Here is a 140360-nt window from a genome sequence, read left to right as displayed (position 1 = left end):
CCAAGTTGGAGCATGCCAGAACACACCAAAGAAGCGCTTGAATGTTGTCCCCCTTTAGCCACCTCCTTTGGAGGGCAGCAAGAGCATCCGTCCAATTAAGTCAAGTTAGAGACACCTAGGTCACATGCAAACTCTGTTTTCAACATTCTACCTATGGGTGAAAAGATAATTTAAAAAGCTAATCAATGGCACTTGTTCTACATCAAGATTTCTTTGGAATCAACGGAAATCATCAAAAGAAATCAGCATTGTCGAGGGTATCGGTAAGGGGTACCCTCAGCGATGCGCATTATGAGATTGCCCATACGAAGGTTGGGACCCCCAATTCGACGCCTTAATCTTACTTACGCGCCGCCAACGACGGTCGCAGCCTCGAATACGGAAATAGCGTCGAGCGAATCGGTCAGGGCTCGAGCAACGACTACCGTCGAAGACGGAAGCGGGCTCGAGCGAACCGAGAGACGTCGAGCATTAGGACACTGTCCGCCGCCTGACGCGCGCACGCGGGCGGGAGCATTAAATGCATCTGACGTTTCCCACCTAACACCCGGGTCACGGAAGGCGTGATAGGGAACAAGCTTCTGTCCTATCGTTCTTTTTGCAGCCTTCCCACCGAACGACCCAGGGAGTGTCAGGACGCAGGAAACGAGGATGGAACGTCTAATCGGGACCCCCTCGAGACACCCAAGGTCAGCGCTCCGGATGTCAGCCTATTACGCGGCGCCCGACCCTCGACCGAACGAGGTCCCTTCCCGGGGACAAGTCGGGCATCGACTGACAACACCACAGCTGCTCCGCCGGATCCGCCACCATACCATACGAGCATGCGATCTCAGAACCAGCACAAGGCGGCTGGCAGGGCAGCACGCAGGAGCACGCGTAATCATCACCAAGCTATCAAGATGGGACGGCTCGAGGCCATGACGTACGGAAGCCTCGAGTAGGTCAGCGCTCCATGCGGCTATCGATCCCTACTCTAATATCTATGCATGTACCCTTTGTCTCTCCTTGGAGCTATAAAAGGAGGGACTCAGGAATAGAAGAGGGACACATCACAACGCAAGAACACACACACACACGTAGTAGAGCGACACATTTCATTCCACGCTTGTATTCGCCCCTGTACAAGCACTTAGGTGCAAGATAATACAAACTCTCTCCCCCCGCTGGACGTAGGGCCTACTCTTGCCCGAACCAGGATAAATCTCTGTGTCTTCTTGCATCACCATCCGGAAAGGGGAGCACGCATACAAATTTACTCGTTGGTGTGACCCCCCCGGGGAAAAAACACCAACAGTTGGCGCGCCAGGTAGGGGTCCTGCGTGTATTTCACCGATTTCCCACCACTTTCCGGATGGCTACTCCTGCCTCGCCGCTTCCGCACTCCACGGTGATTTGGTTTGGGAGTCTCGAGTTCATGTCTACGGGCTTCGGCTACGACATGATCTTGCTCTCGGTCAAAGGACCAGGAGGAGTCCGCGTTACGCCAGCACGGTTGAAGGCCCCGAGACGCCCTCACCACCACGCCTCCCCGCCTAAGAAGAGGCGCGGGCAGCACTACCGCGGCCCCCTTGCTTCGGCACGACCAACAACTCGTGCAAGGCAGGATGCGGGCCACGGGTCGGCAACACCGTCTGACCGAGCAACAAGCGCGACGACTCAGCACCACGCGACGACGGGGGGAGACGCGTCTCGCGCACCCTCCCCCACCGCAGCTAGGCTACCTCCACGCGGGTTGTTCTCTCCAAGGACGGCACTGCCGTTCGGATTGGACAACGCCGCGGCATCGCTCGCCAGGACGATATGCCCAAACGCTCAGACATACGTGGAAAGACCAATGGTCATCCCACGTAGTTCCGAAGAGCGGCGGCCGACGTCCGAACTGTCGGACCTTTCCCAAGTACGGGGCCTCCGCCGTCTAGGCCCCGGACGATACTCGATCACCTCCCTCAGGCAACGATGGCTGGAGGAAGGACGTGAATGTCTCCACGCTGCAGAGCCGGACTCCGACTCCGAGACAGACAGTTATGACCCTACGAGGGAATGCTATCACCTCGACGGAGCGGCAGAAACCACCGACGAGACACGGGATGCTGTTGCGGGTGGACGAGCCCCCGCGGCACAAGAAGACCCCAGGACGCCTGGGAACGACGGACGGTTCGACCCTCTTCCTCAGGAAGATAGAACTGCGCAGCTCGCGCAGCTGCGGGAGCTCAAGATGAAGCTCGACGAAGATCGCGAGCGCCTCGTCCTGCTCGAGCAAACCCTCGAACAAGACCTGCCTTACCCGCCAGGCGGAAGTGTCCGCAGACGCGCTCGAGAGGTACATCGACAGATCGTCGGTGACACGGAGGCGGAGCAACCTGTCGGCCGTTTCCCTCGAGCAGGCCAGAATGTAGTGGCAGCGACGATGCTGCTGCGTAACATGCCAGAACCATCGAATTCCCAGGCCCGACGAATTCGAGATGAAGTTCAGACGTTGCTCCAGGTGGCAGCAGTTCAACAAGCCGAAAGTTCGGCATCTCGACGACGAGGAGCTGCCACAGAGAAGCGCGACGAACAGCCTCTAATCGAAGAGGAGGTGTCTGTCCAGCAACAACCTCCCCCTCGAGGCAGAAAGACCGCTCTCATCCTCCCTGCCGACAATCAACGTCGACACGACGCGCGACACGACGTCAAAGAAAATAGACGCCGACGGCACGGAGACGCGGAAGAACGTGGTTATAGCGCGCATCGCGGTGGGAGGTACGACAGCGACGAGGACCGGGTGGCCCCCGAGCCACCAGGCCCGCGGGTGTTCAGCAGAGCAATTCGCAGCACACCCCTGCCTAGTCCATTCCGACCCCCAACCAGCATCGCGAAGTACAATGGAGAAACCAAGCCAGAGCTATGGCTGGCCGATTTCAGGCTGGCTTGTCAGCTAGGCGGCGCTCGGGGGGATGATCGAGCCATCATCAGACAACTACCCCTTTTCCTCTCCGACACCGCCCGTCGATGGCTCGAGGAACTCCCAGCCAATCAGATTCACAACTGGGTTGACCTGGTCAGAGTCTTCGAGGGTAACTTCAAAGGAACCTATATACGGCCAGGGAACTCGTGGGACCTCAGCAAATGCAAGCAGAAGACAGGAGAGACTCTTCGGGAGTACGCTCGACGCTTCTCGAAGCAACGCACTGAGTTGCCACACATCCCCGACCACGACGTCATCTTGGCGTTTGTCTCGGGCACCACCAGTCGAGACTTGGTGCGGGAATTAGGCCGCAATCGACCTCAGACCGTCGACGAGCTGATGGACGTAGTAGCTAACTACGCGGCAGGGGAGGAGGCAGTCGGCGCTTTCTTCAGCTCAGAAGGAAGAAAAGGCAAGCAGCCCGTCGATGAAGAAGGGACTTCCAGTCGAGGCCTCAAGAAAAATAAAAAGAAGCAGAAAGTACGGCAGTTCCACCAGGGAGATTCGGGTGATGACCTCGTCGCCACGATGGATCGAAAGAAGCCGCGAGGCCCTCCGGAGGGAGGCATCTTCGACAAGATGTTGGAGGAGCCGTGCCCTTACCATAAGGGAGGCGCTAACCACAAACTCAAGGATTGTCGCATGCTGAGAAAGCATTTCGACGTTCAGGGGCTCAAAAAAGATGCGCGTGATGACTCCAAGAAGAAGGCTGGCGGCAAGGAGGACAACAAAGATGACGACGGCTTCCCCGCCGTCCACGACTGCTACATGATTTATGGCGGGCCTTCGACTCAGTTGACCACGAGGCAACGCAAGAGGGAGCGTCGCGAAGTCTTTGCAGCAAGGATGGCGGTGCCCCAGTATCTTAGCTGGTCAAGCACTCCCATCACCTTCGACCGAGAAGATCACCCCGACAAGGTGGTCGCCCCAGGCGTCTACCCGCTCGTCGTCGACCCCATCATCGTCAACACCCGACTCTCGAAAGTGCTGATGGACGGCGGCAGCAGCCTCAACATCATCTACCTCGAGACCCTCGATCTCCTCGGCATCGATAGAGAACGCCTCCAGCCAAGCGCCGGCGGCTTCCATGGCGTCGTACCAGGGAAAAAAGCACTGCCAGTAGGTCGAATCGACCTACCGGTCTGCTTCAGAACGGCGGCCAACTTCAGGAAGGAGACCCTCACCTTTGAGGTGGTTGGGTTCCGAGGCACGTACCACGCCATCATCGGACGCCCGGGCTACGCGAAGTTCATGGCTATACCCAACTACACATACTTGAAGCTGAAGATGCCTGGTCCCAAAGGCGTCATCACCATCAGTTCTTCCTTCGAGCACGCGTACGAGTGCGACGTCGAGTGCGTCGAGTACGGGGAGGCGGTCGAGAGCTCCACCGAGCTCGTTGCGAAGCTCGAAGCCATGGCCGCCGAGGCTCCAGAACCTAAACGTCATGCGGGCAGCTTCGAGGCGGTGGAAGGTACTAAGAAGATCCCGCTCGACCCCAACAACTCCGACGGCAAGGTGCTGACAATCAGCACCGACCTCGACCCCAAATAGGAAGCCGTGCTCGTCGACTTTCTCCGTGCGAATGCTGATATGTTTGCATGGGGTCCCTCGGATATGCCGGGCATACCGAGGGAAGTCGCCGAGCACTCCTTGGAGATTCGAGCCGGTTCCAAGCCAGTGAAGCAGCGGTTGCGCCGATTCGACGAGGAAAAGCGCAAGATCATTGGCGAGGAAGTCCAAAAGCTTTTGACGGCCGGATTCATCAAGGAGGTTCATCATCCTGACTGGTTAGCGAACCCTGTATTAGTTAAGAAAAAGAATGGGAAAATGAGGATGTGTGTTGATTATACTAGTTTGAATAAAGCATGTCCAAAAGTTCCCTTTCCATTGCCACGCATTGATCAGATTGTCGATTCTACCGCGGGATGTGAAACCCTTTCTTTCCTTGATGCATATTCTGGTTATCACCAAATAAAAATGAAAGAGTCCGACCAGCTCGCGACCTCTTTCATCACGCCTTTCGGGATGTATTGCTACGTGACCATGCCATTTGGGCTTCGAAACGCGGGAGCCACGTATCAACGTTGCATGCTCCACGTATTTGGCGAACATATAGGTTCAACGGTCGAGGCCTACGTCGACGACATTGTCGTCAAGTCAAAGCAACGAGGAGACCTGATCCAGGACCTCGAGGTTGCTTTCAGCTGCTTACGCACCAGCCGGATCAAGCTTAATCCCGAGAAGTGCGTTTTTGGCGTGCCTCGAGGCATGCTCTTAGGATACATTGTTTCACAGCGCGGTATCGAGGCCAACCCCGAGAAAGTCTCGGCCATCACGAAAATGGGGCCAATCCGAGACATCAAGGGTGTCCAGAGAGTCACGGGGTGCCTGGCGGCTCTGAGCCGTTTCATCTCGAGACTAGGTGAAAAGGCATTACCATTATATCGACTCCTGAAGAAGGTCGAGCGTTTTTCTTGGACCCCCGAGGCCGAGGAAGCACTTGAAAAGCTGAAAAAGACGCTGACTTCGGCACCAGTCCTGGTTCCACCTCAACCTGCGGAGCCGCTGCTCCTCTACGTCGCGTCGACGACCCAGGTCGTCAGCGCGGCGGTGGTGGTCGAAAGACAAGAAGAGGGCCACGCGCTGCCAGTCCAAAGGCCGGTCTATTTCGTCAGCGAGGTGCTTTCGGAGACCAAGGCGCGTTACCCCCAAATCCAGAAGCTGATCTACGCCGTAATCCTTGCCCGCCGTAAATTACAGCATTATTTCCTTGGTCATCCTATCACGGTGGTCTCTTCTTTCCCTTTGGGCGAAATAATCCAGAGCAAGGAGGCCATGGGAAGGATAGCGAAGTGGTCGGTCGAGCTCATGAGCGAGACTCTCACTTATGCGCCCCGAAAGGCCATCAAATCGCAAGCCTTGGTAGACTTCGTCGCAGAATGGACGGACTCCCAGCTTCCCCCGACTCAGGGCCAGGCGGAGCTGTGGACAATGTATTTCGACGGGTCACTCATGAAAACTGGGGCCGGGGCCGGCCTACTGTTCATCTCACCCTTGGGCGTCCACATGAGGTACATAATCAGGATTCATTTCGCCGCATCTAACAATGTCGCAGAATATGAGGCCCTCGTCAACGGTCTCAAGATCGCTATTGAGTTAGGAGTCCGACGCCTCGACGTCCGAGGCGACTCCCAACTCGTCATCGACCAGGTAATGAAAGCCTCGAGTTGCCATGACCCAAAAATGGAAGCATACTGCAAGGAGGTGCGTCGACTCGAAGACAAATTCCACGGCCTCGAGCTCGTCCATGTCGCTCGACGCTACAACGAGGCAGCCGACGAACTCGCCAAGATTGCATCTACCAGAGGCACAGTGCCGCCTGATGTATTCTCAAAGGATCTACACGAGCCATCCGTCGACTTAGGCACGGGGGCTGGCGCCGATACCACCATCGCCCAACCAACCAATGCCGTCGATGCGCTCTTGATGGAGGAAGAGGTGATGGAAATAGAACGACGACCGGGTCGACCATTCGATTGGCGCACACCGTTCCTCGACTGCCTTATCCGCGGTGAGTTGCCAGAAGACAGGACAGAAGCTCGCCGTATCGCTCGACGGGCCAAATCATATGTGATCTATGGTGAAGACAACGAGCTATATCGACGGAGCCCGACGGGAATCTTACAGCGTTGCATCACCATAGAGGAAGGCTGAAAACTCCTCGACGACCTGCACTCGGGGGCTTGTGGCCACCACGCCGCCCCACGGACCCTTGTAGGAAACGCTTTTCGGCAAGGCTTTTACTGGCCAACAGCCGTGGCGGATGCCGTCGAGCTCGTACGCTCGTGTCACGGGTGCCAATTCTACGCCAAACAGACGCACCTGCCCGCCCATGCTCTTCAGATGATCCCCATCACCTGGCCGTTTGCGGTGTGGGGGCTCGACTTAGTAGGACCTCTACAAAAGGCGAAAGGAGGGTATACACATTTGCTGGTGGCTATTGACAAGTTCTCTAAGTGGATCGAGGCTCGACCCATCACTAACATCCGCTCCGAGCAGGCCGTCCTCTTCTTCTCCGACATCATCCATCGATTTGGGGTCCCCAATGTCATCATCACCGACAACGGCACCCAGTTTACTGGCAGAAAGTTCTTGGATTTCTGTGATCAGCATCACATCCGTGTGAATTGGTCCGCAGTAGCCCACCCTCGAACTAACGGCCAGGTCGAGCGTGCCAACTGCATGATTTTACAAGGACTCAAGCCAAGGATCTACAATCGATTGAAGAAATTCGGCAAGAGATGGGTCGAGGAGCTTTCCTCGGTCCTATGGAGCCTAAGGACAACGCCGAGCAGAGCCACCAAATACACCCCGTTCTTTATGGTCTACGGCTCTGAGGCTATCCTCCCCACAGACCTCGAGTATGGGTCACCTCGACTCAAGGCTTACAATGAGCAATCGAATAAAGAAGCTCAAGAAAACGCGGTCGACCAACTCGAGGAAGCTCGAGACATGGCCCTCCTTAACTCTGCTAGATATCAGCAGAGACTCCGACGCTACCCCGACAAGCACGTGCGCAAGAGGGACCTCAACGTAGGCGACCTTGTCCTACGACGCCGGCAAAGCAACCAAGGACGCCACAAGCTAACCCCACCTTGGGAAGGCCCGTATGTGGTGGCCGAGGTCCTTAAGCCAGGAACGTACAAATTGGCGGACGAAAAGGGGGCAGTCTTCACCAACGCATGGAACATCGAACAGCTACGTCGATTCTACCCCTAGAAGTCCTAGATTTACGATCCTACTTTTTGTACGAAGACTTTGTAAATGAACGCATGAATAAATAAAGTCTTTCCCTCGAGCAGTTTCTTTCTGTACCAAAAATAGTTACGAATTATAGTCTCGACGTTAAAAGGGGATGCCGACCATGACCCATCATAGTCCGCACCCCCTCGGGGGCTACCAGAGGGACGACCCCTCCCCAAGCGTCGAAAAAGCCAAAAAGTTTCTCTATTTCCTACTTAGTAAACCTTGAACGATCGAGTAGTCGAGGCGCCTCGAGCCCCTCGAGGACCGAAGGATAGCGAGCCTGAGAACACCTACGCCCACGGGCTATGGAAACTCTACTCACTCCCTCACCCTCGAGGCGATCGAGGCTGTGTTTTACGAAAATTCGAACAAGGAACACATGTGTAGGCACAAAGGAAATAAAAGAACCTCGAGTGGAAAGACAAACAAACATTTAACAACCACAAAAATACTGTATCGCTCAGAAACAGGATTAACTAAGTTTTATACAAGGGGCTCCAGGCACCCCGAGCAGGCTCGCAGGCCTCAGTCCATGGTACGATCCTCGCCACCCTCACCTCCGCCCGAGCCAGTCTCAGGAGGAAGCACCTCAGGTTCAAATAGCTTGGCCAGCCTCTCTCCAGGGGCCTCCGCGTCATCGATCAAAGTGTGAAGCCTTTCTTCGTTCTCCGCGTCGGTCTTAGAGATGTCGGTGACGAAGCCGTGGGATACTACCTCCATGTCGTAGGAGAAGCCCGAGCAGACAACCGCCATCGCCCGCTTCACCCCGATGTGGAGGGCATCCCGCACCCGATCTCGCAGCGTCGCACCTAAGTAGCACAGCTGATCGACCAGTGCGTCACCTCGAGAGTCCTCCCTCGACTCATCCATAGGCTCGACCTCCCAAGAGGTCGAGAGATCGCTTATCGCCGTCCGCACCCGACGGTTCAAAGCAACCTCAGCCTCGAGTTGAGCCTTGGCGTTGCGAGCCTCGGCTTGGGCGGCCAGGAGTTCGTCCTTGTGCCCTACAAATACCAATACAAAGGAGCTTTAGAAAAAACTCAAGCACACCTCGAAAAGGAAATTCGACAAAGGGAACATACCTTTGATGCTCTCCTCTAGAGCCGTGTTCTCGCCAACCAATCTGGTATTGGCACGCTCGATCTCTCTGTTGGAGCGCGTCAGCTCAGTATTGGCAACGCGGAGATCTTCGATCACCCTGCCAGCCTGAGCGACGGCTCCACTCTTCTCTAGCAGTTCTCCCTTCAGACCCTCGACGTCGTCAGAGAGACTGCAGGATCGAGCTCGCTCCATCTCGAGGTCTTCGAGGGCTTTCTTTTTTGCGTCCTCGGCGGCACCCCTGGCGACCTCACTGTCCACGAACGCCACCTTCATCTTCTAGAAGGTATCGCGGAGGGAGTCCAGGTCGGTCTGGAGAAGGCCCTTCTCCTTATCCAGGTCCGCAATGATGCCCTTGTGGGACAGGACCTCCTCCCGGGCTCTGGACGCGGCCTCCTCGACCGTAAGAGCCCGCTCCCGTAGCCGCACCGCCTCCTCCTCCGCCTTCTTCGAGACCTCTCGGGCCTCGGCCAAAGCAGCCTCCCTCACCTTCTTCTCCTCCTCGAGTGCTATAAGATCTTTATAAGCTTTAAGCAGCTTTTCCTGTGACTCGAGGAGTTGATCCTTGAGGAGGGGAAGCTGCTCCCATCCGCCCCTCGTGGCATGTATGAAGCTAGATTTGATGCGAGAGGTCTCTTTCATATCCTGCGAATCAGGGGTCAGGGGGATTAGAACACAGAAACCCAAAAGCACCACCAAGATTGGAGCTCGAGAAACACTTACAAAATAAGCTGGCCCAAGCCCGTTGTTGATGACGTCCGATAGGAGCCCCACCACGTGTTTCATCCAAAGGCGGAGCTCCTCGACGTGCTCCCACTTCTCGACCTCCTTCTTGTCGTCAAGGAAGATATTGGGCTCGGACGGGTCGCTGGAAGCTCGGATACGAATCCGATCGGGACACCAGTTCTCCATCTCCCGATCGGCCCGCACCTTGACGCCGCGGAGAAAGTTCTCGACGGTCTCGAGGGAACCCCCGTGGCGCAAGAACAGGTCGGCGAGGCAAGGGAACCTCCCGTCGTCATCCACCGTCTTCCATGTACCGTCCTTACTCCCAGACGACCCGATCTCGTCCTCCTCAGAGGGGAAGCGGTCCTCCCACGCTCGACGCTCCCGGAGGAACCCTGGGGCGATCCCGTCCATGCCGTAGAGTGTCCTCCTGATCTCGGACTCGGGGTCGGTGGGGGTGCGCATCATGCAGGCGAGCGCCACCACTCCGTCCGCTCGCCCTGACTCTGCCCGGATCGCGGCAGGCGCCCCCGGGAGAAGCCACGCTGGAGTGGGAGGCCCGTACACCGGCAAATCTCCCTCTTGATCGCCGGGCTCTTGCGACGCCCGCGGCGCCGGTCCGGCCAAAATTTGAGGCGGGGGCTCGAGTGGCTCGTTCTCTTGGCCCCCCAGCTGCTGTTGCCGCCCCAACTGCTGCTGCTGCTCGTCATGCTGATGCTGCAGTTGTTCCTCCGGCTGGGGTTGCTGCTGCTGCTGCTCCAGTGACGGCTGCGCCGCCTCGCGCTCCCGCGCCTCCTCCTCCTCCATCTTCCTTTGCGTCTCGAGGGCTCGAAGGCCTGCGGGCCAGGGAGTCCGTCCTGCGACGTTGGGAGTCGACGCCTCTTCCTCCATGGGTCGAACGCCCCCAGACGCTTCGTTACCATCAGACGTATCGCTGATGGTGATGGGCTCCCCCTCGACCCCCAATCGAGGGGGCTCGGGGGCTCCCTCTGACGCTCGTGTCTGGGGGGTCGCATCAGGAGTTGGTGGCGGCGGAGTAGGCGCGGGACGAGGCGAAGCCATCTCGACGCCGGCTGAAGGTTGGGTGCTTGACGGGCCTGCAAAACAAAGGGTAAGGGTCAGACGTTATGATAACCGACATAATAATATCGCGACACCCAGGAATTAACTACAAACCTGGTTCCGCGGAGGCGGCACCCGTCCTGAGCCTCTTGGCCATCGATGGTTGGGCCTGCTCGAGGGTCCGTTTCAGCCTGAGAGAAAGTCAGCATGTGAGGAAAGGCGAGAGAATGAGGGGACAAAGACCGCAATAACAAAAGGGCTTACCCCACGGGCAGAACGGCTCGCCTTCCGCCACCCCGACCAGCGGGCCTCGAGCCACCCCGCGTCGGGGCGCTAGGCCCCTCGAGGGCAGAAATTAGCCTAGGTACGTCGGATCCCGCTTGGCGGGCGCCGGGACTCGCGCTCCTACGACCGGCGTCTCCTTTCTCAGAGGCCGCAGCGCGACCGCGGGTCAGCGGCCCCGACGCCTGGGACCTAGCCGGACCGCTCTCCTTGGGCGCCAGGGGAGGGCGCGGCGCGTCCTGGCCCGCCTTGAGCGCGGAAGGAGCGTCGGGCCGGGGACGACGAGACCCGCTCGGACCCTCCTCCGGCGCCTCCGTCCGGGGGGCGTCGACGTCATCTCGAGGCGGGCCCTCGAGGATCCGATCGAGACGCGACGCCATCCCCTCGGAGTCGTCGCTACTCTCGTCGTCATCATCGTCGTCGTTGGGGGATTCTTCCTCAGGCTCCCCCCTCTGCCTGGATTTGGCTCGACGCACCTCTAATGCTTGGCGGTCGAGATTCTTCTTCTTCTCCCCCTTTTTTGCGGAGTCCTTGACAGACTTCAACTTCTCGGCGGATTGGCGCCGTTTGTCGCGATCGACCTCGTCCTCCTTTACTGGAGGCCTCGAGGACCGGACATCAATCCGACCCTGCCAAAACTAAGGTAGACTTAGAAAAAAAAAAGAGAGGGGAGAGGGGAAACCTAGAATCGAGGATGCGCGCAAGAAGAAAGCGTACCAGATCGATCGAGCCTGCGTCGGGTCGCATGGGGAAGCCGTTGACGTGCTCCGGCTTAAAATCACCGGCAATTGCGGCCCTGACTCGGGCCGCGACTTCATCGTCCGTCGGAGGCTCGCTGGACATCAGACATGCCTAGAGGTCCCGAGACGAGACGCCAGGGCCCATCTCGTCCATCCTCAGCGGTCGTGACATCAGAGGGAGAACTCTCCGATGATGGACGGCCGAGAGGACGAGGGCGGCGGTCAAACCTTCCTGGCGAAGCTTCTTCAGGGCGTCGAGGAGAGGGTCGAGCCGAGGCTGATGAGCTTGGACGACGCCGTATGTCCAGTCCGCTGGGCGCTCCAAGATCAGACGGCCCGAGTAGGGAGGTAGGAGGTTGTCGTCGTTCCGCAGGTAGAACCATTGAGAGTCCCAACCGGCATGGTTGGTCGACAACCCTACCGGGATGTACTCCCGCGGCCGGTCCGTCTTCCCCGTCTTCTGCACCAGATTGAGGCAACCCGCTCGCACGGGTTTCCTCACGCCCGTGGTTCCGGTGGAGGCGTGAAACAGCTCGCCCCTGTAGAGGTGGAGCCACAGCTCCCAGTGCGGCATCATCCCTAGGAAGCCCTCACACACGGCGGCGAAGACCGCCGCCACGGTGATGGCGTTCGGGGAGAAGTGCTGCAGCTCCACCCCATAATGGAAGCAGAGGGCCCGCATGAAGCGGCTTGGAGGCGCGCCCAGACCGTGGCGGTGGAACTTGGCGAACGACACCACGTAGCCCTCGGGTGGCTGAGGCGCCCTGTGGCTCGCTGGCGGCGCGATCCACTCTGGCGACGACAGCGAGGTGCGGCGGCGCAGCAGTCCCTCCCTCTCGAGCTCTAACAGCCGGCGCTCCGTCATCGACGACGGGCGCCAGTCATCGGCGGCGACGAGTCTTACAGGCATCTCGGCTGACGGGGCGGTGGGTTCGCTACGGCTCGAGGGGGCGTGTGCGCGTGAGATGACGAGAAAGCAAAGGCAACAGAGGAACGAGGGCGAGAAGGCGGAAGGGAGAGGAACGGCGGTGACGCGACGACATATTTATAGGCAGCTGTCCGCCAACGGACATATCCGAGAAGTAAGGTAACTCCCCCCATAAATGCGCCGCCTGACAGCTCTCTCTCTCTCTCTCCTCACAGGCCGGACTCTCCGAATTCCTCGCCGATACGTTATCGTAGCGTCATCCGCCTAAAAAGATGCGCCCAACGGGCAGAAAGGCGAACCGCCACGAGCATTTCCTTCCCACGTAAGCCAAGGGACATAACCGCAAAAGTCTCGGGAGGTCGATGGCTGGCCCGCTGAAAGGGTTCGACAGCCGATCTCGAGCGCCAGAGTCAGGGATCCCCAGCGAGCGGTCGAAGATCGAGGCCCGCCTCGAGGACTCGCTGGTGATGTTTAAGGTAGGGTCGAGACAGTCGAGAGGAATCCCCCCGAAGGGAGGCATCGAGCCGCTGGACTCTATCGAATGAGACCAATATCCCCGACCACGTCGACCCTGCTTTATGAGGACGCCTCCGGGCTACAGCTGACCCCCCTCGAAAGGGGCACAGGTTCTCACTTGGACTACCCGCTAGGAACTCAATTTGGGATGAAAGACGCTCGCTCTATCGAGAGTACGTCGAAACCCACGGGCAAAAACGAGCCAGTCAGAATCTTCCACCACTGGTGTCGAAAGCGTTTCTGCGAATTAGACAACATAACCCTCGAAGGAGTCAAAAACTCCTCCGAGGTCTCGGGGGCTACCCCGCGGGGTCGCTCGCGCGCCCCCACGAAAATTCGACCGTAAATCAAAACCTCCATTCGAGGGTATCGGTAAGGGGTACCCTCAGCGATGCGCATTATGAGATTGCCCATACGAAGGTTGGGACCCCCAATTCGACGCCTTAATCTTACTTACGCGCCGCCAACGACGGTCGCAGCCTCGAATACGGAAATAGCGTCGAGCGAATCGGTCAGGGCTCGAGCAACGACTACCGTCGAAGACGGAAGCGGGCTCGAGCGAACCGAGAGACGTCGAGCATTAGGACACTGTCCGCCGCCTGACGCGCGCACGCGGGCGGGAGCATTAAATGCATCTGACGTTTCCCACCTAACACCCGGGTCACGGAAGGCGTGATAGGGAACAAGCTTCTGTCCTATCGTTCTTTTTGCAGCCTTCCCACCGAACGACCCAGGGAGTGTCAGGACGCAGGAAACGAGGATGGAACGTCTAATCGGGACCCCCTCGAGACACCCAAGGTCAGCGCTCCGGATGTCAGCCTATTACGCGGCGCCCGACCCTCGACCGAACGAGGTCCCTTCCCGGGGACAAGTCGGGCATCGACTGACAACACCACAGTTGCTCCGCCGGATCCGCCACCATACCATACGAGCATGCGATCTCAGAACCAGCACAAGGCGGCTGGCAGGGCAGCACGCAGGAGCACGCGTAATCATCACCAAGCTATCAAGATGGGACGGCTCGAGGCCATGACGTACGGAAGCCTCGAGTAGGTCAGCGCTCCATGCGGCTATCGATCCCTACTCTAATATCTATGCATGTACCCTTTGTCTCTCCTTGGAGCTATAAAAGGAGGGACTCAGGAATAGAAGAGGGACACATCACAACGCAAGAACACACACACACACGTAGTAGAGCGACACATTTCATTCCACGCTTGTATTCGCCCCTGTACAAGCACTTAGGTGCAAGATAATACAAACTCTCTCCCCCCGCTGGACGTAGGGCCTACTCTTGCCCGAACCAGGATAAATCTCTGTGTCTTCTTGCATCACCATCCGGAAAGGGGAGCACGCATACAAATTTACTCGTTGGTGTGACCCCCCCCCCCCCGGGGAAAAAACACCAACAAGCATCCAAATTTTGTCATGGTGTTGCGTTACCGCCTTTTGGCCCTTGGGCCATATAATGTTTAGGGGCACAAATAAGGGTTCTTGGCCATCCCTTAGAGTGTATAATTAGTAGACACCACCCACATTAAGGTTTAGGTTTTACTTAGATTAATATGTTATCAAACAGTTAATTTTGTCATTTGTCAATTTGCAAGTGCTTAATCATACATCCGCAATTGCCACTTTACTTGAGTTGCATTTTATCTTGTCATTGCTTGTGTTCTTCAATTCGTAGTAGGGATTAGTCTTCTCCACGAATTCAATCGGTTAATAACCAGAGGTAGTGGGTACATAACTGGGATGGATTGCTGACCAAGCTTACTAGCTAGTTTCTCTCTCCCTCAGGCTCCTGGCCACTCGAGTCAGGAGAACCCTCCTGCATGTAACTAGGCCCCCACGACTATATAAGGGGAGTCAAGCCTTCTTCCTAGACAACCTATTTCTCCTACCTTGTCCCTTTTACCAGCAGAACCCTAGCTTGCATACCCCCTATTGTAAGCCGATTGGAGCACTTGAACTTGAGGAACACATACTTACTGTATATGGCATTAGATGTAAGGCTTCATCCCAAATCAGTATCATTCCTTTTGTCTCTGGTGCTAGCCATCAATTCCCTTGAGCAATGCAACACTAAATTTACTCGTTAGTTCTCAAAACACCAACATGGAAGATCTAGTGGTAACTGGGGCTCCTGGTGATACCGTCAGGTTCGCATCTTACCTTAGTTCGAGTGCTTTCGTCTACCATATTTTTGTTTTCTTGTCCTAGAATCTTTCTGGCATAGCCTTTGTATAATTTAGTTTCAGAATCCATTGTATAAGTTTGTGTCCTAGATCAAGATCCTGTTAGTTTAGATCATGTTTGAGACCAGTTTCTGTGATCTCTCCATTGTTTTCCATCAACGCTTGCCACTGACATAAAAAATCCACATCTCGTATGTAACACCCTAAAATTTGCTCATTTTAAAAATATGTGAAAATGATTTATTTATGAATTTTTGTGCTCATGAGAATATAGGAAGCATAATATTTTTCATTAAAATAAAATTTATCATAAGATTAGTAATATGGTTGTGCATTCATGCTGGAGAATTTATTTTATTGTGCTGAGTGATTTGATTAAAGCTCAAAAATATTTCAAAAGAGATTTTAAAATGGTTTGGAAAATGACTTTGGAATAAAGGAAAGGAAATTAGAAAGTATACAAAAAAAGAGAAAAAAAAACCTCTCCCTCTCTCTGTTTTGGCCTGAAGGCCTGGCTCCTTCTTTTTTTTCCCTGCGCAGCCCAGCGCCCCACACCTCCCTATGCCCAGCAATCCGGCCCAGCAGGCCAGCCCAGAGCGCGCCCACTTCTCCCCTTCCCCTCCCTTTGACCGACCTTTGGACCCCACCTCCTCTCTCGCCAACACGCGGGACCCGCCGAGCAGGGACTCTCCTTTCTCCTTCCTTGCGCCGGGGATGGGCAGGACTCCACCCGGGGGGAAAAACCGACCCCGTCTTCCCCGCGATTTCTTACCAAATTGGTTAGCCAGCACCCTATATAGATTCATGACCTCGCTCGCGCCCCCTCTTTGCTTAGACGCACGCCTAGAGAACCCTAGCCCTTGCCATCGCCGATTTCCGGATCTCGGCGGACCCAGGATCAACCCGCCGCGCTGAACTTCTTTCTTCATCGCGTTTGTGCTCGGGTGGGTGGTTGCCGAGGTTTGCTAAGTCTTTGCGAAGCCGGCAAGACACTCCGTTTGCCCTCTCTCACGTTCTAGGCCACGCTAACCGATGCCGAACTTGCGCAGGAAGCTACCGTCCTCCATCCGCGTGGTTCGCCCGACCCCGAGCTCTCTCTGCCGCAAGAAAACCCCTGGGTGAGTTCCCCTAGCTCTCCTCTTGCTCCCTATGCAATTAGTTCTTCAAAACGTGCCCTAAATCGCCGTATCGATGAACTTCGGCGAGAAGGTGTTGGTTCCGGCCATGGCGCCGCCGTGGGGCTTCTATAGCTGGCCGGCGTTCTCTTGACCCTCCATCCCAGATCCAATGGCCAGTTTTAGCTGATACCCTTTTGGCTTACAATCTTGCTAAAGAGCCCCTACATATTCTGGTATTCGAACCCGCGATCCATGGCATAAAGATAAAAAGACGCTTTGCTGTTTCAAAAGCGTATTCTGCGTTGGCTAAAATGAAAACACAATTTTCTTATATTTATAAAATTGCCACTGAGATTCTTTTGGCCATAAAATGCTTATTTTAATTCCGTTTTTGTCCATTCAAATTGCGTTGAATTCATATTAATGAGCTCTACATGTTACTAAACTTAATTCACCACTTCGAAACCTTTTATTTCTGTGACCCTAATTAATTAATTATTTTCTAAAGAAAATCTTAGAAAATTCATATCTCCTCCGTTTTAATTCCGATTTTCGTGATCTTTACGTTCATGTGATCGTAGCGATGCGTAGAATCTTTTTATAAACTTTTCATACTGTTTTATATGAGTGGTGTAATGTTCTAATTGTAGTCTTGTTTGCATCTTGTATGTTGTCTCCGTTGTTTGTGTGTTGATGATCGATGATCGAGTTTAGTCGGTGAGCAGCTTGTGGTGATCAAGAGTGCTTCAATGATCAAGATCAGAGCCTTGGACAAGTAAGACCAGCAGAACTAAAAGGATAAGCAAGAGCAATTGGACTAAGGAAAGTATAGTATTTGGATTTTATTTCTGTGACCATGATCATGTGACTAGATTAATGTTAAGTAATAAATGATAAAAATGACTTTTTAGCAACTTGATGATTTATCTGTAAGTGATAACCGGGACAACAGTGCAACCATGAGGACTATAATGGCTCTGGCTTTAGCTCAGGGTGAAGACCTTTTCTAGCTTGTTAGAGGTTACCCGAAAGGGCGGAGGGACTGAACCGTTTTGGGTATAGTGTAGCCTCTGTCTGTATGTGTATAGGTTGCGAGTCATTGTGCCATCGGAAGGGGGGCTCTATATCTGCGCGCAAAGGAAACCTTACGGCCCTAACATGTTAGACGAACTTTTGAAAGGCTTCATAGTGATCCCTGCCGACCTTCCTTGGTAGTGGGTTAAGAGGTCGACGGCCTCGAGCGAAAGGGTAAATCATGACTCATGGGTAAAGATGTACAACCTTTGCAGTGTTAAAACTAATATACTAGCCGTGCTCACGGTCAAGAGCGGCCTTGGGGATTCTTGCATCGACGATGATGATTCTTGTGTGTTAAATATACTCATTATTTATTGTTTAATGCTTTACATTATTTATGTCACATTGATCATGAGATTGTGGGATCTATACAATCTAGTTGCTATACTTGTGGAGTTCGACGTGGACTCACTCTTGCTATTCCCCCCATACTTCAGGAGGAGTTTAGGCTTGTGATCAACCAGTCAGTTGGATCCTGTAGAGAGAAGTTAATACCCGAAGTTGGAGTTGTCTATCCGCTGTTTGCTATCAAAGGTTATCCCTTTTATATTAAGTACGTTATATTTATGCATTGTCTTTTGATATTACACTTTATTTGTAGCTATATGTGAGATTTGGCTTTTAAAACTCACATATGTATCTGATTTTGTCCTTAAAATCGGGTATTACATCGTATCCACATAAAACCCTCTTTAGAATGTCTTTCCTAAAACAGTAATAAATTTTACATCCAGGCTCGAAACATGGTAAATTTTATACTTTTAGAGAATGCTAGGAAATTTCATATCTGTTTCTTTTAAAATTTAGATATATGAAATTCAGTCAGGAAGGTTAAGTTTTCAAGCCCACAAGTTTTGATATACTTTACAAAGAAAAATAATTATATGTTTATAGGCCACATGTTTTATCCAATTGAGCTCATAATTTTTGTGGTTTGTTCTTGTTTGCTACTTGTTGAGAAAAATATCAAAATCATAAAAGCAAAAAAATTTGAAAAAATAAAATTAAAGAAAAGAAAAAGAAGAGAAGCACATAAGGAACAACTAGTAGCGCTATTGTTTGTGGTGCCTTTTGTCTTGTCTATGTTTTCATTTCTGCCTTTTATACTTGTTTCAGTCCCTTGTTTGTCACATCTGGTGCTAGAAATATGTATAGGCCAGCAACTAGACCAAAGTGCTCTAGACATATATTCAATATTGCTATCTATTACTGACTTGTGTGCCATATACATATATCTTCTGTTCTTTTGTGTACCTCCTAAGCTCCACATATACACTAGATCAGTACAATGCGATTTTTATGCCACATGCCCTCACAGGTATCATGAGAACTAGCCGTCGATTGTGCCATCGTCTACAAAGGTATCTGCTATTTTTCTTTGGTAAGAACCTTGTAAGAGCTCAGTAAGACATACGTGAGAGAGTGTGTCCACCGTCCACATATAGTAGTATGTTGATATAGTGGCAAACCTTTGTGTTTTCTTCTATCTTCTTGCTAACAATGCCGAACACTTTCTTCTTAAGAGTGAACTGCAGGACATCATAGACCAACTGCCTACAAGGTTGGATGAAATAATTGCAAAGGTGGGCACCTTAGCGCTTGCATGACCATCCTGCTTTGCTGCTGCACTGACGACATCAATGCCACCTCCCGCATGTACCTATGGAAGCATGTCATTTGTTGCTAGGTAAACATTGGATTTATAAAAATAATATTATGCATAATACAATTGCTAATAATTAATTTCTTGTTCAAATACAATCAAAGCAAAATTAGTCTTAAATGTAGGACTGCTGCTGAAATTTTAGGAGTTGATCTCCAAAGGGCAGAAGAAAGAATTGAATGAACCTTTAAAAAAAAGAATAGGTTATTTTTATGTTGCAATACATTTATCTAAATATGAATTTTTACAAAAATAAACATATTACTTCGTCTCTTACTGGAACTAATATTATGTAGCATGCACCCAAAAAAGAGGACAATATGACAGAAAAAGAAGAGATAATTGTCTCGGGTACGTAAGAGCTCTCTTGATGTGTTGAGCTTGTCCAACAATGATGTTATATTAGAACCTTTTCTTGATTTACCGTTTTCACTTCTGTGATAGCGTTTTTGCTATTCACGTGCCACAACTTGCGAAGGATATTAATTCATTTATTTTGAAACAAAATACTTATGCTGAAAATAAACAATTGCTTCTCATTGCTTCTCATTTATTTTGATAGAGTATATTGAGTTTGATACTCTATTAACAGAAACCATTCACTAAGAGGATCGAGCCACCCGCCGCTGTTAGTGGAAAAGGTCAGCCTCAAAGAGCATCTATAAGAGATTAGCCAAATCATTTTTTAAAAATAAATTTGGCTATTATTAAAGAAAAAACATCTCCAAAAGACTTTGTAAATGACTTTTTGAATTTAGTAGCTTTCCATCACACCTCATTCGTTCTCTACTTTTGGATAATTTACCACACACTAGCCATCTTGAGTTTATTGGAGTACTCTAATATTTTTTTGTTAAATATATTTTTGTGAGTAGCTAAACTAGTAAATTTGGTTAGTCTTTTTGACTAATCTCTTGAAGATGCTCCAAAAGTACTTTTTTTAGCGCGGTGGGAGATAGCCTTCGCAAAACTAAAATTGGAATAGCAATGATTAACTGGAAGTGAAACCAAACCGAATTGATGAGTTGCAGTGAAAATGCCAAAGGAAATTCGACCATTTCCGACTGTTTTCATCATTAGCTGCGTGCATGAACCTACTATTAGAAGTTGAAGTTCCCTAATTTTTCAGGAAAAAGCACACAACAGTGTAAAGGGAGCAGAGCAAGGGCCAAACGTAAAGAAAAGAATAGATCGAGCAGGGGGTACACACGGTTCCTTGCTTGCTTATCGATATTGTAGTTCAAAGTTCAAAGGCCTATGTTTTGCTTTCATTGGCATTTGGCATAAAGGCCTTTGCCCCCTAGCTACCTCGATCGTCTCCCATGCCATGCTTGCCTTCTCGCCTCGGATCCTGACCTGAAGCCTACAGCCCTAGCTACGTGCATGTGCACACTGCAACGAGAGGAGATAGCTAGCTAGATGGGGACGACGACGTCGTACAAGTGCTGCTGCTTTCACTGTTGGGACGGCGCGTCGCCGCCGCCCAAGGCCCCGCCACCGCCCAAGGACGTTGGCGCCCTCTTCTCCCTCTACGCCGGCGGAGGCCCCGGCGGCGCTCCTCATCACATGGATGAAGATGGCCTCCGCCGGTACCTCAGCGTCTACCAAGGCGAAGGCACCAACGTCGAACACCTGCTTGAGCAGATCCGCCGGCAGCAGCTCTTCACCCTCGACGACTTCCACCGCATCGTCGTCTTCTCCGACGAGCTCAACCCGCCCATCCGGCACCAACACCGTGTCCACCACGACATGACGCTGCCTCTCTCCCATTACTTCATCTACTCGGGACACAACCCCTACTATCACGCATGGCGGCCGGACCAACGGCGGCGCCGCAGCAGCAGCGGCCGCAGTGACGGATCCATCATCAGAGAGCTCAAGATGGGGGTACGAGCCATCGAGGTCGCCATGTGGCCCTATTCGAAAGGGGATGACATCCAAATCCACCACGGCTGGTCGGTACTACTCCTTAACCTCATGATGATACTTATCATAAATTACTTACAAGAAAGTTACAGTAATCTTGTACTCCCTCCATCCCAAATTGTAAGTCATTCTAAGAATCTTGGAGAGCCAAACTTTTTTTAAATTTGAACAAATTTATATTATAAAATAATAATTATTATGATACTAACTAAGTATCATTAGATTCTTTCTTAATTATATTTTCATAGTATACTCACTTTACGTTACAAATTTTAGTATTTTTCTCTATAATTTTGGTCAAACGTGAAAATGCTTTGACTATCCAAGATTCTTGGAATGACTTATAATTTGGGATGAAGGGAATAGTTCATAACTCAAAATCGCTATAGAATAACTTATATATGATCATACTAGACCATCTAGAGTGATATGTATGTTAAGTATGCATGCATACATAGAGTATATGGTCATACTTATTGTATATAATATAGTAGTGGCATTTTAGTAATATATTTAAAATATATTTTTTTGAAAACTTTTCGCGTGGTAAGATCTAGAGTATCTTAATATAAGTATATAAATATACTCAGACCGATAAACAAGTATGAATACATACACAATGTAGTTTATTGAAGATAAGAGTAACTACACGTACGTGTAGAAAGGAATTTTCATATATATATATATATATATATATATATATATATATATATATATATATATATAAGGTGCATGCACACAGGCATACAATTACTCCCAGTCTTCTAATAGCGCATTCTAGTCATCAAAAACTGTACTGAAATATAAGGAATTTTAGAGGTAAAAAAATAGTTTGGCATTGAATATTTTCTATTTATAAACTAATCACTATTAATTATGTTGATAATAGCGTCTGGTTAGGAAATAAAGTGAGGATAAAAATTGCTGGAAGGCAATATATTATAGGAAAGAGAGAGTATGTTTTTCTTCCATTTCTTTGTGCAATATAATAGGTGATCCTGCTAATACGAGCTTCGTTCTGTGCACTGTGCTTAAACTACTGTCTTGCAAATTCTGCACAGGAACACCCCAGTTTTACTGACTCAGTGCTTGAAATCCATCAAGAAATACGCCTTTTTGGCGTCTCCCTATCCTGTTATCATAAGGCTTGAAGACAACCTTCAATCGACTAACCTCCAAAAAAAAGCTGCCAAGGTCGGCCCCTCGATCTCTTTCTCTTTTTGTTTGTGATGATGAAACTGTTTTCAGTTAATTTTTCAGTCTCCTTCTACCTCGTTGCTGTTCTCTAAGGTGGGTGCTTCTTGAAATCTCGTTACTAGGTTGTGCTTGATGTACTTGGCGACATACTGTACTGGCCTTATACCGATCATATTGACATCGAAATAATGCACATACTGCAGTGGCCTTTTATCGATTATTTTGATTTACATGTCAACACTGACAGTAACAAGCCCCTCAAAAATTTCCCATCACCTGAAGAGCTCAAGGGTCGTGTACTCCTCTCAACAAAAACCCCCACCCCTATCCTCAAAAAGGAAAAATCCAAGCCCAACGAGGTTGATGAATCAATGGTTGATGACACCATTGAAAAGGGCGATGCTCAACTTCAACGTGGCAAAGGAGCTGACGACGATGATGCAGCATGGGGGCCAGAAGTACCGGATTTTCAGACTGAAATCCAGTCTGCTAAAAAGGTATATTGAGGCTTGGAATTCTGCATAGGACTAGATAGAATGTCTTCAACGAGATTTCACCCGCACAATTCTAGTTATATTTGCTCTAGCAGCATGACAGTGATGTCTCGACACGCCAAAGACAACGCCAACGTATCGACGACAATGCTGATGACGATCAGAAAGAACAGAAAATGCAGCCACAAGAATATCCACTGTATCGCCACCTGATTACAATTCGAGCAGAGAAGCAGAAAGGTTCTCTTGCTGATGCCTTGCAGAAACAACCGGATGCAGTTTGGCCTAGTCTCAGCGCTAAGAAAGAAGCAATTGAGAAAGCGGCACTTAATGATGCCTTGCAGAGTGATCCGGACAAAGTTAGGCGTCTCAGTTGGAGTGAAAAACAAATTCAGAAAGCAGCAGAGGATCTTGGCACCACAATAGTGAGGTAAACAGCATCATTAAGTTCATGGCTGTGAGCTTATCAACCCCGTGCTCCCTTCACATTTTTTACAGCAACGGTCCTTTTTTAATTTACAGCAGCAGTACGTGATAGTATTTTAACTGAAAAGATTACTGGTTACCCAGTATCCTTTTCCCATCGTTGAAATGGTCAATCTTTTTGGATCAAATAGGTTCACACAGAGAAATATACTGTGGATAAACCCAAGTTTCTCCACCAAGGGCTACCGAAGGCCCACTCACCTTTCATCCAATTACAACCCATTTCTTGGCTGGCTGCATGGTGCTCAAATGGTGGCCCTGAATATGGAGGTATAATTCTGTTTCTCAACTATTCATTCCAATCCAATAGGTTTCTCTACCAATTTCCATAGCTAAGATGACGAGTTCAACTATTTATGTGCATTCACATTCACAAAGACTGAACATGCGAACTGGCATAGACAGATTCTGAGATCTCCTATGGTTCCTCGAAATTTGTTGCAACTTGCAAGGGATAAGGCGAGGCTGCAAAGGCTGGAAATGACCGATATTTGCATACTAATTAAAGAGACTGAGGAACTGGATACACATTATGGTATTATCTTAGTAATTTCTGACAAAAATAAGCTTCTATGATAATTCTCAAAGCTTAGATATTACCATGTTAATCCAAGAAATAAAATCAAAGTAGCTATATACATGTCCATAAATTGCCAACCATTAGCAAAAAGTTAACCCAACACCATATTATAACATTATTGGTTGGGCAAAGGAGATATATTTGGTTTACCGTACGGTAACACATTTTCTAACAAAAATCTTGTTTGTGAACTACCACTATGTGAAAAAATAAAATCAATAGTGACAAGTATGGATCCAAATGCTGTCTCATTTGGTGTGGCTTGATCCCTCAAGACAAAACCTGAATAATTCTTTTTATCTTATGTACAAATGCTCATGATGGTTTTTAAAGCGTCACCTAGGCGATAAGGTGTGCAAGACGAAAATCTAGTCATCCTCATCACCATAGTCTAAAGTTAGCAAGAGGAAGGGAGAACAAAGGAAGAACGGGAGGGGAGCAGAGTAGCAAAGCCAAGAACGTGGAACTGCAGCCATCCCCATTGGGTTCAACAACTGTAGCTAACACAACAGTTGGTTCGGTCAGTTGCAGCACAATTAATCTAGAAGGGAACTGAAGCAATGGTGGATTTGAGGGCACAATGCAGTGAAAAAGGGAAGAGGAGTGAGAGGGAGAAGTTTCGGGCGACAATGACGACACACCTGAAAAACGTGAGAGAGAGAGAGAGAGAGAGAGAAAGAGAGAGAGAGAGAGGGAGGGAGGGAGAGAGAGAGAAGTGGCACAAAGGGGGCACAATCACCTGAGGGGAAGAGGGTGAGCAATAGCTATGGGAATCGAGGGATCTAGTTGCAGATCATGCCATGGAAGCACTTTGAGCGGTATATGGGCTGGCTAGTGGATAGGGCTAGCCCCTTCTTCCCTCCTTTTCTTTTTCCTCATCCACGCTACTGTTTTGTGGTTTGTTGATTGGTATGACATCCCCTTTCCTTGCCTTATAACCACCTAGGCGTCGCCAAAGTGATTAGAAGTGGTCTTTTGCCACATCTCTCCTTACCATCTTAAGAACCTTGCTCATGCATATTCTAGAAATCAGTATTTATAATTGTTTGTAGAGCCGATAACATATATATTGTGCAGTGAAAGCTATATTGGGTATCAAACAAGTCCATGATATAGCCTTGAGACACTAACTTTGGCTTTAGCGGTGGAATACCTAGGGCATGATGAACTAGTAATACTATCAGGGGGCTTCAGCAATAGTGGCAGGAAAAAAAGAAACAGTAGTCAAACCTTAAACCCTAGCTAAACCCATGAGGTAGGCTTATGGAGTAAGGTGGCTGGAGTTCACTGTATGAAGATCACATGGTTTCACAATTTGGGGACTTAATTTAGTTGAGTAGACTTAATTTAGTCGAGTATATCATGAAATGTGAAAAGAAAAAAGTTCAGCCATTTATTAAGTGGATTCAATAAGAAAAATGCATAAGCACTTATTTTTATTTCCCTCATTATCTTATTGATATTGTTCCCCTTTGTGGACGACTCTTTTTGGTACACACCCAGTCTGACTAGGTGCATCCTGTGTGTAGCATTGGGTTGTGGCGAAGACTTTGTCAAGTACAAAGTAGTCATAACATATGTCATTTGGTTAATTTATAGATCTCCAAGTGAAAGAACAGATCGATGTGTACTTATGTCTATCTATTAATTAGGTACATGCCTTGACTTACTGCTAATAAGTTGGTTAGCAGCTTAATAGAAAGTGAAAAGCAAAAACATATAGGACATCATATAAATGAAAACTATTGTGAAAATGAGATGTTGTTGACATGACTGACTTGGAGTGGTTGAGCCTAGCAATGTTGTCGACATCATTCTCTTTAGATTGGTTCATCAACCCTGAGAGGATGATCTTATTCTTGATGTTGTCTAGGCTCCTAGATTGAAACACCTAGCCAGGGGCAAAGGTACTATCAAGGGTTATCTTGCCTTGTCAACGTTGTTGTCTAGGGTCCCAAGACAAAAGACTCATCTGGTGCTGAAGATAACATTAAGGTTGTTCTTGCAAATCCTATCAATGATGAAGTCCAAGCTCCCAAAGTGAAGAATCTAGTTGAGGGTGGGCTTGTCGGCCTAGTCGGTGACAAAGTACATGCTCTTAAAGCGAGAAATCTAGTTAGGGGCAAGAGAGCATTACCAACACTGTTTGTTGTGGTTATTTAACTCAACAAATGTTGGCATTTCTTATGCTTAAGTAGTTATTTCTACAAGTGCATAAAAGTACATTTTTAGTCTAAACTAGAGGTATAACTTATATATGTAACTAGATAGTTGTCAAAAAAACTTATATGCAACTAGATACCAATGATCACACAACACAAGCACATGGGTACGACCTTGGTAGTAGAATGGGATGAGAAGAGTGCCAAGTTGTTCTCGTTTGGCATACATACCTACGTTTTAAGAACTTACCCACATGTGGTGGTTTACAAAGGATAGACATGGTTGTCACCACCTAATGTCTAGCGTAAATTATCCGTTGAGATAAGCGGTATACCCAAGTACTCGTTAGCATAAACACCATGTTTACGCTAAAGTACTACTCTAGTTTCATATGCAAGATAAACTAGAGTACTCAATAGTACTCAATATGAGAGGTGTACCATTATGCAAAGGTGTGACCCAACTAGTGTTAAGTGTAAGTCTAGATTACACAAAGGTGGGCCACCTCCACCTAGGTTGAGCCCCTATGCATGGACCCAGCAGCCAGTTCAACATTCTATTGTCTCCACCTTTACCTGGGTTTAGCCCTATGGGCCCCACTAGCAAGTTCAGGTGACCCCTATAGGCTTGACTGACCCTGGCAGATGGGCCACTTGGCTCATTTTTGCCGGCTATTTTCTTACATTCAAATAAACTATGGAACCATGTCATTTTGAATATGTAATCATGAAATATCATTTTCCTTTTTATTCCCATGGGTGTTGATGGTATTTAACAATTAGATTTTATATATTTTAATTTCCATCAACCACGAGATTGATATCAATGCTTCCTCTACTTGGCATGTCAACTGGTGGTGTTTGTATCATTAAGAATAAACATGGGGCTATGCACGTGACCAAGAGCTTGATGATAACACAAGACATAGGTCTAACCAATTACCTATAATATATAGTTATAGTTTATATATTTCTTGGAAGTTGGAACCCGACTCTAGGGCCATAAGGGTGTCCCCAACAGTAATCACCAATATCTAGTGATTTGAAGAGGCATATGTCATGCACATAATTTTTAATTATATTCATCTCTCCAGTTCAGTCCGTCCTAGATGCAAGATTCCCCTTTGCCACCACTCACCTCGTTTTTTGAGCGAGCTAAGCGACAAGAAAGCCGCTAGCGAGGATGGTTTTCGATTCTCTCTCACATACACATTGGATGGGAATCTAAGTCAGCTAGCGAAGTCAATGGTTGTTGGCGATGCCAAGTGATAGGTCTTTTTTGTAGCTGCCACTGTAAGTGACATGGCGCAAGGACCCATTACTTTTTTATGTGTCACTGTGTTGTCCATTGTTTCCATGTATTACGTGTCTATATATATATTTTGACTGTGCATTTTCTGTCGCATGCTCATTTGGTTGCTCGTACAGTTTCACTTCTCACGACATTCTTATTTGTTGCAGGAATACGGAAGAGCCCTTTGGCTAATGCATGGATTTTACAGAGCCAATGGTGGTTGTGGCTATGTGAGGAAACCAGACTTCCTAATGGTAACAGAGCCCGAAGTTTTTGATCCAAGAGCAAGCTATGATGTGTTTACAACCTTGAAGGTCAGCTTCTAGTATTGTTTGAACTGTGTACCATAACCCATTATAAAACCTAGAGACTAATAATGGAATATTGTCTTTTATATTAGGTAAAAGTATACATGGGCGATGGTTGGCGGATGGACTTTAAGCACACACAAGCTCCAGATTTTTGGACATCGGTATGTAGTAGATTTTAGATTATCCAAGAGTAGGTTACCCTAAACCAGAAGAAAACTTATACAACTCATATACATTTAGAAATTTATTATATATATAGCCTCTTCTCCATGACTCCATCCACTAATGATATATAGATTGGGATAACTGGAGTGCCAAAAGACACTACGACGATGAAGAATAGCAAGGCCACAGAGAATACATGGATTCCCGTGTGGGGGCATGAATTCAGCTTCCCTTTGACAGTCCCCGAGATTGCTTTGCTTCGGGTGGAGGTGCACCAGTACAACGTGTCTGAGAAAGACGTCTTTGGTGGGCAGACCGTGTTGCCGGTATGGGAGCTGCGACCGGGCATCCGAGCAGTAGCGCTCTTCGACCGGCAGGGGAACAGATTCACGAACAACGTTAAGCTCCTGATGCGTTTCGAGTTTGTTTGATTTGAGAAATGGTGTGTGCTATGCACTACTGTAACATACTGTTGGAGTGTTGGGATTGATCGATCCTAGTTGACCACTCATTGCATTGGTGCCTATTGGATGTACGACCAAGATGGTGTACATATATATGGTGCATAAGACTTCTAGAGATTCCTTTGAATTGACTCATTTGATGTATGTAGTGTGGATTGGATTCTATATACTACACTATTATTACTACCACCTAAGCTATTATCTTCCTAAAGCACTTGGTGTACAATAATTATGTGTGCAAGCACCAAGCTTTCTAGGCACGTGTGCTCATTCTCATCTACTACTATGGCTGGACCCGTAGAGATTAGACTAAGTAGCCTTCGTAAAATATGCTGGAGATCGGGAGGGAGGTCTTCTTTTTATTACATACATGTGTGGAGAGTTTGTGTCTGGGATCTATTTCTGTTCATATTAAATGTAGAACTTCGTATCTATTCTCATAGGCGGAGCTATGTGTAGACTAAGGCACTGTTTAGATGCAGCCAAACAGTCAAAAATTTTGGAGAAATAAACATCTTTTTGGAAGAATTGATCTAAACAGGGGCTTGTAAAACTTGGCTGTAAATATTTGGAATTTGGGACCATGGAGCCCCAAAACTGTGTAAACTTATTTAGGGACCCGTGTCTTCTGTGTCGGAGACCAAAAAAATTGGGAGGCATCTAAACATCTATTTGAATATAAAGTTTACAGCCAAAAGTTTTTGAATGTAAAGATTTGAGATGTAAACAGGCCCTAAAGTATCTCACTATAATTCACAACATTAAAATATGAAGCACTAGTAGTTGCATTCATTATACAGACATGATGTTTCCAATAGTTTTTTTTTTCTTGTATCTACTACTCATATGTGCATGTTCTTTTGTCGTTTTTCTTGGTTGGAAACTTGCAATAATCTTGAAAAAAACTATATACTTGCATGCAAGTGAGCCAATCATAGGCCTTGTTTAGTTTGTAAAATTTTTTGGGTTGGAGTACTGTAGTATTTTCGTTTTTATTAGACAAACATTGTCCAATCATAGAGTAACTAGGCTCAAAAGATTCATCTCACGATTTATAGGCAAACTATGTAATTAGTTTTTATTTTTATCTATATTTAATGCTCCATGCATGTACCGCAAGATTCGATGTGACGGAAAATCTTGAAAAGTTTTTAGGTTTTTGGATGAACTAAACACAGCCATAGTGTTATACTCCCTCCATCTCAATAATTTAGGCTTTGTTTAGTTCCTAAAAAATTTTGCAAAATTTTTCAGATTTCCTGTCACATCGAATCTTTAGACGCATGCATGGAGTATTAAATATAGACGAAAATTAAAACTAATTGCACAGTTTGGTCGGAATTGACGAGACGAATCTTTTGAGCCTAGTTAATCTATGATTGGACAATATTTGTCAAATACAAACGAAAGTGCTACAGTGTCAATTTTCTAAAATTTTTTGAGCCCTCTCAAGTTTGTGTTGTACTCCGCCACTGTTTGTTCTTGTTGAACACACATCAGGTACGTGGCTGTATAATATATGTATAGTCTTTACAACTGGATCATACATTTTTTTTTTATCACTGGTAGATGGTTACTATAGAGATTTTTTAGGCGCAGCGATTACTACTTCGATTTGCTAAATTGTATTGTGAACGGTGTGACGCCCACGTTTCACAGCACGAACTCGGACACATAGGACAGCAGCCTCTGTTATCCTGGCCCACACGTCAGCCTCCCTGAAGTAAGCAAGGTAGTTGGCCCCCCGTGGCCCCGTCACCTCCAGAAGTAGCCATACGGATTCAGATCGCGGCCGCGGCGACCCCCCGAGCAGAGGAACCCGATCGAGCGCGGCAGCGCAAATCCCCAATCTCAGATCCTGCTGCGCCAAAGGTAAGATTTTTCCAAGATCTCCGTGCTCCGTAGCTCACATCAATTTCCGCCAGCGGTTTTCCTCTAATTTCCTAATCTCTCTTTCTCCCCCCGACCAGCCGGGTTCGATTCGAGCAGATGGCGGCGGCATGGGCGGTGCTGGCGGTGTTGCTCGTCGCGGCACAGGTGGCGTCGGCGGCCCCGGTCACGGCGCCAGCGTTCCTCTGGGCGCCCAAGAACTACGGGTGGGTAACTCGTTGCGCTTACCTTTTTCCGTTCCTAGCATGAGATCCCGTGTTTGTTAGATTAGATAAGATGGTGATATTGATGTTGGGGGGTTCCGGCTGTTCTGGTTCACTTAGACAATACAGTAGAATCCATTGTGAATTTGTGTACAGATCTTTGCCATACAGATGGAATTTCCTAATCTTTGTTCAACGAATACTTTCTTTACCTGCAGTTTGCCCATTGTTGCCTTCGTTAAATAAAAAGTAGTATGCGTATAAGATTGCCCAATCAATTTGATAATTAGGCCTTGTTTAGATGCGAAAAGATTTTGAATTTTGCTACTGTAGCACTTTCGTTTGTTTATGGCAATTCATAAATTCGGTGGCCCTTGCAGATATTGGCAAAACACTAGATAACCTGGGCTTGGGGGTTCAGGTTGGTCTGCTTCACTTAGGGCTGGTTTTGGGAGGGCTCCGCCCACACGGCTCCGGTGCCGGAGCTGGAGTCCTCAAGACGAAGCCAGTTTTCCGGGCTCTGGCTCCTCCCGCGAAAAGGGCTCCGGCTCCTCCCATTCACGAGCAGAAGCGCTCCTCGCTGCCTCCGTGTTTGGTGCGGCTCCGCCGGCTCCGGTGCTGGAGCCCATGGAGGAGCTGGTGCGGGAGCCGCAGCAAACAGGCCATTAGAAAGTACAGACCATTATGACTTGGTGTACAGAGCGTTGTCATTAATCTTTGTTTACAGAATAGTTTCTTTGTTTAGTTTGTTCACTATTATGTCGCTGAATTAATATAAGATAAGATGGCTCAATCAATGGGATAATTAATGTGTTTAAATGTCAAGGGCGTTAAACCCTTGGGTAGCTGGACCTCGACTACGGAGCTCGTAGTCTCGATCCGTCTTCTCCAGTGAGGGCAAGCCTCAGCCGCAGGCTTAGTAGATGGGGAGAGAAGAGATTAGATTGGGTAATATCTTTCTTAATCTTTATTGTCTCACGAGCACAGGATATATAGGCCATCGGCCTGACCAACTAGGAAACAATTATTCTGGCAAGTAACTAATTGGAAACAAACTCTCCTAAACTTAAGGCCTATCAATCAGCCACTTTCCTCAGCTGCGCCTTCCTTGCGCATGCTGCTGCCCGCACCTGCCGCGGACGCACGGGCTTCGGCCCTCCTGACGTCGCGGGCTCGCCGCTGGCGCACATAGGTGCGGCCCCACATGACATTAAAATTTGTCCATGGGCTTCCTGTAGAAGAGCATACGAAATGTTATTGGGAGGAAACAACAGTTCACTGCTACTTAAATTATGCATTACCACATTATATCTGCTGTCTTTTATGTTTACAATTGAAAATGCATGTTCATCCAACATGCTGTTGAAAATTCAAGATTCTAACTTTAGGCCTAGGGGAATTCATAAACTCAGTGGCCCTTGTGAAACTTTACAAAATAAAATGGAAAATTTGCATCATTGATGTTGCATAGTGCTCATTGTGGCCTACTATAGCTAGTGCTCAAAAATATTGTGTGCCCTTCTTTTGCTACCTGCAGCATGAACCTGGAGTTACTTTTGCCTTTTACTTTTTCTGGGTCACCTGTGGCCTCTAATTGCAATTGAACTTGAAGCCATGAGTTCAGTTAAAAAAATATTTATCAGAGAATTTGACATCAATGCAATGACACAACTTTAGTACTCATCAGTGATATAAGGTTACTTGCTTACTAGACTCAATGTTGCCCTGTTCAATATTAGTGTCTTTTCAGTTCGCTTAGTGTTAACCATAGTCGGATTCTCTAGTTCATGTCGAATATTTATTGTAAGTGAGAATAATTCAGCTTATACTTTCCTAGAATGACCTACATTCCATCCACCTTTGTCCTCCAGATTCCGCTCTGATGATGCTAAGGAGGTAGTCCATTATCAGACAATCTCACCAAAGAGCTTAGCTAAATCTGTTCTCGAGGAAGGTGGTTGGTCAAACTTTATGGTAAGTATCCCATTGGTGAAACTTAAGCTCTCATGCAACTTTTTTTTTCAAATTATCAACTCTTGCATTGAAACAAGTTTCATAAGTTCACTGATGTCATGAGTTTCTATTCTTAGTGTTCAAGGGAGGATACTCAGAAGAGTATTGATGTTGCTGTTGTTTTTATTGGCTCAAAGGTACTTAATACTCATCTAATATTTACTGGTTTGAAATAATCTGCTTGTGCAAATATTGTTTCAATGAACTACTTCCTTTAAACTGAAGCAGTGCTTGCACATAGATTTGAAATTCAGCAGTCAATATTTATGATATTTTGTTTATTGATTCCATGAGGTTATAAAACTTGCAAATTCTTCACGATTCTAATCTATATGTGGTGAAGTTATTACTGAGAAATCCATTGCTTCAGTTGTAACTGACCATTGATTTGTTCTCTTTTACTTAGCTACAATCGTCAGACATATCTAAAGATAAGCAAGATGATCTGACTTTAGCAGACACATTGAAGGTAATCATTGTCCCTCATTCTTTCTTCTGTCAGATACTGTTTAACTGAAGCATCAATTTTCCATGGCTTATAACACTATGCTTCTACCAGCTCTCCTTCACAGATTCAGAGTTTTCCATGGCATTCCCCTATGTTTCCACATCAGATGATGAGAAATTGGAGAACTCATTGCTATCTAGCTTTGCTGAGAATTGTAACAGTGGTTTTGGAAGAAACCGTATCACCTACACAGACACGTGTACTGTAAGTGGTCAAGATGTGAAGAAATATACAAACATGGATGCTATTGATGTAAGTTACTATGTATTTTCCTGTTGTGCTTCTGTTTTATATTTGCTTCCCTGTATTGACTGAACATATTTTGCAGGACTTGGTACGGTATGGCGTAGGGTCAAGGAGAATTAACCCAAGTGAACAGACTGATATAATTGTTTTCTGTAGCGGTGGGTTCGAGAATTTTTTCACTCCGAAATCAGAAGGTTAGGTTAAAGACTACCAGTATTGTCCTTTCACTTTCAATTGTACTCCTGAAAGCTAAATAATTTCTGCAATGACACCACAGGAGAGTTGCTTTCCCAGCTTGTTCTCTTGCTGGAGCAGTCTGGGGCTAAATACACGATTCTTTATGCTTCCCAACCATCTGGTTTACTGGAGAACCCTTCCAGCTTGCCACTAGGTAGGTATCTTGCAGAGAAGACTAAGGGTACAAAAACTGGCGAGGGCAAATGTGATGGAGAGTGCCTAGTCAAATCAACTCTTCTTGAGGGAACTTTTGTTGTAAGTTCTTTACTTGTACTCTGGTTTCATTACTCGTTAGTTCTATTCTGAGTGTGGGCTTGCATGTAGAACTATTGTTTGCGTTGTCAATGTACCTTGTACCCTTGTGTTATATTCTCACATCACATTGGTCTTCAATGTGCAGGGAATAGTGCTTCTTATCATCCTGATATCAGGACTCATGTGTATGATGGGAATCGATACTCCCTCGAGGTTTGAAGCTCCCCAGGAATCTTGATCTCCCTTTGAAGCAGAATCTGGGGATTTGACGAGGCACAGAGTGGAGGGACTGATGTTTGTCGGTCTACACTGTGGATATTGTTTAGTTTCCCCTTTGAAAGTGCCTTGTGTATTTTACTGAGCCAACTGTTATTTACAATGCGCTCAAATTTTTTGTGTAATATTACGTTTCATGTCTATGGACATCTAGCTGAGCCATTGCAAACAAGCATATGTGACTGTCAGGCTTGTGCTGTACTAGACATAGCATTGCCTGCAGTGTTTTCTGTGAATAACCTGAAATTCAGGTAACCAATAAGATGGGTACTATGCATCAAATAAAATGAAATCTTTGCCATTTGTTTGATCAGAATCAGATTTTGCTGTACTTGAACCTGTGCCACATCTATTTACATCTTGTGCCTCAAAGCTGTGAACTGCTGCGGTCTCTGTTGTCAACATCCGTATGGTGATCCTCTGCGTGTGTAACGCGCAGGCTGATTGGCATTGATCCTTGTACCTGATGAAACTGCTTACTTATATTTTCTATCTATATATCTCGTTACTGTTCAGGATATGTCTGGGCCCCACCTGCGCATGCCGTTTCTTTTACTTGCTAATGAATCAACAGGGTGTGCTACTACTAGACAATTTCACAGTCGATCTGCTTGGCTGATTAGGACAGAAACTAAAAGCCACTTTTGTAGCTTTCACCTGCGCGGTTACTGTCATAGCAGCCTTACCGCGCAAGTGATCACTTGAACTAGTCAGGACTCAGGAGCCAAGCATCAGCATCAGTTATCTGCCTCACGAAACTGGATCCAGTCCAGTCTTTCCAGGGGTCAATTTGTCCTTTATGCTGTGACTCGAAGTCCGTCGCCTGTCTTAGCTTAGAACTAAAGCACCAAGAAATTTGTGGCCCCTGCATATCTATAGAAAATGTGTGCATCTTTTTCCTCGTTAATGGAGGTAAATGCAACCGGGACACTACATACTCCGTCTACAAATAAATATACGTCTCGTTTTTTGAGAAGTCAAACTTTTTTAAGTTTGACTAGAAATATATCAAATAATATCAAATAATTGTATCTACAAATAAATATATTATGAAAATATATATTTCATGCTCAATCTAATGATACATATTACATATGATAAATATTAGTATATGTTCTTTTTTTTTCTTTTTGGTAGTAAATAGGAAGGCCAGAAATTATTTTTTTTTGGTCAAAAGGAAAGATACTGTACTACTTTTTCAGTGATGATTATTGGTATGGAAAGGGTGGAAATTAACTGACCCTTTTTCACTGAGATATATATGTAAATGTAATGAAGCTCATGAGGCGCAGCAAATTGAAATTCGGCATATATAGATGAAACTTTAGAGTTGGAAAAGATCTTCCTTGCTTTTTCTGCTAGAACTTTTTGTTGCTCTTTCTTTTCCTTCCAGATGTACGTGCAACTCTTTTCTTGGTTGCTGTTTCATTTGTTGACCAACATGGATCCTTACGTACCAGTGCTACGCCTTGTGCATCTGCCACTTGTTCGTTCAGTAGCTACTAGAACACGTACGCCAATAGACCCGTCGTACGTCCCATGCTTGCAATCTCTCTCTGGTTGACACAAACCGGTTTGAAAATGACGCACAGACGAAAGCAAAGTTGTTCAGGACTATACATGTGCATTTGCTCTACATTTTCGTATGGTCGGTGCTGACGACGACGGCGACATGCATGCTGGCCATACACAGGCTGCCAGATCAGCGCGTGTTAGGCTCTGAGGAACCATGCCGGGCGAGTCTCCTGCAAAACATTGCTTGTAAAGGGAGGCCATGCATGGAAGAAATATGATCGATTCCTACAAATATATATGGACGGGACGGATCGGAGTTTTTATAGAAATTATTGTGAAGGTACACACAAGTATGTAGTGATCACTTCAGAGTAAAGAGATAGTCTAGTCTCCAATGGATGTGTCTGCTAAAGACCTGAACTTGTTCTAACATATTTTAATTTACAGAAAAGTCCATTTTTACAACTATTAGGTATTGGTTAAGTCCGGTTCTCAACCATTCGCTATGAAACCATTCACCTTAAGAACTTTGGCTCCAAATTAGAGTGGTTTTTGGTGACATGACCAAACTGGATTTTTTTATATTTTAAAATTTATAAACTGCTTTAAGATTTTGAAACTTTCCTACACACCTTTTTATAAGTGAAATAAATAATATAGTAGTATTCACTTTAAACCCTTTTCACCCGTATACACATATGCAAGCTGATATGGGGTTTGAAAAGTTGATTTCAGTACGTCAATACGAGACTTTTGATGAATAGATAGGTGTAAACACACATTTGTGCAGGCATCTGTACCAAACAATGTATATTATTATATACTGTACGTTGGCAACCAAACCAGCCAAGTCATTACATACTCCAGCCTAATTGAGCAGCTACCTAGGAGACCATAGTTAGCAAATGATGATGAGGTACGGTCCTCAAGGGACTGCATGCTCAAGTCACATGCATGATGACAGTTGATCCATCCATGCATGACAGCATCATCAGTGCAATAATCCCAAGCCAAAAGCCAAGCCATATGGATCATGGATGTACGCTGGCATGCATTGGCTAGCAGCTGGCACACATAACAAATATATCTATATATATATATACTAGCTACGCGCTTTCTGTGGTGATCCCTCCATTATGGTCTCGTCCAGTCCACGAAATTTTTTTGATTTAGCTACTGTAATATTTTTATTTATATTTAGCAATTATTATTAATTATAGACGGTTCAAAAGATTTATCTCGTAAATTATAAATAAATCATATAATTAATCATTTTTAATCTATATTTAATGTTCTATATATGTACCGCAAGATTCGACGTGATGGAGAATCTCAAAAAAAATTTAGAAACGGGGCCTATATTTTCATGTAAAAGGTAACGAATGGATGGAGCGTGTGACGTCACAACGTGGACTGGGGCTGGATGCGCCGTCCAACATGCCTGCATGCTGTGCACCGACTTTGGACCGGCCTGGAGCCCTGGATGCTCCGCTGCGGCATGCACTGCACGTGATCTTCTGACATGATTAGCTTGCACCAAGCTGTACATCTACACTAGCTCCGCATCCTGACTTGTGCGCCAAGGTTACAACGCAAGCGGGCTTCGTCTTTAGTTAGTGACAGATTCAAACGGCTTTAATATACATAATAAGTTCTGTCATGCTGTGCTGTACTGGTTAGTACAACAAAATTTCAGGATTATTCTCTTGACCCCCCTAGCTAGCTTTACTCGAACAAAAAAGAGAGAGAGCCTTCATATATATATATATATATATATATATATCCAGCTCCAGCTCCTTGCTATATATGGTGCATGAAGAAGTTAGAGCCAGTTCAGCAAAAAAAAAGTATTATTAGCTCATATTTCATTTTGAGAATAAAGTAAAAAAATCGACTCGTGGCTAAAATATAGTTATATATAGTGCATTGAGCAGCCAAATCCGGATGAGACTCCACTAAGGGCCCTAAATGTTCGATCGATTGTCTGGAATTCATGCCCCTGGAGTGTTATTCCCAGCTGGAACGGTTGAGTAATTTGTATAACAATTTTCCCGAACGGCCCCTAAAATGGAGCTTAATTGATTTAAATAGTTCTCTTTCGAACTCTAGGAATCAAATTGAAATCTTTTTTATTTACCTTGGTTCTTTGGGAGGCACAAAATATTACAGCTAGCTAGCTAGCTAGCTAGGATTTTGATATATACACACAGGCATCGAAATGGTACCTTAATTATGTATACCTCTCAAGAAACTACAAAAAACAATTGAGCCGCAGTATATATGCCATGCAAAAGATACATAAGTAGTGTTCTTCCAATCCATAATATTTTGGTTTAGTACAAAAGACATGTAAAATATGTATCCGATGATGATACCAAAACTATATTATATATAAGTTCCAAACTATATGTGTCACCTATAAAAGTATATATATATATATATGAGCACCACCAGCTAACAAGGAAATAAATCCTCACCAACAAACTGTTACGCATCATCCTCCTGTATCAGACTAATTAATGAATCAAGCAACCAACAAAACTGCCACACAACTACTAACGACACGATCGATCACTAAATTTTCCGCAGCGCAGCTCCACCATTACTACTTGCTTGTATGGTAACCTGCAGCATAATTTCCCCTGTAGTTCCCAGCAAGCCTCTGCTGCGGCACAACATTATTCTGCGCAATTATTCCGGCCGCCGCCACCGAGGAACCCGCCGGCGGCAAACCAGCGCCGAAGTTCGGAGAGACGCCGCAGCCGCTTCCTAGAACTTTCGCCACCATTGCCTGGTGGTGCAAGCTGTAGTTCGTCCCCATTGCTGCTTTGTTGTCTGCCGCGTGACGAAGCATGTTCCAGGAGGCGGAGCTGTCGTCGTCGTTGTTCTTCGTTGCAGCTGCTACTGAGTTGGCCACGGCCGCCGCGTGCTGTGAGTAGTTGCTGCCGTCAGTCGGCAGGCCGACGAAGCGACTACTCGTAGTCGTCGTCGTCGTCGTCAATCCGGCGTTGGCGGCGGCGGCGGCGGTGGTGGTGTGAACAGGATACAGCAAGTCCGCGTTGTACGGCGGCGCTGCGGCGCTGATGGTCGTCGTCGTCGTGCTGGGCGTCAAAGGCAAGCTGGAGTTGAAGTAGCTGGAGTAATCCAGCAAAGAGTCGACGAGGAACTCGTCGCCGCCTTCGCCGGCCTCGACGGAGCTGACGTTGGGCGTTCCGGCGGAGGAGTAGTGCTCCTCGCCGCCGCCGCCGCCGGCCTTCTTGCTGCTGGCCTCTTCGCCTCCTTTGTGGTGCACCTTGCACACGACCCATTCATCCTGAACATGCATAAAAGCAAAAATGAAAAAAAAAAAGACACGATTTTTCAACACGACCAAGAAGAGAATATTAGTGTTGTTGAAGTAGCTAGCATCAGTAGAACTGAACCACACGTTACTACCTTGGGATTGAATCGTAGATTGGAGTTGGAGTCGTTGGTGTGCCTGGACTTGCCATCAAGGCGAAATTCGTGCATCACCCAGTTGGTCTTGGTGCCCCTTGGAGCCCTGCCCATGTAGAACACCAGCGTCTTCTTCATCCCCACCAGCTCACGCCCAGGCTGCTTGAAGATCTCCCTGTCCTTGCCGGTGGCCTTCCAGTAGCCCTCCTTGGTGGCGCGGTTCGTGCGCGTGCCCGTCGGGTATTTCATGTCCTTGTGGCAGAAGAAGTACCACTCCTTCTCTCCCATGTTCGCCTTGCCTAAGTATCAACCAACGACATGATTTAATTAAATGGGGGAAAAACATAGAAACATTGTATTTAGCTACTATAAACCATCTATTTATTACATCTACTTATATATACATGTATATATAAAAAAACAAATGAAATCAGTATATGTATGTATATATATGTAGCTTACTTGGGAGATCCCATGGTTCGCACTTGTTGAGATCCACCTCCCCGATGGCGTGCGGCGCAAAGCTAGGGTTCAAGAACTTCTGCAGGAGGTAGCTGGTGATGACCTCCTCGTCTGTCGGATGGAACCTGAAGCCAGGAGGCAGGAACAGGTCGACTCCATGCTCTGATTTCACACTACGCTCCACCATGGCTGATCGATCAAGCTTGAAGCACTACTGCTGCTTGACTAGGAACAGAAGAGGAACCAATAGAAAGCAGCAGAGAGAGAAGCTAAGCTTTCTAGAGGAGGAGGAGGAGGAGGAGGAGGAGGAGGAGGAAGCTTGTGGGCACAAGAAAGGTGGAGGGAATCAATAGAAAGGGAGAAAGGGAGGAGGAAGCCAAGTTTTATAGTGCTGTGGTGACCGAGACCTGATCCTTGCTCTGGAAGAGGCCAGCCAGACACCTATGGCTTGCCTAGGAAGGAAAGTCTTCACACGGTTTTGATTAATTAGGACAAATAAATATACTATTAGTGAGCTAGGTCTAGTTAACTGCGTATCAATTGCCTAGGTCTAGTTAATTAAGCCATCATGCGTGGCCATGGGATCAGAATTAAGATGTGTCAATGTGTCATCAGATAGAATATATGGTGATTTAGTTTAGCTTTTACAGATTTTTCTTTTTTTTTCTACAGTGTGAGTGTGACAGCTATTTACAACTGGGGTGGGGTTAGGGGGGTGTACTAAGTAATTGTCACAAAGGCTTCTAAAGTAGGCCACATGACCCCTATTTTTATTTTGAGGCCTTGTTTAATTTTTAAGATTTCTCGTCACATCGAATCTTCCGGCATATGCATGAAGTATTAAATATAGATAAAAAATAATTAATTGCACAATTTACCTGTAATTTACGAGATGAATCTTTTGAACCTAGTTAGTCCATGAGATTGGACAATAATTGTCAAATACAAATAAAAGTGCTACATTATTAGCCAAACACAAAAATTTTCGCGAACTAAACAAGGCATGAATCATAGTTTGCTATAAAACATCATCATGCATACACTCACTATCCAAAAACACCGGCAAGAAGGTTTCCCTCATGGTATATGTCACCGACGGTGAAGGCAATGGGGTAATTTCCTGAAGATTTAAAGGCCGATAGGGAAAGTTCAAATTTTCCCTAATGGTACACCAACCGATAGGAAACGAATTACCGACGGTACATGTCAAAATGTTAGAAAAAATTTTCCATGACAGTAGTAGAGAAACTGTCAGGGTTTAGTCCATGGTTTTCCATCAGGACAAACTTTCTCTAATAGTCAGACCCTAACGGCCCATCCCTGATGGTCACAACAGCCTCCTTGATGGTTTCTAGTCCTTTTCCTGATGGTTTCGTCCATCACAAAAAAAATTGCCAATGCATGCTAGAAGTATTTAAAAATCGACTGATTAGTAAAGAAAAATCTATTGAATTCCTCACATTACAATTATTAGTGGCACTATATGTGTCATGGAGTCCTACTATTGCTCCATCTTGGGTGACACCCACCTTCATGAATTTCTATGTGGTTTAGAGTTGGGGTTTTTGTTTGGATTAAGGATGTATGGATTCTTGCAGTCCTTTTGGGCCTTATGGCTTGTAGCTCCAGTGTTTGGCGGAAGTTGCTAGATTGACGTTGGATGCGGGACAATATGGTTGTGGGTCTGGTAGGGGGGATAGAGTGTTGATTGGATTGGCAATGGTGGCATTCTGACTCTCTAGAGTGGCTAGTTAAGTTTGATTGTGGTCGGACAAGAGGGGATACATGCACACAACATTGAGATGATGGGGCCTCGCCAGATTTGGGGATGATGATGGTGAGCCAATTGGAAGGTATAGGGTGGTTGTGCAGAGGTAGAATACAAAATGGTGGTAGCGGCTAGCAAAAATGATAGGGTTAGAGTTTGGGCAAACCCTTTTGTACAAAACGAAATTGATCCCAGACTTTGACCAAAGAAACCATCACAATTTAATGGAACGATTAACTACTACCTTAGTCCCGCAAAGAGTGTCATTGTCTAGTATTTTTCTAAGTCAAACAATCTAAAATTTGTCTAAGTTTATATGAAAACGTACCAATATCTATGATACCAAATTAATATGATCAGATTTATTTTAAAATATATCTTCATAGTAAATCTTTTTTGTGTCATAAATGTTGATACTTTTCTCTATAAACATGTGCCTTGTTTAGTTCCTAAATTTTTTCAAAATTCTCCGTTACATCGAATCTTACGATACATGCATGAAGCATTAAATATAGATAAAAATATTACTAATTATACAGTTTACCTGTAATTTGCGGGACAAATCTTTTGAGCCTAGTTAGTCCATAATTGGACAATAATTGTCAAATAAAAACAAAAGTGCTACAATAGTGAAATCCAAAATTTTTTGCGAACTAAATAAGGCCTTGGTTGATGGTGCAAATTTTGTTGACTTGGGACAACACCAAACCTTTACTCTTGAATTATGAGACAGAGGTAGTATTTGTCATCTTTATGGGTGAGTGCCAACAAATTTAATGTGCCACTTGAGGGGGCGATGTGAGAGGGTAACCGTCATCACTGTGCATGGGTAAAAAGAATTAAGTGCCGCATAATCTCAGACGACTAATAAGCCCGTTTTTCCACTCTTTCCCTTGATTTTTTTCTATACACAAAAGAAATTTTTAGCTTTGGGACGGATCGACGAGTTTGTCCAGGTCATTCGCACATATTTTTAGTCAAGTATACCGGTAGGAGATGTTGATTTTTAGTTTTATATTACTAGATGTTTCGGCAACTGGCCTGGTTCGGTTTCTTGGTAATTGCCATCTCTTTTGACAAAACTGAGCGCGTCGCTGTCGCTCTCAGCCCGCATTCATGGCCGGAACTGCATGCATGGGCGGATTCCTTCCTTGGCAAAGAGGCGTCTACAGTTTTCTCTTCATTTTCTGTGTATGTTTTCTTTTTGGGTTTTGGGATCGATCAACCACTCAGCATGTGCACATTTGCAATTCGTAGCTCGGCAAATGAAAAATAAGTAATTGTATACTTTGTCTGACGAATCTTTTGAACTTAGAGCAACTCCAACAGCTTGACTATTCTTGTTGTAGAGGCTATTTTAGAATTTGCATAACAAAAAAGTAGACTCCAACAGATATGCTATCTGGTTTTATAAAATAGAAAATTGGCTATCCTTTGATTTTTGGTGGCCATATATAGTCAACCACTGACACTAGTCATCTCATTTTGTAAAATAGTATGGCTGCAGGCGCTTGGCCTCCAGATGCCACTGCAGGCTCGGACAACACTAAGTTGGTGGCGCAGGCTGCGGAAGCTTGCTGAAGGTACGCAATGGAAGAGGCTGGACTCTCTGTTTGCCTTGGTGTCGTGGCAGATATGGAAGGAAAGGAACGCAAGATGCTTCAGAGATGCGACGGCGCCGGTTGCTGAGCTGCTGCAACTCAACAAAATGGAGGCAGATCGCTGGATCGATGCAGGGGCACTGGGGTTAAGGGTGCTAGCTGATCGTTAAGAGCCTGAACTCCATCTTTTTGCAGTTGATAGTTACTTTAGAATGTAGCCTCAAGATCCCCGGCTAAGCCGGTCTTTTTGTACTCAAATTGTTTCCTTCTCAATGCAATGATACGCAATTCTCTTGCGTATTCGAGAAAAAAAATAGTATGGCTGTTGTGGATCTCTTATTTTTTAAAAAGTTTTCTATTTTACAAAATGACTAAACAATAGAATTTGACTAGTAATTTTAGCCAATTCGGAGATGCTCTTAGTCAGAGGCGGAGCCAGACAAAAAACTAGGGAGGGCAAGATGAGGGTAAGGCTTGGTTCAAGAATTTCTTTCCTTTCAAATACCTATTACTATGATGGCTGAAGCAGGGTTGTTTAAGAAATTTTTAGACCACTGGGGGTGCCATGGCCCCTGCTACCACCCTCTGGCTACGCCACTGCTCTTAGTTAGTCCATGGCTGAACAATAATTGTCAAATACAAATGAAAGTATTACACTAGTTGAATCAAAAAAGATTGCGAAACAAGACCATAGTTGGCACCTTCAAAAAAAAAAAGAAAACAAAAACAAGAGGCCTTGTTTAGTTTCGAAAAGTGAAAACTTTTCGGTACTGTAGCATTTTCGTTTGTTTGTGACAAATATTATCTAATTATAGACTAACTAGGATCAAAAGATTCGTCTCGTGATTTACCGCTAAACTGTGTAATTAGTTTTTGTTTTCGTCAATATTTAATGTTTCATGCATGTGCCACAAGATTCGATGTGACGGGGAATCTTGAAAACTTTTTGGTTTTCAGGGTGAACTAAAGGCTGTAGAGTTGACAAAGACATGCTGACAGAGTGACGACAGATTGGATCTTTTTTCCCTGTATGGAGGTCAGAGATAGCCTACCATGATGGCTGTTCACACCGGCTACCATGGAACAACCGAACTGAAACCGGTCAGCATGGGATTCCAGAACCTCATCATGTACTCGCTAGACCACGTGCTGCTGTAGGTTGGTCCAGAGTGCACAGTGCTCGTACGCACGCGCCGTCCATCTGCCACGATGATCTGGCTGGCCCCGGCCAGCCGGACGGTGGTGGGGTGTACCGGTACGGTGTGCTATTGGATAAATTTGGCGGCCAGCCGGCGCCGGATCGATCGAGTTCAAAGCCGATCTTGACTCGTCCATCCAGGTAGGCTTCCTAGCTACATATAGACTGATGATATATATGATATGGTAAGCTTATCTCCGTACATCGCTGTGGAAAGTAGGAGTAGTTGTTGGCACTGAGGCTTTTTTTAGACGTAAAAACTTTCTAGATTTTGCTACCGTAGCATTTTCGTTTGTGGTAAATATTGTCTAATCATAGACTAACTAGGATTAAAAGATTCGTCTCGCGATTTACAGATAAACTATGTAATTAGTTTTTTGTTTTCGTTTATATTTAATGCTTCATGTATGTGCCGCAAGATTCGATGTGATGGAGAATTTTGAAAATTTTTTGGTTTTTAGGATGAACTAAACAAGGCGTGACTATTAGTGTCAAAAAGATGTGAAGTGTCTATATAGAAAGGGGCAGATGACACTGTTCTTCTTTTAGGACCAAAAAGTCCGGTGAATACTAGGGGCTCCAATAAACATATGTTTACGATCGATGGATTAATTAGAATTATTTGGACTGTATATATAGGACTATATATAGGACAAGATATATAGCTAGCTGTGTTATTAGTGTCATGTTAAACTTATATCTTCACGGGTTTATTCATGTATACATGTGTGTAAAGGAAAAGATCTTTATGTGAAATTAATGTCGACTGTATGAGCATGATTCATGTCGTCCACAAGAGGCCACACAGGATGTGATACTGGTCAAAGGAACAGATCATATATAGGATAGAATATGGAGTGATGGAGACACTCCACGTCGTACGACCCTGATGGGTACGCCATGTCCACCTAAGCTAGCTTAAAGCAGGGAGATGATGTTCGCCATTAGAGCAACTTCAACATTTGACTAAGACCCCCAAAAAAGCCTGGTTTTGTGGTAGAAAAAAAGAAGTCTTAGAAAAAGTACGTCCTTCCAAGAGTACCCTATTTTTGGAGCCGAAACCGGTGATATACCACCAGCAGCCGGCTATGCGTGGCCCAAGCTTGACCATGAGTGGCTAGGGTTAACGAGAGGGTTACGTGTTGCCATGGTTGAGCAAGGGCGGCTAGGGCGTGACTAGGGCATTTAGATGGTGTGGATGGCGGTATGAGTCACAATCCTTCGTCGTTTTTCCGAAGGTAACTGCTGGATAATCCGTCATCAGACGACAATGACAAATGCATTTATTGTGTGCTGCTTAAATAGTGTGTAAACTTTTTCTGCAGTGTCCAAAAGAAAACATGGCGACTCTATTCCATATCAGGATTACTTGGCAGATGATCCTACTCCTACCTGTGCCATGCCAATTTCCGATGGGGGTTCGTATATATGTGTGTTTTTTTTGATTTATTAATCATTAATGTTAATGCCGAATTCTGATTACTCTTTATTTGGGTAGGTTTAGAATGGCTCAGGATCTGTCTATATCTTTTATAAAGCTAATCCGCACTACAAAATTTATCTAAACAAGCAAGTTGTCCACATATATCACTCTCCACTAACTATCCACATCACCCCCCCACAAATTTACAATCTCTTAATTGCAAGCTATCCATATCATCTTCACTTAGTTTCATTTTATAATTTTCACAATTTCTACAGCAACGCGCGAAGTATCTTCAGTTTTTACACATTATGAATGCTATCAAAGATCATGATAGCCACTTCGTGCAGAAGAGAAATACAAGTTACACACTTCGATTAAGTTGCCAGTGAATTGTAAACATTACTTAATATGTTCCTGATACGATATATATAAACATTCAGGAGGCGAGGCATGGCGACCGCAGGAGCCGCGAGGCCGGCGCTGGGCTCATCAGCCGCCGGCAGATCAGCGCCTTGGTGCAGAGACAAGTCACCAGCAGAGCAGAGCCTTCGGCAGATAGTAGTGCTTTGGTGCAGACTGCACCGTGGTGTCCTCAATATGACTGAATGTTAAGTCCAGACTGTAATTGTTGTGAACTGAATGTTACTTCTAAATGTAATTATGAGATTTGAGACTGATGGTGGTTTTGCAGACGCTGGCATGTATGTATGCTCTCTTCTGGACTGTAATTGATCTGCACTGAATGTTAGTAGATATCGAACTGATCCTAGAACATCTTCTTCCATGTATGTATGTATGATCTCTGAATATGCAGTGCTCTCTAATAAGGATGTTTGCCCTGAGATTAATTTCCAATGAGTTGCCGTCAGTTGGTAATACGACACGGGTAAGTTACATGATGGAACTGCATCATTGACTTGCTGAAAACAAGAACAGGACTGCACATGGCACTACATTGAGACTGAAATATAGTGCAGGTCAGGTGTTGAAATTCAGTATGGCGAAATGCTTCATAACTAAAAGTTTACAGAATGGCGAAGTATGAGACTAAGTGGATAGATAAGCTGACCAAAAAAATGTAAAAACTATGTCATGTTCACTAATTACGTGTTATGGTGCATATTTGCAGCTAGAGAGGAGCTATGTCGACGAAAGCTAGTCGGCAGTCTACCTTGGGGTATACCCACGGTAGTAGTTTATCGGTAGACGGTGCGCAAACTACGAACTCGATGGTGACGCAAGACACGGACAAGCTTTTTATCCAGGTTCGGCCGCCGAGTTGGCGTAATACCTACGTCCTGCGTCTGGTGTATTGATTTGTGTTGAGAGAATATGATATGATGTGTCCTCTAGGGGACCCCTGCCCCTCCTTATATATCCTGAAGGGACAGAGTTACAAGCAAAGTATCCTATTTGGTACAATATCTTGTAGCCTTGCGGTGCACGCCGACCAGTCGTGCGCCGCACGTCTTCATCTTGTGGGCCGAGCCACCTCTGATGGTGCGGCCCATATAGGCCCGTGAGGGTATAGGGGTTTATACCCCCACAGCTAGTCCCCGAGCACCATGTATTGTGATGTAACACGCCGTCTTGAGCTTCTTCGATCAGCGAGGCTTGACGTCTTCAATAAACAGGAAAGTCGCCCAAACAGTTGCAACGGTATTTTGACAAACTCAAAAGACAGTTGATCAACATTGACATCGAAGAAGCAGGTTGTTCGAAGAATGCATGGTGCTCTTAATTAAAAAAGATTTCTTTCCTGGTGAAGTGTGCCCACTTTACTTTTCTAAAAAGTATAGACCTCAAAATAGCAAGCATATTCACCGCAAGGTGAAGTGTGCCCACTTAGTCCCCGAGCCTGGTAGTAGGTGACGTAGACACGTGGTGCCAGGGTCAAAAGAAAAGTTCTTAAAGAAATTCTGAAACTGAGATGCATCGTCAGATGCATCGTACCGATGTAGTCCCCGAGCTTGCTGGAAGGCGAAGTATGAGCCTTGTAGCAAGGTCTAAAAAATTGAATTTACCAGTCCCCGAGCATATCATGCTCGTCTGCAATTGAATAGACTAATCGACCAGTCTCCGAGCATATAACGCTCGGTGGTCGGTACAGTCACCGAATTCTCATGGTGGGCTGGTCGACCAGTCCCTGAGCGTATAGTGCTCGGTGGTCGGTGCAGTCCCCGAATTCTCAAATTGGTGGGCTGGTCGACCAGTCCCCGAGCGTATAGTGCTCGGTGGTCGGTGCAGTCCCCAAGCTCTTAAATTGGTGAGCTGGTCGACCAGTCCCCGAGCGTATAGTGCTCGGTGGTCGGTGCAGTCCCCAAGTTCTTAAATTGGTGAGCTGGTCGACCAGTCCCCGAGCGTATAGTGCTCGGTGGTCGGCACAGTCCCCGAGCACGGCGTAGGGACCGGTGGACAAGTCCCCGAGCGTGGTTGGGAACGTAAACGTGCTCGGTGGTCGGCACAGTCTTCGAGCATAGCATAGAGAGTAGTCGACAAGTCCCCGAGCGTGGTTGGGAACGTAAACGTGCTCGGTGGTCGGAGCAGTCCCCGGGCACAGCGTAGGGAATAGTCGACGAGTCCCCGAGCGTAGCTTGTCGACTGGGCCAAACCCCTGAAAAATAAATATAAAGAATAGGTAGTACATGATGTATAAATAAACTTTAGATAAAAATCAGTACTGAGATAAGTTTTAGATTTTTTGTTATAAAATTAGCACAAGTAGTTAATTCATCCTAGAGCTTGTACCAGCTCTGGTCTAGCCAACAATCAGCATGAGGTGCGGAACCTAGGCATGCGTAGGATTGTCAGCCACGTCAGAGAGTACTGCCGACCACCCGGAACGCAGAGGACGGATCTCGTGCACGTGTAGGGAGGAGTCGGAGACAGTACCGGCTCTGGAAAGCTCGTGTAGGAGAAAAAACTAGTCGGCTAAAAAAGTTGTTTTGAAGAATAATAAAAAATATTATGCCAAAAATAAATAAGATATTAGAAGTGTACTTATCTTTGGATGAAAGTCTAGTTAGTGACGACAAAATTGTCCGGCCTTCGAGCTTTTTCGACTTGTCATGATGGTGGTCGCTGTTGTCGTAGTGTCGTTCTTCGCGGCGATTATTATTGTGACTCGTGGTCAGAGCAAGTAGGCCAAACAATTTGGTCGATGGCCCGAGCAGGTCGGTGTTGTCGATCTGCCTCCCTTTGTAGCAGGGAAGCGGGTGACGCGTTGTCGGCGTGGTCGGAGACGTTGCTGGAGTAGTCGGAGTCGTAGCCAGCGTGGTTGAAGCCGCCGCCGACGTCGATGAAGAAGTGGTTGGCGCAGATCGGATCTACACCTCCTCCGTGGTCATGGCGGTGAAGTTGTTGAAGCTGACGGTGAACGTGAAGTCGCCCGCCATGGCCGCGAAGTCGGGGATGATGGCCATCTTGTTCGTCGGGAGAGCTGTACGCACACCCCCTACCTGGCGCGCCACTGTCGACGAAAGCTAGTCGGCAGTCTACCTTGGGGTATACCCACGGTAGTAGTTTATCGGTAGACGGTGCGCAAACTACGAACTCGATGGTGACGCAAGACACGGACAAGCTTTTTATCCAGGTTCGGCCGCCGAGTTGGCGTAATACCTACGTCCTGCGTCTGGTGTATTGATTTGTGTTGAGAGAATATGATATGATGTGTCCTCTAGGGGACCCCTGCCCCTCCTTATATATCCTGAAGGGACAGAGTTACAAGCAAAGTATCCTATTTGGTACAATATCTTGTAGCCTTGCGGTGCACGCCGACCAGTCGTGCGCCGCACGTCTTCATCTTGTGGGCCGAGCCACCTCTGATGGTGCGGCCCATATAGGCCCGTGAGGGTATAGGGGTTTATACCCCCACAAGCTATGAGACTGAGTTATTCACATGTTCCCTTCCTTCCTCAGGACTGTCAGATTCCATTTGGAGTGGAGGGCAGATCTAACCTACATCTTCATTGTGTTGCCTATTCCATGGCAAAAGTGGACGCTTGTTTGAAGCAACAATAAGCTATATGCTTAGACACTGTAATCGAGCGGCTCTGCTAAGCCATGGGTGCCAATGATCTACATTCATGTAGTTGAGCATCAGTAACAGGATACGCTGATCGGATTTTTTTTTGTGGGGGGGGGGGGGGGGGGGATCTAGTTTTTCTTTCTTTCTCTTTGTAAATATTTTTTGTGCCCACGTGAGTAACAGGAAACGATAATCCATCTTGCAAATCTGACTCCCCTATTCTAAATTATAGTTCCGAAAAAAATATACAGTAAGTGAGAGTATTTTCTGAATAAAATAAAATATAGATAAAAAACGTTGCAAGTAATAAGATGAAAATCTGAAAGAAAAAATCTAGATCCACTACATCATGACAGGTACACCAAGAGCTAATATAACTTAAGACAAGGTGGTTTCACCAATTAGATATTGAAGACACACGGTTGTCACACGAAAAGAGGAAAACACATATCTATAAAGTATTGGTCAATCTATCTATTTGGGTATTTTGTTAGAAAATAAATATAGAAATAGTACGAAGATGAAAACCAATTTGATTAGTTTTATGTACAAAATTTGGTTATGAACTTATTATAATACTTATGGCTTATATTATAAGATTCTACAAACTTCTAAGACTTACTACCTCTATCCTAAAAAGGTGTAATTTTGGGTATGGATCAAGAAAAATTTCCTTAAGTATGAAAAATTTATATAAAAATATTATTAATATTTATGACTGGGTTTGGGTCGAGTCAAATTTCCTTAAGTTTGATGTAACTTATTATTAACATTTATGACTCCAAATAGGTATGCTATAAGTTTTTTTTGGTAGAATCCAATTATAATTATTGGGTATCATAGATAATATATTTTTATATATTTGATCAAAGCTAAGAAAAATAATTTGTAGAAAGGTAGAATCTTTTTTTTTTACAAAGGGAGTGTACGATAAGATTATAGCCCATTCATGCACAGGATCACACGTGGACAAAGCGAGTGATGGCTAATTGTAAGTAGGGAGCAAATTTTGGGTCCATGTGGCCCATTTGTGTGGTATAGAACTGTGCTGCTGAGCATTGTGGCCCATTTAAGTTAGGCCAGGTTGGTTACTCTACAGGACCCATTTTAGCATGTGAGTTCAAGGCAAAACTGTACCAATTACATTAGGAATCCTATCGTCGTGATTACACAAATGTGAATCACAGGATCAGAAATTCAGAACAGCTACGTGAGTTCACGTCACAGCAAGCAACCAATTATTAATGGCTAGCTAGTGGCTAAGCTCATTCTAGAAACGGAATAATCAACCGTCGTTTGACATTATAGCAGGTGCAATTCAAAGAGATCCTAGTAAGCTCCAAAACCTTTCATTAGCAAACTAGCTTAGCTTTTCATGAGCACGCTTAGCGCGAGATAATCTATGATATGTAGTAGGGCATGACTTCAGCAACACCGGGCTTGGACCTTACCATGTCTTATCTGCTTTCTTATCGACCATCATCTCTTTCAAGCTATAGACTATATAGCCTTATTTGGCAGAGTTTGGTATTTGTATCATCAAGCAATTAAGATAATGGCGTTCAGTTGAATTATTTTATTTGTAGTTTAGTCTATTTAAATCACTATTTACTCTTGAAATTTGATCAAATAAACTTAGATATATGAAAACTGGAGCTGTACCAAATAGGCGTATAAGTTCTTGGCAAACACTTTTTTCAAAAAAAATATATAATGGATCAAATTCTGTATTTCAGACATCATCCTTCGAGGACACTAAACATAATACAAGAGTGTGACGGCTACTACCAAAACTAACACTAGGTAGCACATGTCATAAGGTATATGTAGCCTAGCTGAGACATCAGAATATCGATCCCAAGTTCCCAACACATGTGCATCACTGATGTGTATAGCTAGATCTGATCAGGAAGGGGAAGCAGTTTGGAGATATGGAGCAGTTGGATGGATCTTACAGCATGGTTAGGTTCTTCAGAATGCATCTGACGACCCCATGGTGCCGACTACCAGCTAATAAGTAAAATTTCTTGGCGATTGCTTCCAAGTTTGGGTTTGCAAAGAGAGGTAGATCGATCGTCTGGGAAAGCAAAGTAATTAATAATAATATACAGCTGCATTGTTTGCATTATCTTCTTGTACTGCACGTACCCGACGACTGATTATATATATTGTGTGCGTATGAAAGAGCTAGCTACAAGCTAAGCATAAACAAATCGCTGTCTCCGATGAGGAGACTTTCGAAACCAAATGGGGAGGATCAACCAAACCCTATATAGGGCTTATCTAGGAGCTCTCCATGTCATCTATGTGGACCGCCAATAACCATGCATGCTTATATATTATATATATGACCCTGTTTGGTTGGGGCTAGTAAACTTAATTTACCACATATCACATTAAATGTTTAGATACGTGTATAAAATATTAAATATAGACTATTACGAAACTAAAAATACAACTAGAGAGTAATTTAGAAAACAAACCTTTTAAATCTAATTAGTTCATAATTAGACACTAATTATTAAATAAAACAAAAATACTACCCTATCTATTAAACTTTAATTAACACCCAAAACCAAACACCCTGAATAAACAACAAGTGGTGTTTGCAGCAACGTGCGCCGCCGCCGTCGTTGTCTTCCCGGCGTGCCTGCTGCCATTATTAGAATATCACTATCTCCGGTGATGACGTTTCGTCATAGCATTGGTCCACTCATGCATATGCACGCATGGATGCCGATGCCGATATATCTTTTGCGTGTGACCAGTCTACATGCATGCTATGCAAGTAATCGTGGACTCTCGGGATTTAACCCGGTTCATTTGTCCTCAAGCATACTATTTGTTGCTTGGACATTGGTTTCGTCAGTGACAAAAAAAATCTAAATCAGCAAGAAGCCAAGAACATTTGTGATGTGGAATTACTATATGTATATATATATGCACCCTCTCTGTCCATCAATGTGTAAAGCAAGAGATTTCTCAGATGAAATTGATGCATGTTTACTGTATAGAAATTAGTCAAACAAAGCTCCATGCATGTTCACATGATGTTGATTTATTTCATAAATAATTGAAAATATATTTTAAGCAATAATAGGTCAAAATCTACTCTGGGTGCAAGACAAATTATTCTACCATTACATTAATGGAGCAGAGAGAGAGAGAGAGATCGAGAGAGAGATACTACTCTTTCCGTTTCAGAAAGAATACAATTCTAGAACAGTGTCATATTTTAGTACTAACTATATAAATAAAAGAGTATTAATATTATGATACCAAATAAATAATATTAGATAATTACGAAATATATTTTTATAACAAATTAATTTAAAGTCATAAATATGAATAGATTCACTAAAAATTTGATTTAATCTGAATTACTCTATGTGGCACGTAATCTATATAATTGCATTCTTTTTGGGACGACCCGAGGTAGTATATCATACTACCTGCTAGCTTCAATGGCACAAGCTTGGACAAGGTCGCGATGCACTGACCACGTACGTTTTACTCTGATGCATCCGTAGCCACAACGGGACGAGCAGGTAGGAACAACCAACAAAGGTATATTCCAATAGAACAACAACTATGGTCTATGGATTCATCCATCTAACTGGATAAGGCATACCAATTAAGCAGCACATGCTGAATACAAATACTCCCATAAAAATATAGATATAGTACAAGAAACGTGGTCATCGTTCATTGATCCACAGGTGGCTTTAAGTCGTAGTAGTACACCTCCTATTTTACAATAAAAATATTTTACACTAAAAAAATGGAAAGAAAATACTCAAGAGAAACTCAATTTGAGTTGTGCGTTCCGGTCACAAGCAAGCAACAATAATCCAGTTCTTCCTCTGATCATTGGATCTCCACTTCTCCCCAGACGGTGACAACGTTCCAATGGCGGAAAAATCGATCACCCGTCGGCTCTGTTTGTTCTTGTGTTAAACTTTTGTATATGAATTCACATCAAGATCTCTCAGTTTCGAACACGGGAAAAAAAATCATGTTCCTGAGTAGTTTCTCATGTAAAATTAAACTGCTGTGAAACTCCTGACGATTCTTATGAAATTCCTGCGTTCGAAACAGGCCAGATACTAGCTACTACTACTGCATCTCCAGGAATGGGTAGCTGAGCAGGCTGCTGTACTGAAACAACCCACTCGTGTCCACAACCTGCTGGTTGCAGTAGCTGCTGTTCTTTGAATCAGTTGGCAGCACCGCCTTCAGTTTCTTACTGAAACCGTTGCTGCCTGCACCCTCGTCCATGGCGCCGGCGGCTGTCATCATCATCATCCGTTTCCTCTTGTTCACACCGTTGTCATAGTTATTATTAGCAACGACGACATAATCTGAACATGCCGCGTTTGTGTGTGGCAAATAATTTAAGTGGCTGTTGTTCAACTTGTTGTTGTTGTTGTTGTTGTTATAGTTGTTTATTAGTGCTTGGTGCGTTTCATGTGTTGTAGTTGTGTAGATTAGAGGAGGAGGGTTCTGCTGCGGCTGCGGCAGTTGTTCTTGGTTGCCATCAACAGGGCCATCGGCCAGGATCTGCGACAGCGCCGAGTAGTCGATGCTGTTGAGCAGGTCGGTGAGCGAGCACGACTTGGTCATCGTCAGCGTCGTTGTCTGATGCAACTGGAACTGGAACTGCTCCTGCTCAAGTGATTCTGACTTTGGGGATTCCTGCTCTACGGTGGAAGAGCCATCCTGCTCCTGCTCCGACAACAACTGGAACTGGAAGTCGTTGCTCTTCTTGTGGATCCTGCACAGCACCCAGTCGTCCAGCTGAAAAAATTAAACGTAAACGAACATGCATGTCAGGCTGCCAGCCGTGCAATAAGTAACTGCAAAACCAAAGCAAAATATTCAGAGTCTCAGAGCCTAGCTAACGAACCCTCATGGATCCTCCTCTGCGCTTGGCCGCCGTTGTCTTGCCGTCGGCGTCGGCGGTGACGAGGCGGTACTCGTGCATGATCCAGTCGGTCTTGACGCCCCTGGGCGGCCGGCCGCCGTAGAAGACGAGCGCCTTCTTGACGCCGATGTTCTGGCCGGTGGGCGTGGACATGATGGCCTTGTCGGTGCCGGTGGCCTTCCAGTACCCCGACCCGGCGGCGCGGTTGGGGCGCGCGCCGTTGGGGTATTTTCTGTCCCGTGGGCTGAAGAAGTACCACTCGCTCTCGCCGAACAGCGCCTTGGCTGAAACAAATCGAATCAAATAATTAATCGATTAGGCTAATTCTGTGTGTATGGGTGTGCTTGTGTAGTGTTGGAAGATAAACTAGCTAGCAAGCAGCCTGATGGATCATGGATGGAATCATTAATTGGCTGAAACTACATATGGTAATTAATTAATTACCGGGGAGATCCCAGGGGTTGCACTGGTAGATGTTGACCTCGGCGATGATGGGGACAGGGCAAGGGATGGAGGCGGCCTGGTTCATGAGGTAGTGGACGATGAGCTCCTCGTCAGTGGGGTGGAAACGGAACCCCGCTGGGAGGTTTAGGTTTGGAACGGCGGCCACTCTGCAGCAGCTACTGCTGCTGCGGCTAGGGCTGGGGCTAGGCATGGCCGCCGCCGCCATGGAAAACCAATTATCAATGGCTGACTGGGAATGGCCGACTGATAAGAGATCACTGGAGAGCTCAGGGGGAGAGACGACTGTCAGAGAGCTAGAGAGAGAAAGAGAGAGGATCTCGAACTCTTAAGGAAGGAAGGAGATGAGAGACTAGCAAGAGTCTTGAAATTTTTGAGATGGAGGGTCTGGGGCTCCCTTTTATAGACAGTAGATCAGCTCATCAGCCTCAGAGTACGCGGTAGGTGTGGTGGTGGTGGATTAGCATGGCCATGACGACGTCGTCATCGTCGAGGGGTAGAATGGAGAATTGGCACCGGCCAGCCGTCGATAGCCCAGCCTCGTACGGGATCGGCACCTTGTTTTCACACGTAAACAAACCGGGATCAAGTACTGCGTTTACAGTAAAGTTAATATCAAGTACTGCGTTTACAGTAAGTTAATGTAACTATTGGTCAGAATGCAAAATACACCGTAGTATAATACGGCGTCAAACACGGGGTGTGATAGATGGAATTGCTGGCCTGGTTTGCCCTTGGGCCCGTGGTTATCGATCGGCGTGGATCCACGTAGGACACCCGTGTGCGAGGGTCAAGAACGTGGATAAACCCAAGGTTTTTTTTTGTTTTGTTTTTGACAGCGATATCTAGGACGGCGACGACGGAGGAGGAGAAGGGCATCTACGGCGCCGGCGGGCCGGCTACGGCCACGTGTCGAGCGGCGATGCCCGCCAATGATATGCGCCATGGTTTTTGGCTTTGGCAGCTTCGCGCGACGACCACGTATGTAGGAGCCTGGGAGTAGCTGCAGCTCCTTTTGTGGGGGCCGCCGCCTTCTGGAAACCATGCATGGCCTGCTCTGTTTTATATTTTTTTATATTATATATATATATATATATATATATATATATATATATATATATATATATACACTCAAGAGAGGACCATGTGCCGGCTCAAACGTAACTGAGTTTATCTGCAACGAATGGTTCCTGAATTCCAATAGGGAAGCATCTCCAAGAGATTAGATAAAACGTTTTGTAAAGCTAAATTTGGCTATTATTGAGAAAAAAACCTCTCCAACAGATTGTGTAAATGGTTCTGCAAATTTTGACCCTCTTCATTCCGTAAATTTCGCTAGCTAGTATTGGACAGCCAGCGTCGCTAGCTATCGGCACTTTTCCGGCATACGGATCCCTCTTCTTCTCGCAGAAATAAACGTGACTAATTTGCCGTGCTAGTAGAAGCCTTGCACCGGCCACCGCGGTGACCAGAGCCACGACAGACACTTCTTCCCTTACTTACCATCATCGGAGCTCTTGGAGTTGCCGTTAGACCCGGCGCCGCACCCACACGCCGGCTCCTGCCCCTGCGCGACCAGGCGAGGGCAGCAGCCGGCCCGCCAGACATCTCCTGCCTATTTGCAGTTCTCGGCACTGAGACACTCCCTATGCTACATGCATGTACGTATGCAAGAGGAGCTACTACCGGTGAACGGCACGACGGAACGTGCTGGGTAGCAAAGAAAGTTTATGCGCAACATGATGATATAGCACTTTTAAATATAGATAATGGCAATTTTACAGAGACTGTTGGATTAGTCTAACTTTTTAGAGAGGCTTTTATTTTAGACAACAGCAAAATCACTAAATTTAGCTAATTCTTTTGACTAATCTCTTGGAGTTGCTCTAAGAACCTGGTTGGATCACTGGACTAAACTAATTTAGTCTAAATCAAACAAACGTGTACACTAATTCTTTGTAAGTCTGACCTTAGTAGTCCATACACTTTGAAAGAGCATCTGGGCCCCTAGTGATTTCGGTGATTAATGACATCATGATTACTATGACTAACGTGTGTTTTGCAGAGGCAAAGTCATAGGTAAGGTCATGGTATATAGGTACTCGATGGACAGGGACGTACATGCCTACTTAATAGTGGAAATCGTTTCGGTTTTTAAAGGATGGATGGACATCGTCAAGACTAGACTAGGTCTAAGTGCCATATGGTGAAGAAGGGCACTTAGAGTAGTTTAGGACTTTGTTCTCCTTTGACCGTACTATTAAGAGGGGCTTTGATCTAGTAGCTTGACTTAGGCAAGGCTTTAGGTTTAGGTGTGGTGCACACTTGGTAAACCTAGCACTAGGAAGCTCAGAGATAGTCCTTAGATCGAGAGGAGCAAACTTCGTTTTGGAGCGATCGCGTTTCGACGAGGTTTGGGTGCCCAAAGGGGCACCGGACGCTGCACCGGACGCTCTGTGAGTGCGTCCGGTGAGGTCCCTAGCCGTTAGAATAGTGTGGTGCTTCGGGTTAGGCACCGGACGCTAGCACCGGAAGCACCGGGTAGCGTCCGGTCCCTTACCCAGGGAGGTTGCAAGCCTCCCCTGAGCACCGGACGCTAGCACCGGACGCTCCGTGTAGCGTCCGGTCCCTTGCGCAGGGAGCATGTAAAGTTCTCCCAAGCACCGAACGGTGCACCGGACGCTGAGAGTTAGCGTCCGGTGACCTGTCAGAGAAAAGTGCAGGTAGCTGTTATGTCGCACCGGACGCTCGGTGCAGTGCGTCCGGTGCAACATAATGTGCGTCCGGTGACCCCGTTTTCAGTGGAAAACGGTTGGCCGACCTTTGGACTTCGTGGATAGTATTTGTACTCCTCCACCTCGTCCATGAGAGGTCTCTTGCCCATTTGAACATCAGAGAACCTTGTTGTGGAGCAAGAGAGTTGCAAGAGCCTAGAGAGGATTGAGATTTGAGTGATTTCTTGAGAGAATCCTTCTCTAGTGAGTTCCAAGAGTCAAGTGTGCATCCACCACTCTCTAGAGCCTTGTTTGTGTCAAGTGAGAGTTCGTTGCTTGTTACTCTTGGTGATCGCCATCACCTAGACGGTTCGGTGGTGATTGAAGGCACGAAGACCGCCCGGAGTTCTTGTGGGTGGCTCGTGTCAAGCTTGTGAGCGGTTTTGGGCGTTTCACCGCGACGGAGTGTCGAAGAATCAGCCCGTAGAGAGCACTTGGTCCTTGCGCGGACCAAGGGGGAGCAAGACCCTTGCGCGGGTGCTCCAACGAGGACTAGTGGAGAGTGGCGACTCTCCGATACCTCGGCAAAACATCGCCGAGCACTTTCTTCCACTACTCCTTTACTTTCTAGCTTTTACTTTGTGTTTTTACATTCTTAGAATTGCCTTGCTAGAATAAGATTGGAACTAGGTTGCAAAACTTTTATCCGGTAGCTCTCTAAGTCACAATAGGCATAAGGGGTTGAATTGGAGCTTATAGGTTGCTTAAATTTTTAGAGAAGCCCAATTCACCCCCCCTCTTGAGCATCTTGATCCTTTCAATTGGTATCGGAGCCTAGTGCTCATTATTTAGGCTTCACCGCCTAGAGAAAGATGTCTAACGGGGATGGACCGCCACCCATGTTCGATGGGAATGACTTCCCGTATTGGAAAATACGGATGGAGTCATACCTTGAGGCATGCGATGTAAAGTGCCTAAAAGCCGCGATCGAAGGGTTTGCCCCTCCGGAAAGAGCCACCGCTCTTACTCCACAAGAGCAAGAAAACGAGAAGTGGAATGCAAAGGCCAAAAACCACATCTTTAGAGGTCTTTGCAAAGAGGTGTTCAACCGCGTTCGGAGCCACAAAACCGCCAATGAACTTTGGAAGGAACTTTGTGCGCTCCATGAGGGAACAAAGAGTGAACGCGAGGAACGCTATCACCTAGTGATGAACAAGCTTAATACATTTGAAATGCTTCCTAAAGAAAATTCTAATGAAATGTATTCTCGCTTGAATGTCATTGTAGAGGAGCTAAATGGACTTGGGCTTACACAAATGAGTATGGCGGATGTAGCAAGGAAGATACTATGTGTGCTTCCCATTGAGAAATATGGGCACATAGTAACTGTGCTTCATCAAGGCGATCTTTCCACCTCTACACCAACCACCATATTGGGGAAGATCAATGCTCATGAGATGTACAGGCACATGAACCCTCAAGATGGCTCCTCGTCGGCCAAGAAAGAAAAGAAGGACTTGGCTCTCAAAGCTTCTCACAAGGGCAAAACCAAGAAGATTGAAGTTGAGTCATCAACTTCAAGTGATGATGATGCATCTATTGCCCTCTTGGTGAGAAGAACCACAAAGATGTTGAAGAAGCTCAACAAGAATGGAGTCAACTTTGACTCCAAGAAGAAGAAGTTCTTCACAAGTAGCAAGAGGAAGCCCATCTCCGAGATGGATTGCTACAATTGTGGTGAGCTTGGTCATCTTGCTCATCAATGTCCAAAGCCCAAGAAGGACAAGTACAAGAAGAAGAACAAAGAGCAAGATGACTCAAGTGATGATGAGAAGAATGACAAGAAGCAATACAAGAAGAAAGGTGGCAAGAAGAAGGAGCACTACAAGAAGAAGAATGGCAAGGCTTATATTGTTGGTGATTGGCTCACCGACATTGAAAGCTCAAGTGGTGACTCCTCCGGCAATGAAAGTGATGATGAGAAGGTTGCCGCCATCGCCATCGATGCTCCATCACCATCATCTTCACCACCATCTACATCCTCTACACACCTATGCCTTATGGCCAAAGGTGACCGGAAGGTACAAAGTGAGGATGAGAGTAGTGAAAGTGATAGTGAATATGAATCACCCTCTTATGATGAACTTGTAAAATTGCTAAACAAATACACAAAAGTCATAAGAAAGACTAGAAGTGAAAATGAAAAGCTTGAACTTGAAAATGACACACTTCTAGCAAAGCTTAAGTCTAGTGATGAGCTTAGAGACCAAAATGAGATCATGACCACTAAGCTCAAGGAGCTCAAACTCTCTCTAAAAGAGCTCAAAGAAAAACATGATAAACTTGAGAGTGTTCATGATGAGCTTATCACTAGATATAGAGCAATGAAAGAAGAACTAACAACTCTAAAAGCAAACTATGACAACCTTGAGATTGCTTATGAACTTGCAATTGATGAAACACATGTTGCTACTAACAATGTTGCTAAGCTTGATGTAGCCACATCTTGTGATGACTTACTTGTGGAGAGCACAAGCAAATGTGTTGATTGCAAGGGCAAGAAAGTGGTAGTGGCCGAGAGTTATGAGGACACTATCAAGCTCAAGCATGAAATTGTCATGCTCAAGAAAGAGTTGCAAGAACAAGCCAAGCACAATACCAATGTGATTGAGTCACTTGATCAAGACAAGAAGCTTGCATATGAGAACAAGTTGCTCAAGGAAGAAAATCAATATCTCAAGCTTGGTTTGATGTATGACAAGCAAGAAGAAGATGAGACATTCATCTTGGATGAGTTAGCTAGCAACAATGACCCAATCATCAAGAAGCTAACTCAAGAGAACAACAAGCTCAAGAAAGAGAAGGAACACCTAACCATGGGGTTAGCAAAGTTCACAAAGGGGAAGGACCTTCAAAGTGAGCTTTTTATGAACACCGTCATGAAGATGGACAAGAGTGGGATTGGCTACAAGGCTCATCAAACAAAGCTCATCAAGTCACTAGCCACTCATGATCAACCAAGCAAGCTAAAACCAAAGAGATGCTTTGAGTGTGGTCAAGAAGGACGCTTTGCTCATGAGTGTAAGGCACCACTACCACCACCCTTGCCCAAGCATGCAAGACCATTTGCCTTCAATGCTCACTACATTGTAAGGAAAGACAAGAGTGGCAAGGTCAAGGTTAGCTTCATGGGGCCGCCCAACAAGCAAAGGCCAAAGAAGATTTGGGTGCCAAAGCAACTAGTAGAGAAGGTCAAGGGCCCTAAGCAAATGTGGGTCCCTAAATCTCAAGCTTGATCTCTTGTGTGTAGGTGAACTACAAGACCGGTGGATCACATTGGGTAATTGATAGTGGTTGCACTCAACATATGACCGGAGATCCCCGGATGTTCACCTCTCTTGATGAAGATGTTGACAACCAAGAGAAGATCACATTTGGTGACAATTCAAAAGGCAAGGTCAAGGGACTAGGAAAGGTTGCTATATCAAATGACAACTCCATCACCAATGTACTCTATGTGCAATCATTGAGTTTCAACTTGCTCTCGGTTGGACAACTTTGTGATCTTGGATTTGAATGCCTATTCAAGAAGAAAGAAGTAATTGTGACCAAGGAAGATGACAATGAGGTGATATTCAAAGGCTTCCGGCACAACAACTTATATGTAGTTGATTTCTCATCCGATGAAGTTGATGTCAAGACTTGCTTATTCACCAAGACTTCACTTGGGTGGTTGTGGCATAGAAGGTTAGCACATGTTGGAATGGGTACACTCAAGAAGTTAATGAAGAAAGAATTGATTAGAGGCTTGAAGGATGTGACTTTTGAAAAAGACAAGCTTTGTAGTGCATGTCAAGCGGGCAAACAAGTTGCAAATACACATCCAACCAAAGCCTATCTCTCTACTTCAAGAGTGCTTAAGCTATTACACATGGATTTGTTTGGACCAACCACATATGCTAGTCTTGGAGGCAACAAATATTGCTTGGTCATAGTTGATGATTTCTCCCGGTACACTTGGACATTCTTCTTGCAAGACAAAGCCGAAGTTGCATCAATATTCAAGAAGTTTGCAAAGAATGCCCAAAATCAATTTGATGTGAAGATCAAGAAAATTAGAAGTGATAGTGGCAAAGAATTTGACAACACCAACATTGAAGAGTATTGTGATGAAGTGGGGATCAAACATGAGTTCTCCTCAACATACACACCATAACAAAATGGGGTTGTAGAAAGAAAGAACCGGACATTGATTACCTTGGCAAGAACAATGCTAGATGAGTACAACACTTCAGAGAAGATGTGGGCCGAGGCAATCAACACCGCATGCTATGCTTCAAACCGGCTTTTTCCTCACAAGTTCCTAGAGAAGACACCATATGAGCTGCTCAATGGGAAGAAGCCCGATGTCTCATTCTTTAGAGTGTTTGGGTGCAAGTGCTACATCTACAAGAAGCGCCAACACTTGGGAAAGTTCCAAAGAAGATGTGACATTGGCTACTTGGTTGGCTATTCATCAAAGTCCAAGGCATATAGAGTCTTTAACCATGCCACAAATATGGTTGAAGAAACTTTTGATGTTGAATTTGATGAAACTAATGGCTCCCAAGGAGCAAGTGATAATCTTGATGATGTAGGTGGTGAACCATTGAGGGATGCCATGAAGAACATGCCGGTGGGAGACATCAAGCCTAAAGAAGATGATGATGATGTGCAAGTCATTGAGCCACCATCCACCTCACAAGGTCCACAAGATGAAGATAAGGATGTGAGAGATGCCCATGAAGACACTCAAGTCACTCATGAGCAAGCGGTGGCACAAGCACAAGATGTTGATGCTCCCCAACCAACCCCTCAAGTGGCACCAAGAAGAACATCACATCTCCTCCAAGATCACTCTCAAGATCTCATCATCGGGAGTCCTTCACGTGGTGTAACTACTCGTTCTAGACATGCTTTATTTATTAAACATCACGCTTTCGTGTCTCTTGAAGATGAACCAAAGACTATAGAGGAAGCTCTTCGTGATGCGGATTGGATCATGGCCATGCAAGAGGAGTTGAACAACTTCACTCGCAACCAAGTATGGACACTTGAAGAGCGACCCAAAGATGCAAGAGTGATTGGAACAAAGTGGGTCTTCCGGAACAAGAAGGATGATCAAGGCAAAGTGGTGCGCAACAAGGCAAGACTTGTGGCAAAAGGCTTTTCACAAGTGGAAGGTCTTGACTTCGGTGAAACCTTTGCACCGGTGGCAAGACTTGAAGCAATCCGTATCCTTCTTGCATATGCATCTAGTCATGATATCAAATTATTTCAAATGGATGTGAAAAGTGCCTTTTTAAATGGTTATATTAATGAGCTTGTCTATGTTGAGCAACCCCCCGGTTTTGAAGACCCTAGGTGCCCCAAGCATGTATACCGGTTGTCCAAGGCTCTCTATGGTCTCAAGCAAGCTCCTAGAGCTTGGTATGAGAGGCTTAGGGACTTCCTCATTGAAAAGGGCTTCAAGATTGGCAAAGTTGACACAACACTCTTCACCAAGAAAATGAATAGGGAAATCTTCATTTGCCAAGTTTATGTTGATGATATTATTTTTGGCTCTACTAATGAAGATTTTTGCAAGGAATTTGGTGATTTGATGTCCAAGGAGTTTGAGATGTCCATGATTGGCGAGCTATCCTTCTTCCTAGGATTTCAAGTCAAGCAAATGAAGGAAGGGGTCTTTATCTCTCAAGAGAAGTACACTCAAGATCTTCTCAAGAGGTTCAAGATGATGGATTGCAAGCCAATCAAGACTCCCATGGCATCAAATGGGCATCTCGACTTGGATGAGGGAGGTAACCCAATTGACAAGACTCTCTATCGCTCCATGATAGGAAGTCTACTCTACCTCACCGCATCTAGGCCCGATATAATGTTTAGTGTGTGTATGTGTGTAAGATATCAAGCAATGCCTATGGAATCTCACTTGATTGCGGTCAAGAGAATTCTTAGGTATCTAAAATACACACCTTGCCTAGGCTTGTGGTATCCCAAAGGTGCAAGATTCCAACTTGTAGGCTATTCCGATTCGGATTATGCCGGGTGCCGGATTGATAGAAAAAGCACATCCGGAGGGTGCCACTTCCTAGGTAGATCTCTTGTCTCTTGGATGTCAAAGAAACAAAATAGTGTTGCCTTGTCAACGGCCGAGGCGGAATACATAGCCGCCGGTGCTTGTTGTGCACAAATACTCTACATGAAACAAACTTTGCTAGACTATGAAGTAGTACTAGACAAAGTACCTTTGTTGTGTGACAACGAAAGTGCCGTAAAGCTTGCAAACAACCCGGTTCAACACACCCGCACAAAACATATTGACATCCGCCACCACTTCCTTAGGGATCACGTTGCTAAAGGTGACATATCTCTAGAGAATGTGGGAACGGAAAATCAATTGGCGGATATCTTCACAAAACCCCTAGATGAAGCTAGGTTTTGTATGTTGAGAAATGAACTTAATGTGCTTGACCTATCCAACTTCACTAAAAGATAAAAGTTGTGTGTTGAATCTTGTAAATAACTTTTGCTTTGCATATCATGCATACTAAAACTAAAAATACAACTTGCATGTAGGGCTTGTCTAACATGGTTAAGATAACCCCCTGAGTGTGTGAAAAAGCTTAACCTTGGATCAAACTTGACAAGCATTAGTTTACTTTCAAGTGTTGCATTACAACTCATATCATATGCATGCTTGTTAGTTGACCGTTTCTTTTCGGTTATTCGTTGAGCATCCGCTGTGTTCGTCCATAGATAGGGGGAGCATTCAAAGCTCATTGTGATTCAAACCCCTAGCTTTATGGCCATACGATGCTCCTTGGTGATTTTCTCGAACTATTTTCATAAAAACTACTAAGCCTATGGCTAAATATTTGAGAAAATTTGAGGGTTTGAGAGAAGTCACTCATACCAGTTTCATTTAGTGTTTAATTGTGTGCTTTTGGAAAATGGAACTTGGTTGGGTCAAATTTTTGGACGTGGTGCTTAGTTGAAAAAATGCTCAGAGGAGCACCGGACGATGCACCGGACGCTGTCTCTGTGCGTCCAGTGCGGTGAGTGTGCCAGACTGCACTCACCGGACGCAGCAACAGTGTCTCTGCTGCGTCCGGTGCGGTGCGTCCGGTGCTCACCTAGCGTGACCTAAAGCACCGGACGCTAAGGCCAGCGTCCGGTGCCCATCGTCCGGTGCGATGCTTTTTTGCAGACCTCTCTGCGCATGAGTCCGGTGGTCACCGGACGCGTCCAGTGCCACATAAAGAGCGTCCGGTGACCCCGCGGCGGGCGCATAAAGCCCACGCCCAGAGGGTTTCGCGGGCGGTTTTCTTCCTTCTCTCCCGATTCTCGCCGAGCCGCCCGTGCCCTAGCCCGCAGGAACCGCCGCCGACCGCCGAGTTTCCTCCTCCGGCGATCCCGTGCCAGCTTCCCTGCGCCAGATCTGCCCAGGGATCTCTCCCCCATCCTTCTCCTCACGCGCAGATCCATCTCGAGGGGATTTGAGGGATTGGGTGAGTTTCTCGATTGCTTGCCCTTAAGGTGTTTGAGTTTTTCGTTTCATTGGATTAGAAAAGGGTTCTTAACCTCGATCTTCCTTGTTAACCCTGTGCAGCACCATAAGGAAAGGGCTCGTGGTTTCCGGCGGTTGTCAATCGAAAGTTTTCATCCGGAACACGACTCGTCCGTGGATCGTAAGCCGTTCGCGTGCGTATCTTATCTATTCTTACGATCTATAGGATTGTCTCATCTCTAGTCGATATGTTTTCTTATATATATTCTATCTTGTCAATTCCCTACAGCGCGTTAATCTCCATTGTCAGTCAGTTGTTAGTCGGACACTTGTTTTGCAATGGCTCGTACCAAGAATGTCAGTGGTCCGACAGCTGGCTCAGGAGGTTCCCCAGGAGGTGATGGTGGAGGTGATCCTCCCCGTCGCCTGTCAGCGGCAGAGAAGGGGAAAGGCAAGAAGCTGGCCACCAAGAAGCGGAAGGCCAGTGACAGAGATGCAGAGGTTGCAGAGGCAGTTGCAGCAGCGGCTGAGGCAGCCGAGAGGGGTGGTCGCTCAGGTGCTCTGAGGATAGGTGATGACCTCACGCCACGGCAGCGGCGTGCAGTACTTGAGGCAGAGGCATTCCATGGATCCCCTCCAGGCACCGTGACGATTGGAGGACAGAGGATTAGGCTTGTGGTCAGGGATCCAGCTCAGGAGGATCCAGACACTGAGACAGAGACCCAGGCAGAGGGTCCAGCACAGGAGCAGGAGCAGGACCAGCCACTCAGGAGGTCGACTCGTGCTCGTACCCAGGCCGTTCCTCGGGCCGGCACGCCGGGTCAGTCCACTTCCACAGCTCGTGCCACACCAGCGAGAGGCACACCAGCTTCACGCCCGAGGCCAGTCAGGATCCACAGGGATCTCTCTCTTGTGTCAGCCAGAGAGATCCAGCAGCTGAGGTTCGTTCCGTTTCCCACCTGGTTTCCAGCTGCCAGGGATCCTAGAGCCGGTGCCAGGTTCTACACAGTCGTCCAGGAGGACATCTACGAGGCACTGGTTCGCTCTCAGGCTCAGTTCAGGGAGCACAGAGTGATCGACCTGGAGATACTGGGGAACGTGGTTGGAGCAGATATTCGTCAGTACTTTACCTACCTCCACGGACTTCCAGAGTTACTAGCACTCCCTGGCACTTACTGTGAGCAGTGGGTCAGAGAGTTCTATGCGTCAGTGTGGGTTTCTCCAGATCACAGTTACATCCACTACGCACTGGCAGGCACGAACTACAGAGTGATAGCTAAGAGGGCTAGAGAGGTGCTTGGACTGCGAGCCTCTCCCACCAGGATTCACCAGCTGTGCTACGGGAACGTGGATCCCCCTCGTCGTCCTCACGGTGGTGAGATCCCACCGATTGACTTCGTGGCTCCCTGTTTCCGTGCACCTTTTGGGGAGGGCTCCAGCAGGACAGTGGGAGATTTGACACGCCCAGCTAGGATCCTCGACTTTGTGTTGAGGAAGACTCTTCTCCCCAGGACAGGCTACAGAGACGGCTTCACTCGTATGCAGCAGTGGCTCGTCGCTCACCTTATCTCCCAGACGCAGTTTGATTTGTGGGATCTAATCGTCTCAGAGATAGAGGACACCATCTCAGAGAGGTTCAGGGGATGGCGTCCGTTGCCGTATGCACATTGGATCACTCTGCTTATTCTTCGTGCTAGGCCACTGCCCCTGCCAGCTCACTTGCAGAGGGAGTTGACAGAGTCCGACACCGTCTTCCCCCACTACGACCCCCGACAGATGTTGTGAGCGCACCACGATCTTCGCGGTGCACCTCCTCCTCGTGCTCCACGTGGACCGGTGCCCCCACCTTCTCCTAGGGGCACCTGCAGTACAGCAGCAGTTGCAGAGACAGAGGAGCAGCAGGATATAGCTATTGGCGCGTTTGCAGATGCAGAGGCAGAGGGCGAGTTTGACTTCGCCTCAGACAGCTCAGATGATGACTATCAGCCGCCAGTGACAGATCTCCCTCCCAGAGCTCACGACCACGAGGCAGGCGGTTCTTCGAGTACTTCAGACCCCGCCCTGCTTGCTATCTTAGAGGGGATGAGGGCAGATCAGCGGCGTGCAGCTGAGGAGCAGGCGAGGCGAGACAGGGATCAGGCTGCCATCAATGCAGCCATGCAGGCCAGGCAGGATGAGCTCCAGCGTCAGCTTCTTACCTTTCAGGAGCAGCAGCTTGCTTTCCAGGCTCAGCAGACAGCGATGATGGCCGCTCTTATGGCCGCCTCAGGGATTCAGCTACCGCAGACTCAGCTCCCAGGCACGTCGACTGTCAGGCCGCCTACTCCAGTGCCTCAGACTCAGAGCCCGTCTCAGCAGCCGCTTCAGCTACCAGCTCAGAGTCAGCCGTTTTCGACTCCACAGCACCAGGTCTCTCAGGGTGCTATCTCTTCCGGCTTTGAGCAGGTACCTCAGTTCACTCCTCTCCGCTCAGGCTTCACTCCTCAGTCAGCGTCAGCGTCACAGCTTGTGTGGGATTCGTAGACAGATCCGCACCTCAGCTTCACCTACAGTGCTCTGACTGGTGACCCTACGCCTCCTCCTCTGCAGGCTCCTGCAGTCTTTACGGCGCCAGTTACCACTACAGAGCTTCTGTCGTCGTCAGTAGCGTCGTCCGAGCAGCTTGCACCGTCTACTACCGTACCAGAGACGACAGCTACAGCGACCGAGTCCGTGCCAGCTTCGTCAGCCGGACTCGAGCAGCCAGCACAGCCTGTGATAGCTCCAGAGCAGACCCGGACCACTTCTCCAGCTCCTGCAGCTTCAGAGGGTCACTCCACTTCCTCTGCCTCGACGACCGACAGTTCAGATGATGCAGCTCGCTTCGTGGCCGTGCCGAGGGACTCCACTGCTCCGCCTCCTCCACCGACTTCTTAGGTTTTTGGCGCTTGATGCCAAAGGGGGAGAGAGTTCGTAGTATGAGAGTTAGGAGTTAGAGGGAGCTAGAGAGGTTAGGGGGAGCTAGAGAGGGTTTAGGAGTCTTCTTTTGAGGAGTCTATTCTTTTGAGATACCCTTTTATGTGTGCTTCTTTATCATGCATCACGTTTACTTTTATGCATTGCACTTGTGTGAGATACTATGGTTGTGAGACATGACTTGTGGTTATTGTGATATCTTAATGTCATGTGTTTTGGCTCATATTACCCTTTGCTTCCGCGTTTTACTCCGTTGTTCTTATGAGCCTTGTGTTTATATCCTGTTGTATTTCACTCACATATTTGGATGCAGGGTATTGGACTTGGTTGATATAAGCATGTCTAACCCCTTTGCTCTTATTGTATCATGCTTATTGAAACCAAGTCTCTTTAAAAACCTCAACTCTTTTTATACTCGAGGTTGTGATCAATCACCAAAAAGGGGGAGATTGGGAGATTGAAAGAACATCTAGGCCCCTAGTGATTTCGGTGATTAATGACATCATGATTACTATGACTAACGTGTGTTTTGCAGAGGCAAAGTCATAGGTAAGGTCATGGTATATAGGTACTCGATGGACAGGGACGTACATGCCTACTTAATAGTGGAAATCGTTTCGGTTTTTAAAGGATGGATGGACATCGTCAAGACTAGACTAGGTCTAAGTGCCATATGGTGAAGAAGGGCACTTAGAGTAGTTTAGGACTTTGTTCTCCTTTGACCGTACTATTAAGAGGGGCTTTGATCTAGTAGCTTGACTTAGGCAAGGCTTTAGGTTTAGGTGTGCTGCACACTTGGTAAACCTAGCACTAGGCAGCTCAGAGATAGTCCTTAGATCGAGAGGACCAAACTTCGTTTTGGAGCGATCGCGTTTCGACGAGGTTTGGGGGCACCGGACGCTCTGTGAGTGCGTCCGGTGAGGTCCCTAGCCGTTAGAATAGTGTGGTGCTTAGGGTTAGGCATCGGACGCTAGCACCGGACGCACCGGGTAGCGTCCGGTCCCTTACCCAGGGAGGTTGCAAGCCTCCCCTGAGCACCGGACGCTCCGTGTAGCGTCCGGTCCCTTGCGCAGGGAGCATGTAAAGTTCTCCCAAGCACCGGACGGTGCACCGGACGCTGAGAGTTAGCGTCCGGTGACCTGTCAGAGAAAAGTGCAGGTAGCCGTTATGTCGCACCGGGCGCTCGGTGCAGTGCATCCGGTGCAACATAATGTGCGTCCGGTGACCCCGTTTTCAATGGAAAACGGTTGGCCGACCTTTGGACTTCGTGGATAGTATTTATACTCCTCCACCTCGTCCATGAGAGGTCTCTTGCCCATTTGAATATCAGAGAACCTTATTGTGGAGCAAGAGAGTTGCAAGAGCCTAGAGAGGATTGAGATTTGAGTGATTTCTTGAGAGAATCCTTCTCTAGTGAGTTCCAAGAGTCAAGTGTGCATCCACCACTCTCTAGAGCCTTGTTTGTGTCAAGTGAGAGTTCGTTGCTTGTTACTCTTGGTGATCGCCATCACCTAGACGGTTCGGTGGTGATTGAAGGCACGAAGACCGCCCGGAGTTCTTGTGGGTGGCTCGTGTCAAGCTTGTGAGCGGTTTTGGGCGTTTCACCGCGACGGAGTGTCGAAGAATCAGCCCGTAGAGAGCACTTGGTCCTTGCGCGGACCAAGGGGGAGCAAGACCCTTGCGCGGGTGCTCCAACGAGGACTAGTGGAGAGTGGCGACTCTCCGATACCTCGGCAAAACATCGCCGAGCACTTTCTTCCACTACTCCTTTACTTTCTAGCTTTTACTTTGTGTTTTTACATTCTTAGAATTGCCTTACTAGAATAGGATTGGAACTAGGTTGCAAAACTTTTATCCAGTAGCTCTCTAAGTCACACTAGGCACAAGGGGTTGAATTGGAGCTTATAGGTTGCTTAAATTTTTAGAGAAGCCCAATTCACCCCCCCCCCCTCTTGGGCATCTTGATCCTTTCACACTTAAACAATGGTACTGCTAGCGCTCGAACATCCGGCGCCAGCAGCGCGTCCAAACGCCGAACCCCCCACCAGCACCACATGGAGAAAAGAAAAAAAAGGACGCAGGCAACATCAAACACACATCCCAGGTAGTGCTCCCTCATCGTATCCTGTTCCTCCACCTCACCGCGTCTTGTTCCTCCACCTGCACTCCTGACTCTGTTTTCCACCGCGTCCTTCTTCTCGTTCCCCACCACGCCCCTGTCCCCTATCCCCCGCTGCACCCAGTTCCCCCACGGCGCCCCGTCCTCCGCCGCGCCCTTGTGCCACTGTGTCCCGTTCCCCATCGCGCCCCTGTCCTTCGTCCCTAACGTAACCTGTTTGCAAGTGCAACATCAAATATAAAAACTACAACATCGCAAAAATATGTAGTGCAACATCGAAAAACATATATAGCAACATCAAAAATGTGTACTCCAACATCAAAAATTATGTGCTGCAATATCGAAAATAAATTACTGCAACATCAAAAAAATATGTACTGCAACATCGAATAAACATGTATCGCAACATAAAAATTATGTGTTGCACCATCCAAAATTATGTGTTGCACCATCTCGAATGGTAGTATTGCAACATCGCAAAAGCTAACCATGAAACATGAAAATGAAATATTCGAAAGTCATCTATTGCAGCAACCTAAGAATCTCATTGCAACATTCGAAATCATCTATCACAACATCAAAAAAATCATTGCAACACAGAGAAACAACAAAAAGGACGTGCAAAAATAGCAAGGGGATGTGTTCTGCTCCAACCCTGGCCCATCACCTTCGAGCTCATCGGAGTAAAAGAGTTCATAGACCCCTAGCCACCACTGTGTCCCTCAGATCCAGAGGAGGAGGAGGAGGACGACGACGAAGACGAAGGCTCAGATCTATAGGAGAAGGAGGAGGAAGAGGAGAATAACCCACCTGCCTCACCGGAGTTGCCGTGATCGCCCTTTGTCTTCGGTGCGGTCACATGAAGGTTGTGGAGGGAGAGAGGGAGCAGCGGCAGTGACCTGCGCGGGTGTGGCGTCTGTCCTGAGGCGGCTTCAAAGAACAGTGCGTATCACGGCGGTCGGGGAGGGAGGGATTGAGCGGCGGCAGCGACTTGTGTGGCGTGGCAACAACTGGGTGCGGAAGGAGCACGGGGAGAGCGGACGAGCGGATAGAGCAAGTAGGGAAAAGAGATGTGCGTATCTGTGCGGGTGGAGAACGGAGATGAGCGAGCAAGTCCAAAGAACGACTTGATCGAGTCTGTGCGGGTCCGTCTGTTCCATTCAGACGCCCGTCATATATCATTACCGTTTAAACAACACAGGACCGAGATTTAGTTGGCCAAAGTTTTTTCACCTAACTTTAGTTGAACTAACAACTAGTAAAAAAAGATCCAAACGTACCCTAAAAATAAAAAAAAAACATTGGTGAATACCGGCAATATTGTTGTTATCACCACAATTTTGGATGACGTCCAGACAAGACAAGATTATCAGAATTACAACCACATATTTTTTGGTTGAACGCAGAAGAAACAGTTGAGATACAATCTTCAGTTCAAAATTTCTCAACAGCAATCTCCTATATGCTCACACTCGTGTTCTTAGTTCTTACCTTGAAGAGACAATTTATGGGCAAAAAATTTTGGATGGATGGGTGGGGGTGGGAGGAAGGGGGGTTGGTTCCCCACTATCCTTTGCCACGCGAAGGATAAGACACACCACACCACAAGAGGCGGTTGCTTGGTTCAAGTAAAAAGATGTGGCCACATGATTCTCTATTGTAAAATCCCACCACATTGTGGTGTACACTTTTGCTGCAGTGAGTTAGGCATCGTTACAGCTCGTCGTGGCATGTTGTGGATGGAAAGCAACCAAGCCCTAGTTCATTCATGTGTTACCCTGTTTGAAGGTTGAGTTGAGTAACAAACCTTGCCCTTATATACTTGTTGACAATCTCAAATGTTTCAACAATACTAGAAGCAGGTTTAATTAGAATCTTGCACGAATGGCTTGATATGATACGCGTGACCGGCGCCGACGATGGAGCTTTCCATGGAAAAAGCGCCCGTCGTCACATCTATGATCTATCCGTTGCCGTGCATGGACAAGCTATAACCCTCGCTCTAGTAGATAGCTGCCTCATCATCTTCTCGGCGCACCGATATACAGTTCCATGGTGCCACCAGTGCCTCTCGCCGTTGGCTGCGTCTGCGTCTATGCGTGCGTGTGTGACAAGCAATATCGATGACGGTCACACACACCAGAAGAAGCCAATTATTGTTTGGCCATTCATCATTGGCCCCTTTTGCTTGGAGAGAGACATCCATGCCTATCGGCATATCGAGGAAGCAAGGGTATGTGCAGATCATCCAAGTGGCAGCTAGCAGCATATACCATGACGATGCGCATGACAATAAGTATCTATTGAGGCCTTGTTTAGTTCACTCCAAAAACCAAAAAATTTTCAAGATTTCTCGTCATATCGAATCTTGCGGCACATGTACGAAGCATTAAATATAGACGAAAATAAAAATTACTTACATAGTTTTCCTGTAAATCACGAGATGAATCTTTTAATCCTAGTTAGTCCATAATTGGACAATAGTTGCCACAAATAAACGAAAATGCTACAGTAACAAAATAAAAAAAACACATCTAAATAAGGCCTGACTACTAATTACACACTCCATATTAGTTATCATGAAAATTGTTAAAAAATCCTAGAAACTCTCATAATAATAATAATAATAATAATAATAATAATAATAATAATAATAATAATAATAATAATAATAATAATAATAATAATAATAATAATAATAATAATAATAATAATAATAAATCTGACATTTAGTAGTAGGATTTAATCGTTAGCACTAACAGTAACCTAAAAAAAAGGCTTACTCTACTATTCTGAAAATACATAAACTAACACCCTGAATTTGTAACTAAATTACCCGCTCTATAATTGTGAAAGGTAATGCAAAGTAACCCTAAGTTTACATCCAAACTACCGCGTCTACCATTATAAAATATAATATCTATTCACTCCTGTAGTTTGTAAATTATCCACATCTATCATTTTAAAAATAAGCTAAAATAGCCCTAAACATATAATACTAATATAAGATATTATGAAAATTAATTTAATTGCCATAGGGCACATTATATATGTTTCTAAATATATACATTTTTACCTCTATGATATTAAAATAAGCATAATGCTATGTGCCACCATGTAGACCATGTAAACATGCCTATATTAGGATATTTATTTATTATAATAGTTTGTCAATAGTGGAAAGAATATCTCCATATTAAACTACACACCAATAATGGCACTGATAATCCACTTTAAATTATATTCATACTACATGATGATATATTTTGTAAGTTATTATTTTAAATAAGTTTATACTTTTATTTTTTACTAAAACATTATGTAATATCAATCCCACTAACTTAATTTTAAGCACTCAATCCTTTTACAAAATAATTCTGTTGCAAATTCTTTGGTATAGCAATGTCTTGAGTGCCATGGTGGAGGCTGAAATGACTATTACACAATTGTAGTAACTAAGAGCTTAGTCTAGGACTTATAATATTTTTTTAGTAAAAATCAACAAAGGATAGTTTTTAATAAAGATGTGCAAGAACAAGAGTTTCAGCATAACACATGGATAAAAAAGATTACAACAACTAATAAATTAAAAGTTGAAATCCCAAATATATATCTCAATTTAGTTTAGTCTCGTAATTAAGATTCAGGTTCTAACATACGCCCGAGCAATGGATTGAGGTGCTAGTGCAAATAATTAGCCATGTGAAATGCATGCATCTCACATGTGAACAGTACTATGCAAGCAAGACAGGTAATGATATATATTGCGCTTCCTGCGGTCCACGTATACATCTAGGACGCCGACCCCTACTGTTGTGTGTCAGAGTCAGACTTTTTCAAGTGTCAACAGTCAATACTCCCACCTTTCCAAAAATGAATAAACATATAACTAAAGAACCAATCTCTTTTAAGTTTAACGAAGTATATACAAAAAAACCACAAATATCTATGATATATATAATAACATGATTACATTAGTCATGAAATATATATAATATTCATAATAAATTTATTTAAAAATACAAGTATTGATACTAGCTATTTATTAACTTTAAAAAGTTTGACTCCTTATTGTGGAGCGATATATCTTTTTTTTTTGACAGAGTACATCAATATCCGTCTGGCAAGCATGCCCATATAGCTAGACGGGGGAATCTATATTTAGTCTGTTATTTTTTTTTTGACACAAAAGTCTGTTCTTTTTCTAGTAGTCCTTTATTTCTTTTATCCGCTAAAGCTCAGTAGCTAGATGATCAACCAAGCCGACTGTTTGTTCTTGTTCATACACCGATACACGCAAGGTAAGCTGAAGCTGTCGTCTGTGCACGCGCGCAATTTGTATAGATGCCTCCCATCCAGGGTCTTTATCCATCGGTTTCATCGACAGGCAGGCCGCCTACCTACCAACTTGCCACGTCTACTCCTACACTAGCCAGTGAACCACCAAAAGTCAAATATTCTTGCGGCGATATAGCTACATGCATGTGTTGTATACAGACCAATTTAGGCCTTGTTCAGTTGCCTTCAAAAAAACTAAAAACTTTTCAAAATTCTCCGTCACATCGAATCTTATGGCACATACATAAAGTATTAAATATAGATAAAATAAAAACTAATTGTACATTTTGTCTGTAAATCGCGAGACGATTCCCTTTAAGTCTAGTTATTTTATGATTGGACAATGTTTATAAAATGAAAATAAAAGTACTACAATGTCAAAATCTAAAATCTTTTTGATCTAAATAAGGCCTTAATTTACCTCGAAAGCTTAAACTTTTTTTAATAAGAAAGGATTGACTATTATTCCCCAATTTCCATCTCAAATGAATAGCTTAAGCTAAATTTTTTTAACTAATCACATATATATTAAACATATATGGATCCGGAGGTGTTATACAAATAAGTGGCAAAGAAACGGTCGTATATACAGTATGGTCTAGCTGGTATAGGTTCCAATTGGAAAGCGAGCTGAGATTAGTTTTGGATCCCCGTCATCAGACGACGTTACTTTGTGATCACTGACTTTTCAAGCTCACTCTTCTAACAAAACAAAGCATAGGCCTCGTTTAGCTGCCAAAATATTTTGCAAAATTTTTCACATTTTCTATTACATCGAATCTTGCGGTACATGCATAGAGCACTAAATATAGATAAAAAATAACTAATTACATAATTTATCTGTAATTTGTGAGACGAATCTTTTAAATCTAGTTAGTCTATAATTGAACATTATTTATTAAATATAAACGAAAACACTACTGTTTATATTTTATAAAACTTTTTGGAAGTAAACGAGACCTAGTCGATTTGAAATACGATAGTGACAACGGGGCGGGGCGCGTGGCTCCAGGGGAGCTAGAAACACAAGCGTGTTGTTTAGTGCACTCTAAAAAATAAAAACTTTTAAGAATCTTTGTCACATCGAAAATCTTACGGCACATGCGTAGAACATTAAATAAAAATAAAAATAAAAACTAATTACACAATTTACTTATAAATTACGAGACGAATCTTTTAAGTACAGTTACTTTATAATTAAACAATGTTTGTTAAATAAAAACAAAAATATTACAGTGTCTTGAACAAGACCATATATATAGCAAGAGGTCAAGAATGTCGACGCGTTCGTACCACACGATGACGCCCGTAGTGACGAAATTCCCGAAAGCGACACACGCGCGTATGAATTCGCTTGCTTGTTGGAATGCCGAATGCGACAACAATATACTAGTAGTATTTCAGATCGACAGGTGGATTAAGCGAATAGGCTGATGATAAAAGCTACATACGAAGCTATAGCGGCACGGGTAAGCTACGGCTAGAGCTTTGCCCTAGCCTCTAGCTATAGCAGCGCGCACGTTGTCACGTGCTCCCTCCATACTCAAAAATAAAATCATTTTGGACAGTGACACGGTCATCAAAGTACAATTTTAACTTATTTTAATAAAAATATTTATCAAAAAATAATATATATATATATATATATATTTATTTACAAAAGTATATTTAAAACAAATTTATTTATATAATTTTTATATTTTCAAACTCAACAATTTGAAAGTTATCCATGACCTATATTTTTCCTCCAATAATAGCGACCCAAGCGATGATTATAAAGTGAATCTAAGCCCAAGCCCAAGCCGCAAATCTAAGCCCATAAGGCTTAGATTTTTGTCGTCAACAAATAGCTCACCATATTTATATGTCTAAAGTTCAAAGAAATATATCCATCAAATCCTTGGACAAAAGATATCCAACATATCCGGCCACATAAGACGTCCAAAAAAAATTATATGCACCATTTCTGCAGCGTTCAAGATCTAACAAACAGAATATTAAGAAAATATCTTTTACAATTTCACTGGATTACAGTTTACTAGTGACCAGTGAGCTACTGAAGCTTGACGAGCGGAGCAGACAGGAGTCGCCGGGCTATGGCAGTGGCAGGCCTGGAGAGCGAGCTGCAGAAGCACATGCCCGCTGTCCACTACTGTCAGCAACTTCGTACAATCGTACCTTACGGGGTGAATGCGCGGTGGTTGTGCCTGTGCTGCGTTGGTCCATGACTGAGCAGCATGCAAGCTGGTCGATCACATGCTTTCCCCTACATGCACAACATCAGAACACGAGCAGAGCAGGGCTAGCTTTGTGAGTGAACAGAGCCCAAGATCGAGAGGCGTACCTTACCTACGAGAGAGAGAGAACATCTCAACAATGGCGGAGACGGCGATCGCGGCGGTGCTCTCAAAGTTCGGAGGGCTGGCAGCGAGCGAGGCCAAGGTGTTGCTGGAGGTAGGAGACGACATGATGCTGCTGCGGGACCGGCTGGAGTGGCTGCAGGCCTTCCTCCGCGACGCCGACCACAGGCGCCGCACCGGCGCCGACCGGTTGACCTGTGTGTGGGTGCGTCAGACGCGCGACGTCGCCTTCGAAGCAGAGGACGCCCTCGACGAGTTCTTCCGCAAGGTTTCCTTCCCATTCCATCCCCTGCTTGGCTGCTTGTCATAATTTCTACCATTAGTTTTGAACCTTTATTCCTGTATGTAAATCCAGATATATAGGAAAAATTGTGACCATACCTACAACTTCAAATATTTTTGTTTCCAAGTGAAATGTAGCCAGATTTCACTATCATATATCAAATAAATAAAGGATCTACAAAGTTGAGATTATTATTTTTTGACTGAACAAAGTTGAGATTATCTAGACAGATAAAAGTAAAAACACTAAAAAAAAGAATCAAAATAGAGACTTAAGTTGTTTGCTGGGTCATTTCTCATCGCATACTGCTAATTTTGAGCTGCATATATATTAGCATGCAAGATTTAGCTACGTCTTATATTACAGCTGTTTGTTTACGACATTGTTATGAAACTTTTATCTGTTCAGCCCTTTTTGTGTTAATACCTACATGAATTTCTGGTGAACAACAGGTTGACCTGGAAAGCATGGGTTACCAACGCTGGATTAAATGGCTCAAAGAATACCTGCTTGGCTGCTGGACCCAAATCCTTCTCCGACATGAATTGTCTGGTCGACTCAAGAAAATCAACAGCAGGCTCAATCAAATCTCGGACAACCAAAAGGAATACAAGATCGAGCATATGCCATTAGCGACACTGACATCTTCCACTACAGCCACTTCAGCATGGTATGGGACCTCCTATGTCAATCCTGTAATTATGAATTATCAGTGTTGCACTTTCGATGAATATACAAGGAACATCTTTTCTTAATTATAACCTACATTCCAAAATACTTAAGACAACTTTGATGTTTACTGTTCAAACATTGACTAACAATATTTGTCGATGATATTTAGTCGAGTAAAGTCAGAAAACTAAGAATGTACTTTGTATACGATTTACCTACATGGATCTTTTTTTTGAAACAATACCTACATGGATTTTTAGTGGCTTAGTTTGCAACAATTGTTTTGAGGTGTTATTTAGATTCCTAACATGTTTGGCAAAGTCTTGTTTTAACCTTTTTTTACGATGCCTACATGAGAGTTATGGAAAACTTAACTCAAAGCATGACGCAGTTTAGTTTTCTGATAAAAATCTGTGCTTTCAATACTTTGGCCAAATGATGTGGGTAAAACTATTTTGACATCAAGACAAAGCTGCCTAACCACTCAGTTAATTTTGTCTATAAGCAATGAGTCAATTTGCATTACTAACAGTTCTCGATGAACAGGCGGGATGGTTATAAGAATGCTGTGGGTCTTGAAAAAGAAGTGGAGACACTTAAGGAAATGCTGCTTCATAAAGGTCACCCTCAGCTGATGTTCATCTCCATACTCGGGGAGAGCGGTGTGGGAAAGAAAACACTGTCACGTATTCTCCTGCATGATATGAAGAATAACAACCATTTTGAGATTCGAGTTTGGTACAACATGCCGCCGGATTCCACCACAGAACATCTCCTCCAAACAATCTACGAGAGAGCACGCCAAGCCATTTCGCCAACACAAGGAGATCAGCCGGTTCAGGAAGGCTCTTGCGATGATATTGCTGGCATGCTCCGTCACCTCCTAACCAATAAGAAGTATCTGCTGATTATCATTGGGATATCCTCCAAGACCATGCTCAACTGTTTGAGGGCAAGCCTACCAGATGACAACAATGGAAGTAGGGTAGTGCTCGTATTGGACATCGTGAATGAAGAGGTAGCATGGCATGCTAATGCCATGAACAAGGGTCTCAGCAACGGAATCCGCCACTTGAGCCGTTTCGATAAGGAAAAGAGTGTGAAGTTGTTCTGTTCGAGGGCCTTCAGGACAAATCTGTTAGATGAAACTACGGTAAATAGCATGATGAGCAAGTACAGCGAAGTTGTGTACAATATAACTTGGGGCTACCCTCTGGCTATAGTGGTTTTGGCTGGACTACTGCGATTCAAGGAGAACCCAGGGCAATGGACGGCAGTGCTGCAGCAGCTCAGGTCTGGACCAGCAATGGAAGAAGCACATCAGCAAGATGGCGAAGGCAATCAGATAACAGGACCTGCAATGTTCCAGGAGGATCGTATTGAGGAGAAGATGAGCCCCCCTACAACAGAAGCAGCCAACCTGTCCACAAGAACGTCGATTGAGAGGGTCTTCTGGGCAAGCTTTGAAGACCTTCCCAATGACCTCAAGTCATGCTTCCTCTACTTAGCCGCTTTCCCCAAGGACACCTTTCTGTCTACCGACAGTATAGTGCGGATGTGGATGGCCGAGGGATTCATCAGGCCACAGAAGGGCAAGACCATCGAGGAGCTAGGTGACGACTATTTCAAGGAGCTAGCCTTGAGATGCCTAGTTCAGGTTTCAGCCATGAACGAGGCTGGCGGCATTAAGAAAATCATTGTTCACAGAAGGCTTCATGGGTTCCTGCATTCAGAGGCTCATGAGGCGGGCTTCATTGACGCCCATGACATGCATGACGTCTTTGTTCCACCATCGGTGCGCCGCCTCTCTTTCATGAGTTTTCAAGGCGGATATACCACGTTCACCAATAAGTTCTGTAAGTTGCGTTCCTTCATATGCTGGGCCAAGCAGAAAGAACATCGTCCAAGCAGCAGCGGTGGCAGCGGAGGCGTGGACGAGGAGCATTGGCATGATCTCAAGTTTCTGCAGGGTTCGGATTTACTTCGTGTAGTCGACGTAAGGGGACTAAGGATCAAGGAGTTACCAAATGAGATTGGCGACAAGATCCACTTGCGGTACCTTCGTGTAAACAGCGAGCACCTCAAGGAGCTCCCGTCTAGCATTCAGAGGCTGCTCAACCTGCAGACACTGGATATAAGGGATACTGAAGTCGAGGAGATTCACCCGTCCTTCTGGAAGATAAAGACGCTGCGGCATGTGATTGCAAAGAACCTCACACTTCCATCATCCATCAACGAAGAATTGGGCGAGCTGCAAACACTGCATGGTGTAAAGCCCAGCAAAGGAGAATGGGATCAAGATAACTGTCCACTGCTCAAGATGACCAAACTCCGGTCACTGGAGTTGCACGAATTCAATGATGCTAGACACGGTGCTGCGCTGAACACTTCCCTCAGGCAGCTGCATCTCCTTGGCCACTTGAAGCTGAAAGGCGATGAGATCTCTTCTTGTGTCTTCACTGGACAGTGCCTTCAATATCTTCAGACTGTAGAGCTGGATGGCACTGTGCAATGGCCGGCTGTTGATGCGTTTAAGAATCTTCGCTTCGTCCGTCCAAACCTTGTTCAGCTCAGCCTGACAAATACAAATGATGCGCCAGAAGACATCCAGCAGGAACTGAGAAAGGCAGGCTTTATCCGCTCCCGCACACCATTCCAACCAGTTTACCGGCTTTCATACAAACAAGGTGCCGCGAAACCAGAGCAGCAAGGTGAAGCAAGCTCCAGCAAAATGGAACAGCAGCACCAAGGTGAGAAAGCTGAAGAGTGATGTGGTGTCCAGATGGTTTTTATATCTCTCTAATTACATGTTTCTATTTCATGAGACAGTCTGTTTGTATTGTGTTGTAATATAGACCTGTTTGCTTCGGATCTCTGTGTGTTCATGCTCTGATTGTTGCTTTTGTAATCGTGAACTATTATGTAAAATAAAAGAAAAAAAAGAATGCTTTGCATTCAGACTATGGGGTAACTTTGTATTCTATCTTGCTGAGTGGGAGAGAGCAAGACCGAAGAAAGTTCGTGGATGGTTGCAGCATTGTCTTGGAGAAGTGTAGTGGAGGAGCTGGTCAATTTTCACGCCTAGGGCCATAGGCCTTGTTTAGTTCCGAAATTTTTTTGAATTTTGATACTGTAGCACTTTCATTTGTATTTGATAATTATTATCCAACTATACACTATAAGTAGGCTCAAAAGATTCGTCTCGTAAATTTCAGACAAGCTGCGCAATTAGTTTTCGTTTTCGTTTATATTTAGTGCTCCATGTATATGCCGCAAGATTCGATGTGATGAGAAATTTTAAAAAGTTTTTGGATTTTGAGGTGATCTAAACAAGGCCATAATAGAAAATGTGTATACCACTCGCGCTGGGTCCAATACCATCCGTACCGTGTTTAATATGGATAGATATATAACAAAACAAACTCATAAATGCATAACTTTATATAAGATGGTATGTATCTCAATTCCATGCTTAAATCCACAACATACCTGATGAAAATATGATATTTACCATTTTAATGTTATTGTAATGGTCCCCTTCGTTGTATAATTCTACAATACTAAACAAATTGGCAAAGACACCTACGTTCATGAGAATTATCAAATGGCAAGTGACATGGGGATTCATGGATTAAGAAATTCAACGCTGAAATAAAAATGGGAATTTGGAATGGGGATTGGGAAATTTATTACCTTCTGTTGTTGCCTTGCTATTGCTAGAGATTGGAGTTGGACCTGGCTTAAAGTCGACCTGTCTTGGCCGCGCATTGGATGCTGGCTGCCGGCCGCCGAGCTGCACCTGCCGACCGGGCCGGCGGCCGCTGCCACCACGCCATGCCTAGGCGCTCGACTGTCCACCTCCATCTTGACGCCCAACAGTAGCGCTGCCGTCGACAAGGGGACGACTGCCAGGTCCCTTCTTTATCAGATCCTCCGGCGGCCTGGAGCCCTGCAGGGCTGCATGGTTCGAAGCAGCACGACCAGGAGTCGGGAGGAGAAAGGAGAACGAGAGACTGAGAGCGACGGAGGCGGCGCCGCGGCGGCTTGCGAGGCGCCGACGGCCGGATGCTCAGCCAGGCAAGCAAACGCTATTTGCCTGGGCTTTACAGTGGGCTTTCAACTTTGACAGGACCTGGGGCACAAGAATGGGCCAAAAAAATTTCGAGCATGAAAAAAAAATATACAACGTGCAAATGCTTCATTCTTGTGAATTTCTACGATTCAAACTCTACCTTCTCCTTTGACATATCTGCAGCAGTAAACTGACTTGTGCAAATGTGTTCTACTCTTTCTGTCCAAAAAAAAACCTTTATATGTTTAATCAAACTTAAAATATCATGAGTTTGACAAAATTTATAGACAAAAATTTAAGATTTATGTCACTAACTCATAGACTTTTATAAATTAAATTTAGCCAAACTTATAACAGCTTGATTTTGGTTAAACTTATAAAGTTATTTTCTTGGATGGAGGGAGCAACTGCTATGACTTGTTTGACCTTTTCAACAAAACACGCCTCAGATTACTGTGTCTCTCAAGAGTCGTAAGAATATTCATGCTCTCATAGTAAAATATTTTTGTTCAGATATATTAGTATAATGTCATCCTAAACCTGTTTTTGAACCCCAGTGCCCTTGAAACATTATAGATAAGTATAAATATTAGACAAAAAAAGGCATTGCATTTCTGTAGTATATGCGGGCAGATATATATAGAAGCTACTAATAACTAAAAATGGCAAGGCCACAACAAATACAAATACTAGTAGATACTCCCTTCGTCCACAAATAAGTGTACATCTCATTTTTTAAGAAGTCAAGTATTTTTAAATTTGATCAAATATATACAAAAATATACTAATATTTATTATATATAATATGTATCATTAGATTGAGCGTGAAATATACTTATTTGTAGATACAAATATTGATATTATTTGATATATTTCTAGTCAAACTTAAAGAAGTTTAATTTCTCGAGAAACGAGTTGTGCAATTATTTATGGTAAAGGAAGTATATATCGTGTCAGAAATCAAAATGAAGGTGATCACGTGTTTCACGTGTAAAGTCAGATTATTGCAGACAGTCAATAGATGCCAATTGCTTGAGTCTGCTTCACTTGTCTTCTCAAGAGTATATAAACATGTACTCCTTTTTTATCTATCGTTCTCGCTTCTCGAAAAAATAATTATATTTAACTTTAACTAAATATATAAAATAAAATATCAATATTTACAATATATATAATTAGTACCATTAGATAGAGCGTTGAATCTATTTCTATAATAAATTTGTTCGGAGATATATAAATATTGCTAATATTTTCTGTAAACTAAGTTAAATTTAAAAAAGTTTATATGGCACGACTCTCACGATGACACTCGAATAGAGATGAAGGGAGTATGATTGATTGGTTAATTGACACTAGAGCAGATGTAGATGGTTGATTGACTGATTGATTGAGACAACTAGGGAAGATCAGACATTATTATCACGGTGGACTGTAGTCCCACGTGTTATTTGGAAGAACATCAGAGACATCAGTACAAGGATATTATTTGTTATTACTACCTTTTATTAGAGCTCATTTGATACTATTGTGCTTGTTTTTCATACAATACATTGTGCAATTGCAATCAAATTTGAGAAACTTTATTTAGCACAATCTTCTTTATTTATTTCTTGCAACAGATGGGTTAACTGTCACTACTAGAAACCAGAATTTGATGGCCAAAAATCGCCAAGATAATGAAAACTGACCACAAATCATTAAGCTAATCTATCAAGAATATAATAGAGTATTTTGTTGGAAGTTTTTGCCCTCAAGAATGATTTATTTGGAGGTTGGCCTGCAAGAAAATTAGCGCAACAACAAATTAAGCGACAAAGAAACACTTCCACCACCAAGTAAATAACTTTCCCGGAGGTAAGTTACCACCAATGAAATATTCTACCGTCAAGGTAAAAGTTAATTCCTTTTTTTAAAACGATAAAATTTATTTCCTTGGCTGCCCTTATCTTCCAAAGAAATTGTAATTGTGATTTCCATGGGGACTAGCCCTCAACGAAATGCATACTACAAACAAATTAGAAAAAAAAAACTTACCATGACCAATAAATTCTAAAATTCGAGTCACTCCCAATTGACCCATGATGACATGCATATATACATTTTATTATGGATTGCAACCAGGATCTTGACTTCATATATCAATAAGAGTTTTACAAGTCCATTCTTATTGTAACTTTCCTTGGCAAGGAAATTGCATATAACCCCAAGGAAATTACAATTTTCCTTGTTGGTTTAAATAACACCCAAGAAAATTATAATTTCCCTTCACAATTTACAATATCAACCTCCTTGGTGGTGCATTAACCCTCCAAGGAACATACATTTTCTTGGAGGTGACTAGCACCGGCAAGGAAACCATATATTTCTTGGCTCTCAAAGAACACTACTAGAGAAATTTTAATTGAGGCAGTCATTATTTATTAATGGAGGTGGGCTTCGCAACCGCTTTCAATGAAAGGTTTCGGTTAATCATGCATCTAAGGAGGTGGTTGGTTTGTCTGCCTCCATAAATCAAACACAAAAACAAAAAAAAAGAAAATCTAGTGGATAGGCCTGTCGAGCCCATTCATGAGCCCGTCGAGCCCATTCATGGGCCCACTGAGCCCATCCATAGGTCATCACTGATGCATCTACACACCTGTTGTTGATCTGGTTGTGCCACCTCTAGAACCACCACCGGGGATGCCACAGCCCTGGATCCGCCACTGCCAAGCTAGATCCGCCAATCCCAAACACGAGCTCGCCATGTCCTCTGCCATCGAAGCCACCAAGCCAGATCTGCGCCACCATCGAGCGAGGGAAGGAGACTAGGCTCATGCCGCCATGCCGCGCGTCGGAGGGACCTGACTCCGGCCACCGCCCCGCCGTGGATCCGCACACCCCGTTGTGGGCGGGGGCCGGCCCGCCCTAGATCTACCGTGCAGGAGAGAGCTGTCGTGAGAAGGGGCCCCAAAGCCGTCCGGCGCTCGTCAGCCACCGCCTTTGCCCACGCTCACAGGCTAGCCCTAGATCCACGTCCAGGGCACAGCCACCTGGCTTCACCGACCTTCACTGGTGTTGGTCTAGATCAAAGCATGAGAAGAGAAAAGGGATGTAGGACGAGGGAAAGCGACGGTGGTCATGCTGGAACCACGAGGAAGAGGGAAGGAGGGCGTGCTGATAACCTATGCGAGTGAGGAATTGGAGGTGTTTTTGGATCTGAGCACAATGGAGAGAAGGGAGTGATAGAGGCACTGAGGGTGAGGAAGTGTGGCTGAGGGAGGGAGAAGTGAAGGAGAGTTGAAACCCTAGTCGGATATATATAAGCGTGAGATATGAGGATTGGATATGGGCTCTACTGGGCTAGGATTTTCCCAGGCGGGCTTTATAGTGTGTTCGCCTCCTAAAATCGATTTACGGAGGTGGGCGCCTTAAGATGACCGTGTCCATAAATAGCCCATTTTCAGAGGCGATTTTCTTAATGTGCTCGCCTCCATTAATCGCTTTTAGGAGGCAGTTGGATTTTGACCGCCTTGGTAATTAAATGCAACCACCTCTGTTAATAGTCCAGATTTTTAGGAGGCGGTTGAATTTTGTGGCCGCTTTCGTTAATGTTTGGGCACCATCACCTAAAATCATTTCTGTAGTAGTGGAAATTCTTGACCCTCATGGTAATTCGGATTCGGGACGGATCATGCAGAGTGAACGTATTAGCGTGAGATCACGACATTTTTATTTATTTCATTACATGGCACATACAATTCTTGCATGAGATCAAACCAACATATCATGCACCTTGATGCCATTTTTTGGATGACACAGCCTTAATAGCAGAGCTAGAGGCCACACAGCTTCGACATAGTACTCTCCATGCTTCACCTTGTCCACCACGGTGATCTCCTTGGTCGCCTCCACACCTGTATCGCACGCAATTTCATTAGTCACAAAATATCCAAAATTAGTTGTTGTGTGACCCACACATAACATTTGTATCATTGCATTCTACCCAACAATTGCATTGATGATCATTTACACTAACCAAAGCCATCTACTAGCAAAGTATACTGGTAGGCAAGGTCCATGCATAGGTAAGGCACATCGACATCGTTGACGTTTGGATATTCAATTTTGGCTTCTTCAACACTCATCTGGCAAACCCTCTCCGCGGAAGCTCTGAATGCGCCAGGGGTAGTTTCTCCGCTTGGTGCATTGCCATCTATGATGCCGACCTTTTCAGAGGGAAGAAGGTTCAATTTCAGAGACCTTCAATTTTTATGCATGCTTTCAAACTAAATCTATGCAGGTTAATAAGTAGATTAAGAAGCTAGTCGTTGCTACACCTCTGAGGCCACGTAGTAGAAGCTGGATGCAACATAGAGGTTGTCTTGGCCTGCTCCGCCACCGCCATTCCATATGCCATTGAATGTGCAGTTCTTTGTTTCACATGGCGCATTCAGGTTCAGTGCTTTGCCTATCTCTTCTCTGCATTTGTAGTAGACTGCTCCTTCTGGTGCGGCAGTTGCATCGTATTGCTCCTCATTGTAGGTGTATTGACCTAAAAAATGAAAATGAACAACAAAAAGAGGCCTAGTTATATGGTTATTGGAAAAGAAAACAATCTGAAGTATCTATATAATATATGTTTTTTTAGAAACGGAAGCTTTTGTTAAACCAAAGAGCAGTACATCGAGTTGATACAGACTTTGGAACACTCCCAATATCTACAATATATGTATGCTGAACAAATATACCGATGAATCCACGTAACATGCAGCTGCTGAATGGTCCATTCTTTGCCTTCAAAATCTCTGCCCGTGATGCAAAAGCACCATAGTGCAAGTAACTGCAAAGAGATCAAGGTCACAACATATATCATCTTAATTTGTGTTTAACGTAATGGCTTTGTAATTATCAATAAACCCTAACCTAAAAGTTTATATATACAGACACTCTTCTATGAGAGAATATGTTGATCAAAACCTGTGAGCATAGATGTTGTAATCTTTCCCTTTAAGATACTCTCTTATAACATAGGGGTCTTCCCCATGAGGTGCCACCGGAGCATTTGCAGCGGTATTTGCAGAAATGGCATAGGCTATTTGCACTGATCCACCGCCCATATCAACCACGGCTACTGTCTGTGAGTAGTCCCCTCCCAATTTATCCAACAGATAATTCAGAGCAACCTACAACCCAGGCTCAGAGCACTCAAATCCATATTCTTAGACAGATTGTGTATATATTAAATTGAGGTGAAAAAAACCAGCATTTTCTTAAAGGTTTTTTTTTGTTTGGGTTTACCCATAGGTATGATCCTTCTTGAGATCCCTCAATAACATTGATCCACTCGGGCTTGGTCTGAAATTTGGTCTTAGTGTGGACAAGGTTCCTGACCTATATTGAAATTTAATATCAGTTAGCATATTATACTAGTAATTTTGAAGCCAGTTGATGAGAACCTGAGGTAAGTGAGAGAAATTAAAACTTACCGCTTCAAGAATCTGGTCCGATTGCTCTTCTCCAATAAGTCTCAACCCAGCAGTTGCCTGCAAATTTCATTGGTATATATATGCTAAATCAAGACAATTAGCTGGGTCCATTTGGAAAGGAGACGTACATTAATTTGCATCGAACTAAACGAACTAACTTGTGAAATGTCCAATGTAATTTCACTGATTAGACTGTCACCGCCCGTAAGTAGAGTGTGTATTAGAAGGTGTGGATTTCAATGTACGTAAGTGCAAAACTAACTATCTGCAGACCTATATATGATGGATTTTTTTTCTAGAACACGCCTTCACGTGTATTTTATATATGATGGATTGGAAGTTGAGATCATCACTTATTATAGATTTGTAGTGAATTTGTTCACGTACTCCGAGTCTAAGCGGGGTCCTTTTCATCAGCTGTTTAGGGACAACACTTTTGGCCTTGTCAAGAAGAGGCAGTATGGAATTTGCTGCCTCTTGGGGATGTCCAGCGTATGAGCTCAGCCCAGGCTTCACCTGCAGCAACAAACAAAGGTTTTTGTTCCTTGCCTTAATCCATATATACGACTATAGAGCTAGCAGTACTGTCGAACCACATACACAGCAAAGCTCATGGTTTCATGAATAATGGATCCATGCATGTACCTTAGCGAACACCTCGATGCCTTCGTCGCCGATCTCGAGGAGCTCGAGCTTCCTGTCGAACCTGAAGACGTGCACACGAGTCCCCGTGCTGCCAGCATTGAAGATCACGGCGTACCTCCCCATCCCCGGCGGTGAACTCTCGGGCGCCGCCGCCTCGTCGACGACGATGCCAGCTTTCCGGCCGAGCATGGAGTCTGCAAGGACAGTGCTGCTGGGGTAGGACGACGAGGACATCAGCTGCAGCAGGAGCAGCGCCGCGATGCCGACGACGAAGTGTGCCATTGCTGCTAGCTGCCTGCTAATGCAGTGGCAACCTGCGAGGCATGCTCAAGTCGTCGCACACGGCCGGCGGCGGAGAACAGCTAGGCAGCGCGTGCTGGGGAGTGAGGAGAACACATACGCAAAGGAGTCGTTTTTATAAAATGGAAAGAACATGCAATGACCAGATGAGAGATATTCATATACCAGCACCTCAGGGTATGGTACTATGGTTTCCTTTACCTAAATTATTACAAAAAAACTCAGGGTATGGTTTGCATTGCAATTCAAGTCCCTGACAATATACTACAAGAAATACCTTTATACATAACGATTTATTTTCGTCATAGACAAGCAAAAATGCGTCATAGTTAACTAACCATGACGATCGGAGAAAACGTCATGTATCCCGCGTCATAAATTTGCTAACCCAGATAATCTGTCACAGATTGACATTTGTATTCGTCATAGAATCCCTGAAAGGCCATCCAGCCCAGGGTAGGCCCGATAGCCTATGACAAAATAGACCGTCATAACCATCTACTGCACAGTATGCCATGTAGATGTTTCTCCGTCACTGATTTGAGTTGCTATGTAAGCGCCATATGTTCACAAAATTGGCCATCACAAATTATATAATGAAAATCACATAAAGCCCAATCATTTGATTAACTCAATTTGCAGTACATTAACATAACATGTTTTGATCATCATAAAACCTAAGGAAACACAAAAACAGGTCATTGTCAACCTTTACATCTATTACACAATAGCATTTCTAGACCGCCAATGCATAAGCTTGATTTCTTTTTGCTGTATAGTGGCACTCCTTCAAAAATCCATTGCACCAGATTCCTAGTCTTTGTACTTGTCTCTCTGAAAATACACATGTGCACAAATTAAATCAAATGTAGGCAAAGTAAACCGTAGGTAAGGAACATGGCGACAAGTCATGTACAAAAGCATAATTTTAATACAACATCCAAAAGTGACACATTTTGATTGTCAACTATAGCATCTAAAAACAGAGAATATTACACAACTCTTCTTGCAAGTGTTTAGTGCATCTAAAAACAGAGATCATTACACAACTCTTCTTGCAAGTGTTTAGTGCATCTAAAAACAGAGAACATTGCACAAATAAGCTTCAAATCACACAATCCTGAACACTGCAGCTGCGAAAGGCAAATTAATATAATCCACCAAGGAATGGCAGGTATCATAATCCACCTCGCAATATAAAAAAGAGAACAAATAAATTATAACTGACAACATTCATAACAATTTCACCACAGGAGGGCATCCTGTCAATCCTCTGCACATTGATAGATCAGATCAGATTATATCAGCCTAACCAACTTAACTGGACTTCATGTTTTAGGCCCAAATAAAGGACGCCTGATACAAATATTACGATAATTTATCAGGTCCGACTCCCACAAAACTGCTGCTGCATAGCCATGCAGGTAGGCAACACTCCAGATCTAGCATGCCATAACAAATTCACTCAAAAATGTGTCAAATCATGACCAAAACCAAATCCACTAGCAGTTCAGTGCAGCAACAAATACAATTAGCACACAAAGTACCAACAAAGAAGAGGAAAAGAGAGAACGAATACCCGTGCTCATCCTTGGTGTGTTCTTCGTCAACAGGAGTCAGGCTGCTGCCCCTGTGAGCTCGCCGCAGCTGCTGCTGGTTCTCCACACTTTGCTGGAGCTGTTGTCTGCACTACCTCTCTCGTCTCTGCCGAGATCTGAGAGGTTGTTGGTGGAGAGGAGAGATTAGGCCAGAGCTGGTGCTGGGGTGAGGGCCCACGCGCGCCGTCGGGAGCTACAACCCTCATGCGTGCCGAACCCCATGCTGCCGGGATCTGGGAGCTGAGGAGGTGTAGGACCACCGCCGCCACCGCCGCTGCATTGCCCTTGCCCTGCTGCTTGACGCCGATGAGAGAGGGGTCATGAAGGGGAGGTGCAGAGAGAGGGATGACGTCTGTGGAAAGGGAGGGAGGGTCGGCGGGAAGAAGGGTGAGGGGCGGCGGCTCAAGAGTATGGAGAGAAGGACGGAAGGAGGGAGGCTAGGGTTTGGCCCGTGGTGGGCTTATAGTGGGCTTCGGGTCATACTGTGACGAATTCTTAGAACGTCACCTCTAATCCGTCATGATGTATAGCTAAATTTCTTGTAGTGAATAATGATAGTATATGTATAACAAAACACTGCAAAATGATCTGCTGCTTCACGTATGCACCATCGAGATTATGAAATGACCCAGGTTAAGTGCATGTGATTCAATTATCAAAAACTAGCAAGGTTATCCGTGCAAATAACATGGATCATGGTGATTCTAGTCTCTGCTTCGCTTGTCTTTTCAATAATATGTATGATAGAGTGATTAATTGGCACTATAGCAGATGTATGCTTTTGATTGACTGATTGATTCAGACCAGGGTGGATCAGACATTGTTATCATGGTAGGTCGGAGTCGCTATCTAGCTCTATTTTGGGAAGAATATCATACGCATCACTACAAGAATTATTTGTTATTCCCTCCATCCCAAATTGTAAGTCATTCCAAAAATCTTAGAGAGTCAAATTTTTTAAAGTTTGACCAAATTTATATGATAAAATAATAATTATTATGTTACCAACTAAATATTATTAGATCCTCTTAATTATATTTTCATAGTATACTCACTTTATGTTACAAATTTTTAGTATTTCACTCTATAATTTTGGTCAAACGTGAAAATACTTTGACTCTCCAAGATTCTTGGAATGACTTATAATTTAGGATGGAGGGAGTATTACCTTTTAGAGTTCATTCATTAGGACAATACTTCAGCAAGTTCATCCTATTGGTACATGATTCAGTGGTGGAGCCAAAAATGCAATTTTCCTTTGTAAGGGGCAACGTTGTAGATTTTATCAAAATTTGGTTGAATTTAAAGTTTTTCAATGGAAATTACACCAATTTAGGAGGAATTTGGTCTTCATCAAGAATTACGTTAATGCATAAGCCATGGAATAATTATTCAGGTAAGACATTTGGTTATAATCCATGATTTAGAATTGTCCTTGCATTGCACTGCCGGAGCAGAGAAAATTCAAGACGGCCAAAAACTGACAAGAATAGGCCAAAAACCATCAGAAATAAGATTTTTAACTAGGCCGTCACGGACAGCTCAACAGAAAAAATAAACTTTTACTGATAGTCAGCCATTAGGAAACAATTCACCTTGATAGTATAGCTGTAAAAATTGGCTCCTGATAGTGTAGCTGTCAAGGAAAACCCATCAGGAAATCCACCTTGATAGGAATCATGAATTTTCAACAGGTAAGCAACCAGACTGTCAGGCTCTTGGTCTATACTAGAACTATCCCATATTACCACCATATAACCCTATTTGTGATCTATAATTTTTATACAGACACTTAAATCATGGATTTTCTCTATGGTTTAGGTACATGTGTAGTGAGCAAATGAGGACGGGGGAGATCAAGAAGGCATCAATGGGGCTCGCAAGGGGGCAATGACATGTCATCCTTGCGTAGGGTCATTTCAGTTAAATATCCTAGGCACGAACAACCCAAATGGCCCAAATGATAAGAAATGTTGATGATTTGTGACAGAATGGGACGATAGTGGTAGATAAGGAATAAAAGTTCAAGTGGATGGTAGATAAGGAAATACAATCTAGTGGCATAAAGAGCATTAAGTTAACTTTGGAAGCACAGATACATAAGAAATATCTTGAATGAATAGTGGAAATGGTGGAGCATCAAACGAGATGACCCATGACCCTCGGTCGATCTTCTGAAAGGATCCATTATTATGTGAGGTGACTAATTGGTCCACAATTTATCCCTAATTGCTATTCATCTAATCCTCATCCGCATTCTTCACAAACTAACTTTGGTAAAGTTTCTTCTCTTGAGCTAGAAACATGGATCATCACTACAAAGTGGCTTCTCATAAGAGATCGGTTATTACATAGGATCAATGCAAAATCCATGAATCAACAAAGATGCCACAATGTCGGGGAAAACAAAATCCCTAGCTAGGGAGGACTAAGGACCCTAAAAGACCCCAATCATGCATCTTGTCTCATCTTTTTGGGTGCAATAGCTTCAATAGCAGTACCCAAAGGCCATGCTGCCTCAATGTAGTACTCTCCATACTTCACCCTAGCCACCAATGTAATCTCCTTCGTAGGAGCCAAACCTGTATAAACCATATTTGGTTTGTTTAGACTACCTAAATATTGTCAGGCGAGGAAATTTTCTAGGTATACAAACTTTAGTACTTACCAAAGCCATCTACAAGCAATGTGTATTGGTAGATGAGATCCATGCATATGTATGGCACATCAAGGACATTAGGGTACATAACTTTGGCTTCTTGGGCGCTCAGTGAGCAAACCTTGTCTGCAGCACCTTTGAACGCCTCAGGGGTGGACTTTGCACTGGGTGCCTTGCTATCAATGAAGCCAAACTGTGACATGATTTCAATCAACTTGTAGGATTAGACCTCACATTCCACAACATATAAGAATATGAATAAGATCTTCTCTAGTTCCAGCATGTTTTTATTTAAGAGGAATTGTTATATACATGTATATACCTGGGTAGCTTTGTCAAAGAAAAAAGATGCAACATAGAGGTTGTCTTGGCCAGCTCCACCACCTCCATTCCACACGCCGTTAAAGGTACAATTCTTGCTTTCACATGGTGCATTCAACTTAAGTGCCTTGATTATCTCTTCCCTGCACTTGTCATACACCGCGCCTTCAGGTGAGGCTGTTGCATCATATTCCTTCCCGTTGTAGGTGTATTTACCTTAAAAATAATAACACCCAATTAATGATTGTTCTATGTACAATTTGTATGAGAGAAAAATGAATCAATAAACAATGACAAAGTTGCTTAGTTGTCCATGTTAGCATACCACTGAATCCACGCAAAATACAATGGCTAAATGGCCCATTCTTTGCCTTTAGGATCTCCACACGAGCGGCTAAAGCGCCATAGTACAAGTAACTACATAAGTAAACATGGGACATTATTTTGAGGAATAATCCTTTATATGCCACCGAATAACCTTAAATCACTGATATACCATTGTCGGTGATTGTGTAGGCCCTAATGTGTTACATACACGGTGATGGCAGGAAGTTTTCTTGGTGCCATATAAGGAAACTTCCGGTATATATATAATTTGTTCAGGTTTTGAAAGAGAAAATATAATGACAAAACTCTCATCATGGTTCAAGTTTTATTGTGTAAAAATTGTAAGCACTAAGATATGTATTTATCTATACAAGGTCTACTCACTATGGATCCTTCAAGGTACTCCTGTGAAAGATTAAATAATGTTTGGTGTGGCCCGTTGGAGCTCGGGGGTAATCCATGGATTACCGGCTCCAAAGGTGTTGTAAGACTCTTTTTCTCTGCTTAATGAAATACATGCCACGCATGTTCTCGAAAAAAAATATTAAATAATGTCATTGCGGTGTAAGTTAAGTTTAAGCATAATGTTGCTTAACCTGTGAACATAAAGGTTATAATCTTTCCCCTTGAGGTACTCCTTTGTAATGTATGGATCCTTCCCATCAGGCACAGCTGGGGCATTTGCGGCAGCATCTGTGGAAATGGCATAGGCCATTTGCACTGATCCACCCCCCATATCAATTACACCAACTGTTTTCGAGTAGTCCCCGCCCAACTTACCTAATAGATAATTCAAAGCAACCTACAACAAATGCACATGCATCACAGTTTGCAAACTAAGTACATACAACATATATTGTACATGTGTTTTTTCTTTTAAAGACCAAAAGTAGACAAGTAATGTACATACCCATAGGTAAGACCCTTCTTGGGATCCCTCAAGAACACTGATATATTTGGGGTTGTACTGAAATTTGCTCTTGATGTGGACAAGATCTCTGACCTGTATTAAGAAACAATTAAGTAAGCACTCTTTGTTTGCATGTAGATTACAATATGAGGCATAATTGCTCCAGAATATTATAAAATTGATTAATCTACCGCTTCAAGAATCTCTTCTGCCTTCTCATCTCCAATTAATCTCAAACCAGCAGTTGCCTGCAATTTTGATATGCAAGAAACACTTTAGTTTGAAAATAAACTAGAGACTTCCAACAAAACGGCATGATATGCTTAATATTTAGCTTTATCACTGCTAAGTGTATCTTATACGTGTATTTAAAACATGGCAATTACATATCTACTCCCTTCATTCGGAAAAGCTCATTTTTTTTAATAAGTCATCAATCTTAAGTTTAACCAAATATATAAAAAAATATTACTAATATTTATGATGCATAATAAGTATATCATTAGATATAGTTATGTTAGTTGAAATGTTGGAGATATAAACCTTGTAAAATTAGAGAAAGTTTGACTTAATACAAATCTAGAATTACATTCTTTTTTGAATTAAGGTATTATATTGGGGAGGGGCATTGAGATTTTCCTTTACTGGCCGGATGAACTTAGACGAAGGAAACAATTACCCCAAGTTTAAGCGGGGTATTTTTCTGAAGCCGGCGAGGGACAATCTTATCAGCTTGCTCAAGAAGAGGGAGTAGGGAGCTTGCAGCCTCTTGAGGTCGACCAGCATATGAGCTTAGCCCAGGCTTTACCTGGATCAAATAAACAAATTACAAGCATGTATAGAAACTAGCTTATTGGTGATCCAATCAGAAGTTTTACTTTACAGAGAGCTTGTTTGGCATAGCTACAACTTTGACATCCATGTTGGATTTATACTTTTAGGCTTTTAGGTTGTGATTTCAATATGTATACCTAGTTTAAAATTAATTGTCTACATGCTCTGTTAATGCATCTCCAGATTTCGGTCTAAGACTTTTAGAGCTACAAATACCTTTTTTGCGAAACAGAGCTACAAATATCTAGCTAGGTCTAAAGATATTTATGCATTCAAAGATTCAGGTCTAAGATATTCTTAGCTTACTTACTTCTCTGCAAACTGTCCATGTAATAGCCTCATGGGGCATCTGTTTCCAGCAAGTAGCATTGCTGACCACAAAACTTATTAATTTGGCAATAAACCTAGTCTAATCATACTATCTGTGGACAGTTTAGCCCTCCCCCCCCCCCTCCCACCTATTTTTAAATATTAACTAGCGACAACTATAAAATTACAATTAAATGAAATTAGTTATATATTACAAAAATACTTTAGATAATGAACCATAGTAATAGTACTGTCGTGTTGTTAACGTATATAACGTCTATAAATTTTATATATCAATTATCAAAGTTACAAAAAAGTAATTCAAAATAAATATAGACGGACTTATATTTATATCTATGGTAGGAAGAAAATAGAAAACTTTTTATATGTGCTAGTGAAGAAAGCCCAGAAAAGGAGTCACACACACTTGTTGTTCTGCTGCGCTTTAGCAGTACTTTTTAATTTTTTTTTCCAAGTGTTCGATTGTAAGGACAACGAACGGTTCTGCACCTATATTGCCAAAGCATTCGGTATAGATTGTAGGGCCTTGTTTAGTTCCCAGAAAATTTTGCAAAATTTTTCAGATTCTCCGTCACATCGAATATTTAGACGCATGCATGGAGTATTAAATATAGACGAAAATAAAAACTAATTACACAGTTTGGTCGAAATTGACGAGACGAATCTTTTGAGTCTAATTAGTCCATGATTGGACAATATTTGTCAAATACAAACGAAAGTATTACAGTGTTGTTTTTGCAAAAAATTTTGGAACTAAACAAGGCCTAGAGCTGATTGATCTTCCGATCTGGCATGGCAGAAGATGGAAGGAAATACACTGCATAGATATATATATATATATACCTTGGCGAAGAACTCGATGTCATCGCCGATCTGGACGAGGTGGAGCTTCTTGTCGAACTTGAAGACGTGCACCCGGCTCCCCGTGCTTCCAGCGTCGAAGATCACCGCGTACCTCCCGGCCGACGTCCTGCTGCCAGCAGCTGCGACGACGCCGTCGTTCTCATTCTTCGCTGCCAACTCGAGCTCGCCGTCGTCGTCGGCTTCGTGGCCGCCCTTCCGGCCAAGAGGTGTGGCGGCCGATGCCGTGGCCGTGGCGAGGAGCAGGAGGAGAAGCAGCTCACAAAGGCCGGCGACGCGAGCCATTAGTGGCTGCTGTAGCAGAGCCGACTGGCACTGGCCACTCCCACTTCACTCTCGTGTAGTGTAGTGTCTCGACTAGCTCTGAACTCGACCCCGGATTATTTAGTTGGGTGGCTGCACGTCTATATAGAGGGAGACGAGTGCTCGAGTGGAGGAGCTTTATTCCACGTTTGTACAACTGTACACCTAAATAAAGTATCGTGTGATATGGTTTATTATTGCATTATTATGCAAAAAAAAAGAGATGTGGGGTATACGTAAGTGGTGCTATAGACTATAGTCGTGTGAATTTTCCAGACTGATGCCGATCTTCACCTCGAGAGTCAACGGGAGAAAACGACGCTGCCGGTTTGTTGCTTTTCTTTCTCCTCGTGCAATCGTGTTACACGCGACCTGGACATTTTAGGTTTTTTATTTAAAAAAAAAAGAAAAGAAAAAATAAACCTCTAGCCCTTACTCCATCGTTTCTCAAATACAGGTCTTGTTTAGATACACCTAAAAACCCAAAACTTTATAAGATTTCTCATCACATCAAATCTTGCGGCACATGCATGGAACATTAAATATAGATAAAAAATATAACTAATTGCACAGTTTACCTGTAAATCACGAGACGAATCTTTTAGGCCTAGTTGCTCCATGATTGGATAATGTTTGTCAAATAAAAACGAAAGTGCTACAGTGTCAAAATCTAAAAAGTTTTTGGATCTAAACGAGTTGTAAGTATCACTATGATATCAGTGCTACTTAAAATTTTTTAAGTATATAACTAGACTTATAAAATATTAGCAACATATATATATATATATATATATATATATATATATATATATATATATATATATATATATATATATATATATATATATATATATATATATATATATATATATATATATATATATATATATATATATATATATATATATATATATATATATATATATATATATATATTCAGTTACAGTTAAAATGTTTGACTTATTGAAAAGCGAGGAACTACTTACTATACAAGGCCCACGTACTCCCTCCGTTCCATAAATAATTGCATTTCTTTTACTTCTATGATTTATGTTTGATCGTTTGTCTTATTCAAAAAATAATAATAAATATTATTTATTTTTGTATGACTTATTTTATTGTTAGATAATGATTTATTTATTTTATTATTTTCACAAAAAATTAAATAAGACAAATGATCAAATATGAATCGTAGCAGTTAAATAAATGTATTTATTTGTGGGGCGGAGGGAGTACGTTGCTTTTGCAGCGACAACACATTATTGTGGGGTGTCACATCTTCTTGATTTACAAAAAGATTATTCTGCCTCTTGAAACTACTCTACCACGGCGCGGGCAAAAAAGTACTATGGCTCAGAAAAGTTTAGGTGCCCATCGGCTGACGCGCGCAAAGCCGAGCCTGGAAAACAGCAGCAGCAGCAGCAAGCTTCACCGGCTGCAGCGGAAGCAGATCGATGCAGGCGCCATGGGCTGCTGGAGGCCCACGATTATTTTCGCTTGCCCCGATCGGAGCGGGCCGACCAGTAGTTCTTAGTAGGCTGGGCTCCTATCCACTAAGCGATATGGGCCGGCCTGGACCAAGCCTCAAGTGGCCTTGTTTAGTTTGAGAAAAAATTTGTATTTTGCTACTGTAGCACTTTCGTTTGTTTGTGGCAAATATTATCCAATCATAGACTAACTAGGATCAAAAGATTCGTCTCACGATTTACAGGTAAACTCTGCGTAATTAGTTTTTGTTTTCGTCTATATTTAATGCTTCATGCATGTGCCGCAAGATTCGATGTGACGGAGAATCTTAAAAAATTTTGGGAACTAAACAAGGCCTCATTTTGCTCCATCATGCATATGTTTCATATGTTTTCTGCGCCCATCTGCACCAGAAAAGGGTCAGCGCAGCTGTTTCATGATCCACGTGTGTCCTTTTAAGAGAAAGCGCCAGATGGCTGCCGCACACGATTCCTCTTTTCATTATTATAGGTTACTATTATTATTATTAAAAGCTGACCATCATGCAGTCTTTCTTTTCTGATTGCGCCTATATCCTAATCTCCCTGTTTGCCTCAAGAAAAGTTTAACTGTTCATAGAACAAACATCGACTACTTCAATCATTTGTGAAAATTCTTCTGAATTTATATTTATCAGTTGAATCTGTTTGTTATTTAGCAGTATTTTTCTTCATAACAAATCAACAAATAATATTGTCTGTCATGGCTGAAAAGCCAAACTAATAGGACGAATCCTCTTTAAATGATTGCTTCCTGTAGTAATCTTCACTAGTAGTGATAAAAGCAACTTATATATATACAAATAATAAACGTCTGTAGTGCGAGCACTGCCGTCCAGCTAACCTGATAGTGACAGTAGGCCCAGAGATACCCTGGCAGGCAAACAGGAAGTGTAGATCGAGGAGTATACATCAAAACAGGAACAAATAATTGACAACTTAATCATTCCTTCTCATGATATATATGATACAATCAGCCTCCCAGGCGGCTCTTTATGGGGTGTCACATCTTCCTGAGTAGTAGTATCTCCTAACTACGTACTGCAGAATGATTAAATTGTTAATAGCACATCATGTTCAGACAGAGATTGCATGCATGCATGCATGGAGGCCCACTTTGCAATTCATTTTGAAACGGCAACGTACTGATGGCTGGTGTGTTGTAGTGGTAGACTGGGTAGCACCTTGACCTCGTTGTGGACTCCCCATTTTAAGTAAGCATCTTACTAAAAGGTTAGCAATTCTAGTAGTCAATCGTTTAGCAGGTAAGCAGTCTGCTGTCATTCACTCATTCAGGTTTGCATCCAGGTACCTGCAGAATAGTTTAGAGTGGAATTAGTACATTGTGGATAATAATATATTATGAGACTCTAATCATAACATATTTCTGAACATTGTTTGTCAGCTTATATAAATTGAGGATTGAGGTTTGACTGGGACCCAAATAATCATAGCAACTTATCTCTGGAATATAGTAGTAGCCAAACATGGAGAATTATCGGAAATACTATGCTACCCAATTTGGTCGTTTGTTGGTTGGCTGGCGAAAAGTTTGGCGGTGAAAACAATGGAGCCTACAACAACAAGCAAATTCGATCCTGAACGCACTAATATTCAGTTGGATCGATTTCGTCAGAGACTAACCACTCTTTCATATGGGCTCTTACTCCACTCATGCCGAATTGTCGCTTCAAATTCCTCACGCAACGCAACCACTCTGCATGCAGATGCAGGAGCAAACGTAAACCAAAAACTGCTTGGTGCACCAAACATGAATCGATGAACATTCGATTTACCTGTGTTGCCAAACTAAACTATAGTACTAGTATTTGTTACTCTGCTTTGGCCAGAGAGTTTTTATTGTGTTTGAAGCTTGCAAAAAGCAAAGATACTGTGCTGAATTTTACTAGCGATAGGGATGGACCGAAGAGGACACATTTGAAACTCGATTGGAGGACAGATAGCAAAGAATCTGAGTTTTGGTGAGTGCCATTTTTTTCCCAGACGTTAAATAGGAAATTTTCTGTATTTTACTGCATTGGAGAAGCATTGGATCGTTGGATTATCGTTCAGTTCGAACAGACCTTAAAGACGAGCCGGATGATGGAGTCAGCAGACCTTTTAAACATTTTGAACTGGGACGATGTTGATGTTGACAGCAACGGGGATGATCTGCTCCTGCTCCCCAACAGGAGGAACCAACACCACCTGTCGTCCCTGCCCGTTCGGACCGGTCCCAGTGGGGCCCAGATGTCAGTGGATACAAGAGACTACAGTTGCTACTCTTGGGTGGGCCCTATGCTCCTTTCTGTGGGCCTTATCCGTTTTGGACGGAAGCTGAGCTGACACCTGAGGAAGCAGCACCCAGATGGACCCCGCTGCACCTCTGCGGGGGCCACACGGTCAGTGACTGTTGCAGCAAGCGGGCAACGACACCCGCCTGTTGGGGGCTGGCGCTGCATGTGGCTTGTGAGGGTAGTGCCAGTTGATTTATCTCACTCAAAAACAAATTGATTCTCAGAGTTATCTCAACTCCTTTTCTAAAAAAGATAAGACCCAATTTATAGAAAAAGGAATCATAATTTATGAAACTAAATTAATATAATAAGGTACATCATAAAATATATTTTATAATATGTTTACTTTGTGTCATAAATATTTGTGCTCTTTTCTGCAAATATAGCCAAACGTAACAAAAAATGACTTAGGAAAGCCCTAAAAATGGTTTATTTTGGAATGAAGGGAGTATATATATCTTATTTCTTCAAGAATAAATTAATTTAACTACTAAGTAAATAAATTTTTAGAGTTGTATTAAGTTTTTAAATGAGCAAATTTAAAAATACTTTTTATGATATGTCTCATGATATTATGGATTTATTTCGTCAGAATATGATATTATAGATTTCCCTCACTGTCATCCATTTAGAATTTTGGTCCCCTCATTGCCATTACCGTTGCATGATCAAGCTTTATTTCCTTAAGGAAAGCATGATCAAAGGAAATAAAGCTTGATCATGCAACGGTAATGGCAATGAGGGGATAAAAAACTCTAAATGAATGACATTGAGGGAAATCTATAATTTTTAGTGGCACGAAGAAATTGGTATAGATTTTGTGGCAATGAAGGAATTCTCTCCGCTATATATGGCTTGACAAATTCAGACCTCAACCATGGCTGCACCTATTGCTTGTTGTTCCTCACCGTTTTAAACTCCTCCAACTTATTTCATGCGCCTAAAAGTAATATGCGTACGTGCACACAAGCAAGATACAGTACATCAAAAAATACATCATGCTTTCTGAGGTGCTTGGTGCGGTTCCTTCAATTCCTCCGGGGAAGCTGCTGCCGGAGCAAGAGATGGAGCTGTCAGCTGTGCTAAGTAAACCCAAACCCTGACGCCAACGTATCATATTCAGTCCAGCTTCGTGTGGAACCTATGCTATCACCAATTAAGACCACAGGATCTAGATCTAACGTCTGACGTTTTTTTCACTTAAACCCCTCCACCTGTGGGTTTAAATCTAACCCGTGTGTACCCAGATGGGAGGGTTTAAGTGAAAAAACCTGAGACGTTAGATCTAGATCCTGTGGCCTTAATTGATGGTTGCATAGGTTGCACACGAAGCTAGGTTCATAGGATACGTCCCCCTTTGGAATGCCATGTTTCCTTTGGAGTGATTTCTATGAAACTTTTATATAGGCCCTGTTTAGTTTCAATTTTTTTTTGTAAAATAAACATTGTACCATTTTCGTTTATATTTGACAAATATTATCCAATAATGGACTAACTAGGCTCAAAAGATTCGTCTCACAAATTAGAGACAAACTGTATAATTAATTATTTTATTAATCTATATTTAATGCTCTATACATATGCTATAAGATTCGATGTGACTGATAATTTAAAAAAAACTGTAAAATTAAACAAGGTCATAGTTTCCTCGTTTCAAAGGCCCCTTGGTCTGTTGGGCAATCATAGAATTGTTCTGGGAGTTCTTTGATTTTGTTCCTATATACTTCGTTACACGTTGGTATGATGGACAAGCATGGGTTTGTTCTGATGAATGGGCAAATGCGACGGCGAGGAGTAGACAAAGGCCGTGTTTAGTGGGCGATGGAAATTATTTCGTGACACTGTAGCATTTTTATTTGTTTATGGTAATTGTTGTCCAACCGTAAACTAATTAGCCTCAAAAGATTCGTCTCATGAATTTCGACTAAACTGTGCAATTAATTTTTATTTTTTTCTATATTTAATACTCCATGTATGCGTCTAAAGATTCAATGTGATAGAAAATCTTGAAAAAATTTATATTTTTTTGTTGGAAGAAACAAGGCCAAAGCACCTCTGCTCCCCGACAGGAGGAAGCAGCACCTCCTGTCGTCGCTGCCCACTGCAGACACTGCCCGTTGGGACCCACGCAGTGGCATGGGATGCTGCTGCCAGAGTGCCAGTCGACAGGGATGGTGGGCGTCAGCAGTTGACAAGTCGGGCCGTAACTGCGGGCCCACTTGTCAAAGGTGGTAGTAGTACTGGTAGCTTTTCTGTGGGCCTTAGGCTTTTAAGCCGTGTTTACATCTAAAACTTTTTTGATTTAGACACTGTAACACTTTCATTTGTATTTAATAATTATTGTTCAACTATGAACTAACTAGGCTGAAAAGATTTGTCTCGCAAATTACAAGTAAATTATACAATTAGTTAATTTTTATCTATATTTAATGTTTCATGCATGTGCCGCAAGATTTGATGTGACGGAAAATTTTGAAAAAAAATTATTCTTGGATGCATATAAATAAGGTCATGGTTGTTAAAAATTTTACAAAATAGATACTTTGTATTTGACAAATATTGTTTAATCATGATCTAACTAGACTCAAAAATTTTGTCTCACAAATTACAGATAAACTATATAATTATTTTTTTTAATTTATATTAAATATTCTATGCATATGTGGTAAGATTTGATGTCATAAAGAATCTTAAAAAAAAATAATAAAAATTTTTGAAACTAAACAAGACTTGTTTTGGACGGTAATAGCACAGACCCATTCCTCTGTGGAGGCCGACCTGTCAGTGACTGCGCTAAGGCCTTGTTTAGTTCACCCTGGAAACCAAAAAGTTTTCAAGATTCCTCATCACATCGAATCTTATGGCACATGTATGAAACATTAAATATAGACGAAAACAAAAACTAATTACACAGTTTAGCTGTAAATCACGAGACGAATTTTTTGATCTTAGTTAATTGATGATTATTTAGATAATATTTGTCACAAATAAACGAAAGTGCTACTTTTCAAGACTCGAGAGGTCTGTGTATGCACGGTGCACAAGCGGGGGGAGGGCCTACCTACCCAGACCCGGAGCCGTGTGTGCATGTGAGGTGGACTGACATGCCGCGTACAGTACGTACGTACTACACTCGCGTCCCCACGCGCAGCAGCACGGTCAGACCCATGGTGGCATCCATGATTCCATGGCAGGCAGCCAGGCACGCACACAGGTGCCGCACAAGATGGCAGCAGCACCCAGCAGGCGCTGTGTGTGAGCTACTAGAGCATAGACATAGCACGAAGCTAAGCCCCTGTTTAGATTAGAGATGAAAGATTTTTGAACGTCACATCGGATATGTCGGAAGAATGTCAGGAGAGGTTTTTAAATACTAATAAAAAAACAAATTACATAGCTCGTCAGGAAACTGCAAGACAAATCTATTAAGCATAATTAATCTGTCATTAGCACATGTGGGTTATTGTAGCACTTAAGGCTAATCATGGAGTAATTAGGCTTAAAAGATTCGTCTCGCGATTTTAAACCAAACTTTGTAATTAGTTTATTTTTTTATGTACATTTAATGTTCCATGCATGTGTCCAAAGATTCGATGGGATGGATGAAAAAATTTTGGGTAGGAAACTAAACAGGGCCTAAGGCCTTGTTTAGATGACTTTAAAGTTTAAAAAGTTATGCATGCATAAAGCATTAATATAGATAAAAAAATAACTAATTGTATAGTTTATCTGTAAATTACGAGACAAATTTTTTAAATTTAGGTAGTCCATGAGTGGATACTAATTGCTAAATATAAACAATAATGTTACAGTAGCCAAATTTTAAAAGTTTTTGAATCTAAACAAGGCCCAAAGCAAATTAAAGAGGTGTAATTACTTTATGGTTGTATAGACATCTTTGATGAGATGCATATATATTGAAATTTTGTATCTAATTATTGTTTTTATAATTTTTGGAGGGTGCATTTGCACCCTCTAATTAATATGTACCTTCGCCACTAACTATAAGCTATTGCACCTAAAAACTAAAAGTTTTTCAAGATTCTCCATTACACCGAATCTTTTAACACATACATAGAGTATATAGATAAAAAAACTAATTATATAGTTTTATCTATAATTTGCGAGATGAAATTTTTGAGTCTAGTTAGTTTATGATTAGACAATAAATTATGAAATACAAACAAAAGTGCTACCATATCTAAATTCAAAATATTTTTGGATCTAAACAAGGCCGAGTATGTACTGTTCGCTGATGTTTCTCTTTCACAATAAATTAACAAATAGTACTTTGAGTCATAACTTTTCAGATAAGGGCACTCCCAATGCAGAAACCACCATAGTTTCTATAGACATTAATTATGGTGCCACTTAAGGATTTTGCTGATGTGGCAAGATAGTTATTGAAGAGAGAGAGCAAAAATCATAGAAACTGGGTCTAAGTTAGAAACCATGTCTACACGAAATCCAAGACATGAAGTGATATAATTGGTTAAGAATGGAGAGAGAATGAATATGATTGGATAAAAAATTATTGTATAGAAACTATCCATTGGGACCATATTTCTATACATAGTGTCTATAAAAATTAATATCTATAGAAACTACATGTAGTTTCTAGCATTGGGAGTGCCCTAAATGAACAAGCTCTTTAGTTACTACGCACACATAATAATATGTCACAAGTAACAACTTGCTCCACCTAATTAAAGATTATGAGCCTGTTCGCGTGAGCTTATGTGCCAGATCCGCGAGTCATTTAACAATATTTTTCTCTGAAATCAATGAACATATATTTTGGGTCGAACCATATAATTCAAGGGCGTTATGGTCCAACTCAAATTAATCTTTATCTGACAGCCATCGCGCCCTTTATGAGATAGCTTCACCTCAATGCGAACTCCTTGATGCCACCATGTGCCATCGGTTCCTTCTCGGAACCTCTGCCTAGGTTTTGAGACCTAAACCCACGAAACCCGTCGCCGATGGTTTTGAGGCCCAAACCACCAAACCGTCCGCGAGTAGCGTACTCCACTCGTGTCACCGTCGTGCTCGATCGGCTGGCCGCCGAGCTCTCCTTAGCCTCGCTCGACTCACACGTCCACCATCTTGACTCGGTCAATACGGTCACTCTCATATACACTTGCACTTGTCAATGTCCGAGATGTCGACCAGCACGGCTAGCCACCAGGTCTCCTGATCTCTCGGTCCAAGCCTCATGTCCACCCTTCACCGTTCGAGGTCCATCGGCACAACACGTTTCTACGTGACCTTCTCGTCACCGCCTTCGAGCTCCACACCTGCACACCACAAGCTAATAGACCTATCGGGCAATCCAACCCATGTCATGGTTTGTCACAAACTCAAGTTAGGTTGTGGATTATGTTGACAATCGCTCATCATAAAACGAACTATAAGGACATTATATCAACCTTGTGCTCGCAATTGAGTTGGGCGTTGAGTGTGTTTTGGATACCTTTGGGGGGCAGCCCATTAGCATACCCATGGTTGAAGAAGCTTTCTACCATCCCTATGCTTTAGGCAGTAGTGTGGCTCCAGCAAATATGACATATATATTTTGCCGAACAAAAGGGACACTATCATTGTGCTTGTGCAAAAGCCACGAGTGTTATTGGAAGCTAGCAGTACGATACAGTGAGATTAGGACCACGTACGGTACAAGGCCAAGCAACAAAACACCTACTCCGTACTACGTGCTCGCCGTGGATCCATCGGCCGGGGCTTTATTTGCTTGGATTAATATGTAGCAGTGATGCTGATGCACGCGAAGACCGTACCGTAACATGCCAAACTAAAAGCTTGTGTGCATGCGAGGCAGGCGGCAGTGTGTTTATGCAAGCAGAGCCGTTTGTTGTCGCCTTTGGAAACAGAGTTTTGGCACGCAGCGACTCATGTACGTACGTTCACGGGTCTAAAAAATTTTGTCTGATTTATTATGAGAAAAAAACACTGTTGGTTTATAAAAAAAATATGACTAAAAAGATATGAGAGAAAAACACTGATTGTTAACGGAAAAAATATGACCGAAAAGAAAAGCGAACAAGCTCTACGCACAAGCAGGTCTCTCTTGAAATTTTTAATTTGGAGCCATCCGAGAGGTTGTGTGGCTGTATATACGCAGTGACGCACACACGAGTTCCGATCCGTTTCGTGTGAGCTCACGTAGAGTACGTACGTACGTGTATACGCACGCAGCCAACGCATCGACCTCGCTCGACGACGTGCTGCTGCACCAGCATCCGGTCGAGCAAAATTGAAGGTCCAAGTGGAGGACAAGACAGTTTTGTTTCTATGCAATGCAAGCCAGCTCGGAACTGAAATTAAGCGCTTTGCAATGATGGGAGATCAAACGGTGCTGATCGAGTATGGCCTTGTTTAGTTCCGAAAATTGAAAACTTTTCGGTACTGTAGCATTTTTTTTTGACAAATATTATCCAATCATGGACTAACTAGGATCAAAAGATTCGTCTCGTGATTCGCCTATATATGCAATGTAATGCAAAAACTACTGCATGTCTCCCGGTCACATGAATTTGAGGTTTAATTTCAGAGCTCAGGAATAGGGATCAAAATGCCAATAATTAATAAGTTCAGTTGACTGGAGGAGGAGGTGTACATGCATTGTAAAGGCTCCAGTTGTCTCACCATACGTCCATACATGGATGTGTCGAACGACAGCGATGTATGCTAGCTAGGCTTGGACTTGGAGAGAGATGAGATGAGGAGGCATGCATTGCACACATTGCACTGATCATTGATGTGGATGTACACATCCAAACAGGCGAAGCATGCAGCAGGGACGGACCCAATCGCACGTACGTCTATATGGCCGGGGTCCCGGGAGCTATACAAAAGGGAACTCGATCGATACCCGCGACGGTATAATAATACGTACTAGAACTAGTATATACTACTGGGGTACTTAGCTAGGGATAGCTAGGAGCAAGCAAGGCCATTGCTGTAGTTGGTACTTGGTACCAGTAGACGACAGTAGTAGTGTAGAGGAAACAATTGCCATTGCATATGCATCCTTGCTTTCGCACAACGGCACAAAGGGCAGTGATGACAGCAAGGACGAGAGAGAAAAAACGAGGAGAAACAATCTACTTTAGACCTTGTTTAGTTCCTAAAAAAATTTTGTAGAAAAGTGATGGCGGCTGGTAATTGCTTTTTTACAAAAAAAATTGTTTTGCATCTTAAAAACTTTTCACCTATCGTATCGAATCTTTGCATATATGAATAGAACATTAAATGTAGACAAAAACAAAAACTAATTGCACAGTTTGCCTGTAAATCGTGAGAAAAATTTTTTACGATTGGATACTCATTGCTAATTAAAACGAAAATACTACAATAATCCAAAAACTTTTCAGAACTAAACAATGCCTAGGACCCATTTTCTCCACTGATTTGCATTCAGTTAAACTAACACTTTGGTCAGTCTGCTAAACTGAGTATCATATCATCGGCCTGGGTGAAAATGGTGGCTGCTGCTCGATCGGTTGTAGTTGTAGGTTTACGATTCCTCAACGGAGTTGCATCAAAAGCTCTGAACTTTTTCGTGTGTTTCAGGACAGGAGAAAACGAACAAGCATTCCACGCAATTCCGATGTCACTAAAGGCGGATTACTTAACATGTAGCTCCTGATACGGCCATTCCGATACTTGATTTCTGACCACATCTAATATCTAATTTGTACTTGCATGAAGAAAAGGCCGTAGGTTGCTCGAACCGTTTGATGAGCCATGTCACACGCACACGCCAACTATTAGTAACGCACGAAAAAGCAGGCTGTAGACTACTACTCAAAACAAATCCATATACGCCCAACTAATAGCAATGTCAGGTAATCATTAATCATATAACTACTAAAAACAAAAAGATAATAATAATCATAACTACTCCCTTCGTTCTATTTTTTTGTCTCTGCTTTGCATTTTATATTCCTACATTTTTCAGTTCTACGTTCCAAATAGGATCTTTCGTAGGAATAAGTGTTCAGATCAACTAGGACGAGAAGAATAAGCATTCCACACAGTTCTGATGTCACTAAAGGCTGATTGTTTCTTAACATGTAATCTAGCTCCCGATACTTGATTTCTGACCGTATCTAATTTGTTCTTGCATGAAGAAAAGGCTCCAACTATTAGTAACACTCTAAAAAGGCTGTAGACTACTACTAAAAAAAATCCATATACGCCCAAGCCCAACTAATAGCAACGTTAGGTAATCATAACAACTAAACACCAAAAGATAATCATTACTACTCTCTTCGTTCTAAATTCACGTGTATTTTATTTCTTTGTTTTGCATACACATTTCTATCATGTTCATGTGTTTTTCATATTTATGCAATTTTTCTCATGCGTTCCAAGTGGGATCTTTTTGTAGGAATAAGTGTTTAGATCAACCGCAAAAAAAAGACACACACACACAGGAAACAAGAAACATAAAGTTTGAGTGGATGTATGAAATACAAATGAGGTTTCGTTCACTATGTTTTAGAACGAAGAATTTAGAATGAAGAGAAATGAGAATTCTATATTGGCTCAATCTAGAGGAATGAGAATTCTACATTTTTCTTTTGTTTTCCCTACAGTCCAATGAGAACCTAAGCCATGTCACATACATACACCAACTAACTAGAGTAACGCACCAAAAAGGTTGTAGAGTACTCAAAACCAGGTCATATACGCCAACTTGGAGCAACATTATGTAATCATACATATAACTACAAAACACCAAAAATAATAATAACCACTATAAAATACCAAAGAAAAAAACCAGAAGCACCATGCCTGTGGTTTCACATTTTAGATTTGCAAAACTTAGTTGACACAAAATTGATTGTAAGGCGGATATTAATACCAAAAACTCAACGCTCTTAGCCCAAGTTCTGAAATCACTAGATCTCATCTCTTGCCTCTAATTTGCCACTTACTTGCACTCAAGGTTATTCTAGAATGCAAATGGTGTAGCTTTATTCTAGTTAAACTTACTATTCATGAGCGCACAATATTTAAACTATAATTTTATTTATGCATGGTAAATTGACTTGGGATTTTTCTACATGGTTTCGGTTGAAACAATTCATCACTTCAGTATATCTAGGTAATGAAATATATAATTGTGAGGAAAGCATTAAAAATGTTTATGGGTAGCAACAATTGTTCACTATAAGTTAATTGCAACATTTGTGGTTGTCTAAAGAATACTGGCGCTCAATAAACAACATAGCGGGTTGGATTCATGTGCTCTGCCATTGTGTATGTAATGGTAGATAGTGCGGGTGTCAGCATTACTTTTTTCATATTCAGCACTATATATGAATTCAGAATTCACAAAATGGTAGAAATAATGTAAAGCATGCTTCGGTTACTTGAACTCACTATATAGAAAACATGTGTAAATATGTTGTTGAACAAAATGAGGCATAGTAACATCTAGTGTTCACTGGCAAATAGATCATATGGATAAGGAAAATGGTTGTATGGCATGAGGTGGTATCCTTGTGCATGTTTTCACATCCAACCATTCAATCATGAAAAATGGATTCCAAATTCTAACACGCAATGTTTACTTAGTTCAAACTCACTGTACCACAAAATAAAGTGTAAACATGATGTCGAATATAAGAAGGTGGGATAGGTGTGTATTTAGTAGCATGCACTTCCTACTAAAAAGGCTACACATGGTTATAAGGCCATATGCATATTATCATGTATTTTCCATGGGGAAAAGATGTGAGGCCTACCAAAAGCTTCCTATGGATGACTTTAGGCAAAGGAAATTATATAACTGTGGAGAAAAAAAGGCTCCAACTCCTTACACTTTGGGTTATCTAGATCCATGGTTGTTTAACATATGGTTGAGGTAAGAAAAACAATACACAAAAATCTTATATACACACATTCTATTTATACGAGAATTATTAACCACTAACGTCTTTATTCACATTGTGAGGCGAGTACTAATACCACCTAAGATCACGAGGCGTAGCCGCCTATAGTTTTACCTACCTTGGATCCCATTTCACGACGAAATCTTCGCCAACTCTCTAATTTTTTGCACTATTCCTCGGGATACCATTTCTACCCCTGCGAGAAAAAGGTTGTAGATTGCTCAGAGCCAACCCGTACATGACAGCTAGTAGTAATGCCAGCGCACGAAAAGCTGAAGAATAGTCAGATTCCAGTCGTATATGCCAAATCGATAGGTAGTTAGGTAACATCGAGCAATTACGACTGCCAGATACAACAACAACTCGTTTTTTCCATGCTCGATTTAAATTTTCAGCTGGCGCGCATGAAGTGTTATGTGTTGGGTTGAACAATACTACTAATATTTCACAATATGTAGAACCATCCTCGGTTTTTTCATCGCTAATTTCAAGCTGTGTATGCCAAATAGAATCTCGACTTGGCTTTTGCATCATCGATTTCAATTTCAAACTCTTATACACGCGCGTAGTGCTTTGGAGTTGGGTCAAGCAATACTATTACTACTATCTTACAATCTACCGCTCTGTTTTTCAGCAGTACTAGTACTTTCAGCTAAGTAATAGTACCGTATTTTTCTCTCATAACAAATCAATATCGACAACAACATCAGCCAAATTTCAACGACTCGAGTAAAATTGAACACACCATGATCACTCAACCCAAGTTTCAAACCGAGGTGTCTCTCTTGGCCCTCTTGGTTCTTCACTCCTTGTCATGCAAGCAAAGCATAAGCAAAACAAGCGCCAACTCATCAATTTCCTCACCATTTTTGATGGAGGGAAACTGAAGGAGAGCCCACTTTTCGTCCGCATCGTCTCCAACAGCCCAACTCGGCTACAACAGCCAGCCAGCCAAGCAGCTCGCATCAGCCTATTTAATTCCCTGTGCTGCCTTGCAGAGCTTTTTTACAAGCGTGCCCCCACACCACACCACCCCGCTCCTCCTCCCTCTCCCTGTAAAATCCGGCCGCTTTTCACCTCCCTTCCCCTTCCTTCCTCCTCCGCTTCAGCAGACCCCCCACCTGATAAGAGCGAGCCGGACTGCTCCTGTCCTGCGATCCGTCGCGCACGCCATGGACGCCTGGGAGGCCACCAAGGTGGTGTTCGACCGGGTGCGGGAGCTGGACCCGGAGAACGCGTCCAGGATGATGGGCCTGCTGCTCATCCAGGACAACAGCGACAAGGAGCTCATCCGCCTCGCCTTCGGCCCGGACCACCTGCTCCACGCCTTCGTCGCCACCGCGCGCGCCGAGCTCGCCGCCAACGGCAAGCCCGCGTCCCCGCCGTCGCCCGTGCTCGGCCCGCTGCAGACCGGCCCGCCCTGGGGCCTCCCGAGCCCCGGCGCTGGCGCCGACCACCACCACCACCAACACTCGCCCTTCGCCGACCACCAGCTCGGGTACGACGGCGCCGCCGCCGACGCGTTCTACGCCGACGACTACGACGTCTGGTCCCCCGCTGGCGGCGCCCACTGCCGCAGCTTCTCGCTCAGCGACGCCGAGGCGGCGGCCGCGTCGTGGAGGCCCTGCATGTACTACGCGCGCGGGTACTGCAAGAACGGCTCCTCCTGCCGCTTCCTCCACGGCGTGCCTGAGGACGACGCCGCGGAGCGGGAGATGGCCGTCATGCGCGCCAAGGCCCTCGCCGCCGCGCCGCCGCCGCAGCTCATGGCGTCCGCGTACCCGTTCTCGCCGTCGCCCAAAGGAGCTGGCGTCAGCCTCAGCTTCCTGCTCCAGCAGCATCAGCAGCAGAGCGACACCCAAAGGTGCCATTTTTACACCCGCCGCGCCGCGCCGCGCCACCAAACGTTTGCATTTTGGTTCCCATTTTTTATTTCCTGCGTTTTTGCTGCTCCAGGGCGGCGGCGGCGGCGGGGATGGTGCTCGGCGGCGAGGACATGCACAGGTTCCCGGTGCGCTCCCCTCGGATGGACCGCGGCGACCTCATCGGCAGCCCCGCCGCGCGGCAGATCTACCTCACGTTCCCGGCCGACTCCACCTTCAGCGAGGAGGACGTGTCCAACTACTTCAGGTACCCAGCACAGCAGGCCGCCATTATTGTCTGCTCTCTTCCGTTTCGTTTCCACTAGCAGTCCAATAATGGGCGAGCGAAACGAAACCGACTCATCGTTGCTGGTTGCCATGGATGGATCGAGCAGCATGTTCGGGCCGGTGCAGGACGTGCGCATCCCGTACCAGCAGAAGCGCATGTTCGGCTTCGTCACCTTCGTCTACGCCGAGACGGTGAAGGTCCTCCTCAGCAAGGGCAACCCGCATTTCGTGTGCGACGCCCGCGTGCTCGTCAAGCCCTACAAGGAGAAGGGCAAGGTCCCCGACAGGTTCAGGTCCGTCCGTTCCTTCTCCCTTGCACTGCCTGCACTGCATCTCATCCTCATCCTGCCATACTTCTCTTCCTTCACATTGCACATTTGCAACGCACGCAGGTTGCTTGTTTGTTTGATTGTTTCAACAGCTTTTGTTTTTATTTATCGTTTTGTTTGGTTGCAGGAAGCTGCAGCACGCGCACCATGGCGTCGGCGAGTTCGCCGGTTGCACGTCGCCCACCGGATTGCTGGATTCCAGGGACCCCTACGATCTCCAGCAGCCCCAGATCGGTGAGTGGTAGTAACTGATACCTGCAGCACCGGCTGCACTGCCTGCATGTGTGGTGTTCTTGTCTTCCAGCATTACATTCAGGCCTTGTTTAGTTGGCAAAAAAATTCAAGATTCCCCGTTACATCGAATCTTTGATCGCATGCATGAAGCATTAAATATAGACGAAAATAAAAACTAATTGCACAGTTTATCTGTAATTTGTGAGATGAATCTTTTGAGCCTAGTTACTCCATGATTGGACAATGTTTGTCAAATAAAAACGAAAGTGCTACAGTAGCCAAAACCCAAAAAATTTGCAAACTAAACAAGGCCTCAGTTCTTGCAGATTGCATTTGCAGGTGTTTTATTTAATTTAATTTAATTTAATTTAACTTGCTGGGTCTGGGTTTGGGGTTGTTTAGGACCAAGGATGATGTACGGGAACATGGCTAACCATGAGGCGTTCCTGAGGAGGAAGCTGGAGGAGCAGCAGCAGGCGGCCGAGCTGCAGCAAGCCATTGAGCTGGAAGGCCGCCGCTTCATGGGGCTGCAGCTGCTTGACCTCAAGAGCAGGGGCCACCACCATCTCGGGCTCGGCTCCCCCGTTGGTGCAGGTTCGCCCATGTCTCTGGGGCAAGCTGATGGCAAAGGCAGCGGCAACCACGGGAATGGCGGCAATGCCTCCCATTTGGAGGATGTCACCGGCATCCAAGGTCCACTCCTTGACCCTCACAAGTTCTTGCCTCTTGCATTGCAGCATTTTGGTGAGGTGTTGGCAAGGTTGTGACTTTTTGAATCCATGCTTTTTTCTGATCGCAGAGAGGATGAGCAGTACTAGTAGCGTTGCAATGAGTGCTCCTGCTGCTGCCTCTGCAACTGCTGATGCAGAAGGCAAGCACGAGGAGCAGCAGGGAGAGGGTGGTGATGGCAGCCCCAAGCAGAAGCAGGCAGTCAACCCTGGGGAAGAGGAGAAGGTGGAATATGGTCCTGTGACAGCAACACCCAATGCTGCTTGTGGATTCCAAGAAAGGTAAGATTGTTGTTGTGGAGTTAAAATATTTGCAAAATGGGCACTAAAGGTCGCAGGATATTTCTTTCTTTTTGGGGAAAGGGATGGGAAAAAAACAAAAGGCAGCATAGAGAAACAAAAGCATAGTGCATTGGGCTTTTGTTTTCTTTGGGCATGGATGTTTGTGGATGCTAAACATAACTATAGGCAAGCCATAGTTTTCTTAGGGCATGTTTGGCAGGGATTCACTCTAGCCCTGGCTCTGGTGGCTCCTCCACAGCTCTGCCAAACGTTTTTTCTGCACAAGCTGTTTTTTATAAAAAACAGAGGAGCTGGAGCCGTTTTTGCGAGGAGCCCCTCGTGAGAGCCTTGCCAAACAGGCCCTTAGCAAGCGCACACCATAGTTTGCTTCTGCTATACTTTTGCCACAACTGGACTAATGCATGGTAGGAGTATAGAACAAATTGCTACTTTACCTTATGCTGTTATGCATGGTTATAGTTTGACAAAGAGGGGGTGCCAATATGTGATAGGAATCAAGCATGCCTTTTGTCTATGTGCTCTGTTTATTCTCTGGGCATGGAGCTAATATGCCTCTAAAAGCAATTGTAAAAGGAGGTGAGGGGTGTGTAGGCTGCGCTGATCATTCATAGGTGGTCTTGATTGAAAGTAACAAAAGGGGAAAAGAAAATGCACTGTCAAAGGTTAGGAGAAAGGAGAAAAGATACTTACGACCACAAACTAATGGCTATTGTTAAGCAGTATCTTTGGTGCAAGTTGTCCCCCTTTTCTTTTGGGTTTGGTCTTGATCTTTTCCATCCAGGATTGATATGTTTCTTGCTCGTTTGAATGAATTGTAGTGGCGTGGTGGAGCACATTTTGCCTGACAGCCCCTTTGCATCCCCCGCCAAGGCCTCCATTGATACTGTTACTGCTGCAACTGTTCAGAATGGTAGCATCAGCAACAGCAGCCCTCATCATCTGGCTTCGGCCCTTTTCCCAGCTGTATCCACCCTTGAGCTGCCCCCATACAACTCCTGCTTTTTTCAGGTGCCCAGGTACATTCTCAGTAACTTAAATCTGTCATACTAGCTTAGTTAGAAAACCATGATCATTTGTACATACCATTGTTCTTGTTCATTGGTGTGTGTTGTAGTAGTCTTGGCTTGTGTGCCTTAAGTATTTTGTTGTGGTCTAAATTAGTGCTACATTGGTACGTCTAGAACTTAGATAAGGTAGGGCAAGCCTGTTTAGTGCTAGTACATTGGTAGTAGTTATAAATGTGTAATAGAGGTGCTATGTGTATTGTGTACATTGGTAGTAGTTATAAATGTGTAATAGAGGTGCTATGTGTATATGGGGCTCGCCTCATGGGTAGGGTTGGGCTAGAAAAGGATTGGATTTTATATACACATGGTGTTCCTACTACAAGAAGTTACAACATGATGTTTTCTGATTGCAATTCATGTGGTAAGAAAAGAAAGATTGTTTTACCTGTGTTTCTTCTTCAGGTTTTCTCCTGGGCATGAAGCCATTGGGCTGTGAATAGTGGAGCAAAAAGGGGTCTCCTTTCCTCTAATCTGGGAGTAAGTATGAACAGCTCCTGTGTCTGTCTTTTTGAGAGTGCTGTAACAATCAGCCGCTCAATCATGATGCATACATTCCCCCAGTATAAAATTAGCCTCCACCACCTCCTGAATCCTGATGGTTATCATTGTCTATTCATGGGTTGTGTGCAGGGATTCACTATGATGGCCCCATCATCAAGCAAGCGTAGAAAAGCGTAGAAAAGCTTTTAACAAATACTTTGGAGGTGTATCTTCTTCTTCAGAGTGGAGGGAACAGCAACAGCAACAACAGAAGAAACAACAAGTCTAGGTTGTTTTAGCTCTAGGCCTATAATAATAAGTACATGATAGTTAAGTAAGTACTAGTCATCATAAATAATAGTAGTAGTAGTCGTCGTCGTCGTTTAGTAGCTCCTACCGGTATCTATCAAGGAGATGATGATGAAAGGTCCATCTCGTCGTATGCTCGTTTGTGGCATGGATCTCACTGTTATGATGATGATACTGGTAATTAAAACTGTAGTAGATGGTGTAAGGGGATGTTTGGATGCTAGCCATAGTTTACCACAACTAACTTTAGTCAAGTGTGGCAAGCCATAAAAAGTGTGGCTAGCAAATTAGTTGCCACACTTTGCCATGCCTAAAAGAATCTTGCCACACTTTTTAACTCTATGACATGTGGAGCCCAAAAGAATCATGTCTAAACTTAGTTATCAACCAAACATTTGCCAAACTTGATCAAACTTGTCTAAGATAAAGTGTGGTAAAGTTTGGCTAGCAACTCCTGTACTCCTGTCAGCCAGTTGTAGTGAGTGATGTGGCTGCATACAGACATCCAAATGAAATAAAATAGAGGGTACTGTACTCTCCTAGTCCTAGAGGAGTGGACAAAAGCCAGACAGGAAAAAGTGATGAGGTGAGAGCGGGGTACTGCTTGCTCTGCTGGGACCAGAGAGCAGAGCACTCACTCACGGGTGCAGTGCAGTGCAGTGGTGAGAAGAGAGAACCTCCAAAGTGGAATCGCCTCAGCCCTCAGCTCAGGAGAGCCTGTGTCCTATTTTGCCCATGCCTCTTGTCATGGATGCAGGCATGCGGCACTCCTCGGGCCTGCCCCTTTTGCTATTCTTTTCACCATCACCACCCTTGTAGGACAGCAGAAGGTAGCAGCCAAAGAAATGAGAAGGGTAATTACCAGGCATATTTTACCTCGGTTTATTTAGCCTGTGTTTTTTAAAACTACTGTTATGCTGAAGGGGTTCTGCACTTCTGCTCTGTTTGGCACAGCCTCTTCTTAACGTTAATTTTTAAAGAAAAAACATTTAGGCCTTGTTTACTTTCCAAATTTTTTGCAAAATTGCTACAGTATCTCTTACGTTTGTATGTGACAAATATTATTCAATCATAGACTAAACTGTACAATTAGTTTTTATTTCCGTCTATATTTAATACTTCATGCATGTGTTTAAAGATTCGATGTGATGGGGAATCTTGAAAAAATTTAGGTTTTGGGTGGAAGTAAACAAGGCCTTAGTAAAATAGCTTGCCATGGTAGATAAAAATGGTGAAATATATCCATAATACCTATAAAAAGTCTGAGACCCAAGGGAATTTTTGGTTTCTAAAGCGCTAAATTCAATGCTACCCCATCCTCCATCCTCTTGAATTTATCAGTTAGAACTATTCGTACTTTTTGAGAACAAATTAGCATCAGTCGCAGAAATAATCTAGCGAATAGGGTGCTCTTCCTCCCCTTGGCGCCTTGTCCTCCCTCCTTCAACTTCGTCCTCCCTGGAGAAAATAGTAGCTGCAGCTCCCCTGGCCTGAAGAAAATTGCTGGTGAAGGTTTTGTGCCGAAGTTTTGGCCAAGCGAAACCGAGCCCTTGTTTACTTCCACCCAAAATTCTAAAATTTTTTAAGATTCTCCGTCACAACGAATCTTTAGACACATGCATTGAGTATTAAATATAAACAAAAATAAAAACTAATTACATAGTTTGGTCGAAAGTTATGAAACAAATCTTTAAAATCTAGTTAGGCTATGATTAAATAATAATTAACATAAATAAACGAAAGTGCTACAGTATTTTTGAAAACTTTTGGTCCACGCACAACACGGCCCGAAATGCAGGGAATGGTTCGGCGAATCTGCGTGCAGTGCAGTGCAGTGCAGATGGGAAAAGGGGGAACAGCACTCGCACCCGCACCCGCGATGGGATGGGATGGGATGGGATGGGACGCCGTGCTAGGCACTGTGCACTGTGTTGGCATGGCTACGGCGCCATGCATGCATGCAGTATGGTGAAAGTTACCTCCTTGCACATGATTTAGGCAGTGTCGGAACCAGGATTTTTGCTTAGAGTATGCCGAAAAAAATCTTCATATACAAACCAGTAAAATATATTTATCAATTCGATAGAATTTCATAAAAAATATCCAACAATTCGGTACACAACTATTAACTATTAAGGCCTTGTTTTGTTGCAATTTTTTTTGTAAAATAGATACTGTAGCATTTTCGTTTGTATTTGATAAATACTTTCAATCATAGACTAACTAAACTCAAAAGATTTGTCTCGCAAATTACAGGTAAACTGTACAATTAGTTATTTTTTATCTATATTTAATTCTCCATGTATGTGCCGAAAGATTTGATGTGTTATGAATTTTTTTTAAAAAAAAGTAAAATTTTTAGGAAGTAAACAAGGCCTAATCATGGAATCGAGGTTTATTTCAATCGAGGCCTTGTTTAGTTCTGAAAAGTTTTTGGATTTGGCTACTGTAACATTTTTATTTTATTGGATAGTTAGTGTCCAATCATGGATTAATTATATTTAAAAGATTTATCTCACGATTTACAACCAAATTATACAACTAGTTTTTATTTTTTCTGTATATGTCCAAAGATTCGATATAATGAGTAAAAAACTATTGAGCATGAAACTTATATGTATGTTTTTAGGCTGGGCCTAGGGTATGCCATGCCATACCCGTGCCACCCACTTGATCCGCCCATAGATTTAGGTCTTCTCAAAATTTTTCTTCTCGTACTATCACATCAAATTTTTAAACGTAAAATATTAAATATAGATAAAAAAATAACTAATTATATAGTTTACATATAATTTACGAGACGAATCTTTTAAATTTAATTAGTCTATAATTGACACTAATTACCAAATAAAACAAAAATACTACAATAATTAAATAAAAAAATTCGTAAACTAAGGCCTGCATCGACGAGAAGGCTTCTTGGCGACCTACTGCTGTTCACGAGCAGGACCCTGTTTGGTTATAGAGGATTTTTTTATCAGCCCTTGTTTAGTTCCCAAAATATTGAACAAAATTTTTCACATTTCCCATCACAACGAATCTTACGACACATACATGGAATATTAAATATAGATTAAAGAAATAACTAATTACACAGTTTACTTGTAATTTGTGTGATGAATCTTTTGAGCCTAGTTAGTGCATGATTGGACAATATTTGTCAAATATAAACGAAAATGCTATTATTCCCATTTTGCAAAATCTTTTGGAAGTAAACAAGGCCCCGTCATCAATATTTGGACACATACATAAAGTACTAAATATATACTTTCTTTATCCTTAAAAAGTGTCGTTTTTGACTTTTAGACATCTTATTTTGACCATTCATCTTATTTAATTTTTTTGTCTAAATAACATATATTTTGTTATGACTTATTTTATCATCAAGTATATTTTAATAATTATTTATTTATTTTATAATTTAGAGAAAATTTTTGAATAAGAGGAATGGTCAAACACGATGTGTGAAGGTCAAAAACATCACTCTTTTTGGGACGCAGGGAGTAATATTTGCAAAGCTAAAAACAACAACAACTAAAGGATAATTTACAAGACGAATATTTTAAGTCTAATTACTTGAATAGTAATTGTCAAATAAAAAAATACTATAGTGTGTGTTTAATTTTATCAACCCCCACTTTCGTTTTTATTTGGTAATTATTGTCTAATTATGAATTAACTAGGCTTAAAAGATTTATTTCATGATTTACAAATAAACTGTGTAATTAAGTTTTATTTGACTATATTTAAGGTCGCAAGATTCTATGTGACGAGGAATCTTGAAATTTTTTTAGTTTTTCTTGTTTAGTTCTGAAAACTTTTTGGTTTTGGATATTGTAACATTTTCATTTTTATTTGCTAATTATTGTCCAATCATGCTTAAAAGATTCATGTCGTGATTTACAGGCAAACTGTGTAATTATTTTTTATTTTTGTCTATATTTAATGTTTTATACATGTGCTGTAAGATTCGATGTGATAAGAAATCTTGAAAACTTTTTGGTTTTTTTTTTGAACTTAAACAAGGCATAAACAAAGGCCCCAGTCTCCAAATTCCACCGCGAAATGCGATCGTGCGTGAACTAAGGCTTGTTAAATTTTTTTTTTTGATCTTTAGCACTTTCGTTTTTATTTCACAAATATTATCCAATTATAAAATAAATAGGTTTAAAAGATTTTTACAAACTGTGTTATTAGTTTTTATCTTTATTTATATTTAATGTTATATGCATGTGCCGTAAGAATTGATGTGACGAAGAATTTTAAAAACTTTTTGATTTTTGGTGTGCCTGAAGGGGTGTTTAGTTCCCATTTTCTCTCAAAAAATTTTAGGTTTTGGTCCATTATTTTGCAAAATGAAACTAAACACAATGTTAATTATTTGGTAAAAAGGTAGTTATTCTCCATTTTGGATTTTGGCCTCTTGAGGCCAAAAAAATCCAAAATGAGCCTCAAGAAGCTTTATGACAATAATAAATTCTGTATTTTGGATGGAACTAAACATGGCCCTAAAAATTTTGGCATTTTACATTTCATCACTCCAAAGTAATTGGCATTTTGCATTTTGGATTCTATGGAAACTAAACACCGAGCATCTCCAAGAGATTAGCCAAAAACACTAGCCAAATTTACTAATTTAGCTACTCTCTAAAATATATTTGATAAAAAAGTACTCCCTCCGTCCCCAAATACTGCTATTTCTAGCAGATTTTAGACAGATTAGTGTGGCAAACAAAAGACCATTCTACCCTCAATTAATTTGGGTTCCACCATTTAATCATGCACGTTAAGCCATGGTTCTCTAGTTCCAACGAGCTGTATTTAATGCCAACTAAATAGGTTCAAACAATTACCATGCGCCAAAGTACTACTCCCTAGAAGAAATTAAATGAGCTGGTGGACTACGGAAGTTCCGATGAGAAATTAAATAGGCTGGTGGACTGAGTATGCTAGTAGAAATAACAGTATTTATGGACAAAATTTTCTCCTAGAAATAGCAGTATTTAGGGACGGAGGAAGTATTAGAGTACTCCAACAGACTCTGTAGAGAATGACTAGTGAGGTATGTTATCCAAAAATAGAGAGTGAATAAGGTGAAATAAAGAGTTACTAAATTTGAAGAGTCGTTTATAGAGTCTGTTGGAAACATTTTTTTTCTTCAACAATAGCTAAATTTAGCTTTAAAAATGATTTAGCTAATCTCTTGTAATGCTCTAAATCCCCAAATCCCATCCCGTTCTCACTCTCGATGGAGCTGATCTGCTGAGCAGCGGCAGCGAGAGCGCCGCTAAGCGCCATGGGCTCTCCTCCTCGTGCGCTCCATGACGACGTCCTCGTCCTCATCCTCCTCAAGCTCACCACCGTGCCGCCGCCCGGACCCGCGTCCTCTCCCACCGCTGGCACCGCATCTGGCCTCTCCTCCCGGTGCTCAGCTTCCCTTCGCCCCCCGAGCCCCACCGGTTGCGCAACGCCCTCGACGGCCACGGCGTGCTCCTCCGCGACCTCCTCGTCGGGGCCGACGGCGCCACCGCCGAGTCTCTAGCGGCCTGGCTCCCCGCCGCCGCACGCTGCGTCTCCGGCGACCTGACCCTTAAAACCTACGGTCCGGTGGAAGATGCGGAGGAGGACGACAGCGGCGGCGAGGAGGAGGCCGCGCAGAGAGGCGCTTTTGAGTTCCCCTGCTTCGAGCAGGCCACCAAGATCTTCTTCCTGGGTTTTCAGGGCCTCGCCGTGAGCTCCACCTCACCTCTGCAAGATTCTCACTTACAATTTGGGATGGAGGGAGTAGAAGTCATGTCCCTCCAACATCGCTGAGCACACTGACTTAATTACTATTTTCCATTATATTTGCAAGAAACATGAGATACCAAGTATTTTCTAGAGAACAAATAGTCCAAAGCAGCTCACAATGGCCATGCTTTCTGTAAGAAACCCAGAATGAACTTGTTAGATTTATTGCACGTCTATGCTCACAACAATGGTCAGCTAGCAACAATCATTGAAACAGCTATAGGTTTCAGTTTCATTCCCCTTCTAACTGTCACGTATGACCCCCTTTGTTTTACTTCCTATGAAAACACAGGGTATAGAGAACTATGGCTACATGATGGGAAACATGGCAGTGCTCCCAGACATTACATTTTTGTGCCTAATTGTAATGGCAAATGGACATGCCTTTGAGGCCAGCACATTCCATGTTCTCAGATTGTGTACTGGTTTAAGAAGGTTGAGTCTGCAGTTAGTGGCTACTAAATCAGAGGTAAACCTATTCTTTGTTTACCTAATACTCTCTCCTGACTCAGAAAAAGGTAGCGCTTTGGTCCCTAAAAGGCATTTTTGACGATTAATTTTTGTAAAAGTACATATTGAAAGACAAATTAATTTAAAGCATTATGAAACTATTTTTCAAGGTATACCGATGCATGCTGTTTTTTTTTTTTAAAAAAAACATGTGTTTGTATTTAGGTAGACATGGTTCCTAGGTAAAACACAAGTCATTTTCTTACTGGAGTAAGTATTTAAGTTGCCAGGGAAGTAACGGGAAGAAACCTGCATTTGTATCTTTTTTGTTGGATGTATGGTTTGTTTGATATCTCAATGGTAGCACTTTACTCTGTAGATTTAACTGTTGTTATACTATTTGGGCTGTAAATAGTTGCTCTCTTTCAAGTTATTCTTAGCCTGTTCGAAATATGCGGTTGGTTCTGCTAGTGAGTCGTTGGATGACACTAATGTGGATCAACCTTGGTAATGTATATAAGAGGTAGAAAATAACATGGCAGTGCACAGAAAGTTGAAGGAGTAATTAGCTTTAGTAATTTCATTTTTTAAAAGAAAAATATAAAGGCTATGTAGGTCCATTCAGAGCCTATGCACTAAAATTGGTTGAAAATCTCCTTAATTTTGCGCATTTAATAATAACATATTTCTGTTATTACATGGAATTCTATGTGATTTTATAAACATAAATTTGCTCTTATGTGCTATCTTTTCTGTTGGTTAAAATTATATTGCTGCAACTAGTTACTAGGCTGAATTTTTTTTTGTAGTTCTTGATATCAACAAATTGGTGCACCTCAAAAGTGTTCAGGAATTTGACAATTTTACTCTCTCATTTTTGTCATTCAATCATCAATTAATTTTATTAAGTTCATACTTCTTAGTGTCAGGCCCAAACTGTATGCACATCTGATTGCATATGCCTTCAGCAAGTAGAGTGGAAAACAGAGGAACTTTTATTGAATCACCTTGAAGAAGTACAAGTCAATGGATGGGGAGGAACTGAACATGTAGTTGCTTTTGTGAAACGACTGTTTGATTGGGGGACAAAGATTAAAGAGATGACAGTAAATTTATGGCATTCAATTTCTGAAGTCAAGGCCAAGGAGCTGTACCAAACATTTCAGAGTTTCTCTAGGCCAGTAGTATGCATGAAATTTTACCGATACGAAAAGTCTAGTATGGTGTTATATGCACCTAAGGACTAGCACACCCAAGTTGCCACTTTAGGCACTTTTTTATGCTTTATTTATGTGTTTCTTCTTGTCATGAACCGTTGAACCGTACTGTATGAGAGCACCAACATGCTAGCAGATCTTAAAGAGAAATGTTGAGATCTAATATATTTTGTATTTTGTCTATGCAAGTTGAAGCCTTGTTTCTTTTTCATAAGCTGTATTTAAGTGCCCAATAGGCACGCCCTGCTTGCTAGCCAGTGTTAAACAAGCTGATGGTATTTAGGTATAGATTAGAACAGGGATAAATATGTGCAAAAATTTGACATGTTCTGTACACAGACAAGTCTGCAGGCGAGAGGTCTTAGTGGTTGATCTTGTAATCTGCATTCTGAGCAGGGTATTTGGTTCTTGCTGGCTTAATCTAGTACTTTGGTTTTTGTTTGGTTCAGCGTCTTTTCTTAGGTGGCGCATCCTTGGTGAAGGTATTTGGAAGACGTGTCAAGACGAGTGATGGATTCTTTTCTTAATTTGCACAAAGATGTGTGATGGAGTCGGCGTTTTCTGGGAGTTTGGTCTTTTCTTTGCTTTTGTAGCTGTTAAGTCGGTTAGTTTGTTTGGTTGCTAGCTGGCTGTGTCCAGTCTCATTTAGATGCTAAGCTCTGCATGTAAACGTTGGTTTTCCCAGTGCGTGTGTGGTGTGTGTTTGTATCAAACAATTTGCTTTCTATAAAAACGGGGTTTATCTCTGTAAAAAAAAAGACAACCCGCTAGCCGGCATGTCTGAGCCGATTAGTAGTGATTTTGTGTGGGGTCTAGGAGTGTTAGAATTTGATGAAGGAGAAAATAGTTTGTTTGGTGGGTTAAGATTTGACGTCAGAGAATTTTTATTTGTTTTATCTTTTTTTTTTTTTTGCTACGAACATTGTATGCCAATGCCAGCACATGTCTATTAAGCCGTTAGCTGGTTTTATCAGCTGATGAGGAGATGCATATTGCTGTTTGGTCGAACTTTACTGAAAGAAGACGACGGAAGAAAAGGTTATCACCTTGCGATTCCTGATGAAGAACCTCGGTTTGGTTTTTGATGTTGGTGTTCACCAATCACCAGCGATGATGACCTGTTGCGTCGTTACAGTTGGTGTTCACCAATCACCAGCAAAGATATATGCCTGCGTTGTTCTACCGGTGGTAAGGAGATCTGAAGGGTGATGGATGTGTAGAACTCAGAGTGAGGGATGCCTCAAGTTCGACGGTAGTAGTGGGTTCAGTTATTAAGGTACAAAATCTTGCTTCCGATTATGACGCATGCATATGGATAGAAGAGTTCTGTAGAATGCGTTTTTTTGAACATCTAGACACTAGGCTGAATTTGCAAGGCACGCAACAGAGGATCAGAGACTAGTACTTGTACTTTAGAAATAGCACACACTCACCTCATCTCAAAATCTTCGATTCATGCATGGTCAATGTCTGGTCAAATGTCCTAGTATAGCAGAAGATGACCGAGAGTCCTGAGACCTTTTCCTGCTGGAACCTGGCCCGGAAACGGGCCATGGCGCGCTGGTAGGGGTCGCGAGGGAGGATGGGGTCGCCGCGGTGGTTCCAGGCCTCGTCGATGAACTCGAGGATGACCTGCGACTCGGCGATGGGCCTGCCATGGTAGACCAGCACGGGGACTTTCTTGTGCACGGGGTTGTACGCCAGCAGCTCGGCGCTCTTGCTCCGGAGATCCTCCTCCGTGTACTCGTACTCGACGCCCTTCATCGCTAGCGCCCATTTCACCTGGAGCACGTAGGGGCTTGCCCAGAAGCCCAGCAGCTTCACTGCCGCCTTCTTCTCGCTCTCTGCTGCTTGTTGCTCGAGATGATGATCCATGGCGCAGTGGTGGTGTGGTGTGTTTACTGAATTAACTACTGATCAGTTCGTTGGTTATATGTGATCTTCGGTTTTGATTTCAATGGTTAGTCAGATTTGGCGGCTGGAATAGTCTGCATATGTAACAGAGACGAAGAGTACTATGTCGTTGTCGTCTCATCATGAACATGAATTTTCTCTTACAGTCATTGGTATAGGTTTTGCATTCCACATTGACCACGCGTCTGACCACAGCTTAGGTCTTTTCAGCCATACAAATGCCAGTGATCAGCTAGATAATCACTCCATCCACAAATAAAAGTCTTCTCAGATTTAGTTTGTCTATTACAATATACGCCCGGGCGATTTGCTGTTATTTATTTATGTTTCCATGCATCATCGTCACAGTATACGCAGTGCCGTAGCCGTACTAATTTCGTCCCTGACGTCTGGATGCATATTTCTTCTTGTATGCCGCCGCGTATGATAATGATGATGATGATGACGACGAGCAAGAAGGCTTGATGTAAACACCAATGGCGTCGAGAAGCCAGCCGGAGCGACCCCAGAAGCCGACGACGCAGGCGCCGTCGGCCACCGGCACGGAGAAGTAGCGCGACCCCGGGGCCACGCAGCCGTACGGCCCGTACGTTCTGCCGGCGCTGGTGCGGAACGTCAGCGACGTGATCACCACGGTGGGGACGTTCGCGAAGAGCGCCGCCGTCCCCTCCATTGCCGTGATGTGCTCCCCTGAACGCAGGTCGATCTGCACAGGAATTATTTGTATATATGTTCGCAGATGCATGCCAATCAAGCAAATTAAATCAAGCAAAATGCATACAAGGATCGATCTGGGCGGTCGATCGGCGTTACCTGGGTACGAACTGCTCTGGAGCCGTAGGAATCCGGGAGGCCCCACGGACCAGCGACTCTGTGCGGCGAGCCCTCATAGTCGCCGGCGAGGGTGTACTCGCAGGAGAGGGAGTGGATGGCGCTGGAATGGTAGAGGACGATGCTACCAAGGCGAGGAGCGCTGACGACGCGCATGTAGAACGGACTCCCGCCGGATCCACCCCACGGCCCCATGCTCATCACGCCCCTCGGCTGCAAATGCAATTGCAATCCATCCATTATTCAGAGATTCATATATTCATATTCATACTGCTAGCAGTAGTACTACTTTTTATATAGGCAAAATTTTTTGTGTTACCATTAGCTCCTCTCTCTTGAACCGGCAGTAAATAAAGATTATTTTCACCACCAGTTTTAGTTTATAGTGATATAATACCACAAAGAGTTTCAATAAAATTGGCGCTGAAAATAGTATTGGATATAAATATATTTCTGCAGTAGTGGCTAACAATAATTGATCTCGATCGACTGTAAAAGTACATATATAAACAGTCTGAAGTAATAATAATAATAATACAGAAAAGAAAGATTAGTAGTAGAAATTAAAGCATGCATGCATATGCACGTACCGAAGTGTGATTATTGTAGTGTCTCTGGGTACTTGAGTTAGCATTTGTCCTGCTGTTTGTCTTTAGAACATCGCCATCAGCCGAAGGGAGTTTAGGGAGGGCGACGTAGGAATCCAGTGCTTCTTCACGAAGGGAGGACGACGAGCTTTCAACACCATCACTAGTGCTCCATGATGCCACACCGACGGGTTCTAGTTCTCTGACTCCACCACGCCTGCCTCCTCGTCGCCGTCCCAAAACACTGATATCCCAAAGCTCCTGAAACAAGTAAGTACATGACAATTGACAAACGAATTAATCACCTCTTTTTATGACACGACGACGACGCATGCAGGGGATTGATTGGATAGATGATCTCTACACCTTTAGAAGAGATCCAACACAACGTATATGTAACTGATGGATGGAGATGATGCATGAACAAGGTGGAGCTATTGCTATTGTCGACGATGTGATCGATCACCTTGGTGACGTAGTCGAGGGCTCCTCGCCAGGTGAATTCGACGCTAGCACCGACGCTGTTGTCCGGCCCCCTCTCCAGCGCCCGCCCGAGCTGGATGCCCACGAGCAAGGCGTAGGTGTACATGCTCAGGGGGACGACGACGAGGAGCAGCACGGCCGCCCCGGAGAGCTTCGCCATTTCTCTCCCTGCCCTGCCTGACACAACGACTGGCCGGAGATCAGTCGACTTGGACGACGATGGCAGGTATACATGTATATATGGTTGCCTAGCTATGGCATATCCTCTTGTATCTTATGCATTGATCATATTGATGGTATCGATTAATTACCTAGGTCATTAATTTGTTTGTCATTGTCGTCGCGTCTCTGTCAAACAGCTGTTGCCGGCCGCCGTTACAACGACATGCATTCATCGAGACATCCAAGGAAACAAGCTAAGAATACTTCACCTTTGGATTCAGCAATGCCATGGTCTTCAACGCTTGGTACTAGTAAACTCCGACAGCGACAAAAGGATTCAATAGGTCAGGCAGTAGGGTTCATTGTTTCCTGTTTCATGGATTACATGGTTGGACAAATCAAGCAAATATATATACTACGGAGTTTTTTTTAGATAATGATATATACTACTGAGTAGTAGTTTATATACTCCCTCCGTCCGTGAATACTGCTATTTCTAGGAAAAAATTTTGTCCACATATTCTGCTATTTCTACTAGCATACTCGGTCCACTAGCCCATTTAATTTCTCCTGGGAACTTTCGTGGTCCACCAGTCCATTTAATTTCTTCTAGGGAGTAGTATTTTGGCGCATGGTAATTGTTTAAATCTGTTTAGTTGGCATTAAATGCAGCTCGTTGGAACCAGAGAACTATGACTTAACGTGCATGATTAAATGGTGGAACCCAAATTAATTGAGGGTAGAATGGTCTTTTGTTTGCCACACTAATCTGTTTGAAATCTGCTAGAAATAGCAGTATTTGGGGACGGAGGGAGTATATCAATATACGCATCAACATCCGTTGGTGATCGCATGCATTGATCGAGCAATGTGTGTGAGCACCCCATATGGCTGTTGATCGAGCAACGTACGTAGATAAGAAGCTAGCTGATCCCTGTCAACAATATTAGGTGAACAACAGAATTGCACACTTGGAACATGTTCTTCTCACCGAAGATGTTAGGTGTTGATCATGATTCACTTTCTTAGCCGAGGCTGGAGTTTATTAGCCGGTTCCATAGAAAATTTTTCCCTTATCCTTTTTATCTCCTTGTTTCTCGTAGTAGTAGTGCTCTGCTCTCCTGTCTGAGAGAGGGGTCGTAGTTGTTGGAGGCGTGACCGCGTGAGCATGCATGGCAGCCATGCATAATTGTTCGGAGGTGTGTATATATGTGGCAGTCGTATTAATTAATATTGGAGGGGTGTGCGTGGCAATGGTGGTGGTGATCGTAGCAAGTTTGTTTTTTTTTGTGGCACGGTGCCGGTGCCTTTACCGAAGCTGTATGGTTTTTGGCCAGGTTTTCTTTATAAACCAGCGCGATTATCTTTTTCTAACAAATCTACAACAAAACTCTTGTCACCCTACCGAAAAATGGTTGCTTTCTGTTGATATATGAGATTTTCTTTTGCAAAATGTAAACATTATTTGTACCATCATTTTTGGGTCGAGCAAATTGTACCTTTGCCCCCAAGATCTTATCTTTCCTCGGGGGTTCTTGTAGGTTCAATCCTTCACTCTATTGATGAATGCTGTTGAAGAAGGCTGGCTTCACGAGTGAAGGCTGCAAACAAAGGCTTAGTGAAGGTTGTCTAACATGTTGGAACCTCCTATTTCTCAAAAAAAAATTACTCGTGCCGAGCACGGTGGGCGCCAATGTTGGGACAAGCGTCCCAAACAGGGTTGAGAGATGGAGGCTCCTCAGAGATTGCTAGCTGAAGAGGGTCCCTTGGTGATGGTCGGTGGGAGAAGGTCTTCGGGAGAAGGCCAGAGAGAGAAGGACGATGGGAGAAAGTTAGCGACGAAGGCTCGGCTAGAGGAGGCCAGTGACGAAGGCTTGGTCGGAGGAGGCAGGTGATGAAGGCCAGATCGGAGGGGGCTAGCGATGAAGGCCTGGCCGGAGGAGGTCGGTGATGAAGGCCGGTGACGAAGGCCAAGCTAGAGGAGGTCGACTACAAAGGCCCTGTCGGAGAAGGCTTCTCGATGAAGGTCTGAGACAAAGGTCTGGCCGGAGAAGGCTTCTCGACGAAGGTCCGAGATGAAGGCCTGGCTGGAGAAGGCTTCTCGACGAAGGTCCAAGACGAAGGTCTAGCCAGATAAGGCTTCTCAACGACGGTCCAGGCGAAGGCCTGGAACAAAGGCCTCAGATGGAGGTTTGATGATTGTTCCCTGTAAGGGATTTGTGGAGAAGGCTCCATGACGGAGGCTGTGCAGAGAAGGCTGCACAACAATGGTCTAGTGCAAAGATTCTACGGAGAAGGCCTACCATTGAAGGCTCCAACAGATGAGGGGGAGAGTGAGGCAGCTGCTAGGGTTTTGCGAAAAAATAGTGAGAGTGGAGAGAGCCCCCTTGCCCTCATGATAATGGGCATTATATAGGCAAGTGGAAATTTACAAGCGACCCCTCAGTGGGGGTTGGTTTTACATGCCACTCCAATGGCTCTAGTTAGGCCCTCTTCTAAGGGACTTGGTCCATTTGAATATGGCATGTCCCAACAGTTGCCTCCAGCACATGGATAGATCCATACATGGTCCATGCATGGAAGAGAAGTAACCTTCACTATTGGGCCATCACTTTTGTTGATTACGAACGGACAATGATAACCCTTCACTATGGTTCTTAAGTTAAAAATTCAAAAATGGTCAGGGTCCTGAAGAACCAGGAGTAAATGTCCTTATCACTGGCAGCTCAAACCATGAACCGACAAACATATCACTACTGTGATAAAGCCACTTGTCGACAGTGAAGTAATCTGTATATAACCGGAGACTCTAGAGTCTAGACTATATATACTAGGCAGTCTGAACTCTGAAAGCACAAACATAGAGTACATAACATGAGCATGGATGGAGCGGTCCTTCTTCAACCAGTTACTGTAAACAACGTACACGTATACGCAATATAGTCACTGAAGCTTTGGGAAGACAAAAGTTTCTTTCATCCATGTCTCTAGGTGTGGGTACATCAACTCCCCTGCATACATCTCGATCTGCACAAGAATTTACCCATATCGAAATGTAGCTTTCCAATCCACATGCATACATATAGAGGGGGTCGATGGGGTCACCGTGGCACGAACTCTTCTTGAGCCAAAGGAATGCGGGATGCTCCATGAACCCGCCATTTGGACTCGCTGCTCGCCATTGGCGTCTTTATCGTCTCCGACGAGGGAGTACTCGCAGGCCAATTCAGGTGTGGATGGCAGCGCTAGAATGATACACGATGGTGGCACCAAGGCGAGGGACGCTGGTGCCGCGCATGCGGAATGGCTCGCCACCGGGTCTGCCCCATGGCCCGACGATGATCACTCTCGGCTGCGATGTATTTGTAGCCCAAGCATGTACCTACGTCATCTTGGAGGAAGAGAAGAAAAGAAACTTGCTTTATCTCAACGTACTTCTCAAAAGGTAGATGTAGTTCGTCCATACCAGACATACATGTAGTGAGGTAGGGATGTAGGGTGGTTGCTTTGAGTTCAGCCAAAATACGGTCAGCCAGCAGTGTTTTTATTTCACAACGAATCAATATCAGTATCAACATCCGCATCAACCGCTTTTACGACCAGCCCGGTATCTCCTGGCCTTGGGCTGAGTAGCATTGCTTTCTATATCAACGCTTGGCCTGCAAGGATGTTGCTGCTTTGGCTGCATAGACCTTCCAAGACGACAGCTTTCCGTCAGAACTTGCACAGCTTCAGCGCCGGTGTGCAACCTTGCCCGAACTGCATCATACCCTACTCTCTCTCTCTCTCTCTCTCTCTCTCTCTCTCTCTCTCTCTCTCTCTCTCTCTCTCTCTCTCTCTCTCTCTCTCAGAGTTCCTGGAATGGAAACAAAAGAAGCAAATAAATGACTGGTGCATGCATGCAGTGCAGGTGCAGTTGCAGCAGCAGGGCCATGACATGTGGGTTTCTTTGTTTGGCTGATAAGCCATAATAGAAAGCGTTGATTTATTATGAGATGAGAGAAAAATATATCTGAATGATTGGCAGATTCGACTGATAAGTTTAAGGAGCCGTGCCATTTCTTCCCCTTTATTTCCCAAGCAACGGCGACGACGATGGAGTTGGATTCTATTATACTTGGGCACAACACAATGCAACCAAGTTTGGTGCTGGCGGACAGACGGCAGCCAGACCACTCCAATCATGTATAGGCGTCGCCATATATATGCAACGAACCAATGCTCTTCTTTTTACAGCTTATTGATTCTACAAATATTTATGGATCCAGAGCTTAGCATATTTATGGATTCAGTTTAGTTGTTTGTGTCGTCTTGTTTCTGTCAATTAGCAGCCGGCGCAACGACGTGGATGGGGACATCAAAATTCAAGGAAAGAAGGCCAAGCAACAACATACCAGGAGGCGAAAAATCCTTGAAGGTTGATGGTTTTCTTGTCGGTTTACTTTTAACGACATGAACTCGAGAATAGTCTTTGTCGACCTTCTGAAACCGACAGGAAAGACACTTTTTTTTTCTCTCGGTCTTGAAACTACTGTCAGCAATGTGTAAAAACATATGGAATCAGACATACACTCCTCGCTACTACAGTGAGCTTTTTCAATGCGTTTCTTCGCATCCTTTGGATGGCCATTTTTATTACAAGAATTGAGTTATGAGCCAAATTTGTTGCACATTTCGGTCACTGTATATATACGTGATCTTTGTAGATGCTCATGTTTTATGACACCCTCACTTCTGCCAACCGGAGGTGGCTTGGGTAAGGATACGATTTGATGGTACAAAGTATGACCTCCAAGGCTCCAATGTAGTGCCGGAGCTGTTGCAGGAGAACTCTAAGTACGTATACGGTATACACTAGCAGTATTAATTTGGTCCATGACGTCTGGATGCATAGTATTTCTTGTACGCCGTGTAGTATGATGATGAGCAAGAAGGCTTCATGTAAACTCCAATGGCGTCAAGAAGCCAGCCAGAGCGTCCCCAGAAGCCGACGATGCAGGCGTCGTCCGCCGCTGGGATGGAGAAGTAGTGCGACGACCCTGCTGCCACGCTGCCAAACGGCCCGTGTGTTCTGCCGGCGCTGGTGCGAAACGTCAGCGAGGTGATCACCACGCCGGGGACGTTCGCGAAGTGCCCCGTCGTCCCCTCCACTGCAGTGATATACTCCCCTGAAGCCAAGTCGATCTGCTCAAGAATTAATACGTATATTTATTGAGGTTTTGTTAATTTGGATGTTGTCAGAGGATGCATATTAATCTATACGTTGAGGTAGACTGAGGTGAAATTTGGTTCAAGTTTTACTTTAATTTATCCTAACTAGCTAACACAATATATGTTAATTGATGCGAATCTGGTTACATGTGAATAAAGCCTAAGATTGGTGTCAACCCCAGCTTGCTCTTGTATCCAAGACATAAGTATGAATGAAAGCTCATGCATAAATATAGTACCGATAAGTTATCAAAATAAGCATTGGCTCTATCTCTTTGTTCATGTTCTTATACAATATCCAGTTATCCACCGTAGTTCCTATCACGTCATGATAAAAAAAATTATATATTATTTTTTATCTATACGCATAATTTTTCTCCCTCTGCATATCACTCCTCCGCATGTCCTCAATTTGTGTTTATTTAACACCTTAGCTTAAGTTATGGCCGCACATTTTCTAGTATAGACTACATTCTTAATTATTACAATGGCATAGAATCCCTGAACCACCGTATTCAAAATTGTTGGTGGACCTTTAATCAACTAAACACAAGAGGATAGTACACTACTGGAAACGTTGATTTCCTTGACAGTGCATTTACCATTAAGGAAAACAGAAATGCTGTCAGGAAATTCATATCAATTTTCCTTACGGTGCAGTCATGGAATAAGAGTCATAGCTAGCATGACAGGAAAAATAAACAAATGTCTGACGGTGCATCGTCACAGATTTTTTTATTTTCATGTCGTGCTCAACCGCCAGGGAAACTAAAAACCGTTAGGAATAGGATTTTATTTCTGTCGGTTTAAATCAAAAAAACATTCAATATCAAAATGAAAATTAATCCTCCTGGCAGTTAGAAACTCATAGGATAAAAGAATAATTACCCGAACGGTTGGATAACCATCAAAATAAATAAATTGTCCTATCAGTGTCACCTATTTCCCAGTTGACTTGAAATTAACAGTCAAGAAAATATTTTTCGTGTCTGTGTTAAACCGCCAAGGAAACTGTGACCCACATGAAAATGATACTATTTCATTTTCTATATAATTCAAAATATATTTTATGCCATTTGCACTGAATAATATATATCATTGGTAATCAAAAAAATATCAAAAACTAAGAATGTTATTTTTGTAATCCCTTCAATTGATCGAGATACTGGTGAAATTATATGGGTACTTCAGATTTTTGTATCAATATAGATATGTCATAACGTTTTAATAAAATATTGTTAAATTTATTTAAAGTAAGAACTTACTAACTATCATGAGGTATTAATAACATTTAATTAGATTGTTAGAGTCCTCGGTGTGTCGCTAATTAAGAAAAAAATTCATGATTAGTAAAACATGTAAATACATATTTACCGCACATGTATGTATGTACGTATATATACTTCATTTGTATGATGACAAATCATGTATTTTAAATTTAATTTAGATTTTAATATATTAATAATGATAGAAGTGGGTAATTTAGAAACATATATACGTGGAATTCATGGAGATATGATACTTTTTTGTATTAGTAGATATTGGTAGTTTTGATGTATATTTATAGGATACTTTATTTAATATGTTTTTAATGATGGTTTATGTGGATATTTAGATGCACATTTAAGGGGCTACTTACCTGATCGCTTAAGCTTATCTACCAAATCTGCCAACCATTTAACAGTGTTTTTCTCTCACAACAAATCAGTGAACAGTACTTTCAGTTGTAACTTTTCATACACTCAAACACGCTAGAGACAATCTATCATAGTGGTATATAGGTCTATAACTTAGATGCACATTTGTTGGCTTACTCTAGATTATGCTTGAGAATAGCAAAGGTGGGTATACTAAGGCCCCGTTTGGTTACCCTTGCTAAATTTTAGCTAGCTAAAATTATTTTAGCTACTCTTGAGTGACTAATGGAACTAAACTATTTTAGCTCCTTTTAGTCAATGTGTTTGGAACTTTAGCTACTAAAGTGACTAAAGTTTAGCTAGCTAAAATTTAGCAAGGGGAACCAAACAGGGCCTAAATGTGGGTCATTTTTTCATGAAATAAAATAGATCTAATACTACTATTACTAATTGAAGACCCATAACTGAGCCTCTAGCGCTAGAAAAAATAATTAACATAAATTCTAGACATAAGTCTCTAACCAGCTATGCATTTTTTTTTTTTGATGTCCTAACCAAAACGCCACTTTGCAAAGAGCGAAAAATGCATGCATATATACAAGGAAGAAGATCATCTCGATGTGGGTGATTACCTTGGCACGAACTCCTCTGGAGCCGAAGGAATACGGGAGGCCCCACGGACCAGCCACTCGGGGCGGCGGCGGCGGCCCGTCATAGTCGCCGGCGAGGGTGTACTCACAGGAGAGGGAGTGGATGGCGCCGGAATGGTAGAGGACGATGCTGCGAAGGCGAGGAGCGCTGGCCCCGCGCATGTAGAACGGCTGCCCGCCGGATCCTCCCCACGGCCCCACGCTGATCACACCCCTTGGCTGCATCCATCCATTATTCATATTCATACTGCTAGTGCTAGTATTTTATACAATTATATATAAGACACAAAAATTATTGTAATATAATAATTAAAAAAAAAGAAAAAGAAAGATTAGTACTAGAAATTGAACCGTGTGTACTCGTACCGAAGTGTGATTATTGCTTGTAGTATCTCTGGATACTTGGGATAGTAGCTGCATTTGCAGTGCTCTTTGTCTTTGTAAGAGCATCAGTTCTCTTTGTCTTTGTAAGAGCATCGACTGAGAAGGGAGAGTGATGGCGGCATCGGCGCCGGAGGGTTGCTTTGCCGCCGACGACGACGAGCTTTCAACACCGCTGCTTCTCGACGCCACAACGGCAGGTACTGCAACTTCTCTTACTCCGCCGTTAACGAAGAAATGACCCCTGCCTCCTCCTCCTCCTCCTCCTCCTCGTCCCGAAACATTGGTATCCCAAATAAGCTCCTGAAACAAGCACGTACGTCGATGATCGTAGCGATAACAGCAAGTCACCTCGATCTGTTATTTATGGCGACGACACAAAGCAAGCTAGCAGTGGATGCATAGATCTCTACCCTAGAAGAAGAGATGCTGGCGACCGCCTTGGTGACATAGCGGTGGTCGAAGGTGGCCCCTCGCCAGGTGAATTCGACGACTCCGCCTAGGCTTTTTGGAATCAACTTCTCCAGCGTCCACCTGAGTCTCACGTCCGGATTCCTCTCCAGCGCCTGCCCGAGCTGGACGCCGACGAGCAAGGCGAAGGTGTACATGCACAGAGGGACGACGACGAGCAATAGCACGGTCGCCCTGGAGAGCTTCGCCATTTCTCCCTGACCTCCCTGCAGCAGCAGCGCGCAGCGGCAGCAGCAACCGGCTGGGGATCGATCGACCGAGCTGGACGATGCCCGGCAGCAGGTATATATATGGCTGGCTGGCTAGGCGTACGTCCCCTTATCTTATGCATCGATCATTGATGGTATCGATTAATTAGCTAGGTCGTCATTTAATTGTCACTGTCGTCGTCTCTGTCACTCCGGCTGCTGCCGCCTGCCGCCGGTACGTACAACGACATGCATTGATCGAGACATCCACGGAAACAAGGGTTAGCCTTGGATTTAGTAATCTATGAAAAGCAGGCCTTGTTTAGTTCACCCCAAAAACCAAAAACTTTTCAACATTCTTCGTCACATCGAATCTTGCGGTATATGCATAAAACATTAAATGTAGACAAAAATAAAAACTAATTATAAATCGCTAGATAATAAATCTTTTAACCCTACTTAGTTTATGATTAGACAATATTTGCCACAAACAAACGAAAGTACTACCGTACCTCCCACAAAGTACTCTGCTCCCTTTGTCGGCTCGCCTTCATCCACTCCCTCTCAGAGCCTGTTTAGATTGTGGATGAAAATTTTTTGGGTGTCACATCGGATGTGTCGGAAGGATGTCGGGAGGGGTTTTTAGAAACTAATAAAAAAACAAATTACATAGCTCGTCAGGAAACTGCAAGACAAATTTATTAAGCATAATTAATCTGTCATTAGCATATGTGGGTTACTGTAGCACTTAAGGCTAATCATGGAGTAACTAGGCTTAAAAGATTCGTCTCGTGATTCTCAACTAAACTGTGTAATTAGTTTATTTTTTTATCTACATTTAATGTTTCATGCATGTGTCTAAAGATTCGATGGGATGGATGAAAAAAATTTTGGTGGGGAACTAAACAGGGCCTCACTTTACAGCGCGTTGGAAGCCTAGCACTCTCATCTTTATCCTCTGCCGTTGGAAGCCTGGCACCCTCCCTCATGTTTCTCCTCCGCCGGCCCCATTCCCGTCTCCACCATTGGCGCCCCTCCAACTCTTCTTCTCCCAAGCCGCTGAGTCGAAGATGTCGTGCGCTCAGAGAGGCCGTCGCAGCGGTGCGGAAGAGCGCTCCCCCGAGCGTCCAGATGTGGGCGTCAACAAAGACAGGCGTGGTCCGGGCACCGACGAAGAGGCTGGCGGGGTGGGTGCGTACCGTGCACCGACAAGGAGGCCGTGCAGGACGGGCACTGCCTTGCGCCGACGAGGAAGATGGGGAGATGAGCGCGGCCCATACACCGATGGGAGGTCGGTGCTCTCTCTTGTCTTCTCTTCGGCGTGGGTCTTTCTCCTCTTCTCTTTTGACACTCCCTCCTCCATGCCTTTTGTGCGTGGTAGCCGAGGTCAACAGCCGGCCATGGTCTTGTTCGCGGATGGGATCTAGATCTAGAATGGGAGGAGCTCCAGATTGATATGCAAGACCATGCAGTAATAATTAGAAGATATAGGGGCACCAGCATCATTTTTGCGTGCCCTTGATACATGTGCCCATTCATCAAACGACACTTTTTCTGGGATGGAGGGACGAGGGAGTACACCTTTATCTGACATTGATGCTGAGGTCTTGTTTGCTTCCTCTTATTAAACTTTATTCCTATCACATCATATGTTTGGACACATGTATGAAGTATTAAATATAGACTATTTACCAAACTAAAAACTATGGACAGCTTGTGACAACATATATATCTACGAACTGAACCTTCATTTTTTATTGTTAAAAGGCTGGAAGGCTTTTTAACTTTTGAACTCAACCGGGTACATGTGCTGCTATGGTCGACGACAATACGACAGCATGCATTCGAGAGAAAACTAACTGAACCGGATAAATAACTTGGTACATATGTTAGAAAAGTTCAGTGGGCTTTGGCTTCAGAATCCATCATCAGAGACTTCCACCTCGACCTCGACCTCGACCTCGACATAGCCCTTGGTGTCGAGCTCACGGCGCGGTAGTACTCCTGGATGCTGCAGATGTGGTCGTGATTGCCCCTCATGAGCTCATTCACCCTGGCAGACTGGCGCCAGCACTCCTCGAAGATCAGCTTTGGTTCCGACCCCGGGGGAAACCTGGCCGGCTGCATGGGCTTCATCGCCAGGACGGAGTTGACCTAATTTAATATTGGGGAAGCCTCCTCATCACTTTCTTGGTCTTCGCCGCCGGCACCTCCTCCGCCACCCCATCCTTGCCCATCTCCGATCAAGGATTTGTCACGGCGCCAGACACTTTCCTCATCCCTTTCTCTCCTTCCTCTCGACTCATTGAATCTGGGTTGTGAGGAACCGTAGTATACTATATATTCACTATGTAAACCTTCATAGCAAAAACTTTATACTAAACTATATCATATTATATATTCATTATGTAGATATATTCATGTAGAGTCTAATAAAATTGTATTTTCCATTTTAGAATTTTTTAGTGATTTACTATGATTTTTTAAAGAGTCAACCAAAATAATTAAAAAAAGAAAAGACAAAACTACCGTCACTGTTAAAAAACCATCAGAATTGCTCTAAGAAGGTAAAATACACTGTTTGAAAAGTTGAGATAAATGGTTTGCTCGGTTTCAAAGTTGAAGGAGGAAAAACGGACTTTTGTGAAATTTAAGAAGGAAAAGTTCCTTTTAAAAAAAATGAAGTGAAAGAATGGCCCAGCCCGGACCGGGCCTGGCGTATGGCCTGTGAGCCGCCCAGCCTGGCCCAACTAGCCATGATGGCTGGCAGTGGCAGCCCGCGGCCATTCAGTGTGGAAGAACTGCTGCTTAAAGCGTGGGCCGCGTGGGTGACTAAGGACAACATCCGCCCGCCCGGATTGATGCTGCTTCCACCTCTGTAACACTTTTTTTGTTTTTTTTTTAAACCAAATGAGAGGTAAATTCGCAGATAGACCACAGATTCAAAAAAAAAAAAAAAAAAACATGTGCATACTGCACACAGATAAACCACAGCAACATGGGCTGGGTAGAGGGTGTGCCTAGAGGAGCATTTCACGTCAGTACACCTGCAATTACGCTTAGACCGTCGTCAAACACATGGTTTTCAGTAGTTACTAAGACGAGCAGAACTAGGGACCTCAGTACAGTACAGTACAGTACTAGTATACCTGATCAGGGAGCAGTACCGGCCATCAGTGATGGATTACTCCTAGGCCTTGTTTAGTTTTCAAAAAAAAAATTTGATTCTCGGTCACATCGAATCTTTAGACGCATATATGAAGTATTAAATATAGACGAAAATAAAAACTAATTACACAGTTTAGTCGAAATTGACGAGACGAATCTTTTGAGCCTAGTTAGTCCATGATTGGATAATATTTGTCAAATACAAACGAAAATGCTACAGTGTCGATTTTCCAAAAAAAAATTTGGAACTAAGGCTCTGTTTAGATTGAGGATGAAAATTTTTTGGGTTTCACATCGGATGTGTCGGAAGGATGTCGGGAGGGGTTTTTAGAAACTAATAAAAAAATAAATTATATAGCTCGTCAGAAAACTGTAAGACAAATCTATTAAGCATAATTAATCTGTCATTAGCACATGTTGGTTACTGTAGCACTTAAGGCTAATTATGGAGTAACTAGGCTTAAAAGATTTGTCTCGCGATTTTCAACCAAACTGCATAATTAGTTTATTTTTTTTATCTACATTTAATGTTTCATATATGTGTCAAAGATTTGATAAGATGGATTAAAAATTTTTAAGTGGAGGCCTAAACAAGGCCCTACTGTCCTTACATGAACGAACATGATAAATGCATTCAATTCAGTATCGATCGTCATCACCAACCAAACCAGGCAGGCAAATTCAAGCGTTGCGGCCATGGCCAGGAACGGATGCAGGATTGCCCTTAAAACCACCTACCGGCCGGCCGGCCGGTGCTATACAGTACAGCAGCCCAATTTATGGCTCCGCCGACCGCCGGCGTCCGCCGCGGTCGTCAGAGAATTCACAAGACCCATGCCACTGCAGTCACCAGCCAGAAGCCGCCCAGAATTGGCAGTGCCGTGCCTGTGCCTGGTTGCCTGCCCCAAGATGATGAATGAAGGTGTCCTCACCATCATCGGTCTCACCCACCACTCCATCCTTGAATGAGCCTCACCTTCATTGCATTTACTGGTTTCCTTGCTGCTGCTGTGCTTTCCTTTCCCCAACCACATTTCCAGGTGACAACACACACCAGTACAGACCATCACAAATCCCATGTCTCCTCACTGCTTGCAAGCCCAAACAGAGCAGCAAGCGCAAACGTGTGTTTCATTAAGGCCTAATTAAGGCCTAGTTTAGTTCAGCCTGAAATTCAAAAACTTTTCAAGATTCTTCGTCATATCGAATCTTATGGCACATGCGTGGAGCATTAAATATAGACGAAAACAAAAACTAATTATATAGCTTACCTGTAAATCACGAGATGAATCTTTTGAGCCTAGTTAGTCTATGATTGGACCACAAACAAACGAAAGTGCTACAGTAGCGAAATCCAAAAAATTTTCAGAACTAAACAAGGCCTAAGCTTAAAAGATTCGTCTCGTAAATTACAGACAATCTGGTCAGACCTAGATGAAATATGACTTGAGATGCGAATAGGTCTGGTACCTCCAAATCGAGAGGACCGCGCCGACTCACATCGACACCCGGTTCGTCTACGTCGTGTGCACAGGGACAGCGTGGGACAAGGCAGGGCAGACCGCTGGCATGGGAGAAAGCAACTGTA

At 44.0% G+C, this 140360-nt stretch overlaps 12 protein-coding genes and 1 long non-coding RNA gene across 16 annotated transcripts; 5 read left to right on the top strand and 8 right to left on the bottom strand.

Moving 5' to 3' along the window:
• LOC8083037 (phosphoinositide phospholipase C 2) lies at positions 20398-28425 on the top strand. The gene is made up of 8 exons (XM_021461686.1): positions 20398-21119; positions 22152-22284; positions 22410-22784; positions 22877-23211; positions 23399-23537; positions 27471-27617; positions 27704-27775; positions 27911-28425. The coding sequence occupies exons 1-8, from the start codon at positions 20584-20586 to the stop codon at positions 28208-28210; spliced, it is 2037 nt and encodes a 678-aa protein (XP_021317361.1). The 5' UTR covers positions 20398-20583; the 3' UTR covers positions 28211-28425.
• Positions 29957-34190, top strand: LOC8067635. The gene is made up of 9 exons (XM_002450134.2): positions 29957-30115; positions 30214-30339; positions 32208-32310; positions 32427-32486; positions 32756-32818; positions 32909-33109; positions 33186-33297; positions 33381-33595; positions 33741-34190. Exons 2-9 carry the CDS (start codon positions 30233-30235, stop codon positions 33831-33833), a joined length of 954 nt encoding a protein of 317 aa, XP_002450179.1. The 5' UTR covers positions 29957-30115; positions 30214-30232; the 3' UTR covers positions 33834-34190.
• LOC8067634 (NAC domain-containing protein 77) lies at positions 37795-39636 on the bottom strand. The gene is made up of 3 exons (XM_002448875.2): positions 39284-39636; positions 38822-39120; positions 37795-38699 (listed from the first exon to the last, which is right to left on the bottom strand). Exons 1-3 carry the CDS (start codon positions 39468-39470, stop codon positions 37992-37994), a joined length of 1194 nt encoding a protein of 397 aa, XP_002448920.1. The 5' UTR covers positions 39471-39636; the 3' UTR covers positions 37795-37991.
• Positions 52932-55060, bottom strand: LOC8083036 (NAC transcription factor 29). Its single transcript, XM_002448874.2, has 3 exons — positions 54672-55060; positions 54210-54511; positions 52932-54100 (listed from the first exon to the last, which is right to left on the bottom strand). The coding sequence occupies exons 1-3, from the start codon at positions 54895-54897 to the stop codon at positions 53420-53422; spliced, it is 1209 nt and encodes a 402-aa protein (XP_002448919.1). The 5' UTR covers positions 54898-55060; the 3' UTR covers positions 52932-53419.
• LOC110435256 lies at positions 76305-81787 on the bottom strand. Of its 3 annotated transcripts, none has more exons than XR_002452870.1 (4): positions 81373-81787; positions 77514-77700; positions 76709-77021; positions 76305-76630 (listed from the first exon to the last, which is right to left on the bottom strand). It is a non-coding gene; the product is annotated as an uncharacterized LOC110435256 (long non-coding RNA). The 3 variants fall into 3 exon arrangements; XR_002452869.1 differs by having other exon boundaries at positions 76714-77021; XR_002452868.1 differs by having other exon boundaries at positions 76305-77021.
• Positions 76586-80637, top strand: LOC8067633 (putative disease resistance RPP13-like protein 2). Its single transcript, XM_021460664.1, has 3 exons — positions 76586-76992; positions 77460-77677; positions 78226-80637. Exons 1-3 carry the CDS (start codon positions 76621-76623, stop codon positions 80447-80449), a joined length of 2814 nt encoding a protein of 937 aa, XP_021316339.1. The 5' UTR covers positions 76586-76620; the 3' UTR covers positions 80450-80637.
• LOC8067632 (probable apyrase 3) lies at positions 85479-90263 on the bottom strand. The gene is given in 11 exon segments (XM_002448873.2): positions 85479-85567; positions 85570-85647; positions 85770-85959; positions 86071-86285; positions 86482-86573; positions 86711-86916; positions 87032-87124; positions 87220-87276; positions 87607-87735; positions 87865-88998; positions 89744-90263. Coding segments are annotated over 10 exon segments (1392 nt in total). The 5' UTR covers positions 88147-88998; positions 89744-90263; the 3' UTR covers positions 85479-85517.
• On the bottom strand, positions 91863-96384 carry LOC8083035 (probable apyrase 3). Its single transcript, XM_002448872.2, has 9 exons — positions 95987-96384; positions 94659-94787; positions 94171-94227; positions 93980-94072; positions 93666-93871; positions 93068-93159; positions 92744-92958; positions 92431-92614; positions 91863-92344 (listed from the first exon to the last, which is right to left on the bottom strand). Exons 1-9 carry the CDS (start codon positions 96287-96289, stop codon positions 92214-92216), a joined length of 1410 nt encoding a protein of 469 aa, XP_002448917.1. The 5' UTR covers positions 96290-96384; the 3' UTR covers positions 91863-92213.
• On the top strand, positions 110814-115855 carry LOC8083034 (zinc finger CCCH domain-containing protein 53). 2 transcript variants are annotated; one of them, XM_021460728.1, is made up of 9 exons: positions 111028-111896; positions 111989-112162; positions 112290-112475; positions 112639-112745; positions 113148-113438; positions 113545-113755; positions 114595-114792; positions 115246-115320; positions 115474-115855. In XM_021460728.1, exons 1-8 carry the CDS (start codon positions 111205-111207, stop codon positions 115277-115279), a joined length of 1893 nt encoding a protein of 630 aa, XP_021316403.1. In that variant the 5' UTR covers positions 111028-111204; the 3' UTR covers positions 115280-115320; positions 115474-115855. The 2 variants fall into 2 exon arrangements, with proteins under 2 accessions (XP_021316404.1, XP_021316403.1); XM_021460729.1 differs by lacking the exon at positions 114595-114792 and having other exon boundaries at positions 110814-111896.
• Positions 120962-123272, top strand: LOC8067631. Its single transcript, XM_021460884.1, has 3 exons — positions 120962-121362; positions 121715-121891; positions 122796-123272. The coding sequence occupies exons 2-3, from the start codon at positions 121736-121738 to the stop codon at positions 123117-123119; spliced, it is 480 nt and encodes a 159-aa protein (XP_021316559.1). The 5' UTR covers positions 120962-121362; positions 121715-121735; the 3' UTR covers positions 123120-123272.
• Positions 123651-125041, bottom strand: LOC8067630 (glutathione transferase GST 23). Its single transcript, XM_002448871.2, has 2 exons — positions 124523-125041; positions 123651-124258 (listed from the first exon to the last, which is right to left on the bottom strand). The coding sequence occupies exon 1, from the start codon at positions 124962-124964 to the stop codon at positions 124524-124526; it is 441 nt and encodes a 146-aa protein (XP_002448916.2). The 5' UTR covers positions 124965-125041; the 3' UTR covers positions 123651-124258; position 124523.
• LOC8067629 (salt stress-induced protein) lies at positions 125113-126041 on the bottom strand. Its single transcript, XM_021460883.1, has 2 exons — positions 125817-126041; positions 125113-125709 (listed from the first exon to the last, which is right to left on the bottom strand). The coding sequence occupies exons 1-2, from the start codon at positions 126033-126035 to the stop codon at positions 125374-125376; spliced, it is 555 nt and encodes a 184-aa protein (XP_021316558.1). The 5' UTR covers positions 126036-126041; the 3' UTR covers positions 125113-125373.
• Positions 131930-134726, bottom strand: LOC8067628 (salt stress-induced protein). Its single transcript, XM_021461161.1, has 2 exons — positions 134547-134726; positions 131930-132250 (listed from the first exon to the last, which is right to left on the bottom strand). Exons 1-2 carry the CDS (start codon positions 134724-134726, stop codon positions 131930-131932), a joined length of 501 nt encoding a protein of 166 aa, XP_021316836.1.

Source organism: Sorghum bicolor, chromosome 5, assembly GCF_000003195.3.
Source record: "Sorghum bicolor cultivar BTx623 chromosome 5, Sorghum_bicolor_NCBIv3, whole genome shotgun sequence".
Taxonomy (NCBI): Eukaryota; Viridiplantae; Streptophyta; class Magnoliopsida; order Poales; family Poaceae; genus Sorghum; species Sorghum bicolor.
Note: the sequence above shows the minus strand (reverse complement) of the source record. Positions and strands in the feature narration are given on the sequence as shown.

Bases quoted from the DNA above. Each gene is read 5' to 3' on its own strand.
- LOC8083036 (XM_002448874.2), bottom strand. From the start codon at position 54,897: ATGGCGGCGGCGGCCATGCCTAGCCCCAGCCCTAGCCGCAGCAGCAGT. The intron at 54,512-54,671 runs GTAATTAATTAA...GATTTGTTTCAG, and splicing joins CAACCCCTGGGATCTCCCCG to CCAAGGCGCTGTTCGGCGAG. The intron at 54,101-54,209 runs GTTCGTTAGCTA...TAATTTTTTCAG, and splicing joins GCAGAGGAGGATCCATGAGG to CTGGACGACTGGGTGCTGTG.
- LOC8083037 (XM_021461686.1), top strand. From the start codon at position 20,584: ATGGGGACGACGACGTCGTACAAGTGCTGCTGCTTTCACTGTTGGGAC. The intron at 22,285-22,409 runs GTCGGCCCCTCG...TCTCGTTACTAG, and splicing joins TCCAAAAAAAAGCTGCCAAG to GTTGTGCTTGATGTACTTGG. The intron at 23,212-23,398 runs GTAAACAGCATC...TGGATCAAATAG, and splicing joins CTTGGCACCACAATAGTGAG to GTTCACACAGAGAAATATAC.
- LOC8067631 (XM_021460884.1), top strand. From the start codon at position 121,736: ATGATGGGAAACATGGCAGTGCTCCCAGACATTACATTTTTGTGCCTA. The intron at 121,892-122,795 runs GTAAACCTATTC...CATACTTCTTAG, and splicing joins TAGTGGCTACTAAATCAGAG to TGTCAGGCCCAAACTGTATG.
- LOC8083034 (XM_021460728.1), top strand. From the start codon at position 111,205: ATGGACGCCTGGGAGGCCACCAAGGTGGTGTTCGACCGGGTGCGGGAG. The intron at 112,476-112,638 runs GTCCGTCCGTTC...GTTTGGTTGCAG, and splicing joins AAGGTCCCCGACAGGTTCAG to GAAGCTGCAGCACGCGCACC. The intron at 113,439-113,544 runs GTCCACTCCTTG...TTCTGATCGCAG, and splicing joins GGATGTCACCGGCATCCAAG to AGAGGATGAGCAGTACTAGT.
- LOC8067630 (XM_002448871.2), bottom strand. From the start codon at position 124,964: ATGGATCATCATCTCGAGCAACAAGCAGCAGAGAGCGAGAAGAAGGCG.
- LOC8067633 (XM_021460664.1), top strand. From the start codon at position 76,621: ATGCTTTCCCCTACATGCACAACATCAGAACACGAGCAGAGCAGGGCT. The intron at 76,993-77,459 runs GTTTCCTTCCCA...GGTGAACAACAG, and splicing joins TCGACGAGTTCTTCCGCAAG to GTTGACCTGGAAAGCATGGG. The intron at 77,678-78,225 runs GTATGGGACCTC...CTCGATGAACAG, and splicing joins ACTACAGCCACTTCAGCATG to GCGGGATGGTTATAAGAATG.
- LOC8067628 (XM_021461161.1), bottom strand. From the start codon at position 134,726: ATGCGCGGGGCCAGCGCTCCTCGCCTTCGCAGCATCGTCCTCTACCAT. The intron at 132,251-134,546 runs GTAATCACCCAC...ATTCTTGAGCAG, and splicing joins CCAGAGGAGTTCGTGCCAAG to ATCGACTTGGCTTCAGGGGA.
- LOC8067629 (XM_021460883.1), bottom strand. From the start codon at position 126,035: ATGAGCATGGGGCCGTGGGGTGGATCCGGCGGGAGTCCGTTCTACATG. The intron at 125,710-125,816 runs GTAACGCCGATC...ATTCCTGTGCAG, and splicing joins CCAGAGCAGTTCGTACCCAG to ATCGACCTGCGTTCAGGGGA.
- LOC8083035 (XM_002448872.2), bottom strand. From the start codon at position 96,289: ATGGCTCGCGTCGCCGGCCTTTGTGAGCTGCTTCTCCTCCTGCTCCTC. The intron at 94,788-95,986 runs GTATATATATAT...TATTTGATCCAG, and splicing joins ACATCGAGTTCTTCGCCAAG to GTAAAGCCTGGGCTAAGCTC. The intron at 93,160-93,665 runs GTTAAGCAACAT...TTACTTATGTAG, and splicing joins TATAACCTTTATGTTCACAG to TTACTTGTACTATGGCGCTT.
- LOC8067635 (XM_002450134.2), top strand. From the start codon at position 30,233: ATGGCGGCGGCATGGGCGGTGCTGGCGGTGTTGCTCGTCGCGGCACAG. The intron at 30,340-32,207 runs GTGGGTAACTCG...TTTGTCCTCCAG, and splicing joins TGGGCGCCCAAGAACTACGG to ATTCCGCTCTGATGATGCTA. The intron at 33,596-33,740 runs GTAAGTTCTTTA...TTCAATGTGCAG, and splicing joins TTCTTGAGGGAACTTTTGTT to GGAATAGTGCTTCTTATCAT.
- LOC8067634 (XM_002448875.2), bottom strand. From the start codon at position 39,470: ATGGTGGAGCGTAGTGTGAAATCAGAGCATGGAGTCGACCTGTTCCTG. The intron at 39,121-39,283 runs GTAAGCTACATA...GTTGATACTTAG, and splicing joins CGAACCATGGGATCTCCCAA to GCAAGGCGAACATGGGAGAG. The intron at 38,700-38,821 runs GTAGTAACGTGT...ATGCATGTTCAG, and splicing joins ATCTACGATTCAATCCCAAG to GATGAATGGGTCGTGTGCAA.